The following is a 125,030-nucleotide window of genomic DNA, read 5'->3' as shown; positions in this document are numbered from 1 at the left end:
TTATGAGTGTAAGACAATGCATGTAAATTTTCTCCTGTTGACAACTAGACTCGGGTCAATGTCAATGTTTGAATGTTTTATTTGTTTACATTGCAATTTTTCAGACATTCAACATTGCTCCCTCACAAAAGAGTTAATAGCTACTGCACATAAAGGGACGTTACCGATGTGAGACATGTTTACGTCCCGTTAACAACTAGACAAACTACAGGACATAGGACAAAATTTATAGTGTTCTGCCATTTGTGCATCAAATTTCTTGATTTAGCGCTACACACAGATTACCAAACTTGCTTGTCTATAGAAGGCGTCAATGTGTGTGTGTATGTTTGTGTGCTTTTGTGTTGTCTGTCTGTGTGTGTGTGTGGGGGGGGGGGGGGTGCACTACTTATGCTGTGACAATGTGTATGACTTAATGTAAGTCAAATGAACTTCCACCCCTCACCCACCCAATGACTTGGTAACCTCCAACCCTCACCCAACCCATGACGATAACTTCCACCCCTCACCAGCTGTTATAGACGCATCTTTGTCGAGCTGCCATTGTATAACCACCAGATCATTTGACGGTTGCCATGGTAACACGGAAGCGAAAACCCGTTATGGTTGACTTGAGAGAATTTCGGTCATATTTTTAAGCAATGCGGGTCTAAAGACGTTCGTTACAATAGAGTTAAGGCTAGAGTTTAAAAAATGATTTAAATGTTTACATAAAACACATACACATATATATATATATATATATATATATATATATATATATATATATATATATATATATATATATATATATATATAAATATATATATATATATATATATATATATATATATATATCAGTATATACAAATGTACAATTATATCAGTATCAACAGCATGAAAGCATAAAGTGATTAAGAAGTTTTATGGGGGGGGGGGGGGGGGGGGGCGACGACCACTACTTATGTTAGCCTTTCAGGTTAGTGCTTTACGCTTGTAATGATGAAGTAAATGTCAAGGTCGGTCCCATCTAATGAACTTGCGTGTTTCACATGAACGTGTAAATGTTCATCCCCCAGTTAGCCAGGTTTTTACACACAAGCCGGCCAGTGAACAAATAGATGAAACAAATAACGTGACACGGTGTGACGGGCTGGGCTTACACGGGGATAAACCACAGGTAGACCTCGCCCCCAGGCTCGGATAGTGATCAGATACACCACAACACACCAGTCTCTAACTGAACAGATAATGGTCTTTATTTTACATTCATCTTAAACATGGTCTTATTTTTTCAACATTTAATAGATAATGATAGTCTCACTTTCTCAAGTTTAAAGTCATAGAACTATTATGTAATAATTCGGCGTTAGCGCTCCAACTTTGAGTGAGTCGGTAATTTATTGCATTCATGTGTCTAGTCCCTTGATGGATTTGTGCTGACGGCGTAGTTCACATCTTGTTATGTTGGTAATGTCCCTTGCTTTTGTCGGTAATGTCCCTTGTCTGTGGCGGTAATGTCCTTACCTTGTGGCGGTAATGTCCCTTGTGTGTGGCGGTAATGTCCCTTGCTTTTGTCGGTAATGTCCCTTGCTTTTGTCGGTAATGTCCCTTGCTTCGATAATGTCCCTTGCTTGTCTGTGTAAAGTCCATTCTCTCATGTTGTCGATGTTTTGAGTCGTGTGCATGATGAATGTGAATATACGTTGCATGTTTTACTGTTCTTAAGTGTGTATGTGTGTGGGGGGGGGGGGGGAAGAAGACGACCTGGGAGTTTTGTGTCTGTACTAGCACGACATTAACGGCCCTCCCCAACAGACCGTGTCTACACACCTGTAGAGCACAGGTACCTGAGACAGCCATTGAACACCTCAATTACCTGAATGCACTCGGTACTCGAACATGTCCCTCTTGTAGTCGGCCATCTAGGGGCCACTAGAGCCACGGTATGGCCCACAATTTAAACAACACGGTATTGGCCCACAATTTAAACAACACGGTATTGGCCCACAATTTAGATAGGGACGATTTCAGTGTTGAAATAAGGCCTTGGTTTTCTTGTAACCCCGAGTGCTACAAGTTACAAGTTTATTTTATCAGTTTTTGACACGGGGCGGTCTAATGCCTCTAATGACTGACTGACCGGCAGGACTTGGCGGTCTCAGACATGTCGGTGTGGTCAGATGGATGTTGGTGGGGTGGGGGGGGCACACACCTTGTATGTGCTGTTTGGGAGACTTATCTTCTGTAAGGCACCGGTGTGCTGTGTTTCCGGATGTCAGTGCTACCTGTTCCCCAGAACCCAACCCGGAAGTGGTGAAACCGTACGGCGTAGTGATCCTGTCCCAGTTTCCGTCTGGGTGGGGTTCACACGGTAGTTGTTCTACTGACTGGTCCCAGAGTGTGGAAATCTTATCGTGTGCTATTTTTACCTGGGTCCCAGTGGTGTCGTCACGACATCATGTGGGGGGGGGGGGGCATGTCCCACGGTATTGGGACTGTACACCCATTGAGTTTCTTTCATAGTGACAAATCTCACTGCGTGCCTATCAATCCTGCTATTTATAGATGACACAGTTTCAGTCATAGCTTGTCATTTGTAATAAGTACCCACTTAATTAAAACACTAGTTTGGTCAGTGATGGGAATATCAGTGACCATCAAGTAGTTGGTCAGTTGGAGAAAAGAGCTTGACCTGCGTGTTAGTTTTACCGGAGGTTGTAAGCAGTTGAATCGGCGTCTGTATATTTTTTGACAGCTTCCAATTCCTTCAATTACCATGACAAAGCCAAATAGCATTCAGAAACTGTGACACTCTAGCTGCAGGTTTACACTCTAGCTGCAGGTTGACACTCTAGCAGCAGGTTGACACTCTAGCAGCAGGTTGACACTCTAGCCGTAGGTTGACACTCTAGCTGTAGGTTTACACTCTAGCTGTAGTCCCTTAAATGAGCCACACCACCCCGTGTAGCAGCAGAGAGCCGTCCACATCCAGCTAGTTACAACTCCATGACCCACAGTTACACACAGGTGGGCGTGGCTGTTGCAAATGTTGTATGGTGAGGATGTGTACACTGTACAAGTGAACAGCTACCGTTCGCTCGTCTCGCCTGACTGGTCTGCTGCCATCTTGTAAAACCTTGTGGGTGGCGGGGGTGCAATACCCCACGTGATGGCACTTTACAACACTCTTGTAACACTGGCATTATTCTTTAGGCTCGGGATGGTTCAAGTGTTTTTAGACTAACTCTAGTCAACTAGTCTGATGTTTACATGCCCATTGCCTCGGTTATAATTGATGTATTAAAGTCAGTGGCGTAGCGACCCTTCCCGGCGCCCGGGGACAAACGTTTCGATTTGCACCCCCCCCCCCCCTCGAGATTTCGATTTGCACCCCCCCCCCTCAAACTTTCGATTTGCACCCCCCCTCAACCTTTCAATTTATTTTTCCAACCCATTTTGGCGCCCCCTAAGGTCGGCGCCCGGGGACATATGTCGTCCCCCCCCCCGCTACGCTACTGATTAAAGTCTTAGGTTAGCCAACAGACTGCCGGGCTTTAGTTAAACAATACATACATCTATAATGGATAGAGCTAGTGCCCCCCCCCACAGTAGTTAAACCTCCCCTAGCACAACTAACCTCTTACCTTTGACCCCCACAGGGCGGCTTCCCGACCCCCGAAGACGAAGGCTACGAAAACGACTGGCTGAACACGTTCCTGGATGACCCTGTGCTCAACGACAAGATGATGACCGACGCCATGAACCCGCCCTGCATCAAGGCCGAACACAGCTACAGCATCAACGACAACGAACTGGGCTCACCCATGGACGGACTCAACAGTACGGAAGGTGAGGGTTGGTCCCGCACGGTACAACTCACACGTCAACTTGACATCAGCTATGGCTGGCTGTCCCAACTAGCTATGGCTGGCTGTCCCAACTAGCTATGGCTGGCTGTCCCAACTAGCTATGGCTGGCTGGCTGTCCCAACTAGCTATGGCTGGCTGTCTGTCCCAACTAGCTATGGCTGTCTGTCCCAACTAGCTATGGCTGGCTGTCCCAACTAGCTATGGCTGGCTGTCCCAACTAGCTATGGCTGGCTGGCTGTCCCAACTAGCTATGGCTGGCTGTCTGTCCCAACTAGCTATGGCTGTCTGTCCCAACTAGCTATGGCTGGCTGTCCCAACTAGCTATGGCTGGCTGTCTGTCCCAACTAGCTATGGCTGGCTGGCTGTCCCAACTAGCTATGGCTGGCTGTCTGTCCCAACTAGCTATGGCTGTCTGTCCCAACTAGCTATGGCTGGCTGTCTGTCCCAACTAGCTATGGCTTGCTGTCTGTCCCAACTAGCTATGGCTGGCTGGCTGTCCCAACTAGCTATGGCTGGCTGTCCCAAATAGCTATGGCTGTCTGTCTGTCCGCCCCAACTAGCTATGGCTGTCTCCCGTCCCAACTAGCTATGGCTGTCTCCCGTCCCAACTAGCTATGGCTGGCTGTCCCAACTAGCTATGGCTGGCTGGCTGTCCCAACTAGCTATGGCTGGCTGTCTGTCCCAACTAGCTATGGCTGTCTGTCCCAACTAGCTATGGCTGGCTGTCTGTCCCAACTAGCTATGGCTGTCTGTCCCAACTAGCTATGGCTGGCTGTCTGTCCCAACTAGCTATGGCTTGCTGTCTGTCCCAACTAGCTATGGCTGGCTGGCTGTCCCAACTAGCTATGGCTGGCTGTCCCAAATAGCTATGGCTGTCTGTCTGTCCGCCCCAACTAGCTATGGCTGTCTCCCGTCCCAACTAGCTATGGCTGTCTCCCGTCCCAACTAGCTATGGCTGTCTCCCGTCCCAACTAGCTATGGCTGGCTGTAGTTACAGCTCCTAGCATCAAACAGTTTTAGCAATCTGACGATCACGTTGGTTGAAGCCTAACCAACCTGCACGCCCTGCTCAAATCTATCAAGTTTTCTAAGTCTTCGGACTGGTCAGCTGCTACAGGAAACTACTTCCGGTCTTGGCCAGAAGTCCAACGAGTGCCCGAATCGTTGAGTTGATGAAAACATTTGGTCCCGTTATGGAGCTAGGCTGAGTTGCCAGTTGGTATTTTTTGTAGAGAGCAGCTCCTGTTGGCTGAATGACAAGTTGTTCATGTCTCGGTGCTCCTGACACGGTGCTACTGTCACGGTGCACGATGCTACTGTCACGGTGCTACTGTCACGGTACTACTGTTACGGTGCTACTGTCACGGTGCTACTGTCACTGTGCTACTGTCACGGTGCTACTGACACGGTGCTACTGCCATCAAAGATCTGTATTGCCAGTCCACACGTGACCCCTCACTAAAACCATTTGCTGGATGACACCAAGTTCGTAGCACGCCCACTTTCCTGTGGGCAGCCATGATAATTTAGTAGAGCTTCCTGCTGATGTCATCGCCGGGGGAGCGCGTCATCTTCTGCTTCCGTTCATTGATCGATGTTTTATCAATGGAAACAAACAGATGACGTCAGGTCCTCTGTCACACGCCCACGTAAAACTATCATCTGTCACGTAGCGTGATCGTATGTCACTTGACCACGGAGAGCGATCTTTCTGTCCCGTGACCACATTTCTTTATAAGAACTATTTGAATTTCACAGTTTCTGCTGAATCAGCTAATATTATAAACCACATTTAAACCTCCCACGCTCGTTGCATCTTTAAACCGATGGGAACATTTCAAGGCCGGTAACATTGATCTGGTACAGGGAAATAACCGGGACTCAATTTTAAACCTAAAGGGGAGTAATCCACCCTGAGGCTTGCGTAACGTAATTAATTTTGCCTCGTCAAACAGATGTGTCTGGCCGAATTACCCAGGGAACCCCCCCCCCCCCCCCCGAGATTCTCGTCCAATCGCGTTCTCGTCACTGGCGTGTAAATCAAGTGACGCACACCAGTCTGTCTTTGGTTGTGGATCGAATCCGTCTAGTACCCTGCTGACCACATGGCAGACAACTGCTGTCCCCCCCCCCACACCCCTCCAGACAGACAACTGCTGACCACGCCCCTAGGGAGTTGACTCCCCCTTTACATAAAATGGGTTTAGTTGTGGCCGTTAAAGGTAGCAGACGTCAGAGATACGTGAAATGTTTCAGTCACTCGAGTTGTCTAGCCGGCCATTATGACGGCTTACATTGATATCTGACGTATTGGCTGACCCCCCCCCCCCCCACTCCCCCCAAATTTGGACTTTTGGTGACCCCTGGTGAGTGGAGCACGTTTTGTTAACTATGTCAAGATATACCCAGGTCACGTGACCCAACAGCAGGTCACATGACATTTTCTTGTGTTTACCTGTAAATGTATGTAAAGTTCAGCAGGTCGTAAGGTTAACACTTCCTTCATCTTTTTTAAAAAATCTGTCTAGCAATGTGGACACATGTGGAGTCTAGTAATGTGGACACATGTGGAGTCTAGTAATGTGGACGCGTGTGGATACATGTGGAGTCTAGTAATGTGGACGCGTGTGGATACATGCACATGGTGCTTTATTTAAATCTGAGTCTAGTTGTGTGTACACGAGTCTAGTCGTGTGTAGTTGTGTACACATGTACATATTTCTGTGAGTTGCTGCTGCATGTCTGTCGTACTGTGTCAGCAGACGGCTAATGTCTTCTGCTACATCCCGCCCTATAAGTTATGGCACAGCTCTAATCCTAACCGCAATACCAATACTAATGTATGTATCTTATCAAAAAGTTCAAATTCCGTGCCAGGAGGATCGTCGTATTTTGTTTACGATGTTTCGATTATCAGTGCGTGGCCTCGTTGTTGTAGAAAAACGTCACCCAAACGACCCCGCTAATAAACAATGACGTCAGAAGTTTAATCGTTGACGTCTGCTTAATGTGCCTGTGACGTGAGAGCTATTGAACCTGCTGTGGTCAGTTGGCTGGTAGTCTGTGGGTCAGCTGATACACGCACACACAAACACACGCACGAATCTGATGTTATTCTCACATCACACTTACGTCCAACCAACTTGTTGACAGATATATGTGGCTCTGTGGGTCACTTGCTGTTCCAAATTCCAACAACAGATGTGTTCCCCATCCCCACCACCACTTGCCTTTTGTTTCTCAATCAGTGTTTCTTTCACAAGGGGGGGAGGGACGGACACTTATAAAAAATATATTTTCTATGTAAATTCTATTACCATGTCTAAAATCAACACTGTACTCAACAAGTCACCACACACCTGCATTATTTTACCTGCTTCCAGAAATGGACGCGGATATTTTCTCCAACAGCACAGCCCTGGACCTGACGATGAAAACCAACGTAAAGTGTGAGCAGACGACCAACCCTGACACGTTCCTGACGGCACCCACAGCCACCACATTCAGCATCCCCTCCCAGCGGCAACCCACCATCATCGTCACCACCACATCAGCCCCCGCCTACTTCACCACAGAGACCATCACCTGCTCCAACATTGAGATCAAGGAGGAGGAGACTGAGGGCCTAGACCCAGCCAGCGAACAAACAGGTAGTTTTACACACAGGTAGTTTTATAAACAGGTAGTTTTATAAACAGGTAGTTTTATAAACAGGTAGTTTTACACACAGGTAGTTTTACACACAGGTAGTTTTATAAACAGGTAGTTTTATAAACAGGTAGTTTTACAAACAGGTAGTTTTACAAGCAGGTAGTTTTATAAACAGGTAGTTTTATAAACAGGTAGTTTTATAAACAGGTAGTTTTATAAACAGGTAGTTTTATAAACAGGTAGTTTTATAAATAGGTAGTTGTATAAACAGGTAGTTTTATAAACAGGTAGTTTTACACACAGGTAGTTTTACACACAGGTAGTTTTATAAACAGGTAGTTTTATAAACAGGTAGTTTTATAAACAGGTAGTTTTATAAACAGGTAGTTTTATAAACAGGTAGTTTTATAAGCAGGTAGTTTTATAAGCAGGTAGTTTTATAAGCAGGTAGTTTTATAAACAGGTAGTTTTATAAACAGGTAGTTTTATAAACAGGTAGTTTTATAAACAGGTAGTTTTATAAACAGGTAGTTTTATAAACAGGTAGTTTTGACTAAGCTTACCTGACCCCCTGGACTAAGCTTACCTGACCCCCTGGACTAACCTTACCTGACCCCCTGGACTAACCTTACCTGACCCCCTGGACTAAGCTTACCTGACCCCCTGGACTAAGCTTACCTGACCCCCTGGACTAAGCTTACCTGACCCCTGGACTAAGCTTACCTGACCCCCTGGACTAAGCTTACCTGACCCCCTGGACTAAGCTTACCTGACCCCTGGACTAAGCTTACCTGACCCCCTGGACTAAGCTTACCTGACCCACTGGACTAAGCTTACCTGACCTCTGGACTAAGCTTACCTGACCCACTGGACTAAGCTTACCTGACCCCCTGGACTAAGCTTACCTGACCCCCTGGACTAAGCTTACCTGACCCACTAGACTAAGCTTACCTGACCCCCTGGACTAAGCTTACCTTACCCCCTGGACTAAACTAACCTGACCCCCCCCCTGCCACAATGCCTGACCAACTGACCATCTCTTTCAGTCAAGCTGGAGTCCATCATGCTGCCACCTACACCACCTGGCAGTTCTGGCAGTGACAGTGACGGCAGCCAAAGCCCCCAGCGGTCTGCCCCATCAAGCCCCATCAGACAAACCTACAGACACAGCTCACCCCTTTCAGGAAAACCTTACGCTCAACCACTTTTTGTCAACCCAGTAAGTTTTTTAATCACGTATAGCTGTATGTAGCCTGTAATCAGCCACATATAGTCTGTATGTAGCCTGTAATCAGCCACATATAGCCTGTATGTAGCCTGTAATCACATATATAGCCTGTATGTAGCCTGTAATCAGCCATATATAGTCTGTATGTAGCCTGTAATCACATATATAGCCTTATGATGAATCTTTACCACTTCACATTATTGAATTGTACCAAGTTTTTCACTCACTTTTGATGGGTGAGTGATCAGTTGACAGGTGAGTGATTGTGTTCAGGTGTGTTTGTGTAGTACACATGGCACTTACACACCTACCTGTAAGAATGGCAGTTGTGCAACTAATGGCTTAATGTCATCATGACCTGTCTTAAACCACCACTCGCCACCCCCACCCCTCTCCCTGTCACTAGCATTACACAACATGTAAACAATCCAAAATTTTATTCAAATTAATCTCCATCAAGTTTACCTGTGTGTGTGTAGTTTAATCTCCATCAAGTCTACCTGTGTGTGTGTAGTTTAATCTCCATCAAGTCTACCTGTATGTGTGTAGTTTAATCTCCATCAAGTCTACCTGTGTGTGTGTAGTTTAATCTCCATCAATTCTACCTGTGTGTGTGTAAGTCTACCTGTGTGTGTGTAGTTTAATCTCCATCAAGTCTATCTGTATGTGTGTAGTTTAATCTCCATCAAGTCTACCTGTATGTGTGTAGTTTAATCTCCATCAAGTCTACCTGTATGTGTGTAGTTTAATCTCCATCAAGTCTACCTGTATGTGTGTGTGTAGTTTAATCTCCATCAAGTCTACCTGCGTGTGTGTAGTTTAATCTCCATCAAGTCTGTGTGTGTGTAGTTTAATCTCCATCAAGTCTACCTGTATGTGTGTAGTTTAATCTCCATCAAGTCTGTGTGTGTGTGTAGTTTAATCTCCATCAAGTCTACCTGTATGTGTGTAGTTTAATCTCCATCAAGTCTACCTGCGTGTGTGTAGTTTAATCTCCATCAAGTCTGTGTGTGTGTGTAGTTTAATCTCCATCAAGTCTACCTGTGTGTGTGTAGTTTAATCTCCATCAAGTCTACCTGTATGTGTGTGTGTAGTTTAATCTCCATCAAGTCTACCTGTATGTGTGTGTGTAGTTTAATCTCCATCAAGTCTACCTGTGTGTGTGTAGTTTAATCTCCATCAAGTCTACCTGTGTGTGTGTGTGTGTGTGTAGTTTAATCTCCATCAAGTCTACCTGTGTGTGTGTGTGTGTGTGTGTAGTTTAATCTCCATCAAGTCTACCTGTATGTGTGTGTGTAGTTTAATCTCCATCAAGTCTACCTGTGTGTGTGTAGTTTAATCTCCATCAAGTCTACCTGTGTGTGTGTGTGTGTGTGTGTAGTTTAATCTCCATCAAGTCTACCTGTGTGTGTGTGTGTGTGTGTGTAGTTTAATCTCCATCAAGTCTACCTGCGTGTGTGTAGTTTAATCTCCATCAAGTCTACCTGTGTGTGTGTGTGTGTGTGTGTAGTTTAATCTCCATCAAGTCTACCTGCGTGTGTGTAGTTTAATCTCCATCAAGTCTACCTGTATGTGTAGTATAGTTTCCCGGATGTTTACTTTTGTACCTGGAACATTACTTAGGGAGGGTTTGAGTGTGGGTGGGGGGTGAAACAAATGGGAGAAGAAGCCGCATGACTAACTGTCTATTAATGCCATACAGACCATAACTGTCTATTAATGCCATACAGATTAGTTTGAAGTCTTTTTGTTCAGCTGAGATAACAATTTTAATTTAAATAGATCACAGTTACTAAAAAAAAAGGTTTATGTGTGGCAATTTGTGGGTATGTTTGTACAACCACATGGGCTGTACAACCACATGGGCTGTACAACTTCATGGGCTGTACAACTTCATGGGCTGTACAACTTCATGGGCTGTACAACTTCATGGGCTGTACAACTTCATGGGCTGTACAACTTCATGGGCTGTACAACTTCATGGGCTGTACAACTTCATGGGCTGTACAACTTCATGGGCTGTACAACCACATGGGCTGTACAACCACGCTGTACCACCACATGTGGTATACACCACACTAGACTCAGTGTCCCACCTGTGGAGTCTAGACATGAGGTTGTGTGCTGTCACCTGTAGTTTCCCTGACCCATTTGTTTATCTCCTTATGTAGGAGACCAGCTTGGTCAAAATCTTTACTCATCCCTGGTGTTTCTTACTAGATTCTCTGTGGTCAGACCATAACTTACCTACACTTAGACCCCCACACACATAGACCCACTTCCCACACATAGACCCACCCCACACACACACATAGACCCACCCCACACACATACACACAGACCCACTCTCCACACATACCCACCGTACACCAGCTCCCCTTCTCCTCACTGTAGCTGACGTTGAGAGAATAGACAGAAGGTAGCAGCAAGTTCTAGGCCCTATATAATGTCCCTGTTTACCTTGTATAATACTCTTTGATGACCTACATCAGAAGCCTGTAATACTTTAATTGATGACCTACATTAAATACCTGATTTACTTACACATCATTGAACAGTGGCTCAGCCAATAGCCAGGATTTTTGGGGGATGTTAACTATAAGGTTTCAGATTATATATATATATATATATATATATATATATATATATATATATATATATATATATATATATATATATATATATATATATATATATATAATCATTATGTTTTTGAGAAAGTAAAGTGTTATGCTATTGGCTATTTGAACTATTTAAAATTAAAATCAGCATGAGCTATGTGTCACCTTAAGTTAACTTAAAAACAAGATAGTTGTCATATTTTAGGGGGGGGGGGTCTAAACCCAAAACACCTTCTGCCTACACCACTGTCATTGAATGAACTTTGACCCCTGGCATCTGCTGAAACCACATCTAAACTGCTGCTCCAAAAATGTGATCAAAGATCTGGTACCTTGTGGGTGTCAATGTATTGCAGGTTTCATCACTCCTCTATCCATACATTTACCAGGCAACTGTTTGCACCCTTTAACTAAGGTTGTTAACCCTTTAACTAAGGTTGTTAACCCTTTAACTAAGCTTGTTAACCCTTTAACTAAGGTTGTTAACCCTTTAACTAAGGTTGTTAACCCTTTAACTAAGGTTGTTAACCCTTTAACTAAGCTTGTTAACCCTTTAACTAAGGTTGTTAACCCTTTAACTAAGGTTGTTAACCCTTTAACTAAGGTTGCTAACCCTTTAACTAAGCTTGTTAACCCTTTAACTAAGGTTGTTAACCCTTTAACTAAGGTTGCTAACCCTTTAACTAAGCTTGTTAACCCTTTAACTAAGGTTGTTAACCCTTTAACTAAGCTTGTTAACCCTTTAACTAAGGTTGTTAACCCTTTAACTAAGGTTGTTAACCCTTTAACTCCCAGATTTCGCAGTCGGGAGTTTTGATCCTGTCTGAGGAAGAGAAGAGGACGTTGATATCCGAGGGCTACCCCATCCCCACCAAACTCCCACTCACCAAGCAGGAGGAAAAGAATCTGAAGAAAATCCGCAGGAAAATTAAAAACAAGGTAAGACCACTCTCAAGATTGTTCATAGCAAAAGTTCACAGTGTGCTAGACAATAGTTCACACCCTCCCCCCAACAGCTGAGTTTTACCTTAGCATCCCTATTTAAAAAAATATATGTAACAAGTTCATGGCATTTTTGAAAATCATCAACCAATGAGTTCTTTGAATAATATTAACATTTTCACCTCGGTTTTTTAAAACAAGTGTATCACAGTAGTTTGTTGTGTATCACACAATCACTTTAACTTTTTCAGTCATTTTAATACGTTTCCCTAAACCAGTTGAGCATTATGAAGAAGTAGGTCAAAGCTTGACCTAATTAAACAATTGATTATTGCTCAGCTTACCCCTGAGTCACTTGTTTAATTAGAAAAAAGATGATTTAAATAATTAGAACAATTGATCCTGTAAGAAAACAATGAAGTGATTGCATCAATTCTTGTTGGCCTAAAGGAAATTTCCTCTCCACAGATATCTGCTCAAGAAAGTCGCAGGAAGAAGAAAGAGTACCTCGAGGCTTTGGAAAAAAGGTGAAAGCATTTCTGTCTTCAAAGTACATACAATCGTATGTTGCTTCTCCTTACATATAATCGTATGTTGCTTCTCCTTACATACAATCGTATGTTGCTTCTCCTTAAATACAATCATATGTTGCTTCCTCTTACATACAATCATATGTTGCTTCTCCTTACATACAATCATATGTTGCTTCTCCTTACATACAATCATATGTTGCTTCACCTTACACTTCTTATATTGCCTCTTTTCTGGCTACCAGGATTTATTTAATCAATTTATCATTTTCTTTATTGTTCAATTTTCTTTATTGGATTTTTTCTCTGTTGTTAGGGTTGAAGCTTACAATCACGAGAACAACGATTTAAAGAAAAAAGTTGAAAATCTGGAAAACAATAATAGGTAACTGCTGTTTTCAACTGCTAGTATTGTTTGAGATCAATTTGTGTATAAATGGGTACAGTTGTACTTGGTTACATTTGTTGTAACTAGCATGAATGGGTCAATGATTGGAATGGGTCAATGATTGGAATGGGTCAATGATTGGAATGGGTAAATGATTGGCTAACTTATTGCTGGTCATCCTCCAGGTCATTGCTGGGTCAACTCCAAAAGCTACAGTCACTGGTCAGCAAAATGCCCAAAGCAGCAGCAGCTTCAGCAACACAAACAGGGACAGCATTGATGGTCAGTAGCTTGAGTTACCTCTAGTGACTGTTCCATTCACCCACCTCAACATGGATTCATTCACTTAAGTCCTGTCTAAAAAATAGGGCTGCCTACTTTTACTTTCTTATCTGACAAGTTTCACTCATGAATTATAGTGACCTGTTTACAAATGGTTCTCAATTTGCCTTGACTTATCAAAATAGCCTACCTATTATGCTTTTTTTGTAATCACAATTGGTCGAAAAAAAATGAATATTAATTAGTGTGAAAAGTGAATCGCTTTTAAAAGTCATTTACTTAAATTTAAAATAAAACACTATTACTACTGATATTTTTAATATAGTAGGCAGCTCTCTAAACCAAACTATTTTATTTCATCTGCACCATTTTTTTGGAAATATATTTTATTTTGGTAGAGGTGGTATTAACTCAGCCTACTCAGATTATAGTTTAATGTTGTATTTCATACCCCTTCATATTTGTACGTATACATAAACCTAGCATTCACCGTGATACATGGTACAGGGAATGTCTATTATCTTTACCCACCTTGGGGTGTATTTATTTCATACGTCTGTGTCTTTTATGTGACTATCACATCACCCCCCCCCCCCCTTCATCATCACCCATTTATTTGTTTACAAAGATATTGTGTTTTGGTTTTTTATTTTAATCTCTTGGTCATTGGATAAAATATATTGCTTACATTAGCCATGTTTGAGATGGTGGATATCAAGATGAACAATATGTTTAAATATCTGTTTGGAATTTAGTTGATTCCATTTTTTACAGTCATACTAATATATGACTTTATTTGCAAACTTATCTGACTTGATTTAAATTTAAATTTGACTTTACCTTGCTTAATATACATTTGAATAAACTTGTTTGGTATAAATTTTACTTAGATTAGAAAACGAATTTCTGATTTTGTTTTCAATTCTCTAGCACAGTGGGATGCATCAACAGTTGAAGATTAACTTTAACACAAGAAGATGTCTGTTGGATGTAAACTTACAACTATTTAAATTTTATTGAAATATTATAGAAGTCTGTCAAACAAAAGCCCAAAATTATTGTTCATCTTGTATATCCACCATCTCCAGAGGGACTGTGGTAAAGGCAGTGGTGGTGACTTCCATGTTTTACAGTAACTCACCCAGTGCTAGTGGTGACTTCCATGTTTTACAGTAACTCACACAGTGCTAGTGGTGACTTCCATGTTTTACAGTAACTCACACAGTGCTAGTGTTGACTTCCATGTTTTACAGTAACTCACACAGTGCTAGTGGTGACTTCCATGTTTTACAGTAACTCACCCAGTGCTAGTGGTGACTTCTATGTTTTACAGTAACTCACCCAGTACCAGTGGTGCTGAAGTTAGTTAAAAAACCTCAGTGACCTCAACCTTCCACACCAACACACAGCCACTTGCCAGATTTTTGTCTTGTAATGATGCTAACGAGGGCTGACCTCCTCCACCACTGCAGGTTCTAGTGTTTTGCTTTGCGGTGTTTCTGGGCAGCATGTCACCATCCAACCTAAACATTGGCTACTCCACCAAACCCCCCATGCTTGGATTTGTTCAACAACCAGTCTTGCCACAGAAGGAGATGGGACCTCGGATGATGACGGAGAATGACATGCCTAATCCGTACACGACCCCCAATTGTAAGTCTCCAGGTTATCCAGTCAGCCATTTCATTTGTTCACCTTTTTTTTATTTTACTTTAGTCAGATGTTATGTGACCTTGACCTTTTACTTTAGCCAGGTGTAACATGACCTTGACCTGGTACTATATTTGTCACTGGTAAGACTTGAGCTCATCCAGGTGGATGAGTTACCTGTGGGTTTTGTAAGCTGTGGGACCATTTACTAACCAACAAGTATTTTCACTTGAAAGTTAATGTATTATCATCAGCTCATTATCTTAAGCTCTTAATCTTTGTTTAGCTCTTCCTGCATATCACTTAAACACATTTTTTTCTTGTGTGCTAACATCATGTCCTGGACTTTCAGGCATCCAAGAATAAAAATTTCCTTCACTAGAGATAAATAAAGGTGTCTTAGGCAATAAAAACTTGACATTATTTATTGGCTGAATCAACAACAAAAAGAAAATAATTTGATAAAGTTTTTCTAAACTGTAGAAAATATTAAAAGTTGACTTTGTTGTGTTATCTGTTCTGGGCATAAGATCTATTTATAGAGGTAGTGAATCAATAAGAGAGCTGACTAGTCCATCTGTTGCAGCAAGTGATGTCATCAAACTCTAGTCTCTTCACAATTTACCCACATCATTAACTTTAGGTTACAAACATGTTTTTTCCCTTGTCAGGAGACATTTTTTGTTGGTAAACTAAAAACAGGAATTTAGTTTTCTAGTGAAATATTTCCTTTTTATTTTGAGATTTTTATTTAGACGTCTCTTGATTTGTTTGCGTGTTTTAGTAAAATCACACATCTGTTGATAATGTGATTTGTCTGTGTTTCAGTAAAATCACACATTTGTTGATAATGTGATTTGTCTGTGTTTCAGTAAAATCACACATCTGTTGATAATGTGATTTGTCTGTGTGTGTTTCAGTAAAATCACACATCTGTTGATAATGTGATTTGTCTGTGTGTGTTTCAGTAAAATCACACATCTGTTGATAATGTGATTTGTCTGTGTGTGTTTCAGTTAAATCACACATCTGTTGATAATGTGATTTGTCTGTGTTTCAGTAAAATCACACATTTGTTGATAATGTGATTTGTCTGTGTTTCAGTAAAATAACGCATTTGTTGATAATGTGATTTGTCTGTGTTTCAGTAAAATAACGCATTTGTTGATAATGTGATTTGTCTGTGTTTCAGTAAAATAACGCATTTGTTGATAATGTGATTTGTCTGTGTTTCAGTAAAATCACACATCTGTTGATAATGTGATTTGTCTGTGTTTCAGTACAATCACACATCTGTTTATAATGTGATTTGTCTGTGTTTCAGTAAAATCTCGTATGCTGATGTCTGTGGAGCAAGAGGACTACTGTGATGACTACCGGACGATGCCGTGGGAAAATGCTTTGTCTTGCCCCCTGTCAGACCAGGCTGTGGAGAAAACAAACCTGCCCAGTCCAGGCGTTGATTTGATGGGTGGGGCTGAGATTCTCCCAGGTGGCAAAACGACCCCCGACACAACTGTCATCATGGTTGTGGCTGCCAACATGGAGAACAACAGCGACGTCATGAGGGACTCGTACCGTCACAGCCCCGTCATGCCAGACATCAAGATGACACACCCGGATTTGTTGAAAAATGGAAGGATACACAACATGTCAGCAGAAATGGAAACTGCTTAGGTGAATTTATCAATTCTAAAACACGTAACCCACTAGAAAGTTGAATGTCATGATTTAGCCAACTTGACATAGTTTAAGACAATTAATAAACAAATTTATTTGTTAAAAATAGAGAGAAATATTAGAACTGAAAATCTCATAGCCCACAGGAGCTAGATGCAAATTTTAAATTCTTCCTTTGCATTTTTTCCTGCTTTTCTTTTTATTTGACTTATGAAATGTCCATAAAAATTATACTATTGTAACTATTTTTTCCTATAAAAATGGTGATGTTAATTTTAACATACTTTTTAACACACAAAATCTACTATTGATTTGCATGACAGCTACATGCTGAAGTAGATAAAAATGTGCATGCAAATTTTGACATGTGATTTTGTGATGTTTTCAGCATGCCACTTGCTGAATGTACATACCCTAATTGTACACATCATATTTTTTCTCTCAGTTCAAACTCATTTAACTTCAAACGTCTTTTTTCAACAAAAGTTGAAATACTTTTCACTGCCAGCCATATCTACACCAGTAACGACCACACGCTGAAACTAAATTTTAAAAACTAAAACCTTAGTGCACAGGTTGACTTTTGGGTTTCTAATTTTACTTCTCATCCAAAACATTTAAACATCCAAAAGATTTGAACATCCAAAAAATTTGAACATCCAAAAGATTTGAACATCCAAAAGATTTGAACATCATTTGAACCAAAATTTGTTTGCTGTTAAACTGAGCTGTTTCTGTTGGACCAACTGCTTTATTGTGATGAGTGTTGTTGAGGGGTGGGAGGCACACATTATGTGCTCATTATGCAAATGATTGGTTTGTTTTATTACATGACTTCATAAACTTCCATTTTCTCCTTTTTTTCATGGTCTTGATAGCAACACTGCCCTAGACAATTAGGCTCAATTAGTGCTGGGTACTGGAACGCGCCTGATTTTAAAATGTCTGACCAATGAACCAGTTTTTTTTATTTTTTCAGACATTTATCAAATGTCAACATTATTTTACTTTTTTTTTTTATTTGGGCACTAAAGTTAAATAGAACTTTGACTTCATTATAGAAGATCTTGTCTAACTTGTAAAGGTTAGAAATGGCTACAGATCTGAGTATTGAAAAAAAAAAATTAAACTTGGTTGAAGACCTGATTTTCTTTTGTTCATTGAAAAAGGCAGTAAAATAATTAGTTAGAGAAATGTAAGAGCACTATATTTCGTCTCACCCCTTCATGTGTTGCATGAACTTACAAGAGAATCCCCCCCAAACCTGAAGGGAACACCTGAGACTAAATATCCATGCTTGGTCCAGTGAATTTTTTTTACATTGATTTTTGACTTGTATATTATTGCCGTCCAGTGTTTAAGTTAAAATCATCTTCATCCCAATTTCTCATATCAAGTTTGACCAGTGGTCAGTGAAAATTATAGGGTAAAACTTTCATTTCTCACTTTATTCAAATTTGGGGTTGAGGGGTGGGGGGAGGTTGATGTAGTGTGAGAATTTAAAATCATTTCTGGCAATAGCTCTGATCCCAGTATTCTACGAGTTTTTCTACTTTTTTTATCCAAATATTTTATAATGGTTCATTGGTCCCTCAGTCCAGCTGTCCTTTGGTTAAGTCAGTCACACGATGATGCAACTGTTTCCCATGGACAATGATGGAACTGACCAATGGTGTGGTAACATTTAGCTGTAGAACTGGGGTTTTATTTATGCTTTCATTGGTCAGTGTTTTATTAGCAAATGTTTGTTGGTTTTTGTTTTATGTTGGTGATGATTTTATCAGTAACTCTGTCTGATTCCTCTACTAAGTGTTAATACAAAATTTTAAAGCATTTTTGCACCCCCCATCAATGTTATTTTTATAGAAAAAAATATATTTTAATTGGCTGCAATTAGATTTTTATCTTTGAACTTAAGATTTTTACTGTCTTTTTTCTAAACAAACCCCCCCCCCCCCCCCATCTGCAAATATTATTTTGTAATTTAATTTGTCTTAGGGTCTGTGCTTTATTCTCAGCATTTTTCTTCCCTGTTTTTAATTTCCTCGTCCATGTTTGTAACAAGTTGACCAGAATGGCATTGTCTTTAAATATAGCACTGACAAAGCATTTATGTTTCAGTGTTGATTTTGAAATACATTTCATGTTTTATAGCACACGTTACTTTATACTAGGCCTTAGGATTCAGAGATTATTTTCTCTGTACTTTACTATTTTAATTTGATGTAAAACCAAATTTTAAAATAGCCTATCCTGTTTTATACTACTAGTTCTTTGTTTTTAAATACCACAAATAATTTTTCCTTCTCCAGTAATTAATTGCAGATAGCTAGGATTGATAAAAAAAATGTGTTACGTTAAAATTGCTTGGCTCAAAATTTCGTCCTACTTTTTTCATAATGTATGCATTGATAAAATGCTTTTTTTCACAGGAGAGGTATTTGTGTCCGTATCATTATCATACACAGGATAGTTGGTTTTTGTGTTCAGGGTGGTGTCTCTAAGATTTTGAATGTCAATTTAATAAATGTAGTATTTATTTATATTTATTTTAACCATGTGAATGCTAAATTTAGATTTGCAACTGGATGTAACTTAATGGGATTTCCCCAGTAGTTTTAAATCAACTTTTATTCTCTTAGTGTAGTATTCATGTCTCAGAACTCTGGGTCTTTCATAGCATTAGATTCATTTTAACAATTATGTTGAGAATTTAAAAAAAATAGTTTCACTATATTTTTGTATATATAAAATTAAATTATAAAAAGTAAAGGGGAGAGAATAGTTTTACTAGAATTATGTTTTAAAATTGTGAAAAACTTGAGTGATAAAAAGTGCAAAGATATTTTCACTTTATTCAATTGTGATGTCTATTTCTCTTTTACTTATTTAACTCATTTATATTATGTTTGATGGGGAATATGAATACTTATTGTACAATAGTCACTAGAGGCCATGATTTGATTGTCACCATTGGTGCCTTGAGTTTGGTAAACTGCCCTCTTTCATCATCACAGACTGAATTTTTTTTTGCCAATAGCTGCAAGTGATATAAGAAAAAATAATTTGTTAGGGAGAGCTTGTGGTTGATGTGTGCGTACTTGCTAGTCATTTTCATCTTCATTTCTTTTTATCTAACTGCGCCTGTCAGTTAGATGAGGCATTGTTTCTTCTTGTTGTTTGACCTTCCAACTTGTGGACGTACTGTGACCCATCACATGATGTTGTATTGGTAAAGTTATTTGATTAAAAAGTATTCTGCTGTTGCGCTGTCCTTTCCAATTTAAATCTGCTTTATGAATTTTGGAACTATGACACATTTAAAGGATGTGTCCTGTGAAGTGTAATCATCTTTCTCAAAACATTGTATCTGTCAAATCATTCAGTCTGTCAAATCATTCAGTCTGTCAAATCATTCAGTCTGTCAAATCATTTTGTTTGCGCTGCAGAAACATTTTTTCTGCACTTTGGCAAAACTTTTATAAAGTTTGTAAATAAGAATTGACTATGTCTACATACACATTTTATTTTTGAAAGTATATTTCAAGAAACTGATTTATTCAATGACAATATAGTATTGATTGATTGATGGATTGATTATTGAACCTCTGTTGTTTCTTTATTGAATTTCTGTGACCATTTTTGTTGGTTGAGGGAATTAGATGGGCCAGAAATACATTGGTTGTATTTCTATGACCACATTTTTTCTTTTCTTATTTTGTCTTCTTTGACAAAATATCAAAAGAAGTTATTGTACAGTATAAAAAAATATAAAAGAAATAAAAAAAATGAATTGCCCAGTGTGTTAGTGTTATTTTGTTCTTTGTGCAGCTAATGTGTTAATAAAGTTGAATCTGTTAACAGAGTTGTTGGTAAGTCTCACACTGACTGGGAAAAAAAAAATTGGGACTCCTGTTTTGTGCCTGAAACGACATTTTAAATATTACACATTTTTATTCTTCAAGTCTGTGTAAAAAGTCTTAACAAATCTATAGAAAGTGTCTTTATTTAGTATAGAAAAGTAAGTAAGAATAAAATAAATTATTTAAAATAGTGTCCAAGTGATACAACAATTTAAAAAGTTGCACATCAGAATTGGTTGTCTTGTACCATTTTTAACTGACAAAAAAGCCACAGTATTTGCACCCAGCTCTGTATTGCCATGAATGAAGAAATTTAATACAGATAAAAATAAAGTTTCCTAATGGCACAAACACAAATATAAAAAATATTTCAAAAACACAAATATAAAAAATATTTCCGAATTAAAACATCTTGACAAAAAAAAACATATGGACAATGTAAAAAAAATGACATACAGCTGGTGTGACTTGTGTAAAGAAAACAATGTAAACAGGATAAATATAAAATTGATGATTGCTGCTAAAACATTTTTAAAATTATAAAACACTTCACAGGTATAACTTAATGAATTAATTAAAGATGCACAAAAACTATTCACAGCTACCAAACTGTATAATTTTGTACCAATAATTGCTTCAATTGTAAAATAACATTTTGTAGGGCCTAACTACAGTCAGTGTGTAAAATTGAAAATTGTAAAAAAAATTATAACAACAGAGATAAATAAAACATTACAGATAAAAAATGTAATACTTAGTTTATAAAAAAGACTTTTAAAATAAAATATAATACTTATTTTATAAAAAAGACATTTGAAATATTTTGTGCAACATGCAACACAAGTTTCATTAAAATAATCAAATTAACTCATTTGCATTCCAGTTTTACTTTTACATGTACAACAGGGGCAGACAATGCTGAAAGTTTATTGCTAAAATTATCATTTTCCTTGTATGAAACTGAAATAAAATGTAACAAAATGGTTATTCTTTAGCACCTCAACAGTTGTATTCAGGAAAATAAAAAAAATTAAAATTTATTGTTAGTAACAGTTTATGAGTTCAGTTAAAAAAATATGTTAAAACAATTTGTTTTAAATTAATGAACATTGGGAGAGTTAGATCAAGGATGGCCAGTGTAAATATAAATTTGTGGGAATGTATTTAGTGCACAGTCAGGAGAAGAGAGTATGACAGCTCTTGTTAAGTTCAGCCAGTCAAAAACAATATTTATACAAAGGTGCTGGCCAACTTGCCACATTGGATGTTAGGGCTAGTTAACAAAACTACAGTGAACAAAAAACTTAGTTTGGCTGAAATATTTGCTTGACCCATCCTTTTGACTTTAATGATACAAATATTATTTTAACACATTCACCTAGAGGTAAGGGTACATTTTTAAACATGTTTACAAGGAAATATTTTAGCTGTCATGAAAAGTAACTATTTGATCTTAAATAAATACAAGGTATTGAAAATATTTCAATTTAGAATTGTTCAACTTTTTACTCATAAAGTCAGTCAAAACTAACAATACACTGATGGCAAACATCACTTGCAAATAAGTTGGCCAACATCACTAGCACATAAGTTGGCCAACATCACTAGCACATAAGTTGGCCAACATCACTAGCACATAAGTTGGCCAACATCACTAGCACATAAGTTGGCCAACATCACTAGCACATAAGTTGGCCAACATCACTAGCACACAAGTTGGCCAACATCACTAGCACATAAGTTGGCCAACATCACTAGCACATAAGTTGGCCAACATCACTAGCACATAAGTTGGCCAACATCACCAATGCACAAATGGCCAACATGACAAGCAAACAACATTTAGTTCTCATGTTTTTATACCATAAAATATCATGTCCAGAAATTCTTGCTGTAAAATAACTGTACAATTAATGTAATTAGCATAAAAAAGACATAATTTTTCTATAATTAATAATTTAATGTTTAGATGAGTTTGCTGTGTAAAGTGGTGGGGCTGCTGCTTAGATCTGTGACGTCATCAAATTTCCATCTTCGTAGTTCAGTTGCATCATGTGATATGAAGGCCTCTTTTTGTGGGATTTTAAACTGCCAGTAACTGCATCAGTGAAGAGACTGTTGTCTGCTGTCTGTAGAGAGAGGGGAGTATTAGCTCGGTCAACACTTAGGTCACCACAGAGGTCAACACTTAGGTCACCAGAGGTCAACACTTAGGTCACCACAGAGGTCAACACTTAGGTCAATACTTAGGTCACCACAGAGGTCAACACTTAGGTCACCACAGAGATCAACACCATGGTTATCTCCCTAAAGTTGACCCAACTCACCGGGTCAGTGTCGCTGAGGTCAGGAGGATCAGAGGTGAAAGGGCTGGCGCCATCCATAAAACTAGTGTGGAGCATCATCTGCCGGCTGTTGCTTGGAAAAGAGTCGTGCGACGTCGTACCCTAAGGAAAGATTTCAAATAGATGTAGCTAAACTTCTGGAGACAAACAATTTAGTTTTATTATTTTATTTTCATAAAGTGTTTAGACTTAAAGAATTACGAGAAATAAAATATTATCTGCCATGTAGGAAGTGATAAAATACCATCTGATATGTAGGAAGTGATAAAATGCCATCTGACATGTAGGAAGTGATAAAATACCATCTGACATGTAGGAAGTGATAAAATACCATCTGACATGTAGGAAGTGATAAAATGCCATCTGACATGTAGGAAGTGATACAAACCTGACTCTGACTGTTGGTCAGTGGCTGGTCCTGTGACAAAGATTTCTTGACGTGCCGGGTCTTGTAACAGTAGGTGATGAGCACTACCAGCATGAGTAGAACAATACTGGGTACAGAGATGCAGGCAGCAATGATGAGGATCTCTTTGGTACCTTCAACACACACAATCAGAGATTCTGATAGTACAAAGCTATCAATGGTAACCAAAAGAAATCAACTACAAAACATGTCTTGAGTTATAGATCTACTTGTTTTAGTGTCAGACAATCATTGGGAATCTTAATGAAAGTACAAGAGGCATTCAAGCATAAACTATCTCAAAACTAACAAACAACACAAAAAAAACAATTCACTAGAAGTACATCAAATGGATTTCATGATTCAGCAGACCATTAAAATTAATGTTTTAATGAGGATTTCAATTTCTTTTGCAAACCTCAATAACAGCCAAATCTGCATTTTCAAATTTTCCTTATTTAAATTCTTCTAATATTACATGTAAAAAGCTTTTTGGCTATTTAAAAAACAAAAATGTTTAAAAATGATCTTTTTTAATCTCTCTCTCTAAATATATAAACTTAAACTTCTAAAAATAGAATATAATCTCGTAGAAAAAAGAATTGTGCACCAAGTGAACGGCAAACAATATCTGTATAATAGTGCAGAATATTATTAGTACTTTATAAATTGAAAAGCGTTTTTTTTTAGATATCGGAAATTGTGTAAAGTACTTCTGGAAAATGGAAATTACTCAAAATTTGAAAGAAGGCAAGGGGTCAGCGTGGTTGAGTCGGTACAGCTAATGGTTGCTAAACCAAAAAGTATTGAGTTCGAACCCACAGGGAGAAGAGGCTTGTTGGGGACAGCCACTCTTCTAGGAGAGACAACTCCAGAATCAAACAATTGCTGCCTTGTAGTTTGTTCTTGGCTGGACAAAGGCTATGGAAGCAAATCCAAAAAGAAAAGCAGGCTGAAATCAGAGTCAATGGCGCATAACCAGTTGACACGTATACTTAACTGTGTTGGAGGGGATCCCTTCCAACAGAAGAACAAAGAAGAGAGAAGGCAGAGAATTAGATCTTTTACTTATATGTAAAATTTTGTCTATCTGTATGAAACAGTGCTCAAGTCATAGGCTTTTGAAGAACCAAAAGTAGAATAAGTTCCACTTCAGGTTACCGGAAATCGCTGAAATGTTGATACAGAACAAATTTGATGTAATACTTATATATGTAATTTCATCAGCCTTTCTGTAATGGTACTCAAGTTATCGTGCTCACGGACAACCAGCTATGGACAAAATTGCAGGTGTAAAACGGCAAAATTTGTAAAAATCTCTATTTCAATTTCTTGCACAATTCCAATACTTCATACATAGGAGAAAGTAATAAAAGATAACAAGAGCCTAAATTATTTATCAAAAAGTATATTAACTTGGTTGTTTCCCTTTGTCCATAAAAATCTCATCACTCTCTACAACTTACATTTCCTCTCGTCGCTATCTACAACTTACATTTCCTCTCGTCGCTATCTACAACTTACATTTCCTCTCGTCGCTATCTACAACTTACATTTCCTCTCGTCGCTATCTACAACTTACATTTCCTCTCGTCGCTATCTACAACTTACATTTCCTCTCGTCGCTATCTACAACTTACATTTCCTCTCGTCGCTATCTACAACTTACATTTCCTCTCGTCGCTATCTACAACTTACATTTCCTCTCATCGCTATCTACAACTTACATTTCCTCTCATCGCTATCATCAAAGGGCCCACAGTTCCTGACACCGTCACACACCAGTTTCTGGGATATGCAGTACTTGGGGAGGGGCTTGCATGGCTGCCCATTCAAACAGTACTTGCCCCCTTCACACTGGAAGCTCCTACAGACTTCTAAAATATAAGATGTAACTTTTGAAAATAAAAAGTCTCAGTGAATGTTGGCAGCAACTTTTTGAATGTTTGCCATCAGGACATGATGGAAGCTATGTCTAACTAATCTATTTCAAAACATTGTTCTATGCCTCAAGAGTAAAGACAAATCTGCCGTAGTTACCTCAAGATCCACTCTGATTGCCTGAATCAGTCAAATACACCACTGCCTAATTGAACCATTTATTTCTATGTGACTCTAATGTAGCACAAAGTGTGGTGACCAACATTTAAAACCTACCCGACTCTTTAGGTAGAGAGACAGCCATCCACATGAGTTTGAAGCCAATGTGGTTGTTGTTTCTGAGCCCTGAGACAAATCTGACCACAGTTCTGTTGGTGAAGGTCACATACTGGAGTTCATCCGCGTCCATATGGGACTTGTGTCCACACCACTCCAGTGTCTGGACACTCAAGGGGGTGGCGTAACCGTTGTAGAGTAGAAGTTTGGAGTCTCCACACTTGGCTGTAAGGTCAAGGGTACAGGTAGGTCATGTCCCAACTAGAACAGGTAAGTCATGTCCCAACTAGAACAGGTAAGTCATGTCCCAACTAGAACAGGTAAGTCATGTCCCAACTAGAACAGGTGAGTCATGTCCCAACTAGAACAGGTAAGTCATGTCCCAACTAGAACAGGTAAGTCATGTCCCAACTAGAACAGGTAAGTCATGTCCCAACTAGAACAGGTGAGTCATGTCCCAACTAGAACAGGTAAGTCATGTCCCAACTAGAACAGGTAAGTCATGTCCCAACTAGAACAGGTAAGTCATGTCCCAACTAGAACAGGTAAGTCATGTCCCAACTAGAACAGGTAAGTCATGTCCCAACTAGAACAGGTAAGTCATGTCCCAACTAGAACAGGTAAGTCATGTCCCAACTAGAACAGGTAAGTCATGTCCCAACTAGAACAGGTGAGTCATGTCCCAACTAGAACAGGTAAGTCATGTCCCAACTAGAACAGGTAAGTCATGTCCCAACTAGAACAGGTAGGTCATGTCCCAACTAGAACAGGTAAGTCATGTCCCAACTAGAACAGGTAAGTCATGTCCCAACTAGAACAGGTAGGTCATGTCCCAACTAGAACAGGTAAGTTATGTCCCAACTAGAACAGGTAAGTCATGTCCCAACTAGAACAGGTAAGTCATGTCCCAACTAGAACAGGTAAGTCATGTCCCAACTAGAACAGGTAGGTCATGTCCCAACTAGAACAGGTAAGTCATGTCCCAACTAAAACAGGTAAGTCATGTCCCAACTAGAACAGGTAAGTCATGTCCCAACTAGAACAGGTAAGTCATGTCCCAACTAGAAGATGTGCATCATGTCACCTCTAAACAAGTAACTGTCATCACCTCTAAATAACTGAAATCACCTCTACGCAGGCAACTGACGTAACCTATCAACAGATAAGTGACATCACCTTTAAAACAGGTGAGCGACATCACTACTGGAACAGGTAGGTGACATGACTTACCTGACCATCACTAAAAATGACCCCACCCGTGCATCAGCTGCCTATTTGAGTGGTTAAAAAACTTACGTCCTTCTCCTATATCCAGGTCCAGCAGTCGGACTAGAATCTGCTGCCTCTCTGGCACCCTGATCACCCAGGAACAGTTGACACCCCTGGGGTATTTCTTGGGGTAGTTGGGGGACTGGATGAAGCCAGCAATACCAGAGAGGTTCTCACTGCCGCAGTGGTTAGGTTTGTGGTCAAACGGTTGCCATTCTGTGAACACACGGTTAAAGTGGTTAGGTTTGTGGTCAAACGGTTGCCATTCTGTGAAAACATGGTTAAAGTGGTTAGGTTTGTGGTCAAACGGTTGCCATTCTGTGAACACACGGTTAAAGTGGTTAGGTTTGTGGTCAAACAGTTACCATCCTGTGAACACAAAATTACAACTGTCAGTTTCCCTTTGTCTTTAAAATGTGCTGTCAGGCACTAACTAAACAAGAAAATTATTCTGGCTTTGGACAAATTTTCCATACATGAAACACTGTCATTTCTTTACAACAAAAGGTAGTCAAGGTCTTGCCTTAGCCTGCTTACAATATTCTCTCAAAACCCCAACACTAGACTGTCTGATCCCCAGCACTGGAATGGTAGGTACTAGAGAAGAAAGCCTTACCATCTCCAAGAAAAGAAGAGCCTTACCATCTCCGAGAAAGCGGTAGGTGCCAGAAAAGCCTCTAGCAGAGTTCTGCCAGTGGTCAGTGATGAACTTGATCTCTAGCTTGGACTGGGGGGAGATGATGGTCTGGGGGATTTTGCTGCCGCAGAATTTGTTGAGTAGAGCTTTAAACCCTTGTGAGTCCAGGGTGTAGACCTCAATGTAGTCATACCTGCAACTAACAAGTGCATGCTTTAAACAACAGTCCACGAACTATTTGGACATAAATTAAAACGTACTATCAGATCTATGTAGAAAGGAAAACCCTTTAATATAGTAGGTGAAATCAAACAATGACCATGTGACCTACTTAGGTCGAGTCAGGTTCCATTTTTATTTTGACATTGTATAATACCTTATATGGAATGATTGTGTAACTCCTGGGGTTTTTCCACTGTCTTATTAAGGTGTCTAAGACGTAGAAATTTTCCATTAAGATCTGATTGAATGATTCTGATCATATGACCCTCCCAACCAATGGCTACATGAGTTGAGGATGACCTCCCCTGTGGCAGAAGTCTTTAACTGCCCCGCACACTCGCCACACGTGGCAGTTTTACCTTGATCAGGCAGTCTACCAGGATCAAAGGGTCCATTACGACCAAGCCGTCCATATTGTCCGGCAATAGATTCTGACCATTTGAACGTGAGAGAACTTAAGTCCTGTGTGTGCCTTGCTTTCTTAAGTTGATTTAGTCTTCTAGTATAATATTACTTGTCGCCAAGTAATTCTTGAAGCTATAGCAGTGTTGTGTGGCCTGTGGCTAGTTTTTACAGTGGTGAAATCTGTGATAGTGTTTTTTCTTACATTTTGTAAGTTGGGTTTTGATATTTTATACATTAAATATTTTATCTAGTTTAACCTTGTGTTCTGCCACAACTGTGTTCGCTTATTAAAGGTTGTATGCAGATTGGATGAGTGTTAATTTCAATAGTATCACTAGTTTTCCCTAGACATCGAATTCGAGCCCTAGTGTGCCGTTGTGTTAGTGTTCATCCATTTAGGCCGTAAGGCATTTGCATATAACCCCGAAAAAAGAATCCGGGGACGTTCACCTTCTATCTGGCTGATAGATAGGTAAACGTTACAACCAAGCAAGAAATAAATGTTCAAAAAGTTTATTTTTTCCTGACAAGACCTAAGACTGTGCTACTGAGATTTGAAGGGGAGTAACCCCAAGGCTTACATCACAAAATTTCAACCCTGAGTTAAAGCCCTTTGAAAATTTTGTCAGAATGTTTTTGGAATCCAATTTTTGAGCTGTGTGTAACAGGTTGTGTGGGCTGGCAGGTTGTGGGGGCTGGCAGGTTGTGTGGGCTGACAGGTTGTGTGGGCTGGCAGATTGTGTGGGCTGGCAGGTTGTGGGGGCTGGCAGGTTGTGGGGGCTGGCAGGTTGTGTGGGCTGACAGGTTGTGTGGGCTGGCAGATTGTGGGGGCTGGCAGGTTGTGGGGGCTGGCAGGTTGTGTGGGCTGGCAGGTTGTGGGGGCTGGCAGGTTGTGTGGGCTGGCAGGTTGTGTGGGCTGACAGGTTGTGTGGGCTGGCAGATTGTGGGGGCTGGCAGGTTGTGGGGGCTGGCAGGTTGTGTGGGCTGGCAGGTTGTGTGGGCTGACAGGTTGTGTGGGCTGGGAGGTTGTGGGGGCTAGCAGGTTGTGTGGGCTGGCAGGTTGCGTGGCTGCTCTCTTCACATTTATTGATTACAGCTTAAAACATTTCCATGGGAGAGGATGACAGGGGGGGAGGGGGAGGGGCAGTAGGGGGGTTACCAGCACATGTATTATATGTGGCCTAATTGTCACATTATCAGGAAAATAACACAAGTGATGAATTTATTTAACGTATTATAATGATGAATTGAACACATTAAAATGCATTTAAAAATATAATGATAAATTGAACACATAAAAATGCATTTAAAAATATAATGATGAGTTTAACACAATGAATAAAGTCACATATTTGCACTCTAGTTATCATATTATGTTCATCAGATTTTCAACTTGCTTTTTTGTTGGTCGGATAATTCTTTACATTATGGAATCCCAAGTCTATGGCTTACAGATTGTCTTTTAACTGCTAAGTTTAGCATTCAGAGAAATCATAACACATTTTTAAAAATGTGTAACTTACACGTCATAATTCTCAAAAATGTGTAACTTACACATCATCCTCAAAATGTGTAACTTACACATCATCATGCTTAAAGATGTGTTATTTACACATCATCCTCAAAAATGTGAAACTTACATCCTCAAAATGTGTAACTTACACATCATCATCCTCGAACTCGTCCTCCAGCTCAAACGCCTCAAACTTGATCTCCACTCCTCCGTTCCTGGCTGCATCAAAGAAGTAGGTGCACCTGAGCAGGGAGGGGTAGTAGCCAGGGAAGCCAGGACTGCTGAAGTTGCCAACTGGGCCTGTCACATAGCTGAATGTGTAGTTGCAGGGGTGGGTTGCTGCAACAAGTGGATGGAACAAGTTTACTGGATATCTTCATTCAAACTACTTAGAATGGAATCTAATGTACAATGTATATCCACTTTATCCACGGGTACACTTTGTTAACCAACTCCCAGATCTCACGCCTCCACAACAAAGGTTAATAAACCACTTGTTTATATACATGTAATACAGCTCTATGTGCCCTACATGTCCTGTGTGCCCTACATGCCCTGTGTGCCCTACATGTCCTGTGTGCCCTATATGTCCTGCGTGCCCTACATGTCCTGCATGTCCTACACCCCCTAGGATCCAGGAAAGTTCATGATTGTTGTAGCTCTAAGCCAGCAAAGAGCCCATATCATTTTGGGCTCACACAGAAAATTATGTGAACAATTGTTTTTGTTTGTTCAGTTAGTTCATGTAACAGGATCTACAGTCTCTCCATTGTCAGCAGGTTTACAAGTATCAGCTATAATGTACACACTGACCTACAGATGTTGAAGTATCAGCAATAATGTACACAATGAACTACAGATGTACAAGTATCACCCATATTGTACACAATGAACTACAGATGTACAAGTATCAGCTATAATGTACACACTGACCTACAGATGTTGAAGTATCAGCAATAATGTACACAATGAACTACAGATGTACAAGTATCAGCCATATTGTACACAATGAACTACAGATGTACAAGTATCAGCTATAATGTACACACTGAACTACAGATGTACAAGTATCAGCAATAATGTACACAATGAACTACAGATGTACAAGTATCAGCCATAATGTACACACTGAACTACAGATGTACAAGTATCAGCCATAATGTACACACTGAACTACAGATGTACAAGTATCAGCTATAATGTACACAATGAACTACAGATGTACAAGTATCAGCCATAATGTACACAATGAACTACAGATGTACAAGTATCAGCCATAATGTACACAATGAACTACAGATGTACAAGTATCAGCCATAATGTACACACTGAACTTCAGAAGGTGTACAAGTATCAGCCATAATGTACACACTGAACTACAGGTGTACAAGTATCAGCTATAATGTACACACTGAACTACAGGTGTACAAGTATCAGCCATAATGTACACACTGAACTACAGATGTACAAGTATCAGCCATAATGTACACACTGAACTACAGATGTACAAGTATCAGCCATAATGTACACACTGAACTACAGATGTACAAGTATCAGCCATAATGTACACACTGAACTACAGGTGTACAAGTATCAGCCATAAAGTACACAATGAACTACAGGTGTACAAGTATCAGCCATAATGTACACACTGAACTACAGATGTACAAGTATCAGCCATAATGTACACACTGAACTACAGATGTACAAGTATCAGCCATAATGTACACACTGAACTACAGGTGTACAAGTATCAGCCATAATGTACACATTGAACTACAGATGTACAAGTATCAGCCATAATGTACACACTGAACTACAGATGTACAAGTATCAGCCATAATGTACACCAGAGCTACAGCAGGTGTACAAGTATCAGCCATATTGTACAATTTGAGCAAATTTTCAGCCAGTAGGCACAATTGATAGCGAAACCAAAATGCTAAAATCAGTTTAAAAGGAAATCCTTCATTTTTTTTATCTTCATTTATGATTGTTATCTTTACTGCTCTGTTTTCCTTGAATTTTTCCAATGAAAATCAATAAATCCCCAACAGAGAAAAATACAGAGGCTCCAAGTTTAAAATCCAGAGGGTAAACTGAAGAGGCTCAAACTTGAATTACAGCTGTAAGCTGGCTGTGGTTAGAACTGTCAGAACTAGATGTGCTTGGCTAGCAGCCTTACATGGTGATGAAATCAATTCTAATTTCATGCTCATCATGCCTGATCAAGTCAACAAAGCTACGATCATGAAATTAGACTCAATATTTAGTGAGCAAATATAGGCAAATTGTGTAGTAAACCAATATTTCTGTGGGCAAATGTAGGCAGATTGTGTAGTAAACCAATATTTCTGTGCGTGTAGTAGACCAGTCATTGGAGAATATTTACACTGCATAATTTGGCAACAATGCAATATCTGTCTAAATTGTTTAGATTTTTCATTCAAACCTTGAGAAAATGGGGGAAGTTGAATTTGTATGGACAACTCTAGGAGAGTATTTATGGCAGCTAAACACATGTCTATTTTTGCAGCAAACATGGGCACATGTATATTTTTTATATGATAATCTTTATAAAAACAGATTTAAATAAAAGTTATTTAAATCACTAATTTTACTGTAACTGTAATTACTAATGGTAAAAAGTTGACACATAACACATGATACATTTTCTGTCAAGATTAATGATAAAATATTCTGTCAGATTAATTATAAAAATATTCTGTCAAGATTAATAAAAAAAATATTCTGTCAAGATTAATGATAAAAACATTTAAAATAGTATTGCTGAATGGATACAAATAGGCTGATATCATTTTAAGACCTCTCAAAATTTGTTCTCTTACAACAATCTCATGGGTCCATTATATGTAACATGAAATGTCTGTGTGAATATTTGAGTTTAATTGATGACCTCTCACCTTTTGAAGGCACTATGGTACTGATGAAGAGAGGAACCATTACAAGCATCCAAAGATCACATGACATCATGGTGGTAACCAATCATCAGCCATCATACTGACACTAGAACAAAATGTAAACATCTATTGTGGTGGTCACCATACTGACACTAGAACAAAATGTAAACATCTATTGTGGTGTGTGGTGGTAACCAATTATACTGACACTAGAACAAAATGTAAACATCTATTGTGGTGGTCACCATACTGACACTAGAACAAAATTTAAACATCTATTGTGGTGGTCACCAATCATACTGACACTAGAACAAAATGTAAACATCTATTGTGGTTGTCACCATACTGACACTAGAACAAAATGTAAACATCTATTGTGGTGGTCACCATACTGACACTAGAACAAAATGTAAACATCTATTGTGGTGGTCACCAATTATACTGACACTAGAACAAAATGTAAACATCTATTGTGGTGGTAACCAATTATACTGACACTAGAACAAAATGTAAACATCTAGAACAAAATGTAAACATCTATTGTTGTGGTAACCAATTATACTGACACTAGAACAAAATGTAAACATCTATTGTGGTGGTCACCAATTATACTGACACTAGAACAAAATGTAAACATCTAGAACAAAATGTAAACATCTATTGTGGTGGTCACCAATTATACTGACACTAGAACAAAATGTAAACATCTATTGTGGTGGTCACCAATCATACTGACACTAGATCTAGAACAAAATGTAAACATCTATTGTGGTGGTCACCAATTATACTGACACTAGAACAAAATGTAAACATCTATCAATGGCAGATTAAAGAAATAATCAATAGCAAATTAAAGAAATAATCAATGGCAGATTAAAGAAATAATCAATGGCAGATTAAAGATTTTAGCAGATTTAGCTAGATTCTAGATAGATCTATATCCTAAAGCTGCAAAAGCAACTAAAACAACTTTTGTAGATTCACTTAATTAAGACTCCCACTTCAAGAAAACATTCTTCTTCAGTATTCAGTAGTGTAAGTAGGCATACTCTATTCACAAAACTTTATTTTTTAATTTAAAATTAAACAGTAAAAATCACAGTAAAAAATAGTAGATTACTAGAATCTAGATCTAGATCTAGTATTAACTCTTAGAGAATTTGATCTAGATCTAGTAGTATTAGTTATATTTACTTTACTATACTATTCAGTAGTATTTAAGATCTAGATTCTAGAATCTATAGTTTAGTAGTATTTACTTTTGGTAAACAATAAACATCATTGATTAATAATTTAATTATTCATTATGAAATCCAGTTGAGTTACCTTCTCTAAAAAAATCAGCTGTTTAGAATATAATACAGCCAAAAATTAAACTAACTATAAATAGCTTGTTAAATACTCTAACAGAAATTAGAATAACCATTGATCAACACGTTATTATATTCCTGCATGTCTGTGCAGAGGCTTAGCCTGAACTAGTGAAATAGCCTGCATTGATTTTATTTTTTCTCTACGAGTTACATCCCTTGAAATATCATTAAGAGTGGCAACCCTTGAGGTTTCCCTGCTTTACATTTCTGTAATATCAAAGTGTTGCGGGCCATCGAGTCAAACGATAAATATTCATGTTTTCAATTTGCCAGCCAGTCACGTGAGCAGGACTAAGTTATAAATAACTATCAACTGTATTATACACAAGACTGTCTGGATTGGTCGTTTTTTTAATCATGTTTAGAGGAGCTTGATCTCATTAGGAAATAAAATACTTAAAAAAAACTTTTTAAAAAACCACGTTTTTCTTGTGGACTAAAAAGTAGAAAATAACTATTTACATACATTTGATGACAAAAAACGTGGGTACGTTCACCATCAAATTTCCCGACCCATCTGCCCGACCCACGTTTTTTGTCATCAAATGTATGTAAATAGTTATTTTCTACTTTTTAGTCCACAAGAAAAACGTGGTTTTTTAAAAAGTTTTTTTTAAGTATTTTATTTTCTCCTTTTTAGTCCGTTGCTACACATGAAAAACGTGGTTTTTAAAAAGTTTTTTATATAGTTTATTTTCTACTTTATCTAATCACTTGATTAAGTATGACTTGACTAAGTGTTTTTAAATACACGGACTAAAAAAATCTTGAGCGACCGATACGCTTTAAACAGAGAAAGGGTGTAATTTACGTTGCTGGCGTGGAGATCTACTCACGAATCACGTGATCAAATCTCCCATAAACAAACAAATAAACGCGAAGCTGAGTTAAGGAAAAACGTGTTTATGTGTATTTTAGCATGCCCAGCGTACCAACCGTGTCACCGTTAACAATGTGTTACCGTGTCCGTTCTCCTTTTTAGTCCGTTGCTACACATGAAAAACGTGGTTTTTAAAAAAGTGTTTATAAATACACGGACTAAAAATCTTGAGCGACCAGGATTCGAACCTGGGTTGTCGCGGCCACAACGCGAAGTACTAACCACTATACGATCACGGCCAGCGCGCTCACATCGATTGGGGCCGAAGTAACTGTGTCAATAGGCTTCAAGTCTTGTCGGTATCTTTAGAAATCATGTCCTCAATTTTATGGTCCTTGGGGCGTAATTAAATTAAGCTAATTACGGTCACTAATTGCTAGTTTTTATGATTGCATCTGAAATTGTTAGGCGAAAGTAGCATGCATGCCAAATTTCAGGTCTGTAGAGCAATCAGAAGTGGGCTAATTTTCGATGTCAATTTTAACAACAAACATCCAAACAAACAAACGCGAAGCTGAGTTAAGAAAAACGTTTTAAATAGGACACATCGTTCTAGTTTAGATCATAATTAGACATTTCAGGATCGTTTTATTGTAACGAGTTTTCAAATAATAATGTTACTGAAGAGAAGAGAGAAATGGCGAGCACTGTATGGGGTAGTAAATATAAGGAAATAAACAAATTATAAGGGGACAGTTTTGCAGGGGATAATTTGAATATCACGGTAAAAAATCTGGCAACGTTCGATGTGCAGGGGCGGGGCCGTCAAGCAGTAAAAAAAAATCAGCTCAATTTGATGACGGCATGGGCTCTAACCCATTAGCCAGGGGAAAAAAAAATCTCCATTTAACATCCGTCCAGATGGTGCATCTAGCTTGATATAAATAAGGATCACATTAGCCAACTCTACTCTGGAAACCAATTATTCGGATATATCAATGAAGATGAAATGCAAATAAAACTCATATTATCCAATGGTGTCTTAAAGGGCGATAAAACAAATTGTTGTATGTAGTAGATAAATGAAACTTGATTACAAAGACATTACACCAATATTTACCATACCCCCCCTCCCCCCAGGCTAACTGCCCAGAATGTTGATTCATATTAGACTGGCCAACAGATCCTGGGTGACCGCCAAACTCGGATTTTCCGTTCTATGGGAATGTCAGACTGGATGCCTTCAATTCAATGGCGACTACAGCGATTGATTACCCGCCCCTCTCCCACAGGGTTCCATCTATTTTCTAATGATAAGTTACCCGCATACAAATAAACCAGCCCGCGAAGGAAACTGTCTGAAGAAACGTGGTCACGTGATATCCGCTAACTTTGTAGGAAAATAAAAGTAATGCTTTGTCTGGGCACAATAGCACGCGCCGGAAATACTCTCAGCTGACGTCACAGACTTTTTTTATATAGAGACAAAACCAAATTAATGACTTGAAACCTGAGACAAAACCAAATTAATGACTTGAAACCTGAGACAAAACAAAATTAATGACTTGAAACCTGAGACAAAACCAAATTAATGACTTGAAACCTGAATTCAGTCGGTCAGTTGAATGACCTAAGATGTTGTTTGTTTGAAAATTGGGTTACATCAGGTCGAATGAGCAGCAGATTAAAAGATGACAAACTTTTGGCAAACGACCGTATTGTAGTTTACGTGTTAGCAGGATGAGACTTTACAGTCCTTTACTCCATGTAATATCGACAACTACATTTTAAAATTTTAACAGACAGCGTATTTTTAAGGAAGGAAAAAAATGCGCTCTTAAACTGTAAGCTATTATTAATTTGAAAGGAGAGAAGAAAAAACCAGCCTTATATTTATGCTAAAAGATTTATCTAAAAATAACGGTTTTCTCACTTCAGTTGTCGCCCTTGAAATGGGGTTTTTACAATCTGGAAATGAATGTCCCGGGCGTCAATTAGAAATCTCCTGGGTAACTTTGTACAGCGTGCTGAGGGATGGCTACATAGGCTGGGTAACTTTGGTCAATGGTGGCTACATTAGCTGGGTGCTACACTTTGGTCAATGGTGGCTACACTTTGGTCAATGATGGCTACATTGTCTGGGTGCTACACTTTAAAATTTAACCACCGTTGAAAGAAGAGGCCGCTAAATGGCGTCTCCCGAGCACAAACGCGTGTAGTTAGGCCAATGCGTGCTTTAACGTGGTGAGCGGCCACGGTTGTTTGTGTAAAACTGGCGGGTATTTGGACAGACGTGGCAAGAACTGGACAAGCAAAGGAACGCATCTCTATACGAACGGTTGTCTACGAACCGGAAGTTATTTTTTAAACGGAATCTGTCCGGAAAAACGAATAAGTGGTCATAATCCAGAGATGAAGCCACATGCTAAACTCCATTTCATTACAGGCGAGTCAAGGACATCATTGTAAAATGGTCACATGTGATCTTCAGTTCAGGATGTTGTAAAATGGTCACATGTGATCTTCAGTTCATTATGTAAAATGGTCACATGTGATCTTCAGTTCATGATGTTGTAAAATGGTCACATGTGATCTTCAGTTCATGATGTTGTAAAATGGTCACATGTGATCTTCAGTTCAGGATGTTGTAAAATGGTCACATGTGATCTTCAGTTCAGGATGTTGTAAAATGGTCACATGTGATCTTCAGTTCAGGATGTTGTAAAATGGTCACATGTGATCTTCAGTTCATGATGTTGTAAAATGGTCACATGTGATCTTCAGTTCATGATGTTGTAAAATGGTCACATGTGATCTTCAGTTCATGATGTTGTAAAATGGTCACATGTGATCTTCAGTTCATGATGTAAAATGGTCACATGTGATCTTCAGTTCATGATGTTGTAAAAAGGTCACATGTGATTTTCATCATAATGTTGTAAAATGGTCACATGTGATCTTCAGTTCATGATGTTGTAAAATGGTCACATGTGATCTTCATTTCAGGATGTTGTAAAATGGTCACATGTGATCTTCAGTTCAGGATGTTGTAAAATGGTCACATGTGATCTTCAGTTCATGATGTTGTAAAATGGTCACATGTGATCTTCAGTTCATGATGTTGTAAAATGGTCACATGTGATCTTCAGTTCATGATGTTGTAAAATGGTCACATGTGATCTTCAGTTCATGATGTAAAATGGTCACATGTGATCTTCAGTTCATGATGTTGTAAAAAGGTCACATGTGATCTTCAGTTCATGATGTAAAATGGTCACATGTGATCTTCAGTTCATGATGTTGTAAAATGGTCACATGTGATCTTCAGTTCATGATGTTGTAAAATGGTCACATGTGATCTTCAGTTCATGATGTAAAATGGTCACATGTGATCTTCAGTTCATGATGTAAAATGGTCACATGTGATCTTCAGTTCATGATGTTGTAAAATGGTCACATGTGATCTTCATTTCAGGATGTTGTAAAATGGTCACATGTGATCTTCAGTTCAGGATGTTGTAAAATGGTCACATGTGATCTTCAGTTCAGGATGTTGTAAAATGGTCACGTGTGATCTTCAGTTCAGGATGTTGTAAATTGGTCACATGTGATCTTCAGTTCAGGATGTTGTAAAATGTTCACATGTGATCTTCAGTTCATGATGTTGTAAAATGTTCACATGTGATCTTCAGTTCAGGATGTTGTAAAATGGTCACATGTGATCTTCAGTTCAGGATGTTGTAAAATGGTCACATGTAATGGATGACTCAAGTTGTTCACTAGGTGTGTCAAGGTCTTTGTCTTCCCAACTCTACCTGCTGAGGACTGGAGCTTTGACCAGACACACTTTCTGGAACAATCCAAGCAGAAGACACAGGACGTAGTTATTTAATTAAAGACGGTCGGTCAGATAGAGCAGCGACTGAGGTTTTCGGGTCGGTCTAATTAAATATCGACTTGATCCCACTGGCTGGTGGCTGGGTTTAGGGCAGACAAGTGGACAGATTGAGAACCACTGACGCGAAGGGAAGCGCTCCTTCAACTGACGGGAGGGTTGAAAGGCAACTGCATATAGCTATCCATCCATCCATCCATCCATCCATCCATCCATCCATCCGTCCGTCCGTCCACCCACCCGTCCCTCCCTCCCTCCCTCCCTCCCTCCCTCCCTCCATCCATCCATCCATCCATCCATCCATCCATCCATCCATCCATCCATCCATCTATCTATCTATCTATCTATCTATCTATCTATCTATCTATCTATCTATCTATCTATAGGTGTAGATAAGGGGCGAACAAGGTGTAGATAAGGGGCATAAAGGTGTAGGTTATCTACAGCTGGACTGGTCATTCTATGGATGCCATTATCTCTATCTACGGCTGGACTGGTCATTCTATGGATGCCATTATCTCTATCTACGGCTGGACTGGTCATTCTATGGATGCCATTATCTCTATCTACGGCTGGACTGGTCATTCTATGGATGCCATTATCTCTATCTACAGCTGGACTGGTTATTCTATGGATGCCATTATCTCTATCTACAGCTGGACTGGTCATTCTATGGATGCCATTATATCTATCTACAGCTGGACTGGTCATTCTATGGATGCCATTATCTCTATCTACAGCTGGACTGGTCATTCTATGGATGCCATTATATCTATCTACAGCTGGACTGGTCATTCTATGGATGCCATTATCTCTATCTACAGCTGGACTGGTCATTCTATGGATGCCATTATCTCTATCTACAGCTGGACTGATCATTCTATGGATGCCATTATCTCTATCTACAGCTGGACTGGTCATTCTATGGATGCCATTATATCTATCTACAGCTGGACTGGTCATTCTATGGATGCCATTATCTCTATCTACAGCTGGACTGATCATTCTATGGATGCCATTATATCTATCTACAGCTGGACTGGTCATTCTATGGATGCCATTATATCTATCTACAGCTGGACTGGTCATTCTATGGATGCCATTATCTCTATCTACAGCTGGACTGGTCATTCTATGGATGCCATTATATCTATCTACAGCTGGACTGATCATTCTATGGATGCCGTTATATCTATCTACAGCTGGACTGGTCATTCTATGGATGCCATTATCTCTATCTACAGCTGGACTGGTCATTCTATGGATGCCATTATCTCTATCTACAGCTGGACTGGTCATTCTATGGATGCCATTATCTCTATCTACAGCTGGACTGGTCATTCTATGGATGCCGTTATCTCTATCTACTGCTGGACTGATCATTCTATGGATGCCATTATCTCTATCTACAGCTGGACTGATTCTATGGATGCCGTTATATCTATCTACAGCTGGACTGGTCATTCTATGGATGCCATTATCTCTATCTACAGCTGGACTGGTCATTCTATGGATGCCATTATCTCTATCTACAGCTGGATTGGTCATTCTATGGATGCCATTATCTCTATCTACAGCTGGACTGGTCATTCTATGGATGCCATTATCTCTATCTACAGCTGGACTGATCATTCTATGGATGCCATTATCTCTATCTACAGCTGGACTGGTCATTCTATGGATGCCATTATCTCTATCTACAGCTGGACTGGTCATTCTATGGATGCCATTATCTCTATCTACAGCTGGACTGGTCATTCTATGGATGCCATTATCTCTATCTACAGCTGGATTGGTCATTCTATGGATGCCATTATCTCTATCTACAGCTGGACTGGTCATTCTATGGATGCCATTATCTCTATCTACAGCTGGACTGGTCATTCTATGGATGCCATTATCTCTTGTAGGGTAAAGGTGTAGGTTATCTACAGCTGGACTGGTCATTCTATGGATGCCATTATATCTATCTACAGCTGGACTGGTCATTCTATGGATGCCATTATATCTATCTACAGCTGGACTGATCATTCTATGGATGCCATTATATCTATCTACAGCTGGACTGGTCATTCTATGGATGCCATTATCTCTATCTACAGCTGGACTGGTCATTCTATGGATGCCATTATATCTATCTACAGCTGGACTGGTCATTCTATGGATGCCGTTATATCTATCTACAGCTGGACTGGTCATTCTATGGATGCCATTATCTCTATCTACAGCTGGACTGGTCATTCTATGGATGCCATTATCTCTATCTACAGCTGGACTGGTCATTCTATGGATGCCATTATATCTATCTACAGCTGGACTGGTCATTCTATGGATGCCATTATATCTATCTACAGCTGGACTGGTCATTCTATGGATGCCATTATCTCTATCTACAGCTGGACTGGTCATTCTATGGATGCCATTATCTCTATCTACAGCTGGACTGGTCATTCTATGGATGCCATTATCTCTTGTAGGGTAAAGGTGTAGGTTATCTACAGCTGGACTGGTCATTCTATGGATGCCATTATATCTATCTACAGCTGGACTGGTCATTCTATGGATGCCATTATCTCTATCTACAGCTGGACTGATCATTCTATGGATGCCATTATATCTATCTACAGCTGGACTGGTCATTCTATGGATGCCATTATATCTATCTACAGCTGGACTGGTCATTCTATGGATGCCATTATCTCTATCTACAGCTGGACTGATCATTCTATGGATAATGGATGCCATTATATCTATCTACAGCTGGACTGGTCATTCTATGGATGCCATTATCTCTATCTACAGCTGGACTGGTCATTCTATGGATGCCATTATATCTATCTACAGCTGGACTGGTCATTCTATGGATGCCGTTATATCTATCTACAGCTGGACTGGTCATTCTATGGATGCCATTATCTCTTTCTACAGCTGGACTGGTCATTCTATGGATGCCATTATCTCTATCTACAGCTGGACTGGTCATTCTATGGATGCCATTATCTCTATCTACAGCTGGACTGGTCATTCTATGGATGCCATTATCTCTATCTACAGCTGGACTGGTCATTCTATGGATGCCATTATCTCTATCTACAGCTGGACTGGTCATTCTATGGATGCCATTATCTCTATCTACAGCTGGACTGGTCATTCTATGGATGCCATTATCTCTATCTACAGCTGGACTGGTCATTCTATGGATGCCATTATCTCTATCTACGGCTGGACTGGTCATTCTATGGATGCCATTATCTCTATCTACAGCTGGACTGGTCATTCTATGGATGCCATTATCTCTATCTACAGCTGGACTGGTCATTCTATGGATGCCATTATCTCTATCTACAGCTGGACTGGTCATTCTATGGATGCCATTATCTCTATCTACAGCTGGACTGGTCATTCTATGGATGCCATTATCTCTATCTACAGCTGGACTGGTCATTCTATGGATGCCATTATATCTATCTACAGCTGGACTGATCATTCTATGGATGCCATTATATCTATCTACAGCTGGACTGGTCATTCTATGGATGCCATTATATCTATCTACAGCTGGACTGGTCATTCTATGGATGCCATTATCTCTATCTACAGCTGGACTGGTCATTCTATGGATGCCATTATATCTATCTACAGCTGGACTGATCATTCTATGGATGCCATTATCTCTATCTACAGCTGGACTGGTCATTCTATGGATGCCATTATCTCTATCTACAGCTGGACTGGTCATTCTATGGATGCCATTATCTCTTACAGTTGGACTGGTCATTCTATGGATGCCATTATCTCTATCTACGGCTGGACTGGTCATTCTATGGATGCCATTATCTCTTATGGTTCCCCTGAGGACGGTGGATGAGCGGTCACTCTGTCCAAATCTCGCGGAGAAGACGAGAGCCTTGCAAATTGGACAAGGTCAATGAGGTAGGGGGTGGTGCTTGGGGAGGCCGAACGTGGGGGCGTTGACAGAATATCACACACACAAACCCATACACTGACAAACATACTAGGGGCAGGGACTACTTTTAACTTTATTCCTTTATATTTCAATGGCAAGGTTTTCGACATGAACATTTTGTGCAGTTGTCTAGTTTTTGTGTGGTGGTCCTTCATATGAAATATAACATTTCCCATCTCTATACTACTAAAACTCAAGTTTGTTTAGGGCCTACATGTTTGAATATTTATTTGTTTGTTATTTTTGTTTGTCTGATTGACTACTGTAGAGGATCTGCGCTATGTGGAGAGCTGTAAAATAGTATGTAGGTAGAGAACAATTTTTGTTTTCAGACAGTTAATCACAAATTTATTTATAGACGTTAATTAATTTATTGATTTATTCATAAGTAGATTAACCACATAAATTTTAAAGTTTTCAAACAATGGCTTTACATTGACTAAATAGTGACGTCACTTGATTTGTTTATTTTTTAGTACAATAAAATGGCGGCTTCCATCATAGACTTTGTGGCCCATTCAAAAGTTTAACGCGTTCTAAAGCTAATTTTCTGCCGGCTATAACTTTAACAATACGTTTGTTTGCTGAATTTATTACGTTTAAACACTATTATCAATGTTTTAACACTTCTTTTTATTTTATTATACAATACATTTCTCTAGATCTACAGATCAGCTGTCCGGATCGGACGCATGACTTCCGACCATTTTTAGGCTATGTTTACCACGAGCAAAATGGCGGGTTTTCACGTTATATAAACATGCTATAGGTGGCCAGGGCTAGATATGACAGAAAAGCATTTTAAAATTTGCTTTGGAGAATGAAGGCAAAATTTTGAAGTCGGTGTCATTAAAATTAAATAGAACTTTTTGGTGTCACCCGGTGCGATCCGCACCCGCCCCCCCCCCCCCCCCCTCGCTACGCCTCTGGTCAGACCCATGCTCAGCCGAAATCGGTGTTTTTAAAAGATAAAAATCGTCTTTTTGAATGTGGGAGTCTGGTTATTTTGTGAAAAAGTCACAGACGTGATGTCATTTATGGATGACCCCCGAAACCCACAGTCATCCAAGGTATGACGGGTAAGTCTAGTTTCACGTAAAACATAACATCATCCAGTTCATATGAAGCAGAATATCATCAAATTCACACAAAATAGACCATCATCCACTTCACATGTAACAGAACGGCGTATCTGTTCTTCAGTTCGGTCATTCACTTCAGTTTCCTAAGGAAATCGGCTGAAGACAACCGTTCAGCCTGGCAAGGTTGGATATTATTGATGTCCACTTTTTTCTTCCTTTCTATATCGCTATCGTCTCAATGGGGTATCTTTTGTTCATTTCAATGTTTGGGGGGGGGGGGGGGGTACAACTATGCCATTGCCTCTCTCGTGTGGGGTGGGAGTAACGTTTTCAGGTATCTCTCAGGAGGAGGAGGAGAGTGGCACTTCCACCCCCAAGGGTATTCCCACCCCCACCCTCCCATCCTCTACCGCCCGACGAGACGGGTAAAATTAGAAAGAAACTAACGTATAAGTCCATATGTGAAACTGAGGCAGTACAGTAGATAAACCGTTATTCCGTCAAGTGTGCGAGCAGGACAAACGGTTTCCCGAGCTAATGTATATTTCAACACAGCTATTGATTGAGCTAACACCGTAACACTAGCAGGGGAAAGGCCATTTCACTCAAGACGCCAGAAACAACAAGGTGTCGCGCGCTCTTGGCACCAAATTCTTCAGCAATTGATTGGACATTCATTTCAACCTTCTCGTGGCAGAGGGAAGATCGGTGAGCATGGGCTACAGGTGGGGTTCGAGGGAGAGTGTCTGAAGGAGAGGGGTGGGTTTGTGGAAAGGGTCGGAATGACCTTTTATAACGACACCACCGAAGTGACACCGTACAAAATACAGAGTAAACAATTCTCCTGATAAAATATTGCAGCGTTCTCATTTTTTAAAAAATATTAGTGGGATTAAACACGTTTGTAGTTTTATATAATACTAACAGACAAATAATTTTCCAATAGAATATATTATAATACCTGTCAACTGTCACTTAATACTTTATGTCAGGAGAAAAAAGTCGATCGTATGACATGTCTTTAAACCAGACAAACAACTTAAGACTTAAGTCTATCTCTTATACACCACGGCTATAAACCTCTATATGCGCCGCATATAACTCGGGAATACTTAGTTAGGTAAGGGTATTATAACAAGAAACAGAAAGACAAGCATAAACACTAACAAAAGCATAATCATAAAAAAACATAAACATAAATCCAAGCCCTAACCACAAACTTAAACACAAACAAAAAAAAACACCTCACCCTCACCACAAACTTAAACACAAACAAAAACCTCACCCTAATTACAAACTTAAACATAAATCCTAACCCTCACCACAAACTTAAACACAAACAAAAACCTCACCACAACCACAAACTTGAACTGTTTTCTAATGAAGTTCTCTATTTTTGTGAATTATCTAACACGTGATGGAAAGTAATTTGTACAATTTTTTCAGATAAAAAGCTATGTTTTGTGAAGGATAATAATTTTATATTGATTTTGTTATTTACACTTTTCTTTAATTAAAAATTTAAGTTGTAAAATGAACACTTATTTTTAGAAATGATAATTATTGAGTTTTCTTGACATAAATTTGGATTTATGTACAAAAATAAAAACCTTAAAATATTAAACATTTCTAATCAAGTGTTTTTACTGTATCCAAGTGCTGCACAATCTTCATTTCATCTTTAACGCGTAGACTAGCGTACCCTTTCCGCGCGTTGATGTGGTCTCAGAAGAAAAGCTAAGAGGATTTTATTTAGGGGGGGGGGGGGGATATAATAAGAGCAACTGATCACGTGACGTTGTTTACTTCCTGTCAGGACCAGTGCTGAAATCTATTCAAGAGATCAAACGTCTGCAGCAGTGGCGAAGTGAGGTTTCCAGTCGACTGTACGGACATTTTCTTACCCCCCCCCCCCCCTCCTGCTATATACAAGGCCTTGTTCCATAGGCCTACATCCCGTTATAAAAAGTCTCGTGCAAGTTTTCTTACATTAAAGAACTTTTTGCCAGGTCCCATTTCGTCAGCAAAGATCCCATTGTCTAGTTAACATTATCACTGACCAGTAGTTGACATTTCTTTTACTGACCAGTGGCTGATGTCTGTATGACTGACATCAATATGACTGACCAGTGCCTGACGTGTGTCATATTTCCCCCTCTACCCAGTATCGCTCTACTGATGCCAGAAAGAAACGTCCTGATTTAAGCTAATGACCCAATTTTTCAACCAATCAGAGCTAACACGACCATGATCTCGGGAGAGTCACTTACCGCTCACAGGCGAGATTTGAGACGAGATTTGAGACGAGATTTACTGAAATTACTCAGATTCCACGCAGGGCTCTGACGAGGGAGTTCATCCACGCTTCTCTTTACACTTGATCCACGCTTCTCGTTACACTTGATCCACGCTTCTCTTTACAATTGATCCATGCTTCTCTTTACACTTGATCCATGCTTCTCTTTACACTTGATCCACGCTTCTCGTTACACTTGATCCACGCTTCTCTTTACGCTTGATCCATGCTTCTCTTTACACTTGATCCACGCTTCTCTTTACACTTGATCCATGCTTCTCTTTACACTTGATCCACGCTTCTCTTTACAATTGATCCATGCTTCTCTTTACACTTGATCCATGCTTCTCTTTACACTTGATCCATGCTTCTCTTTACACTTGTTCCATGCTTCTCTTTACACTTGATCCACGCTTCTCTTTACGCTTGATCCATGCTTCTCTTTACACTTGATCCACGCTTCTCTTTACACTTGATCCATGCATCTCTTTACACTTGATCCATGCTTCTCTTTACACTTGTTCCATGCTTCTCTTTACACTTGATCCACGCTTCTCTTTACGCTTGATCCATGCTTCTCTTTACACTTGATCCACGCTTCTCTTTACACTTGATCCATGCTTCTCTTTACACTTGTTCCATGCTTCTCTTTACACTTGATCCAGGCTTCTCTTTACACTTGATCCACGCTTCTCTTTACACTTGATCCATGCTTCTCTTTACACTTGTTCCATGCTTCTCTTTACACTTGTTCCATGCTTCTCTTTACACTTGATTCACGCTCTTTACACTTGATCCATAATTCATATTACACTTGATCCATGCTTCTCTTTACACTTGATCCATGCTTCTCTTTACACTTGATTCACGCTCTTTACACTTGATCCATGCTTCTCTTTACACTTGATCCATGCTTCTCTTTATACTTGATCCAAGCTTCTCTTTACACTTGATCAATGCTTCTCTTTACACTTGATCCATGCTTCACGTTACACTTGATCAACGCTTCTCTTTACACTTGTTCCATGCTTCTCTTTACACTTGATTCACGCTCTTTACACTTGATCCATGCTTCTCTTTACACTTGATCCACGCTTCTCTTTACACTTGATCCACGCTTCTCTTTACACTTGATCCACGCTTCTCTTTACACTTGATCCACGCTTCTCTTTACACTTGATCCACGCTTCTCTTTACACTTGATCCATGCTTCTCTTCACACTTGATCCACGCTTCTCTTTACACTTGATCCATGCTTCTCTTTACACTTGATCCACGCTTCTCTTTACACTTGTTCCAAGCTTCTCTTTACACTTGATCCACGCTTCTCTTTACACTTGTTCCAAGCTTCTCTTTACACTTGATCCATGCTTCTCTTTACACTTGATTCACGCTCTTTACGCTTGATCCACGCTTCTCTTTACACTTGATCCATGCTTCTCTTTACACTTGATCAACGCTTCTCTTTACACTTGTTCCATGCTTCTCTTTACACTTGATCCATGCTTCTCTTTACACTTGATTTACGCTTCTCTTTACACTTGATCCACGCTTCTCTTTACACTTGATCCACGCTTCTCTTTACACTTGTTCCAAGCTTCTCTTTACACTTGATCCATGCTTCTCTTTACACTTGATTTACGCTTCTCTTTACACTTGATCCACGCTTCTCTTTACACTTGATCCATGCTTATCTTTACACTTGATCCATTGTAACAAGTATCCAATACAGCACTACAACAAGTATCCAAGACACCCTGCCAACCCTACTAGACACTGCCATCCCCACATAACGCCATACGAACCCTACAAGACTGCCCTCAGCTAAGCTCGGGTTTTGCGATGTCAAAGTCCTCAATGCTCACACCATGCAGCAGAAAATCGAAGCCACGTCGGAATTTAGCCCCCCCCCCCCCCCGCCCCCTATACACAATGTGACGACTACTAATAGACTCAGTCACAGATCAGCTGATAATGACGTTGTCAGAGACCGCGAGGACAATCTGCCACAGGGGCTTTTTCTAGAGTGGTGTATCTATTTATAGAACTGCTCCAGCATGGCCTTTGAGCGGACTTTAAAACCAGAGGAATTGATTAGAGTAAGGCTAGTGCAACCCTCATGTGGTGTTTTCATGTCACGTAAAAGTTATTTGGTGGGCTGGCACATCCTACAATCACAATCAGCCGGACCTTTTGACATCAAAACCAGGTTTAGAGTCGGTCACACAATAAGATGGTTAGCTCACGATGTCAGGTGATTGATTAGGTCACGTGATCAGAGTTTGGGTTAGATCACGTGATTAGTGCCGAAGTCGTCATCGAGTAATCTGAGCGGCCCAGCACCAAACTAATGGACACATCAAAGTAGCGCCAGTGGACAGTCACCGCCCAGCACCAAACTAATGGACACACCAAAGTAGCGCCAGTGGACAGTCACCGCCTCATGTGGCAGCAAACGTTCGAAAGGTCACACCCGGTACTGGCAAGTCCCGGCGCTCCAGCCACTTGGCCTCGTTCTACTACTCAAAGTCACTTAGCCTCGTTTTCATCAGTCACTCGTTTAACCACTGAACGGTCCTCCCACAAATGGGGGAGGGGGGGGGGGGAGGGAGGCCTCTAGAAGTCGGCAAGATTTAATGAGTTGTCCACAGTCGGCAAGATTTAATGGGTTGTCCAATATCGGCAAGATTTAATGGGTTGTCCACAGTCGGCAAGATTTAATGGGTTGTCCAATATCGGCAAGATTTAATGGGTTGTCCACAGTCGGCAAGATTTAATGGGTTGTCCAATATCGGCAAGATTTAATGGGTTGTCCACAGTCGGAAATGATTTAATGGGTTGTCCAATATCGGCAAGATTTAATGGGTTGTCCACAGTCGGCAAGATTTAATGAGTTGTCCAATATCGGCAAGATTTAATGGGTTGTCCACAGTCGGCAAGATTTAATGGGTTGTCCAATATCGGCAAGATTTAATGGGTTGTCCACAGTCGGAAATGATTTAATGGGTTGTCCAATATCGGCAAGATTTAATGGGTTGTCCACAGTCGGAAATGATTTAATGGGTTGTCCAATATCGGCAATGATTTAATGGGTTGTCCAATATCGGCAATGATTTAATGGGTTGTCCAATATCAGCAATGATTTAATGGGTTGTCCACAGTCGGCAAGATTTAATGGGTTGTCCAATATCGGCAATGATTTAATGAGTTGTCCAATATCGGCAATGATTTAATGAGTTGTCCAATATCGGCAATGATTTAATGGGTTGTCCCACATAAACAGAGTTTTTTTCCAAAAAATTTTTACCGCCCCCCCCCCCCCGAACGAAATGAAATTTATATAATTTATATAGAAAATATATACTTTTAACAGTGTCCGCCCCCCCCCCCCCCGAAGAAAGTCTACCGCCCTCCCCCCCAGAGAAAAAAGTCTGGAAGAAACACTGCACATAAAGAAGCGATGTAGAGGGTTGTCTTACACTCAGGAAACGTAAATGGGTTGCAGACAAGTGGCGATGGTTTAGTGTGTAAGGATTAGGTAATCTAACATTTGATTTACCCGTGTGTGTGTGTGTGGATATCTTACATATGGCTGTGGGAGGCTATTTAGAACACGATCCCAATATCTACAAACACTGACAACGCATTAAGAAAACTCCGTGTAAAACTCGACTCACGACATGCACACGTTCAACCAAGAGCAGAATGAGCGTGTTAAAACATTTTATTTCACGTGCGCTTAATACCTCAACAACAGGACGTGTTAAAACATGAAGCTATCATGTCATTCAGACAACACCAATAGGACGTGTTAAAACATGAAGCTATCATGTCATTCAGACAACACCAATAGGACGTGTTAAAACATGAAGCTATCATGTCATTCAGACAACACCAATAGGACGTGTTAAAACATGAAGCTATCATGTCATTCAGACAACACCAATAGGACGTGTTAAAACATGAAGCTATCATGTCATTCAGACAACACCAATAGGACGTGTTAAAACATGAAGCTATCATGTCATTCAGACAACACCAATAGGACGTGTTAAAACATGAAGCTATCATGTCATTCAGACAACACCAATAGGACGTGTTAAAACATGAAGCTATCATGTCATTCAGACAACACCAATAGGACGTGTTAAAACATGAAGCTATCATGTCATTCAGACAACACCAATAGGACGTGTTAAAACATGAAGCTATCATGTCATTCAGACAACACCAATAGGACGTGTTAAAACATGAAGCTATCATGTCATTCAGACAACACCAATAGGACGTGTTAAAACATGAAGCTATCATGTCATTCAGACAACACCAATAGGACGTGTTAAAACATGAAGCTATCATGTCATTCAGACAACACCAATAGGACGTGTTAAAACATGAAACTATCATGTCATTCAGACAACACCAATAGGACGTGTTAAAACATGAAGCTATCATGTCATTCAGACAACACCAATAGGACGTGTTAAAACATGAAGCTATCATGTCATTCAGACAACACCAATAGGACGTGTTAAAACATGAAGCTATCATGTCATTCAGACAACACCAAACGTAATTTTTCCCGTGCTAGCTTTTGACGGAACAAGTCAACACAGTTAGAGCATCACGAACTCAGTTAACACGGAGAATACACAAACTCCGGGAGTCACGTGACAAGCTCACCCCTCGTCCTATTGATTGCTACCTCAGAGAGCCACTTTCACTTACTGGGGCCACATCGATTGGACACGCCTGTCCCGCTATGCTTTCATCAACGGACCGGGAAGTTGGGGCCAATATACCCGCACGTCACGGGAGCTAGTGGTGTTGCTGGCGGGGTGGTGTGGGTGGTGGATGGTGGTGGTGAGGTGGTAGGTGTTGGTGGTGTTGCATCGGTGGTGTTGCTGGGTGGGGTGGTGTGGGTGGTGGAGGGGTGGTGTGGGTGGTGGAGGGGTGGTGTGGGTGGTGGAGGGGTGTTGGGTGGTGGTGGGGTGGTGGTGGTGGGTGGTGGGTTGGTGGGTGGTGTTGGGTAGGTGTTCTTGCTGGCGGGGTGGTGTGGGTGGTGGATGGTGGTGGTGGGGTGGTGTGGGTGGTGGATGGTGGTGGGGTGGTGGTGTGGTAGGTGTTGTTGCTGGTGGGGTGGTGTTGGAGGTGGATGGCGGTGGTGAGGTGGTAGGTGTTGGTGGTGTTGGGAAGGTGTTGTTGTTGGTGGGGTGGTGGATGGTGGTGGTGGGTGGGTGTTGTTGTTGTAAGTGAGGTGGTAGGTGTTGTTGGTGGGGTGAGGGGTGGCGGTGTTGGCTGGGTGGTGTTATTGGTGGTAGGTGTTGTTGGTGGGTGTTTGTTGAGTGAAGGGTGGGGTGGTAGGTGCTTTTTGTTGGGTGGTGTTGATTGGGTTATTGATAGGGAGGTGTTGGTGGAGTTAACACCAACTTTAAAAGGACTCTTTAAAAAAACTTTCTGTTCAATTGGTTACTTAATCTAAAATAAAGAGCTCGAACAGAAATCTGTTGTGGCAAATGAAATCACTTCCGGTAATGACGTCAGCTCTACGTGCTCGTACAAAAGAGTTCTCGGATTACTTTTACACGACTGGTATCTCTGTAGTAATCGAGCCCTTACGCTGAAGTATCGGTGCAAATAGTTCTTACGCTAGGATGTGGCACTATTGTAGACTTGGAATCGATACAACGTGGCCTCGATAAAAACCGATTACGGAGGATGAAATGAATGGGAGGCGGTACATCTAGCTGTCTATGTTTACATTAAAGATTCTAACTATAATTAGTATTGATTAAATATGGTTGGGCATTTAATATTTTTAACTTAGTTAACTAAGTATACACGAGGAGTTTCCCTGGTAAAAGTCTAGCAAACATTTCTATTTAGCGTAATCTAAAGTATAACAATATTAATGTGTTCAGTATTAATACTTCAGGAGTCATCCATAAACGACATCACTGTTTTTCTAAAAATGATTTTTCCTACCCCACCGTTTCGTCACAAAAACCCAGACCCCTAAAATGACGCCACATCTGCCCCTCCTCATAGAACGTTTAACTAGAGCCAGAGAATTGTATCAATGCCGCACATGGCTGCTCATGTAAACAGAGGCTGGCAGTTTACAGGGGCTCACAGTTTACAGGGGCTCACAGTTTACAGGGGCTCACAGTTTACAGGGGCTCACAGTTTACAGGGGCTCACAGTTTACAGGGGCTCACAGTTTACAGGGGCTCACAGTTTACAGGGGCTCACAGTTTACAGGGGCTCACAGTTTACAGGGGCTCACAGTTTACAGGGGCTCACAGTTTACAGGGGCTCACAGTTTACAGGGGCTCACAGTTTACAGGGGCTCACAGTTTACAGGGGCTCACAGTTTACAGGGGCTCACAGTTTACAGGGGCTCACAGTTTACAGGGGCTCACAGTTTACAGGGGCTCACAGTTTACAGGGGCTCACTGTGTAAACGGGGGGGAACCCAGGCCAATTAAATTATATCTTGCACCCCCATCCCCCCTCCACACATGTTCATGGGCAACAAAAGATTATCTAGAAGCGTAGAGGGGAAACAAGGATTGTATCAATACAATGATTGGAATGGTGCACCGTCAAAACGGCCCCGACAAAGCGACCCCCTCAATAAAACGACCCAGTCGAAATAGCCCCATCAAAAGGGATCCGTCAAAAGGGATCAGTCAAAAGGGATCAGACATATTGGCTCCTGTCAAATGGGTTCCCGTCATATTGACTCACGACATATAGGATCTCGACAAATGGGCCCCCGTTATTTCAGCTCCCGACAAATGGGCTCATGACATATTGGCTCAAGACAAATGAATCGTATAACCACTGTTGACATAAAATAACAAAGAAATAAGGCCTACCGAACAAGAGTGCATATATTTAAGAGTGTTGGCTAAGCTAACTGTAAAGAGTATGATGAACGGGTCCCACTTTCAGGTGTCATATTCAATGAGACCGTCAGAGAAGTCAGACCTTCAGTCTTGTGTGCCCCAGCTATGCCGACGGGAGCCTAGTGCCAGTAGCGTAGCGAGGGGGGGGGGGGGGAGCGGGGGGGGACATATATCCCCGGGCGCCGACCTTAGGGGGCGCCAAAATGGGTCGGAAAAATAAATTGAAAGGTTGAGGGTGGTGTAAATCGAAAGTGTGAGGGGGGGGGGGGTGCAAATCGAAAAGTTTGTCCCCTCTACGCCTCTGTCTAGTGCTCCTGGCAGGTCTAACCAAGTCGGACAGATCTGCGTGGGTAGGGGCCAGACCAAACGTTGTGCCCTGGTCCTCCAGGTTGGGGGTTGTACGATGGGCTAACTACTCGTCCACATAAAACAAAGTACAGTTACAGAAACCGAATCCAAATCTGAAATTAATCCAGTCCTCGGAAGAACTGGTGCTCCACTTAGAAGTATGACGCAATGCAGCCAAAACCGCAAGGAAGCTACAGAGCCGACGCCCCTTCTTCAACCGAGGAAAACTAAATTCCCAGCCCCAAAACTACTGTCGCAAAAGAAACCTTTCCTCATAGGAACATGGAACGTCAGAACACTGTGGGAAACAGGGAGGTATGAACAAGCAGTAAGAAGGAGGAAGTGGCGCAGGGTGAGACACACGATGCGAAAGGCTCACCCAAATGTGACACGCCAAGCGCTTGAGTGGAACCCCCAGGGAAAGCGGAAGAGAGGGCGCCCAATACAGACCTGGAGGCGGAGTCTTCTCGAAGAACTGAAGTCAACAGGGATGTCTTGGGAGATGACAAAATTAAAAGCCGGGGATCGGATGAAAAGAAAGAAATGGTGGAAGCCCTATGTTACATAAGGAGCAAAGAGCACTAAGTCAAGTCATACTCAGCAGTCAGACCGCCAGTCACACCCTGTACCCACAGTCAGACCCCCAGTCACACCCTATACCCCCAGTCAGACCCCCAGTCAGACCCTATACCCACAGTCAGACCCCCAGTCACACCCTGTACCCCCAGTCAGACCCCCAGTCACACCCTGTACCCCCAGTCACACCCTGTACCCCCAGTCAGACCCCCAGTCACACCCTATACCCCCAGTCAGACCCCCAGTCACACCCTATACCCACAGTCAGACCCCCAGTCACACCCTATACCCACAGTCAGACCCCCAGTCACACCCTGTACCCCCAGTCACACCCTGTACCCCCAGTCAGACCCCCAGTCACACCCTATACCCCCAGTCAGACCCCCAGTCACACCCTATACCCACAGTCAGACCCCCAGTCACACCCTATACCCCCAGTCAGACCCCCAGTCACACCCTGTACCCACAGTCAGACCCCCAGTCACACCCTGTACCCACAGTCAGACCCCCAGTCACACTCTATACCCACAGTCAGACCCCCAGTCACACCCTGTACCCACAGTCAGACCCCCAGTCACACCCTGTACCCACAGTCAGACCCCCAGTCACACTCTATACCCACAGTCAGACCCCCAGTCACACTCTATACCCACAGTCAGACCCCCAGTCACACCCTGTACCCACAGTCAGACCCCCAGTCACACTCAATATTCAGCCTTCAGACCTATATTTACTTGAGCAGACACAAGTGATCCATACTTTGTGTGTTAGTTTTGAAGTTAACCTACTGTGCCGTGGAGCATGTCGTGACTAGCGCGTGCCGCTTGGGCTGAACGATTTCCCGCCCAACAACAACATGACGGCTAAAATCCCAATCAGCCGACACGTGTTTGACGTCTGCCATCACGCCGGCAGGTCATGTAATGGCAATCGATTACAGACAGTCATAATAGAATAGGAATCGATTACAGACACAGTCATAATAGAATACGAATCGATTACAGACACTGACATAATAGAATTGATTGGCGGTTATGGGATACCGCTTTTGGACGCCTCCGTTGAATTCAGCAGACCTGGCAATATCAATGCTCTTCCATTCACCTCTAGCTGGAGTCAGTGAGATAATGCGTCAGTGAGTCAGTGCTATAGTGAACGATGGTGTGATCTGTTACAATTTAATGATGGTGTGATCTATCACAATTTAAAGCTGGTGTCACCTGGTAATGTACCGCCGTGACTCGACTTGAAAGATTGAAGTCATGGTAAGCTAGGCAAGTGTAGTGACCGCCTTTATAAACAACAAACTAAACACATTACTCTTAGAGCCAGATAAAGGTCCATTTCGAAATATGTGACGTCACACATTTGATGAGACTAGAGTTTCAGGAACCAATTAAAATTTGAGACATACGAGTAATGATAAAAATCGTTACCAGGATCAAGGGAAGTAATTTTGATGTTACAAAGGGAAGCAATTTTCGCAAGTATCCAATTTGTCATTCCATCCCAGACGGGGAGAGGAGTGGAGCACTTGAAGCTTTTGAATACCAATAACTACTTTTGGAAATAGATTTTTTAAATTGTTGAATTAAAATTTGCACCTACAAACACGAGGTGTGGGAGTTTTTACGAATTTATTTTCTCGTATACGGAGTAGTCTATAGAGGAAGTATTGTAATCACGCAAAAAATTGAAATCGACGTTTTATGCATCACTAAGTCGGAATAACTTAATTTTGCAATCTTGTCTGCGTGTCTGTGAACACGATAACTTGAGTACTGTTGCAGTTAGGTTATGAAATTTCATTACAAATATAATGTATCAAATTTGTAGTTCTGTATCAACTTTTCAGCGATTTCCGGTAACCGGAAGCGGAACTTATTCTACTTTCGGATTTTTTGGTACTGTTTCAGATAGACTAAATTTCACATATAAGTAAACAGGTTTAATTCTATTTTTTTTAGTAATTTCTAGTGACAGGAAGTAGTATTTTACACTATTTCTGATTTCTCAAATATGAACTTATAAAATAGTAATGTTCCGCACTATTATACACACATTGTTTGCTGTTCACTCGGTGCGCAATTTTATTTTCTACGAGATTCTATTATATTTAAAAAAGTTTAATTAAATAATTAAAAATTGATTAAAAATTGATTAAAAATCATGTCTATAATATAATATCCCAAGTTGCCATCCCCCGTTGTGTTACATAAGAATATTCGAGAAATTTTAGGGGAGAGCGCTCCCGTTTTATTTAAAATTTAGTTTAGCTCGAGATTAAGTATGCGGATACACAGATACCCTCTGTGTGGCACTAGAGTGTTTTAACCCTCATAACCCCACCCCATCAGTGTACTGCTAGTATGGTGCTTGACCTAACCCCTCCAGCTATAACAAAAAGGCTATGTAAGATCCCCCCCCCCCCACTGCTAGTGAAATAAATTATCTATATGTTACCTAGGCAAGTTGCATACCCTGCTCGCAGCGCCAAATGTAACGAGTCCCCGAGTCTATCCTGCCGACAACGCCAAATGTAACGAGTCTCTGGCTACCCTGGCGACAACGCCAAATGTGACCTTCCCGAGTCTAACCACTCATTCCACACAACATTGACCACAGCATAGATACTCGAAGATGCAGGTTCATTATTGATCCTTTTATTACATGAATCAAAGAATGCTTCACAATAATATAATGAATCAAGAGAGATGTTTCACAATAATAGTCTGAATCAACGGACCCCCAACAGTCCTCACTAGGCTTCATCTAACTGAATACACATGTCTAACGTCCTTCTTAACACAATATAACCAACTTGATACTGCCACACAGACTCACTGAGAGAGAGCGGGCGAGAGAGTCTGTCTTCCAGTCTCACTGAACCAGCCGTCGCCTTCCCATATATATCCCCTTCATAATCGTACTCATATTCGGTCCTATCATAATCGTAATCGTAATCGTTGCATTACGCCGCTTCTGTTGTACAGTCCGATTTTAATAAGCCACCTGCATCCTGTCACATCAAAGTTGACAGACCGTCTTTCGTATCGCTTCCCGAGATATTACGCCTTGGCCTCAGCCAACACCTGCACTGTGACGTCAGACTGTAACACGTTATGTCTCTTGGTAACTTCCCCTAGTTACATCCACCCCTGCCTTTTTTTGTGTGTTATCAACCACAAACAACGCTTGGCAGGTGCAGTCCTTCAAAGTCCATCGCACCACCGTAAAAAAAAATCCATTGTTCCACTCACTGTCAATGTCGTCACATTCGTATAAGATTGACAGTTATCCCTATTTCACATATCCAATGTGTCTACATCATCTTCCTCAGACACAAAACAGTTCTAGAATTCACATCCACCTTTTTTCGTTTGGTGCCTTCACCAGTTCACTTTTATGACTTTTTGAACAGTCTGTTTTCATACCAGCGCGACCATGAAAGAATTGATGGTTGCTGACAAAAAATTTCGTATTCTTTCTGTTTCTCAAACTTCTCCGCGGACCACTTATCTGATGGTCTACTGTCTCTCTGCTTTTGGAGGGACCGGGATCCTCCTTGTTGCCGGTATCCTCCCCTTGTGTGTCGCTGTTGTTCTGTTGATGGTGACATGGTTCCGGGATGGGTATGAGAATTTCCGTTATAGTTTCCGGTTCCCTAATTGTCTTGGGTTTCCTTGTGTGTAACTGCTCTCCTTGACTATGACAATATTTCTTTAATTGAGCAATATTCGCCCACCGATCCGGTTTGGTGTGATCGATGGGTCTTATCTTAAAGGGGCCACCTGCTACTTTAGGCATCTCCACGACTTGCCATATCTCCTGTCCCCAGAGATCGTGGATTTTGTTTCTGCCTAACGGGTGGCTACGCAGTAATACCCTGTCGTTCAGTTTGAGTGGCGGGTCCTTTGTCTGTACCGGCGGTTCCCTTCGCCGTGCTTCATGTTCTAGTCTTTCCTGTACTACCCTGTACATTTCTCTAATTCGTCTCATATGTTCATTCACATATTCCAGTACAGTGTATGAGCCAGTCATACTCTCCTTTTTTCCTAGGAACAAGTCAAGGGGGAGTCGAGCCTCCCGTCCGAACAGCAACATGTATGGCGAAAAGCCGGTTGTGGCATGGGGTGTGCAGTTGTATAGATATACCAACTCTGGGAGAAAATCAGGCCAACGTTTTTTCTGTTCAGGTTCTAGAGTACGCAGCAAATCATGCATGCTGCGGTTGAACCGCTCGCACTGTCCGTTTCCTTTCGGATTAAATGTGGTTGTTCTAGATTTGTTGATCCCGTAGTGGCTGCACAGTTGGTTAATTACTTCTGACTCGAAGGCCCTTCCTTGGTCAGAGTGTAATTGTCTTGGTATGCCATATTTGATGAACCAATGTTCTATTAAGACCTTTGCCACTGTTTTGGCAGTCTGATCTCGTGTGGGCACCGCCACAGTCCATTTGGTGAAAACATCAGTCATTACCAACACATGTTCCGTCCCATCCGATGATTGCTCCAACGACGTAAAGTCCATAGCCACAATCTCTAGTGGTTTTGTCGCTAATAGGTGTCCCGATGGCTGTCTCATTTTGACAACTGGCATTTTCGCATGCTGACACCTCACACAAGCCTCACAATGGCGTTTGACCTCCATTTCCATATTGGGCCAGTAACACCTTCGTCGTAATATTTTGTGCGTCCTGTCCTGACCCTGGTGTCCTGCCCTGTCATGTGCCCACCTTAGCACTTCTTCTCGTAATTGTCCAGGCACCACCACCTGGTGTATTGTCCCATCAATTTGGTCATGAATTCTCCGCATGAGAACACCATCCTTTATACTGAGACGGTCCCACTGACTCAGTATTTTCTTTGTTTCTCGACCAAATTGTTCTCTTTCCCTTCTTCCTGGGAATTTTTGTTCCTGGACGTGTTTCAACAGCGGCTGTAGGCCACTATCCGTTCTCTGGGCATTTCTTATTTCTTTGTGATTAAGGCAAATAAAATCACTACTGTCCCTATGTCCGGGCTCTGTGGAAATGTGCTCCACCCCGGTCTGTCCGTTCTGCCTCACTTGCACCCCGTGAGGGATATCTGTTGACGCTCTGACCTCACATATTCCTGTCAGCGTTTCTTCCTCATCGCCCGGTCTCTCGTAAGGATTCCTTGATAAGGCGTCCGCATTGCCATTGGACCGCCCCGGGCGATATTTTATCTCTAGGTCAAAGAGTGCCAATTCTGCTGCCCATCGCTGTTCGATGGATCCCAACTTTGCTGTCTTTAGGTGACTCAAGGGGTTATTGTCAGTGTATACCACACATTTAGCACCTAATAGATAGTCCCTGAATTTTTCCGTCACAGCCCATTTTAATGTCAAAAGTTCTAGTTTCATGGCGCTGTAATTTGTCATGTTCTTCTCTGATTCCTTCAGAGCTCGACTGGCATAAGCAATAACCCTGAAGCCTTGCTTTTGTTGTTGTGATAGCACAGCTCCCAGACCTTTAGAGCTGGCGTCAATTTCTAGCCGAAATGGTTTGTCAAAGTCTGCGTATCCTAATATCGGCGCCTCTGTCAAAGCCTTTTTCAATAGCTTAAACGAGTTCAGGCATTCATCAGTCCATAATTCACCTATCAGTTGTGTTTTACCTTTCTTTTTCTCCTTACTGTGTTTCTTTGTCATTTTGTTTACCAAGTCATGCAATGGTGCGGCAATTTTTGCAAAACCAGGCACAAATTTTCTATAATAGGAAGCAAAGCCCAAGAATGATCTGACCTCTACTGTAGTTGTTGGCTGTTTCCATTCTTTAACAGCTGCAATTTTATCTGGGTCAGTGGCGATGCCATCCGACGAAATCACGTAACCCAAAAAATGTACCGATTTCAGACCGAAGCAGCATTTGTCTGGGTTCAGCTTTACTCCTATCTCCCTAAGACGGAGAAACACTTGTTCTAATCTTTCTAGATGGTCCTCCCAAGTTTTTGAATAAACTAGTATATCATCCAAGTACACCAACATTATTTGAAATAGAAAGTCACTCATAGCACTCTGCATTACTCGCTGGAATGTAGCAGGTGCATTAGTTAGACCAAACGGCATACGGGTCCACTCGTACAGTCCCAGTGGAGAAATAAATGCCGTTTTATGTTGATCGTTGGGGTGCATGGCCACTTGGTGGTAGCCACTAGCCAAATCCAAGGTAGAAAAAAATCTTGCTCCCCCCAACGCATCAAGACATTCATCAATACGAGGCAAGGGGAATGCATCCCTTCTTGTGATATTGTTCAATTTCCGGTAATCACAACACAGTCTTATCTCCCCTGACTTCTTTTTTACCACTACTATCGGTGCCGCATACGGGCTCGTGCTGGTTGTAATAATTCCCTTTTTTAGTAGATCGTTCAGGTGTGCTTTCACCGCAGAGTAGTGACTCGGTGGTAATCTTCGATAAGGTTGCGCCACCGGCTTGTCTTGTAGTAAGGGTATCTGGTGTTTTATTACTTCCGTGTAACCCAAATCACCCTCGTACGAGGCAAATATATCCCTGTACTTATTCAACAATTCATTTAGTTTTGGGTCCTCAGTTTCCGGGAATGTATATGATCGGCCATCCTCTTTCTTCACCTCGGCCGTCACATTGACCGACCTAACTGTTACTTCATTACTGCTGGTATTGCTCAGTTCGATGCACTGTGCCGACTTTTGTACCTCGACGTTCTGTGGTACTCCTACCAGAGTGTTAGGCGGTATAAAAATTTCCTCATCCAAAACATTTGCCACTAATCCTTGAACTAGTCCATTTTCCGCTGATGTGTATGTCCGCAGTAACACGACGCCTGCCCTCAGTGCGGCGCCACATGGTTCTATCATCACATCACCATTCACGCTTCTATCACCAATTTGTAATGTGATTGCCTTGACCGTGTTTGCCGGGACTGATATCCTTCCTCTGGTCTTAGCAAACCTGGCCAACTTGGATCCCCGACCTGGTGTGGTCGATCCGACAATATTTGTAAGAAATTCTGGCAACTGGCCAAGAATATTCATGCCCAACAGGCAAGGTATATTTGACACATTTGTCTCTAGGTTGTGTTTCGTAACGAACACCCCAACCTGCTTCAACCTATGTCCCGCCACCACGACATCCGCCAGAACATAACCACAGTATGGAATGGTTAGTCCATTAGCTGCCGTCAGGCGCATGCATGTGTCAGACCTCAACCTATGGTCTTTTCCTTTCATCCATTTGGTGTAAAAATTTTCCGTGATTGTCGTCACCTGGGAGCCTGTATCCACAATTGCCTTCACCGCGATGTCCCCAATCGTAATCACCATTTCGGGACAGACTCCCATCATTTTGCTTCTTGGGCCATAACCTCGCCCCTCTGTAGCCTGGCCCTGCCTTACAGAGGACGACCGTTTCCCTGGCAGTACCGTGCCATATGTCCGGGTTGTGAACAGGACAAGCAAATTGGTCGACCGTCAGCCGTCCACCGGAGTGATGGACCGGCGGGTCGCGGCCGTCCAACCTGTCTCTGTTTTGGCCCGTTCTTTTCCTGATTCTCAGCTGTTGACCTGCTTTCTAACCTCTCCAATCTTTGGTCAACCTTATCCAGGTGGGCCAACAGTTGAGCCATCATGGTTTCCACCGTGCCGGTCCCCGTGGTTGGGGATTGTTTCTGTTCCGGCACCGAGACTTTGTCCACCGAACAGTTCGATTGGTCCTCATCCTCGGACCTGCGGATCGCTGAGTTCCTGACCTGAAGGAAGGTCAACTGCGGGTCTTTGTGGACCTCCTCTTTCAACTCTCTCCTTAAGATCGGGGTTGCTAGCCCCTCGATGAACTGGTCCCTCAGTAGGCGTACATCAATGTCAGGTGTTTTGCCCTTTACCGAATCAAAGGCCCTGTTTATTCGGTGTGAATACTCCATCACACTCTCCGCCATTCTCTGCTTTAAGCCTACGAACCCCGATAGCAGTTGCGATCCCGACCGTCTCTCCCCAAAGGTCTCCATAATTAGATCCAGCACCTTATCTGGATCTGATTGGACGGTTTTATCGTGGCATTTGACCTCTGACCTAACCGTCTCTCCTATACTGCCCATCAGCAGTCTTAATCTTTCCTCTGGTGACATGTTTCTCGAGGCCCAGGCCGCTTTGACCTCCTCACTGAACCTGTTGGTTAAAGTTGGATCACCGTCCCCGTAAAATTTGTTAATGTGGGACTCTCTGGGCAGGACCACAATATGGGTCTGCTTCTCGTCCAGAGTAGACATTTTATTCCTTTAGTAAAAAAAAAAGAGTTCTTTCTTACCGTGTGTGTATGAAAAAATTTTTCCTCGTTCCTCAATTTTCACTGTTCCTGAATATCCGAATTCACACACACACTAAACACAGTTATGAACTAGGTTGACCATGGGTGCCTAAAGCGGCAAGTCTCGTTGAATTCATCCTGGTCGACGACGCCAATTGTTACCTAGGCAAGTTGCATACCCTGCTCGCAGCGCCAAATGTAACGAGTCCCCGAGTCTATCCTGCCGACAACGCCAAATGTAACGAGTCTCTGGCTACCCTGGCGACAACGCCAAATGTGACCTTCCCGAGTCTAACCACTCATTCCACACAACATTGACCACAGCATAGATACTCGAAGATGCAGGTTCATTATTGATCCTTTTATTACATGAATCAAAGAATGCTTCACAATAATATAATGAATCAAGAGAGATGTTTCACAATAATAGTCTGAATCAACGGACCCCCAACAGTCCTCACTAGGCTTCATCTAACTGAATACACATGTCTAACGTCCTTCTTAACACAATATAACCAACTTGATACTGCCACACAGACTCACTGAGAGAGAGCGGGCGAGAGAGTCTGTCTTCCAGTCTCACTGAACCAGCCGTCGCCTTCCCATATATATCCCCTTCATAATCGTACTCATATTCGGTCCTATCATAATCGTAATCGTAATCGTTGCATTACGCCGCTTCTGTTGTACAGTCCGATTTTAATAAGCCACCTGCATCCTGTCACATCAAAGTTGACAGACCGTCTTTCGTATCGCTTCCCGAGATATTACGCCTTGGCCTCAGCCAACACCTGCACTGTGACGTCAGACTGTAACACGTTATGTCTCTTGGTAACTTCCCCTAGTTACATATATATATAATTCTCTTCTGGGAGCCGTTAGAAAACAAGCTGCAAGCACCTCCTTGCAGTCCCCTCTCTTTCTCTCTATCACTATCACTACCACCCCCACCCCACCCCCACTTTGTCTGGTGAGCTGTGGTCACGCTAAATGTTTACAAAGCTAAATGTTTACAAATCGTAGAGCCGTAGAGCCGGGTTTCTATTAGGGGCAGATAATTTAGATCTAGTTCGATTTTAAACTTACAGGAGGTAACTAAGAAATAACTAAGAGGGGGCTGCTTTCACAGGGGGGGGGGGTGTAGGGACGGGGTTAGGGGAAAGGGGGGGGGTGTGTTTTAAAGCAAATATTTTCAGTGGCAGCATTGGTACTGTCGAATTCACAAATTATGAATTACTGAAAAGTAGAAAATAAAAAAACTAAATAGCGGCGTATGATACGCTGCGGGTCGGCTCGTAGAAATAATTTCTTCACCCCCTCCCCCTCAAGCTAGTGCCATTAATCAATGCCAGCTTTAAAAAAAAAGAGGGTGAGTGTACAACCAATTGCAGACAAGTGTTTGATCAAAGATAACACAAGATGTGGGAGGGGCTGATGGGGGTGGGGCTGATGGGGGTGGGGTGAGTAAACTTGGCTTACATCTTCATGTCTGATTAAAGCTTCAATTCTTCAAGTGTGGCTGTGGTATTGCTTAAAATAGACACGCTTAAGTCTGATGGGTGCTGATACAAAAGCTTTCTGACAAGCGTTAAAAAAAGCTTTGCATAATTTTCAGAATGGCCCACTTTTCTCATAAAGCCTGTGGCCTTACAGGAAATGTGTGGCCCTTTCTAAGCCCACATAGTTTTGTGCTCACAAGAATTGTGTGGCCTTATGTAAGCCAACAAGAATTGTGTGGCCTTATGTAAGCCCACAAGAATTGTGTGGCCTTATGTAAGCCCACAAGAATTGTGTGGCCTTATGTAAGCCCACAAGAATTGTGTGGCCTTATGTAAGCCCACAAGAATTGTGTGGCCTTATGTAAGCCCACAAGAATTGTGTGGCCTTATGTAAGCCCACAAGAATTGTGTGGCCTTATGTAAGCCCACAAGAATTGTGTAGCCTTATGTAAGCCCACAAGAATTGTGTGGCCTTATGTAAGCCCACAAGAATTGTGTGGCCTTATGTAAGCTCACAAGAATTGTGTGGCCTTTGTAAGCTCACAAGAATTGTGTGGCCTTTGTAAGCTCACAAGAATTGTGTGGCCTTATGTAAGCTCACAAGAATTGTGTGGCCTTATGTAAGCCCACAAGAATTGTGTGGCCTTATGTAAGCTCACAAGAATTGTGTGGCCTTATGTAAGCCCACAAGAATTGTGTGGCCTTATGTAAGCTCACAAGAATTGTGTGGCCTTATGTAAGCCCACAAGAATTGTATTTGTATCAGAGAGTAGTGATCTAAAGATTTGGAACAGGCAAGATGGCTGCACAACAAGACAATGGTAGAAGATGACACTGATATTACAGGCACAATGAACAATGGTGAAATGATTGAGATGATTTCTTAAAGAATCCTCAGGCTAACACTAAATATTGCAACAAGAGAACTTACCAACAGTAACTATTGTTACGTGTCTACAACAGACAACAGCCACAAACAGTTCTCCTGGCGTTTGTTAATCCTCAGTGAACTTAATCCTTTAATCCAACCACCAATGCTAAAAAAAGAAAAAAATTATAAATAATTTAAAAGGTAAACAACTACAAAAATTATTAAATACTTTTAAACAATTGACTCGAAACTTTGAAAAAAGCAATAAGAATTTCCTTATTAAATCAGAAAGTGTCTTCAAATTATTATCTCCTAGTCAGTGAAGCTAACAGTCTAACATTGTAAATATTGTGGAAGCCTGACTTTTATTAAATACTTCATTTTGTCTAGTTAGTAATGGTTATCTACGCTATACTATATTTTCTTTTCTAGCTAGTAATGGTTATCTACGCTATACTATATTTTTTGTCTAGCTAGTAATGGTTATCTACGCTATACTATATTTTTTGTCTAGCTAGTAATGGTTATCTACGCTATACTATATTTTTTGTCTAGCTAGTAATGGTTATCTACGCTATACTATATTTTTTGTCTAGCTAGTAATGGTTATCTACGCTATACTATATTTTTTGTCTAGCTAGTAATGGTTATCTACGCTATACTATATTTTCTTTTCTAGCTAGTAATGGTTATCTACGCTATACTATATTTTCTTTTCTAGCTAGTAATGGTTATCTACGCTATACTATATTTTTTGTCTAGTTAGTAATGGTTATCTACGCTATACTATATTTTTTGTCTAGCTAGTAATGGTTATCTACGCTATACTATATTTTCTTTTCTAGCTAGTAATGGTTATCTACGCTATACTATATTTTTTGTCTAGTTAGTAATGGTTATCTACGCTATAATATATTTTTTGTCTAGCTAGTAATGGTTATCTACGCTATACTATATTTTCTTTTCTAGCTAGCGAGTCCCTAATGGTTATCTACACTTTATTTTATTTTTCTACTAGGCAATAGGCGCCTAATGGTTATTGACCCAGTCCTAGCACTCATACGTCTTTAATTGGTAATCTAGTCTAGACCAAGTCCAAAACATAACTTAAACTAAACATAACACTTCAACCCATCATGAGAATCATTTCTAGATACAGGTCTTAGAGATTTAACATTTATAAAAATAAAAATGTAAAGGTCAATTGCAAAAAAATCTCAATAATGACTGTAATAAAAATGTAAAGATAAATTTACAGTAAAAAAATCATTTCACTAAGGCATAGATAGACAGTAACATTTATAATAGTAGGTCTATGGAAGCTTGATTTAGTTCTAGCCTGAAGGGCTAAAGCATTGCTCTGAATATTTAATGAAATTTTAGCAGCTTTTTTTAAATTTTAAACCAAATTTTTTTTTTATCCTTGGTTAGCAATATTTAGATAAGATTGATGTTCCTGTTTGATTTTAACCCATTAGTTCTAGACACCTTGACTATTATAAATCTAAATTTACAATAAAATATATAATCAAATTTTCATACCCGATTTAAAAAAAGAATATTATGTATTAGTAAATAAATAAATAAATAAATATAGGCTATATATATATATATATATATATATATATATATATATATATATATATATATATATATATATATATATATATATATATATATAAGGCTATTTTCCTATAGGCTAAATGTGTTTGTCTCCTTCAATAATAATTACTATTAATTAGGCTTACTAGTTGAGCTGACCTAACAAACTAATTATTACTAATTAAAAGGTATGATCAAAGGGTGAACAGAAACTCAGTTTCAATGTAAAGTTAACAGGAGTGGAACTTTGCAAATATTTTTTGTTCATAAGCATAGTGAGGGTTCAAGAAATGGGATGAGGCCTTTATTTTCTATTTCTTAAGCATAAAAATGCTGAAAAAAACTAGCCTGCTAATTCAACTGGAGGTGAACGTGAAGCGGGGAATAAAATTCAAACACACCTTAAGCCTTTAGTTTGAAGTTTAGTCGGCTGAAGTTAAACTCTTAATTTACATACATAAGAGTCTATAATTATAATAAAGTAAAGTTGTAATTTAAAATTGCATTGAGATTGAACTGTAGAATGATTAGTAGAATAGTAGATCTAGATTTAGATATAGACTAGAGATCTAGATCTAGAATCTATCTTTTTCTTTCAATTTTGAATGGATGGATAAAGTATTAAAGTTAACACACAAACTAAAATCTATTTCTAAGAATTTCTTTTAGAAATCTATAGATCTAGATCTATCCAGACCTAGATTCTAGAATGTTTTTTTCTCAATGACGATGAAAATGTTTTAGATCTAGATCTACCTCTAAATCTAGATCTAGTCTAGATCTAGATAGGTTCTAACTGACTCTAACATAAATTTGAAATGTTTCCAGACGTGGCCTACTTTTGAAAAATAAAGTGTAGGTCTAGTCCTTTAAAACTTGCCAGGTTTTCTCACAGAAATTTGTTAAAACAAATTATTTGGCTAAATAAGAGGTCTTAAGACCATGTGTGTGGCGGGGTGAGGGGCGACTTGAAATGATTGAAAAAAACAAAATTAAATTAATTTAAATGCGAGGTTTCTGTGCGGCATCAAATCAGGTCATAAAGATAAACTTAAGTGTTAGCACGAACTCAAGCCACTAGAATATTGATACATGTCTCCAATGCTCGTTTGATCGGTGTTCGCCTAAATTTAGTTGGTAGGCCTAAGTAGTCGTGCAGCATATAGATTTGCGAAAATATTTTGCTTTTTGTGTATCAATGGTAGGCTTATCAAACAATGAGCAGCACTAAACGAATCACGTAGAGGGGTGTAGACTGAGCGTGGGGATCGGGAGAATCGATATGACAGTTTGAATAAAATAGTTGCTTAAACTAACGGGCATATTCATTCAGAAACCAACCACAGAAACGTACATGTATAGGCCTATAGTCCTATATATTTACATGTAATAAAATAATTGTATAATTGTAATAGGCCTATAGGCATATATAGGCCTAAATAGGCTATATAGGGCTATGTAGCAATATATTTGTGGCGGACTAAAAAAAACATAGTAATTACGCATATTATGCGTAATTACCATGGTTTTTTTTTATTTACTATCCAAGCGTTGATGATAAATCTACTCCTATAAAATAAAACTTAAGCTTACCTCTAACAGTACCCGGGTCGCGTGCTTGCCGTGTTTGGCGTGTCGCGAGTGTGTGTCGGTGTGGTAGCCGTGTCGCGAGTGTGCGGTCGGTGAGTTAGCCGTGTCTTTCATCATCTGCCGCCGCGCGGGAAGAAAGAGCGGGCATGACGTTACTCACCCGGCTATCACTGGCACCGCCGGACAAAGAAAGTGACTGGCTGCAGGAACGTGAGGACACTCACAGCACGGTCGTCAGAGACACACTTATTTCACACATTTGTACACGCTTATTTCACACATTTGTACACGCTTATTTCACACATTTGTACACGCTTATTTCACACATTTGTACACGCTTATTTCACACATTTGTACACGCTTATTTCACACATTTGTACACGCTTATTTCACACACGACTAGGGGTCGGCGTGGTCGAGTCGGCAAAAAGCTCATGGTTGATAAATTCGAAAGTCTCGAGTTCAAACCCACCGGCAGATAAATCTCGATCCCCTTCAACACTAATAATTAAGAACGAAGAAGAAGAAGAAAGAATTTCACACAGTTGTACACGATTATTTCACACATTTGCACAAAATTATTTCAAACATTTGTATTTGTACACGTTTTTTTTTCTCAATTTTGTCATATATTTTTAACACTTAATCCACACATTTTTAACACACTATTTTCACAATTAAAAAAAACAACAACACCAAAATAATTCTAAGTATCCCTACACTAAACCACCAAAGTCTAGCACTCCTACACTAACCACGAACTGAGTTTCTTCCAGGCATCTCTTCGGCTCCGCCCCCCCCCCCCTCCAATAAAAAAAGGATTTTATTTGAATATATAGTTTTGCCCCCCACATTGTAAATATGTAAAGTAAATTATGACGTTGTTTCTGATAAGATTTTTCATTGTATCATGCGTTGTAAATTTACCCTCAACTCTCTCTATATACATGTTTCTTATTTCTGTAGTGTAGTCCGTTTATGTCACCTTATTCATACAAGTTGTCATGTCATCAGTAATGTAGGCCTATAGCAATGACAGTTGTCATGACGATGTACGTGTCATTTGTATTGGTAAATGTACTGCCATGGATTGTGATGTTGTAATAATACTGCCATGGATTGGGATGTTGTAATAATACTGCCATGGATTGTGATGTTGTAATAATACTGCCATGACACATGTGATGACAGTGTGATGTTATGATACAGCCATGTTGTGATGAATCATAATGTCATCTGACAACAAAATGTGATTGAATTTTTAGAGACACCATCACATGTTATAACCATATATCTTGATAATTAATTTATTTCTAGTATTTTACCAAAAGCAAACAATGAAAAAAATTAACAAGTGAAACATAATTATTCTTCTTGATTTCATTTTCTATTTTATTTCATGTAGTCATTTTTTTTACTTTTACATTAACAAGTTCATTTTAGGAGAAAACAAGAAATATATCATACACATGCATACTAAGTACAAAAATAGTGAATAGAAAAGATGATAAAACAGCCCAGATAAACCAGATCCATTGACAAAAGGTTGGCCAAATTGCTTATGGCATACACAAAGGTTGGCCAAACAGCACTTCTTGTGCCATACAAAGGGAGATAAACAAATTATCACAGGATTCAGAGCAGTAAACAAGGCTGGTCAGTCAAATTAAAGCTTAAAGAATTGCTGATTTAAGCATCGGCTCATTCGGGGAAACAAAACATCAGTTTCTACTAAAGCATTAGGTCTAATCCTGGGAACCAAGAAAGCTTTGTAAGAAAGTGTGTTGAGCTGTGGTGGTGTATGTCCCATCAGCACATCCTAGGGAAATGTATTTGAACTCAGTTTATTAAAGAAAATGTGTGAACAAATGTGGCAGGCTTGGTCCAGCACTTCCACACACTAGTTGGGCTCACCTAGCCATACAAGATGACCACATGTCAATACACAAGACTCATTGGCTGAGTACTTCTACAGAGGGTATGTATTGTCAAATATAATGGCCCAACTGTTGGGACAGATATTTTATTCTTAGTCAAAGTGATAATTGAATTAATTACAACAATTACATTAGCTGCTTAAAATAAGACCAGTCTCATTTCTTAGAACCCACAGTGGGCTAGATAATTCCCATGAAATGTGCCAGAAGGGCCCAAAGATTCCCACAGTGACTTAACTTTTTTAACAACAGGTTCCACGCCCCTGCCAACAGGTTCCATGCCCCTGCCAACAGGTTCCACGCCCCTGCCAACAGGTTCCATGCGCCTGCCAACAGGTTCCACGCCCCTGCCAACAGGTTCCACGCCCCTGCCAACAGGTTCCACGCCCCTGCCAACAGGTTCCACGCCCCTGCCAACAGGTTCCATGCCCCTGCCAACAGGTTCCACGCCCCTGCCAACAGGTTCCACGCCCCTGCCAATAGGTTCCATGCCCCTGCCAACAGGTTCCATGCCCCTGCCAACAGGTTCCATGCCCCTGCCAACAGGTTCCATGCCCCTGCCAACAGGTTCCATGCCCCTGCCAACAGGTTCCATGCCCCTGACAACAGGTTCCATGCCCCTGCCAACAGGTTCCATGCCCCTGCCAACAGGTTCCATGCCCCTGCCAACAGGTTCCATGCCCATGACAACAGGTTCCATGCCCCTGCCAACAGGTTCCACGCCCCTGCCAACAGGTTCCATGCCCCTGCCAACAGGTTCCATGCCCCTGCCAACAGGTTCCATGCCCCTGACAACAGGTTCCATGCCCCTGCCAACAGGTTCCATGCCCCTGCCAACAGGCTGCATGTACATCAATGCCTGGCACAAATTTTAAATGACAACATGACTATTGTAGAACATTTCACATGACAACTTGACTATTGTAGAACATTTCACATGACAACTTGACTATTGTAGAACATTTCACATGACAACTTGACTATTGTATAACACTTCACATGACAACTTGACTATTGTAGAACACTTCACATGACAACTTGACTATTGTAGCTAACCAAACAAATAAAACCTTAACTACTTTATAATTGTACCAATTGTCTAGCTAAGCCAAGAAGTAATAAACATGTAAATATAAATGTATATCTTGGACTGATAGCCATGGACTGACCACTGACAGGTGTGTGGGTGCTGGCAGGGATGGGTTGACCACTGACAGGGACCACTGACAGGTGTGTGGGTGCTGGCAGGGATGGGCTGACCACTGACAGGTGTGTGGGTGCTGGCAGGGATGGGCTGACCACTGACAGGTGTGTGGGTGCTGGTAGGGATGGGCTGACCACTGACAGGGACCACTGACAGGTGTGTGGGTGCTTGCAGGGATGGGCTGACCACTGACAGGTGTGTGGGTGCTTGCAGGGATGGGCTGACCACTGACAGGTGTGTGGGTGCTTGCAGGGATGGGCTGACCACTGACAGGTGTGTGGGTGCTGGCAGGGATGGGCTGACCACTGACAGGTGTGTGGGTGCTGGCAGGGATGGGCTGACCACTGACAGGTGTGTGGGTGCTGGCAGGGATGGGCTGACCACTGACAGGTGTGTGGGTGCTGGCAGGGATGGGCTGACCACTGACAGGTGTGTGGGTGCTGGCAGGGATGGGCTGACCACTGACAGGTGTGTGGGTGCTGGCAGGGATGGGCTGACCACTGACAGAGACCACTGACAGGTGCGTGGGTGCTGGCAGGGATGGGCTGACCACTGACAGGTGTGTGGGTGCTGGCAGGGATGGGCTGACCACTGACAGGTGTGTGGGTGCTGGCAGGGATGGGCTGACCACTGACAGAGACCACTGACAGGTGCGTGGGTGCTGGCAGGGATGGCTGAATACTGGCCTGTGACAGGCTGACTGCAGGCATCTGGCAGGAATGGGCTGACAGTTGGCAGGGACTGGCTGAACATGATAAACTAACACACACTAGAGTAATACAATGTAAAAAACAATGTTGACCACCCATGCTCCTCCATGGTAAGGTGATTTGTCTATTATAAAAAAATGTATGGTTTTAGCAAAGCAAGATTTGTTTAGTAATAATCTCAACAACTGGTGTAAGAATGTATCAAACAAAGCAGTCCCAGCACATACTACCATGTGTATGGTCCATACAGTAGGTTCAATAAATAAAAAAAAACAAGCTTTTCTTGTAAGTAATGAGAGAAAAAATTGCATCCATCATTTGGTAATCATTACTTTAACACCACAGGACATCATTAGGTAACCGTTACTCTAACAGCACAGGACATGAAACCAGACAAGCCAGGCTAGCACCTACGTCATGATTCAACTTTGACCTCCTGGTGTAACATGTGTTTGGGTCTGGGCTTGGAGAAGTGGGCCAGCTTATCTTCCACGGAGCCAATCAGCTTGTTGTTGATGAACCTGTCCACATGCTCGCCCACCTGTGGCTGGTGCATGTCAGGCCAGGCCAGCTCCTCTGTGGGGACAGTCTCCAAGCTGACCACAAACTCCTCAATGAACTGTGTCCTGCAATAGCAAGCAGCTCAAGACATGAGCTCAACATATGCCTGTCAACACTTCACATAACAACAAGAACTGAGCTCAACATATGCCTGTCAACACTTCACATAACAAGAAATGAGCTCAACATATGCCTGTCAACACTTCACATAACAAGAAATTAGCTCAACATATACCTGTCAGCACTTCACATAACAACAAGAAATTAGCTCAACATATGCCTGTCAGCACTTCATATAACAACAAATAAATATACAACTTTTTAAAGAAGATTTTAAATGCACAGTAAATAATAAAATTTCTTTCTTTAGTAAAAGCATTAGAAGTGAGAGAAAGAAAGAGTGATCAAAAGCTTATAATTTAAGTTACCATTGTGTCTTCAACTGGTTATCAATGTCTATTGGGGAAGTGTTTTTAAAGTAATCTTCTCCTGCCTTGATTAAACAACACAGTAAAGAGATGCCGAACTGTGGAGATAAGGAAACAACACAGTCAGGCCAAAATGTGGAACCAACAACACAGTAAAGCCAAACCTATGGCACTTTTAACAACAATCAATGCCATTTTTCTTTAAATACTGAACAAGTCAAAGGGGTTTTCTTACATTAGAAAAAAAAATGTCAGATTTTTGTGTGCAAAAAATAAATTGTGTAAATTGATAAAAGTCTTAGTGTCTGACTCTCTCATAAATCTAGCTCTACAAGCTTGCAGTAACTTTTATTGACCCTCTCATAACTTCAGCTCAAATAGAGTCAAACTTGCAGTAACTTACAGAGTTGTGTAGCAGTAGTAAAAGACCTTCTTCATTTTGTTTGGGATGTTTCTGTAAGATGGTGGCAAAGTGGACCAAACATTCCAGATCACATTGGCTCAAGTACCTGGACAGAGGGGGCATCAACACTTGCAGACCCTGCACGTAGGAAACAATAATCAAACATCTGTAACAGGTGACCAAAGCACAGCATTTTGCTAGCACATAGACAAACACTTTGAGATAATTTGGTTAGAGTAAACATATTTCTTCATTATATGAAGCATGTTTTTGGAATTATAATAATTCTTTAACTGATAAAAGAATTTTAAAAATATTTCAACCCAAATAAAATTTAAATACCTATAACAACTACTTAAAAATATTGTCTCCCCTTGTTTATCCTCTGCAGTAAGTTATGAGCAGGGAAACCAGTTAATATGATGCTCATTTTAACATAGTGACCATCAGGCAGAATAACATTTTTACTTCCAGTATGACCAAACAAATAGTTTTTAAAATGACTTAAAATAATTACAAAAATAATTTAACACAAGCCATTGTGGAAAATTTATACTGAAAAAAATACTCATATTTATTATGACCGTGTCTAAATAGCTCAGTGATTTACACATACCAAATTTAAAGTGATATACAAGCTATGATTACTTAAAAATTTAAAATGCTAACATGTTTTAAAACCATAGTCAATGGAGAAACTTATTTAGACATCCCTACATCAGCTACATTGAAGCCTCAACAACCAGCAGAAGTGTTTCATTGCATTCACTCATTATATTTCCAGTTATTTTAAGAAAATTATCTTGACTTAAAAAAAACCTTGAAAATTGAAGAACCAGTGCTAGCACAAGAAAACCATTGATATAAAACCTATTTGTGGATAGTGCAGCTCTCTTTAACATTTGATTACCAGTACCAGACCTCCAGTACACAAAGACAATGGTTTGGGGAGTTACTCACTTCTTCATCTTGATCTTTTTTTATCAATATTGGCAAATGGGACAAGAACACTGTGACAATAGACAGCCACTGGACCTGCAATCAACAATACATTGTTAGACTCAATCATGATTCACTTAACAAGGCTGAAGCTGGTAACATAATATATGAAGGTGAAATCTCTACATAATGACAATATATGGCCAATCAGATTCAAGTTGGGAGGATGGTATGGTCCAGCCTGCCAATCAGATTGTAGTTTTGACTTCACTACAGATTCCTCATGGTATTATTTACTATAATTAGATGAAATGTCCAGCAAATTATTGTGTATGTACTAGAAGAATGTGGTAGGACAGGAGAGAGTTTTACCTTGTCTAGTAGAGGCATGAGTCGCGCTAAAAGCTTGCGACCTTTCCTTACACCTAGTGTGGGCAAAAAATTCTTCAGACTGTCATCTTGCATAAAATAATCATACACAGCTTGTATTTTCTCCAACCTCTCCTCAAACAGGGGCAATCTGCAACAACAACAAAACCCATGTAATACAAGACAACATGCATGCTGGGATATGTCAACCTTTTAACATTGAGGTGAGCTGACCACCGTTAAACACTATATTGAGGTGAGCTGACCACCTGATAACTTAAAAACTACTGATGGCCATAGGAGTGTTCATTATGGGTTACCTATTTTCACTAGGAAGAGCAAGCACTTTTTTTTCTATATCATCCACATCCAGGATAATATTGAAACCCTGCAAAACAAATTCACTTCGTATGTCAATTAAATTGATGAGTAAAAGTTGAAAAAATAAGTTATTTACTTCTTTTAATGTATTTGTAACTAAGGTTTATGATTAACTGAAGAAACAAGCAAACAAAGCACCTTTTCAATGTCCATTAAGAGCTGACGATATTTTCTTAGCTCTTTGCTTACGCTCTTTTGGGTAGAGTTTTCATTGGTTGGCGAGGCATTCCTACATACATCAATAATTTGACGAGGGTTGTGGACACTGGCTGCTGTAAGCCTCCCCAAAGATCCTTCAAACTGAGCTGCAAGAAACAACAGACTTGTAGATGTGCAATAGAGGTTTGATTTTTTTAGGATAACGTCACTGAAAGCAGGGCAGATAATAACATATTTAAAACCTAAAAAAACTAAATCTATCAGATAATGTGAGGCCTACCTGGTGTATACGTCCGAGGTTCTAGTTTGACCATATTAGGTATAAGCAGTTCTAATTCGTTGTTTGATTTGTCTCCAGTGACATCTTGATTTTTCTCTCTGTCTGCAGCTTTTTTCTTCATCGTATAGTACTAAAACATGAGACAAGAAAGCATTTCTTGGCTTAACTCTACTTGATGAAAGTAATGTGTAATGGTAATCAGCTAATCATAATCAGCACAGTCTAATGATAATCATCTAACAAAGGTTGACAATAGGGAGTACTATCTGAAAAGGAGTAGACTATGTAAAGCTTATGGGAAAGCGTGGTCTAGCGGTAGAGAGCTAGACTGCTAACCCGAAAGTTCAAATCCGGGTTCAAATCAGTACAATGTCCATGAGTCCACCCAACTCTGATGGATACCTAACTTAAGTTAGGGAAACAAAGGCGGCTGGAGCATAGTGCTGACCAAATTATCTCTTATGCCGAGGTCTTAGAAGCAGATAAACTCTACTTGATCTGCCCCATGTACCCTGGGCACAAATGGGAAATAACAGTGATGTAAATCTTACTGTATAATAATAATCATCTAAATATGGGTTGTCTGTCTGAAGTTGTATGAGCTGAATCTTAATGATCCAATCTTTCTCTTTCTTTGTCATCAAGCCAGCGTATTCGTCCTCCACCTCCCTGTAGCCGTAGTCTCCAGTTGGATGCTGCGGTCTGAAAACATTTTCTCATCAATTCTTTTTGGCTACATACAGAGGTGTTAAAACATTTTCTCATCAATTCTTTTTGGCTACATACAGAGGTGTTAAAACATTTTCTCATCAATTCTTTTTGGCTACATACAGAGGTGTTAAAACATTTTCTCATCAATTCTTTTTGGCTACATACAAAGGTGTTAAAACATTTTTACTTTTTGGTAACATACAGCTTTTAACGCATTAACACAAATGTCCTACCATAACTTAACAACACTCAAAGCACCTCGATAATATTTTCTCATTTAATTAATCGTTTTGCAGAATCTTAGTTTTTAACCATAAATCTAGGTCATGATATCACCAGATTAACCATTTAAAGATTTTTAGTACATTTACTTCTTATCAGTTTATCTGATTTTTTGTTTTTGTATTTTATAAAATTTGTTTTTGTAAAACCACTTGCAAAGCGGTACTTTTTTTAACAACAAAAAATAATTCAGTGGCTGCGTCAAAATGTTTACCGTGCTGTGTTATAAAATTAACCAAAATTCAAATATTTATTGTAATACTAATCCAATCCAAGATTTTGGCAGAAAAATGGATGTACTTTTAGTATTCTATGAATTAGAGCCAATGAAAAATAATTTTTATCTTTTGGTTTTTCTGACACAAGAGTATATTTTTACCAGAAAAAAAGCGACTCTTTTTTCTTATTAATTGCATTTCTTTGATATAAATAAATAATTACTATTATTTTGTAGGGCATTCAAATACGATTAGTTTATATTAGTAATGTTGGTTTTAAATAAATTAATAAAAATGATGTAAGCTGTTTTGCCTAGTAAAAAATATGAATAAAAAAAATATTTGTTAAACCTGAAAATAATTATTTCATCTTAAATAGTTAACACTTTCTCTAATCAGCTCTTTGTGGCTTTTAAAAGTGGACTGTACTGAGAGTTATAATTGACAAGACTTGAGTGATTGTTGTTGTATGTGTAAGGACAGTCCCATCTGTGTACAAACTTACCTTTGGAAATGAGCATGCTGACCAGGTCCCCTGGTCACATTGTAATGATCTCGCCTTTCTCCGTAGTGCTGACCTGTCCTAGCATCTAGCTGACCATGTTCCCAGGGGCCAGTCCTTTGCTGATAAGGCATGTGTGCAAGGGGTTGCCTAGAAACAGTCGATAAAATACTGGGCTTGACAAGTGTTGCCATAAAATATTAACTATGCTTTCAATTGATTACCTTTTATTTTAACTGTTCTAATTTAACTGTTCATTGCTAATGAATCAGCTGCGAGCCAATCTAGAGATGAGCCAGCAAATGATGTGAAATACCTTTGAGCAATAACAGCAGAGGGCGAACCAAAGGGTGAACCAATATTGGTGATGTGAGGGGGTGCAGGAGGTGGAGGTCTTGACATTGCATTACCAAACAAGTTGGCTGGAACAGGAGAGAGAATTTTTAAAAACAAAATCCTGCAAGTCTATTTGAAGTATACCATCTTTTTAAAAAATAAAAATCTTTTTTTTTAAAGTCTATTTAAAGTATACAATCTTTTTAAAAAAATGAAAATCCTTCTTTACGTCTACTTAAAGTTTACCATTTAAAAAAAAAAAGAATCTTTCTTTAAACTAATTTAAAGTATACCATCCTTGTTTGAATAAGTATCCTTATTTAAGTCTATATTAAAAGCTTTTTAAAAATGATTAAAAAAAAAAGAATTTTTTAAAGCCAAAAAACATACATGCCAAATAAATCTTACCCATAAACATTGGGCTGTAAGGGGGCATAACACTGGGGGACTGAGCCAACAGGCCTGACTGTGGGGGGATGCCTGGCATAAAATGTGAGGATGAAGGTGAAGGTGACAGGGAACGACCCATGAGAATTGGAGACTCTGAAATAAGACAATCTTTTTTTAGTTGACCTTCACATGAGTAGGCACAACAAAAAAGTCAAATAGTGAATAGTAAAATACAACAGACCATGAAATCCAGGGATAGTTCTTGTGTGAGGTCTGATGATGTTTATGGGGGAGCTTTCTCCATTAGAAACTTTAGGGCCAAGGTGGCCCATCAAAGGGGGAGCTTGAGTAGGCTGTGACATAGAAATGTTGATACAACTGTATTAAAAAGATTCAACTCATTTCATGTGACGGACATATTCCAGTGTAAAAATGTGCTGTAGAGATCTGCATGGACCCACCTGCTTCCTGAATGCCACAGAGGTGCCAACAGGGGGGATGTGTGCTGGCAGTGTGTACTGAGCTTTCTGGTCCAGTGCAAAAGGTGGCTCTCCCCTCAGCTGTCTCTCCAGCTCTTCAGAGGTCAGCACCCGAGGCTTGTGCTGCTCACGGGCCAACATGTTGTGCTCTATTTCAGCCAGAGTTTGAGCTTCTGCTGGCAAAGGCAAGGCTGCTGATGGGACTGGTGGACATCTAGCATCATGAAAGACCTGCAGAAGACCCTCAGCCTGTTTAAATGGTCTGTGCAATAGACTGATTGTTCAGTCTATGACTATATCACTCTTGTATTCCAGGGATTATTTTAAGTTATTTGTGCAGAAATTTGAAAAAAATTTCCCATTTAAAACCAGAATTCTATCTTTGCACATAACAAAGCTGGAAAAGATATTAGCAAGGACAACAGGAGAGAAACATGTGCCTGGATGACTAACCCCTGGGAAATCACGGTACGCTGCCTGCTTGGCTGAAGCAAACAAGGCTTGGAGGGTGTTGTTGACAGGTTTCTGGAACAAGTTGTCTCCAGATGGGGAGCCCCAGATGTTCTTCCCTGGTGAGGTCTGCACAAACAAAGGGAGAAACAAAAGTTCTGTTAGCACAAGCTTTCAATCAATCTGTTAGCACAAGCTTTCAATCAATCAGCTAGCACAAGCTTTCGATCAATCAGTTAGCACAAGCTTTTAATCAATCAATCAATCAATCAGTTAGCACAAGGTTTCAATCAATCAGTTAGCACAAGCTTTCAATCAATCAGCTAGCACAAGCTTTCGATCAATCAGTTAGCACAAGCTTTTAATCAATCAATCAATCAGTTAGCACAAGGTTTCAATCAATCAGTTAGCAAAAGGTTTCAATCAATCAATCAGTTAGCAAAAGGTTACAATCAATCAATCAGCTAGCACAAGGTTTCAATCAATTAGCACAAGGTTTCAATCAATCAGCACAAGGTTTCAATGAATCAATCAGTTAGCACAAGGTTTCAATCAATCAATTAGCACAAGGTTTCAATCAATCAGTTAGCACAAGGTTTCAATCAATCAATTAGCACAAGGTTTCAATCAATCAGTTAGCACAAGGTTTCAATCAATCAGTTAGCACAAGGTTTCAATCAATCAGTTAGCACAAGGTTTCAATCAATTAGCACAAGGTTTCAATCAATCAATCAATCAGTTAGCAAAAGGTTTCAATCAATCAATCAGTTAGCAAAAGGTTTGAATCAATCAATTAGCACAAGGTTTCAATCAATCAATCAGTTAGCAAAAGGTTTGAATCAATGAATCAGCACAAGGTTTCAATCAATCAATCAGTTAGCAAAAGGTTTGAATCAATGAATCAGCACAAGGTTTCAATCAATCAATCAGTTAGCAAAAGGTTTCAATCAATCAATCAATCAGCACAAGGTTTCAATCAATCAGTTAGCACAAAGTTTCAATCAATCAATTAGCACAAGGTTTCAATCAATCAATTAGCACAAGGTTTCAATCAATCTGTTAGCACAAGGTTTCAATCTATTAATTAGCACACGGTTTCAATCAATCAATCAGCAAAAACTTTCAATCAATCAGTTAGCACAAACTTTCAACCATTCACTCAGCTAAGACTAGTATGAGACAGTAAACTAGAGAAAATTGTATCAACTTAAAGTTAAGCACACAAAAACTACTTGTTTGAAAAGGCAATAGGTTAAAAAAAATTAAGGGAAATACTAAATCTACTAAAAGTTTAACATAATACATGGGAGCACAATTATTTTTAAATTCTCCTTAAAAGAGGAATATTACTTCTATTTTCAACACACGAAAAAAAATCAACTATAAAATAATTCACTTCAAAAGTCATAAAGCAATGTACACTAACAAGTCAAGTTAATATATGTTAATATAAACAGTGCAAAACTAAAAACCTCATGCAACTCATTAACCTTTAAACCTGGTTAGACCCCAAGTAGCATTAACTACTGCTATATTTGTCTACAAAACAAAGTTGTTTGGGTGAAAAGAAAAAGCCATGTTGTAAGTAAAACATTGGACAGCCACACACCAGAGTTTCCAAGTCCATGTAGCCTGGAGGAGAGTTAGGACCAAAGAGTTCATCCAGGTGGGATTTCCTTAGGACCTACAAATAATTAGATGAAAACTTCTTACAATCAGTTAGTACACAAAGGTTAGATCAATACTTGAAAAAGGCACATGTTAGTACAAATGTGAATGAATGAGCTGAAAACATGCATGCGAGGGTCAGGCAGAGATGATAACTCCTGAGAAATGACTTCTTCTTTGAGAAAGAAATTAATTTATAACGTTGCATTAAGGAGCGAGTATAGTAAAAAAAAAGGCTGATGTTTCCTGTAATTTCTTTCTTGCTCTTATAATCAGAATGTTTTGCTGGGATTTCTTTAATTATATTTTGATGGAATCTGTTCATGTTATTAATGTGATCTGTATTTCAATATCAAAATCACACACAAGTAGGCTATATGTTGTGATATTTTTTTCTTTTTAAACTGCCAAAATTTTCACTACCATGTCTTTGCATCATCACTTTTGGGTACACTTATGCATGCCTATGGGCTAAGTTATGAGGAAATGTGAAAATTGGGAGGAAATAAAATACAGGTGTGATAACAGTTAATTTAATAATTAATTAAGTGAAGCACAGACTGGTTGGTAATAATAGCTAGCATTAGTGTTTTGCTCTAGCCTCAAATATGTTATATGTTTGCCATTAGCATGTTTCATTTTTATTTCACTAACAGAAATAGTGTTTATATTTTCTTAAATTTGTTGTCCATTTTACTTTTAATAATTATGTGACTATTATTTAAGCTTTTATTTAATGTGATGTTTTAAAAGGATCCCATATATTTTTAAAAGTTGTGCCCCTTTTCTCAGGAATAGGGTAGTGAGAAATGTGCTGCAACTATGAGTTATAAAGTTAAGCAGACAGGACTGTATTTAGGATTCTGCTGCTGGGATGATCTATGCACAGTAGTTGTCAACAATCAGCAAGAAAATATGTTAACAACTGACAACAAGAACATGCTTTGAAAATTATAAAAATATAACAAACATGATGCCATGTTTAGAATTTTTAATGATCATCCTTGAAGGTAAATGATCATACCTGAAGGTAAATAATCAGGCCTCATGGTTAATGATCAATGAAAAGAAAGCCATGCTAAAAATATGAAAACATACCCCAGGAATGGGTTGACCATTTGCAGTGAAACATTTGCTGTCCCCATCATCAACAACTAGGCGACTGATTGATTGCTCCAATTCATCCTGAACATTAGATTTCAAAATTTCATTCACTCGTTCTTAACTGTGACATCTAAGTTTAGAGTATAATCCTACAATTACATACTTCCTGAGTGGCAGTGGAGTATCCTCTGTCCATTGTGATGAACCCAGAATCTTTAGTCTGATCTTCATGTGATGGAAAAAGAGAACCTTCCAACTCCTCGGCCATGCGAGTATGTTCTTCCCAGTCAAAGTCTCCTTTTAAAAAAAGAAATTATTACAATAAGAAATAACACAAAAGAGTTAACACAGAAGACTATGATTTAAAATACATTGAAAAAATAAAGTTTTTTTTTACCATCTCCCAAATCGCCAAATGTTTCTTCATTTAAAACATCAAAATCTTCTTCTTCTTCTGGTGCTTGGCTTAGTTCATTTTCATCACTGGCAAGCTTGCCAACCCCAAGTGCCTAATTTTGAAATTAGAATTCTTTTTAAACTTTAGGAATGGTTATGTAACTATTTTATACATTAAAAAAAAAAAGAAGAAACCTCTGACTTAATAGACTAAAGTAGGGACTTCATCAATCTCAGGGCAAAACTCAGCTTCTCAAGCAAAACATTAACATGAGATTTCCAACTAGGAGAGAAGCTTAATTTGACATCTGAAGTTAAGAAAATTAAGGAGGAAATAATAATAAATAAGAAGTTGGTGAATGTTACATTCACACAAATTGTTAAAAACAGATTTCGTTTGTGTCAACTATAATGACTATTATAAGTGTTTGTACATTTTCATAGTAGAATGTTGAGGACTTAAGTTTTACATTTAGTGAGACAGGCTAGTATTAGATCTAGTCTAGGTAGACCTATAGTAACATATCTCTCCAAATTTTAAACTAAATTTAAAAAAATATTTAAACTATTAATTTGCAAATTATAGGCCTCTCAATTGCAAAAAGAAGCCCTAAACTAATTTTAATGTAATAAATTGTGCATCATTACTGTAGGTTACAATGCTACTATCCAATTAGGCCCCCAACTATTTTTAAAAAAAAATATAGTTTAGCCTATAGGCCAAGGCTTATCAGATGAAATAGCATGTCCATTTTAATCAGTTGTTATTCATGTTTACATCACAATTTTCAGGGTAGGTTTTTAGTTCTTAGCACTGCCATCTAAAATCTAGTGGAAACGACTTAATTTACTCTCTGTAAATATACTGGCAATTGTTACAGTCACATTGCAAACTAGAAGAAATTGCAATTAGACCTAGGCCTATACAATTTGAAATGCTGTTAAAAAAAAAAAGTAAAACAACTCCCCAATGGAAGCAAGTAACCATCAGATCCATATCCAGGACATCTGGTATGACAGTTGCAGTAGCACATTGCTCAAATAGAACACTGCACCATACCACGTTCACTAACTTTAATATAAAATTCATTGATAACAGTTCTGACTGAGAATAACCCTGATATAGTCATATACCTATTCAGAGTCTATTGTCAAAAGTAAGGAAATTTTCTAAAAAGAAGTGAAGCAAGCATGTTATTTTAAATAGGGGCACAAGTGAATCAAGCATGCTTGTTTTATTGTTTATTCTATTGTGTAGGCCTAAGTTCTTACATTTATAAATTAGAATGGACACTATTGAGAAGTCTAAAAATTATTCAAAAGTCCCATTGTTTTAAAAATTTTAAAATAAATATTGTTATAAAAATCTGACTGTTACTGTTTGATTTTTGTTGGACTTTAGGCCTACTAAAGTTAGGGATTTAGGTAAAAAAACACTAATCATCATATAAAAATAAAAATTACATATTCTTGTAGAGCTCAACAAAATGAAAACAAAACAAAAAAGATTTTTTGTCTAGCTCAAATAGTTTTTTTTTTGCGAATTTTTTTGTGAGGGGTGGAATCCCCTTGCTTTAGCATTGGCCAATTGTGACAAGTCATGGTATACCTGAATAAATTGAGCATAGTTATTTTACTTGCAGTTGTATTTTGTTCATATTTGCAGAGTTTAACTAGAATGATATATAGAACTTGTAAATGCTGTTGAAATTAATAAAAATAATACAGAACTTATATTTTTGTGTTGGCTTCCTCCCATAACCCCAAAAAACTGTGTGCTGCGCAAATATGAAAATGTTTCTAAAGCCATATTTTATATAAATACAGCAAATGAAAGAACTACAAAGTTAGAAATCTAAAGTAAATGACTTGAACACTGTTATGTGCATATAATTGCCTCATTATTTTGGGCAGGTGAAGTAGAGTCCATCTTTAAGCCATTTTGTTATAAAACTGCTGCGCAAATATGAAAATGTTTCTAAAGCAATATTTTATATAAATACAGTGAATGAAAGAACTCCATAGTCAGAAATCTAAAGTAAATGACTTGAACACTGTAATGTGTCTATAACTGCCTTGTTATTTTGGGCAGGTGAAGTAGAGTCCATATAAAAGCCATTTTGTAATAAGTGAAATGAAGTTATCAGATCAATGTTTTTATGTGTGAATTGTGTATGGATTCTGATTTTCAGCATATAACTATATCTAAGGGTAAGTAGAACTTGAATACTTAAAATTACAGTTAGCACAATGCTAGTGTATAGCAACAGACAGGTAACCTAGATCTAGGTCTGACTCTCCGTCAGTCTAGAGTCTAGTCTGACAAAATTGGATTTTTAGGAAAAACATATTCTGCAAAACTAGAACTAGAGCTGAAAAAATTAAAGATGGGTATGTAAATATATTTTGAAATAAAAAATTAGATTTGTTTGCACATGCCATAAGAATGCTGTTATTAGTTGATCAAACTTAAAGGCAGGAAGATCGGGATGAAAAAATATAACAATGGTGGCAGCGTGACCTACATACAGTGACTACGTTCGGAGGGGTATAACTAATGTCGGAGTCAAAATATCCAAAAACAAATTTCATTTCCAATTACTTAAGATATGTCTGATCAGTAATCTACTCTCATCTAGAGGAATCTTTTAAAAAATCGAGATTCCAACGTATTTGAAACTAACCTTGATACAGAGGGAAGACCAAAGCAGAGACAGCATGCAATCAGGTCGCAAAGCCATTAAAACTAAGGGATAACCACTCTTCTTTTTAATTAACCTTAGGAAATGACCTTTTAAACTTAATTAATTACCATACATTAAAAACTTATTAGTATGCAAAACCAAATCTCGTGGGTCCGGTATCAGAAAGTAATGGGCGATTTCGGGTCATGTTTTTACCGCGAACTCGGCGGATGCCGACAACCCTACTAAAGTTAACTGAAGATTGCATGTGAAACATCAGGTTTAATAACTTGTTGTTTGATAAAATGAATACAAATGTAACTCTAAAGCTTTAAACTAAAAAAGAATTTCAAGTTCTCTGGTTTTGCAACTTAAATAACATTGATTCTAAAAATTTTAGGCCTAAATTTATAGGCCCTATTTGTAAATAATTCCCATGCCTAAGTTTTTTCCCTTTTGGCTTTTGGTGTAGAATCTGTTTTTTTTTTTGTTTGCTATGATTGCAAAATCTAAAAAAGTGTTGTTATTAGGCCTAGTGGTCAATCTAAATTTCTTCTAGGTCTAGATCTAGTCAAAATCTAGTCTTAAACCTAGATAGTAATAGATCTAGATATCTAGATCTAGATCTAGAGACCATCATTTCGTTTCTTTAACTCAGAAACTCGAATTATCGGAAATAGGTTTTCACTAGTATCAGTGTTTAGATTATTATCTATAGTAGATAAAGCAAACTGAGTTCCTTTATTAAATTATTATTATCTTCATTGTATATTGAAAATAAATCTTTTGAGTGCAATATCTTTTTAATTTAAATTCCAGCGTGCATACATACAGAAAACATTCTCTTGTCATCGCGAGATAACGCCATATTTACGCCATTTGTGTTGTGTAGTGATAGCCTCAATCCCTTTAATTCTTTGAAATATTGAAAATTAAATTGACAACACCTTTTTAAGCGTGCGTTTTGTGTTACAGTCAAAATTAATTTATTAGATTCATTCTGTGTATATTTTTTTGATTTAATAAATAATATAATAAAACAGCTTTTCTAAGTTGTTAAAAAAATTGTTTTAGAGATTAATTAGCTTTTAATTCTTCTCCGGTCGATTTCTCCGCCATATTTCGTGAAACAACGGACGTTTCCGTGATGGGGGTATTATATTCCTTTCACTGTGTGTCTAATATGTCGTTGATCAATAATGCGACACTTTCTATCTGAGCTTTTGTTGATAAGCTATTATTTATTGTGTCAATATGTATGTTTCAACTGCTGATAACACGTTGTCACTTGGGCAATGACTGAGGCTGATATTGCCGGAGATCTACCGAATGGTGACGATTCTGCCTTCGTTGACGAACATCAGCATGGATCGGAAACTCCGCCAGAATCATCAGCAGTTGCTGTATCTTCGCCTTCAATATCAGCTGATCATGTATTTGTTACAACATCACAGGGACTTATAAGTGCACAACAGTTTCAGGAAGCAACTGCCGGTGCTATAAAAACTACCCATATAGTTATTCATGATCAGACCCTAGATCAGCTAGCTGAGGCCGGAGGTGGTCTGAAAACACCAACTACTCCTCTCCCTCCTCCAACCCCATCAACACCGCTAGGCAAAGAAAAAGGTTTTCGGTATCAATGGGACGAATCTGTTCATAATGATATACTGCCTGTTAGGTGTAAACATACAAATGGAGAACTGTATAAATCTAAATTTGGGTCAGGTAGGTCATGTCACTGTCACTTGTAGAATCTAGTAGTTTGATTGACTTGCTTGACTGTACTGGTCTGGCCAACATGCAACACTACTCACTACTGACTGACCATTCATTCTTAATTTGCCCAAATTTATTCACACCTCCAAGGGTCGGCATCTGATCAACCTCCAGGGCTGAAGAAGGCACCTTTTTTAAAAATTAAAAACATAGATAGTGGTGTGGCTAAGTTAAAAGATCTTACTTATGTGTGCCCAAGCAAATGCTTTACCAACAAAACAACAATGATATCTGAATGTAGACATCTAGATTTCTAGATATAGATCTACTTAAATTTGAAGTCTGATACCAACACCATCCAGAACTAGAAAAACTATATAATATTCTATAGTACTCTATAGGCCTCTATCTTGTTGGAGTGTTGATTTTTAAGATATCAGATTCATTATAATGATTATTAATCTACAGTCTTTAGGCTACTATTATCTTTGATATTATTTAACCTAGTATTTAGGCTGACTGCTTTTCATTTTTGTACAATTTTGTTTTACCAAGATCAGGAGTAAGATAGATGACCATTACACTATTTACACCGGCCTTTATATAGGCCTATAAAGAAACATTGTATTGCGGGCCTTCTCTTCAAACTGCATTAAGTATGAAATAAATTCATATGGTCTACATGTTCTTAATTTTTTTCAGGGGGCAGAGGAAAGTGCATTAAAAGTGCTGACAATGAATGGTTCACACCAAACGAATTTGAGTCATTTGCAGGGAGAGCTAGTAGTAAAGACTGGAAGCGTAGTATACGTTATGGTGGTAGAACATTGCAATGTCTAATTGAAGATAATATTCTACAACCTCATGCTACATCTTGTACTTGTGCATCATGTTGTGATGATGAGGCTGTGGTATGAATTTCATTTTAATCTAGCATTTTGTCGTTTTATTATGCTAATAGGCCTAGTAAACATAATTGATATTAACACTTAAAATACAAACTGAGAAATGATTAGCACAGTTTGACTGTAGCTGATACTTACAATGAACTATTAGTGGCATACCTAAATAAAAAAATATCAACAGTTTGTTGTTCTATAGAGCTAAAATAATTTTAAAATATTACATTTTCTTCAGGCTATAAATATTATTTGTAGGGAGAAGCTTTGTTTTTTGTGACAACATGAGGAGGGTGTAAAAATTGGCAAAAATTACGTAACATCTTTATGGATGACCTCGTAACACAAACTGCCTGTAAGATAGTTAAAAACTCAAAATGAGGACATTTCACAATAGTAACCCATTTAGAACATGATTATAAGTAAAAGCCTTGCACAGCATCATATTTAAATATTTATTGGGATTAAACTAAACTGCTGGCTCTCATTGATTATAGGTTAGTAGAAGGAAACATTTGTGAAATCACCAGAATAATTTGACACATTACCTGTTTTACATCAAAACATTTTTTTTTAAGTACTTGAATTGTTTGATGCCTTTGTGTAACAACTGGTGTTCTGTTTTAGACTGGACCTGTTAGATTATTTGTGCCCTACAAAAGAAGAAAGAAGGATTTTGAGCAGGAGACTTTATTGTCCCCCAACAAAAAGCCAGCCAAGCTGATAAAGGCACCAATGACCCCACAGTTAGGTATAGCTGTGCCAAAACTAGAAGTTGATCAAGGTAAACTTTGTTTTCAATAAAAAAAACAACTTTTTACAATTTTAAATTTTGCAATTGTTTTAAAAAGTACAGAACTTATTGCTTTATGGTTTAAAATTAATGAAACACCTTGCTTCACATCAAATAAATGTACATGAAACTATAATATAACAATTTAGTATGTAATAGCTCATGTTTTGAGGCTGTAATGGAGTTAATTGTTATATGGAATAAATAAAAATAACAGTTATAATACCACTTTATTTTCCATAGTTTTCAACCTCTTTGAATGATCAGTAGCCACTGTATTCCAGGTGCAACCCAAGTGATGGTACCTGTGGTGTCTGGACATGGCGTGATGCCCTCAGCAGCCACTGTACAGAATGTTTCCTTACATCACACCCCAGACAGTAAGGGGGAAATGGTCCACATTGTTGCCACTGATGCCCAAGGAAACTTTGTCTCAGGGGGTGGATGTTTATATGGCATGACTATTGTCACACCCAATGAAGAAACCTACATCAAATCTGTTGATCAGAAGACACTTGCAAGTAACACCAACTTTTGTACCTGTTTCACTTGGCTATAAAAATGCAATCAATACGTCACTGGGTTCTCATTTGGTTTTATTGTACCTAGATGCTGTAGTGATGACACCAATAGCACTTGCTCAGCCTAATCAAAAACAAGGCCAACTAGTCACAATGGATGTTATGGAGCAGAAGAACTGGTGGCAGCTTGAGGAGGTAGGTCTTTCATCAATATCTTGGGGAGGAGGTAGGTCTTTCATCAATATCTTGGGGAGGAGGTAGGTCTTTCATCAATATCTTGGGGAGGAGGTAGGTCTTTCATCAATATCTTGGGTGGGTGGCAGCTTGAGGAGGTAGGTCTTTCATCAATATCTTGGGTGGGTGGCAGCTTGAGGAGGTAGGTCTTTCATCAATATCTTGGGTGGGTGGCAGCTTGAGGAGGTAGGTCTTTCATCAATATCTTGGGGAGGAGGTAGGTCTTTCATCAATATCTTGGGTGGGTGGCAGCTTGAGGAGGTAGGTCTTTCATCAATATCTTGGGGAGGAGGTAGGTCTTTCATCAATATCTTGGGTGGGTGGCAGCTTGAGGAGGTAGGTCTTTCATCAATTTCTTGGTTGGGTGGCAGCTTGAGTAGGTAGGTCTTTCAATATCCAAGAACACAGGAATGAAAAACTCAATTTTTCCGGCTCCAAAAGTTCTATTAGTGAAAATCTCCATTTTGATTTTTGTATGAATATAATGTATACGATAGTGTGTAGATGTCAAACAATGAAAAATGTCAAAATCACATTTAATTTTTGTATACTATTACAATACTCTATGCTCTTTATACGAGGAAGTAAAATGGTCTCTGGATTTTAAAATAGCTAAAATCTTAAAGTGCAGTAGCTTAAAATGTAGTTATCTGGCAGGAAGAAGCACTTGTTGGCTAAGACATTATCACAGAGGAAAGTCAGGTATTTTTTTTACTATTTCTGCGAACAAATTCAATTAATAGTTTAAAGCACACATTTCAAGGCGAATAGACATTCTGAAATAGATTCTGTAGCAGGTCTGAATGCAATATTTACTTAATCAGTTCAATTCTGTTACAAGAGAAGTAGGCCTTTACTAGAAAGTAATTCTCTGTCTTGATCAATTCAAATAATAATCAAATTCCTTTAGATAGCCATATTGTATGCATGTTTCAGATGGCCAGTAACATATTGTATGCATGTTTCAGATGGCCAGTAACATATTGTATGCATGTTTCAGATGGCCAGTAACATATTGTATGCATGTTTCAGATGACCAGTAACATATTGTATGCATGTTTCAGATGGCCAGTAACATATTGTATGCATGTTTCAGATGACCAGTAACATATTGTATGCATGTTTCAGGTGGCCAGTAACATATTGTATGCATGTTTCAGATGGCCAGTAACATATTGTATGCATGTTTCAGATGGCCAGTAACATATTGTATGCATGTTTCAGATGGCCAGTAACATATTGTATGCATGTTTCAGATGACCAGTAACATATTGTATGCATGTTTCAGATGGCCAGTAACATATTGTATGCATGTTTCAGATGACCAGTAACATATTGTATGCATGTTTTAGATGGCCAGTAACATATTGTATGCATGTTTCAGATGGCCAGTAACATATTGTATGCATGTTTCAGATGACCAGTAACATATTGTATGCATGTTTCAGATGGCCAGTAACATATTGTATGCATGTTTCAGATGGCCAGTAACATATTGTATGCATGTTTCAGATGGCCAGTAACATATTGTATGCATGTTTCAGATGGCCAGTAACATATTGTATGCATGTTTCAGATGGCCAGTAACATATTGTATGCATGTTTCAGATGGCCAGTAACATATTGTATGCATGTTTCAGATGGCCAACAACCTACTGCAACAAGCCCAGCAGCTGAAGATCATGATAGAGCAGGTCAAACAGCAGAGTTTAATAGCCAAGGAAAGTGCCTTACAGAACCAGCGGGCACAGATGGAGAAAGAAAAACAAGATGTAAGTCTCTTTGTTGTTTGATAGAACAAAGTGACTTTACTCAACCAAATCTTGACCTTTAAGTTTTTAGACATTGTATTAGGATCAGGTTGTTTGCTTTACATTTGAAACAGTGTGTTTTTAACCTTTTAAATATATTTAAAGTAAATACATTTTTCTTTACACGTTTGCCACTATCTCCATTGCAATAAACCTGATTCACATACTAAACTAAGGTAGACAACACCTGACAACCTGTGGCTGAAATTATATTTAAAGTATTTTTTATTCATTGAATTGAAATTCCCAAAAAAAGGAGATAAAGTGAATAAATATTTCAGCTCCAAGAACCTATATGTTTGACATGTTTTCAGTGTTTATTACTTATGGCTACTTTGGTGGTGCAAGGAAGTTTTCTTAGTCTCTCTGAGAAGGAAATGTGTTGACATAAATGTGTCCTTGTTTTCAGGCATTAACTGCCAGCCGTATGGAAGCCCAGATGAACATATCAAGAGTGATGATGGAAGAGAGGGCTCAGAGGGACATCGTGGTCCATCAGGCTCTGGTGCAGGCACGAGCAGAGCTGCAAGAGAAAATAGACTCTGTCACTGTTATATCGGATGATAAGGTTAGTTCCTTTATACTCTCTTTCATTAGTGGAAACACAGTAATGACTGTTCTCGCTTCATTTACTCCAACATAATTTAGTAGTATGTCTCAACATGTTATGTAATGGCTCGTTGACTCAGATTTCTGGATTTGCTTTCATAGCCTTGGTCCATCCAAGAAAATAATTAGGAAATTGTATTTTAACGTCTCAATATTGTAGCGTTAGGAAATTAGTATTTTAATGTCCCAATACTGTGGTTTTATGGTCGTGGATGAAAAGGACGTTCCAATGTATAACTACTGATTTAATGTGTGTGAAAGCATTGTTAGTATTGTCTTTTTTCTATTTGATCAGGTGACTTACAATGTTTCATGGCTAGTATTGTCTTTTTTCTATTTGATCAGGTGACTTACAATGTTTCATGGCCAGCCTCAGGCTCTGGTGCTGGTAACATTGCTATGGTCATGGCACAAGAGGATGAGGATGATGACAAAGATAACAAAGATAGGCTGGTCTAGACAAGAAAGATGATGGTGACAAAGATAGGCTGGTCTAGACAAGAAAGATGATGGTGACAAAGATAGGCTGGTCTAGACAAGAAAGATGATGGTGACAAAGATAGGCTGGTCTAGACAAGAAAGATGATGGTGACAAAGATAGGCTGGTCTAGACAAGAAAGATGATGGTGACAAAGATAGGCTGGTCTAGACAAGAAAGATGATGGTGACAAAGATAGGCTGGTCTAGACAAGAAAGATGATGGTGACAAAGATAGGCTGGTCTACACCATCGGATGATGACAAAGTTAACAAAGAGACTTAATGTGTTCTTTACTCAATTATATCCTTTCCGTTTTAGGAGAAGTTTAATATGTGTTACTGCTACAGATAATTAAATAGTTTTTAAAAAATGTGAAATGAGTAAATCTATCAAATCAGTCAGTTAGAGACTGACTTAACCAGAATAGAACCTTACCTATGTAGTTGAGAATGTTGACTGATGGAGATTTTCTTGAGCTGATATGTACTGGAGTCAATCAAGACTTTCCTATGTGATGAAGTTACTGTACATATTTCTAGTTCCCATATTCTGCTCATAATTGTATAGCCAAGTGTGGTGTCCTTCCATGTGTATACACATTCTCTTGGGAGCTGATTGACTGTCACAATGGGTCATAATTCAAGCTAATACAGATTTCAGCTAGTTCTTACTTTTTGTTCCACTAAATGGCCTTGATTAAAATGTGTGTCTGCTGTGTGTTTGGAGAGATTTGTAAATATGTAAACTATCATTTCAATGCTGTCATTGACCAATTGTAGATTGACTTGTCCCAATTATTATGGTACAAATGTGCTCACCAACTACTCTGACATAAATTACAACTGGTAGACTGTTGCCTTCAGCACACACAGTAGTTCCCTAACACTTTTTTGCCTCAATTTCAGTGCTCAAGTTTTTTATTTGGCTTTAAGTTTTTGTCAAAGTGTGTTTTCAAATTGAAGGAACTTAGTTTTAAATGCCAAAAAATTCTAGTCCTATCTCCAACAATTCTTTGTTTTACCCAAATAAATAGTGTCCTGATTGTTAGTGTTTTACTGTTAGTGTGTTTGGTTTACCAAAAGACTGGATGCTTAGTCTAACACAGCAGGTACATTGACACAACCCAGTTGCACATTTGGTGTGCTAGAAATTTAATGTAACACTGGGTTCAGTTGTATTGTCTTGATATTATTTTCTTTCTACTCATATGTACCCATTCAGTATGTCCTCTATATGGTTTACAATTTACCTAAAGCCTTCATGTTTTGTTTGATTCTAATCGCTGAATGTGGATTGTTAGGTGAGGTGAAAGGTATTCTTTCATTATGAAAATGTTTTTAAAGAAAAACAATAAAGACATAAAACTAGTTGTCATTAAATATTACATAAATATTAAAACCTGATATTGATTAATGTAAATCAGAAATATTATTAGTCTTTATTTTACATTGCCACAAATCACTGGCACTTTAGTGTTCCCCATGCTAGCAAGTGAATTCTACAGCTGAACATGTCATTATCATATAGACTTAAAATTTATAGAGATCTATCAATGTCACACTTTCCAACAAACAAGGGAAACTACTGATGTTTTTACTTATGTGAATTTTCTAATTTGTTACTTCCCATAACATTTTAATGAAATAGTTTTTAAAAAATATTTATGCTCATTTAAAAAAAAGTTAGCACTTTTAGTTTTCAATGTATACATTTAAAATAATATATATTTATATATTCATGTGTATATAAAGAAGTAATATTTTACTGTGTTGAATTATAACTGTTTTGAAAGCCATCCTAAGATGTAACTTTTTTTTTTGAGGAAAATCCCATGAACAAATGGACCAAATGGTTACTGTATGGCTTTTCTTAGCTTGCATGGACATTTTTTTTCTTTTTAGGTGTCATCTGTATGCATTGAGAGAAATAATACCATAACATAATCAGCCCATAAACAGCTATTACACAAGGAAGTAAAACCAATTTTTAAAGCAAAACAAACTAGAACATTTTTTTCCATTTAATTAATGGTTGAAAATTTTGTGAGTTACAAAAATAATTTTTTAAAAATAAGCTTTTAACATGTCAGAGTTTAACATCAATTAACAATCCAGGTTATAAAGTAGTACAACAACAATAACATGAGTAGTTTTAAAAAATCTCAACAATGCTAGCAGTAGATATACCAGGCTCTAAACTATGGTATAGCAACATGGAGGTCACAATATCTCTGTACAAATACTTTGACTTGAGCAATACATTGAGCAAAAAAATTAACAGAAACAATGTCTATTGTAGTAAGTAGTCTTCTTTTTAAAATATAAAAAATATAAGATATATCAAGAATAAATTAACATTTAAACTGTTTCAGAAACCACTGCACTTTTGTTAAATAGCTTACGTTTTTATTTATAAATTATTTATTCTTGCACTAAGTAAGCAAAAGTTTAGTTATGTGTAATATGGGGGGGGGGGGGGGGTACCCAAATTGTCAAGAATTTAACAGTTTTTGATCAGTGGTTAATGAAACTTGTTTTGTATTGCAATATGTCAGCACATGAAAATATTTGTTTCACCACAGTTACACACCAGACAGCAGGAAGCTTTTTAGTTGCACTCATTGTCTGCAACTGTCTCCACACATTGAATTGAGCAAGTACAATTGATATAATAACTAGCCTGACTCTGTGTGAAAAAGCTAGACAATAAATAAAGCCAACAAAGATTTTCAATCGGTGAAACCACTTGACCTTAACAACCAGCCACTGTCTGGTTGTATCGCTTGCTCGGTTTCATTCAATAAATATATGACATTTTGCACACATGATAAAAGATTTTGATGAATATACTTAATATAAATAATATTGTTCTATTGCACATGATTTGAAGACATAAAAACAAACTCCTTGGTCAAATTGATTGTATCAATTGTCAGGGCTGACCTGAAATCAACAGCATTATTAGTGGTAGTGTCAGCATTGTGAAGCTTGCTTCAACATAGCACTTGTTATTTCAAGTAGTATACTAAATTAATTTTTTGTGGCTATCTTATAGCATGGTATGAAGGGCTACATACTTCTGCTTAAGGAAGTAGCAATGCCACCGTTGTCTGCTGTTACGTTGAGTGCTACTGATAAATTAACTTTAATTTCTCCAAACAAAAGATCACACTTTACCAACGTTACCAGCTTTGTAAGAGAATTGGGGAGAGAGCAATAGCTCTTACTCGGATCCTAAATCAGATTACAGATCCTGGTTAGAACAAACTCAAATTATTAATTATTCTCTATTTAAAAATACAGTCGAAAATTGGGGTTAACAACGCTTCTTGAGTTATATATTTACGCCTTTTATAAAAAAAATTTTTTAAAATAATAAACGGCGCATGACATAAGAAAGGAAAGACTCATTTTACAAAAAAAAATGAATTAATACATGCATTATGTTTTTTTTAAATGCCATTTTTGCGGCGCGTGCCTTCTTGGTGGATTCTGCCAATCAAATCTAAGTTATTGCGTCACGTGCTCCCATCACCTGCAGGTAGCGATTGATGCGCCTTTTGAATGGTAGAGTCACTCGTCTGGAAAAAATGAGAAATTCGTTGTTAAAATATAGATCTATGTTTTATTTATTGAACGCTTTGCGTAAGTTAATTTCAGCAAGCATTATGAGCTAGGCATACGTGTGTTAGACAACACCGACGGAAATCGAGTGTTAGTTTAAGGTGGTGTGGGTAAACAACACCAACAGCTTAATTCCCCTTATCTGCTACCCACCCTCAAGTGCCGGGTCTAGCACCAACGAAAACTTCGTATCGCTAGAATTTCAATACTTTTCGATTGCACATAAAAAAACAGAAATGAAAGGGGAAAAAAAGCTTGTTTTATTTATTGGCGTTATCTACAAATCACCGTTTGGTAAATGAAACCACGTTTGTCAGTAAGTGCTGTATTTCGTGATTTAGAGTTACTAGAACTCTTTTTAAAGAAAAGTTGGATTTTTATTCAACAGCAGACGACATACGAATGGTCTTGTACTTGTGAATAAAAAAAATAAACGTGATCAGCCTAGAATCCAGACTAGATCTAGATCTCTAGGTCTAGATTCTAGATCTATAAGAGAATGGTAATATTAGAATTAGGCCTGCCGAGTTTAGGAACAAATTTAACTAAAAATTAATTAAAAATAGCCGGACGAAATACGTTTGTTGTTGTTAATTCTAGACTAGACTAGAATCTAGATCAAAGATGTTGCTGTTGTTTTTTTTTTTAGTATGCCGACTACTACTGCCAAATTAAATTATCTACACGTCTAACACTCTCTAAAGAAGTCTAAGCTAAGTCTACCTTGATATATAAATATCTAGAATCTAGACTTAAGCTATCTAGATCTACCTAGAATCTAGACTAGTATCTAGATTTCTAATTTCAATCTAGAATAGATCTAGTTCTAGAGGCTAGTCTATGAGCTTGTCTACTCTCCTCAAAAGTCTAATCAGTCTAATGGTTAAAAAAATCTGTAAAGACTTTGTAAAAGTAAAGTAGATCTACATAGATTTATTTCTAGATCTAAATATTAATTAAAAGATTCTCTAGATTTTATATAAATTATTCATTGTTACCTATTTTGTCTAGAGAGGGGTGGGAGTGATGGTCAGAGGGTGCCTCCCCCCCCCCCCCCCCCCCGACAGATGACTGAAAGAAATACTTCTTTTGCATCATGCCAAGACGTTAAATTTGGCATCAAAATAATTTGTCTTTTACTTTCATGTTGATACTAATTCTAGACCTTCATTTAATTAACTGCAATGCTAGTGATTAATTTATATTACAATTTACTAAAACAGATTTATAAAACGCAAAATAACGGGGAAAATTCAGCTTTTTCAAATACAAAAGTGTGACGTCACACTATATATGAACCCCACCCCTCGTTTGAGTTTGACGTTATATTGAGTAATCAAGGAAACACATGGGACTTGAGGTCAAGAACCAGATGATGTCAGTAGCGTAGCGAGGGGTGTTGAGGGGGGGGGGGGGGGGTGCGGACCGCACCGGGTGACACCATTTAGGGTGGTGACACCAAGGCAAAAAAATGCAAAATATATAGAGAAAAATGATAATTTCACTTAATTAAATAGTCTTAAGAGCAAATTTGACAAATTCCGATAACGGTGGAGGGGGTGGGGGGTGCAAATCGAAAGTTAGAGAGGGGGGGGGGTGCAAATCGAAAGTTTGTCTCGGGCGCCGGGAAAGGTCGCTACGCCTCGCTCGGGTGTGGGGGGGGGGGGGTGACATCATTAAGTGCCGCGCCGGGTGAAACCCGACCTCGCTACGCCACTGTTTATTGTTTTTATATTATTATTTTTTTGGGGGGGGGGGGGGGGGGGGGGGGGGGGGGGGGGGGGATTGAGGACTAATTATAATAATGCGTAGACTACAACGTTGGAAAATAATACTTTTAAGATCCTTTCTATTTATATTTTAAAAATTGCTAAATATTCTGCATCGATTTTTTTACAAAAAAGAAAATATTTCAAACAAACACCCCTCATGTAAACCTGCATAAATTTTGCACTTTTAAATCATTTTATTTTTCTTAATACAATTTAGGGTCTAATTTTAATATATAATAAAAGTCCTTTCAGGGGGGTGGGGGGTGCAGGGTGAAGCACACCCACCGGAGCACTTCCACCACAGCACCCCCCCCCCTTGTAAACAAATAGAAAAACAATTTACTTGGTTTAGTAAATATAAACTTAAACTAGTGTACCCCGTCTCACAGAATTTTCAAGTACCCCACCCCCGGGGTGCTTCAAAAGCCAGCTTACCCCCCTTTCCACCCGGATATAAATGTTTGAAAGAAACCCTAACTTCTACTAACAGAAATTCATCAGCATCGGCGCCACTGTGTTCTTTGCTTTGGTTTGCTAGAGTAAAACATCTTTTTAAAACTTAAGAGAAAGGAGAGGGTGGGGGGGGGGGGGGTGGTCACGATACATATCTATAGAATATAGGGGGGGGGGGGCATTTTTTTATAAAGCTGTGACTTATTGTAATTCATAATGTTGCTCAAAATGGGTTGTTAGATTATTTTTCCTATTACTTTTGGCAACCCCCTCTCCCCCTCCCAGGTTTTTTTTTTACCTTGGGGAAACTATTGCCAATGTTCGTTAAAATCACAAAACAAAAGTAAAATCAGATATATTGATGTTAATTTTTAACACCACATTTTCCAAACTTGGTCTAGTAACGAAGTGTATCAAATCAAACCATTAATTTTTTATAGAGTAATAAAGATAGACACAACTTGAACACGTTTTTAAACTAACATTTCTGTTGCTTTATGTGCAATAATCTTGATATATTTTCGGACAGATTTAAAAAAAAATCAACTAATAAAACTTAAGAGTGATAACGTATTTAAAAAAAAAAATACTAAAGGGAAGTAAGTAAAATAATTTTAGAGCATTTCGAGTCAAGTACTAATTGTTCTTCCTACGCTTGTTAACGATTTAAAACAATATTAAAATGTAAACACCCCTAACAGTCACTGATTAAAAAAAAAAACTATTAGTAAATTCTAAAATAGCTTTAACTGAAAGCTAAAACTATTTCCTATCCTGAGAAATAAATCCTAAAACAAAGCATAGTCCTTATCGGCTGCTGGTTAGACCTGGTTGAAAATCGGTATTTAACATTATCGTTTTCAATTTTATATTAAAATTGATAGCAAAAATTATTCCTATCCGTAAATAATTAAATGCTAGAGCATATACTACATTTATAAGGCAGTGTTTAATTAAACAATTAAGCTTTAGCAAATTTATTTTACACAAAACCACGAACAAGCAAAGAAAATCCTAACCGGCGTATCGACTATAAATGATTTTACACCGGGGGAGATGGGGTGAGTTAGGACTGAATGACGATCTGTAACGAAGGGGTGATGGTTTACATTATTGATGTAAGTCCTGTCAATGAATATCCGATTTATGCTTGTTATAGTTTATAGTAAATGAATAAAATGAAGGCTAAATGCTTACCTTTAAAACCAATCAACGAAATCGGAGAAATCCTCGTCCTCTTGTGCCTGTATGACGTCGTAAGAAGAGCTGTCCGAGAAGGGGGAAGCTGCGTTAGAGTTTGTCGTCATGGAGGAGTCGGTGTTGTCCTTGTGTCGTAGCGATGCTGGACTCAGCTTCTCCAGTGTACAGGCTGGGAGCATCCCCAGACATGACGTCTGGCACACCATGTAGCCGTCTGCTTCTCCAAAGTCTTTGTCATGCCGCGTCACAGCACAGTGTTCCTGGAATGTGGCCTGGGGCTTGATGTCTGCTGGCTCGGTGGAACCATTTTTCTGCGAGTCTGTTGAGCTTTGCAGCATCTGCCGGGCGTGGACCAGCTCCTGCAGCTGTCGGATGTAGTCGATGGCGGAGCGCAAGGTCTGCACTTTGCTGAGTTTTCTCGACTTGCCCTTGCTGCCTCCCCCGTTGTGGGGCAAGTGCTGTCTGAGGGTGTGGAAGGTCATGTTGATCAGCTTCACTCGGTTTCTCTCCCTTTCGTTTCTCTTGGCCACGGCCATGGGTCCAACTTTGGTCACGTCAAAGAAAGCGTTGTGGTTAAAATCTAACCGCCTTCGGCATGAGGGTGAGTTCCGGAAACTGTTTTCCTTCGAAGCCATTTGAATGTTTGCCCCAGGTGAGATGATCTGCTGGGAGCAGGGCGACAGGCTGGAGGCGTACATGCACGAGGAGAAGCCATGGGGGCTGACGGGAAAACTGTGGAACCTGTAGGGGTTCCCGTCCTCACCGTGGACGAAGGCAGCTTTCCCTTCTGTCTTGACCGAGATGTACGGCGGGAAGTCATACACCTGCTTGGGCCGAGACGGCACGGAGTAACTAGCGAAATTAGGCAGTGACATGATGGCAGTGACCAAAACTAAAATCTCACTAGGCCGTTATAATCGACTCAATGTCATCTGGACGATTAGAATCGAAACGATTTCATTTGGCAAATTCTAATCCAACAATAACATTTGGCTTATTGTAATCCAACCAATATCTTTTGGTTAATTGTAATCCAATCAATATTTGCCGACGTAAACCCAGTCTATGACGGTTAAATAATCCAATCTGAAATAAATTTCCAATAACCATCCGAATTGTATTTTGAAACGTGCTGCCTTACAACTGGGTTACAGTTCTGGAAATCTGCTCAATTATCATTTGCTATTGGCAATGCAAAAAAAGTCCAATAATTAAAATGTAATGTGTTCACACTGCAGTAGTAATGTAAGTATGGCGTGAATGTATTGAATGATGATGCGAGTAATCTCAGTGTTTGTGGTTTCGTTAGCCTCCCCTGGCTTAAAGAAGGTTTTCTTGAGACTGGGCTATTTATGGTATTGGTCGCCAAGACGGCGACGCCACGACTTGTAGACAAAGCCGCGAATTGGAGAGTGAGCATTGCACGAGCTTCACATTCAGACTTTTTTTTTTATTTTCACGAGCAGGTTTTCGACAGCGCACCCCTCCCCAACCTCCCATTAAACCCCTCTCTTTTTCAAGGTGCAACCATAACAATAGATGGTGCGCAACCAGGTCCTGAAGATATAGCGCGCTGTGGTGCTCATCCTTCAATCTTATCGTGAGTGGAGCATGGGCCGACAAATACGAAGCAGTAAGATTAACATTAGCAAGGAGAGAGAAATTCTAAGTGGAGGTGCGAGGGTAGGGGTGGGGGGAAGGTAGGGGGTGATCACTGGAATAAGACGAATTGAAATCACAATAAAGCGAGTTTTAAAAGTCATGTATTTAAATTAGATGGCCTGGTGAGGGGTGGGGGTGAGGGGTGGGTTGCAACCAATGCACTGTCGCAGGGGAGCAGCAAGAATGATGTTGGTGATATTCTTGATGAGTGTATGAATAGCTTGCATGTCGGCGACGCCGTGCCACTAGCCCCGCCTTTTTCTTTGCGATGCGTGTGTCGCTTACCCCAGCGCTGGTAATTTGGCTTGCTAATGGTAGGACAATTGCGGGCCCTAATGACCAAACTCCATCTCAGTTGGAGCTTGTAATTATTTACCAATAAGTACGGCATTAGCGGCAGCCAGCGGCGCGGGGATCATGGAACCAGCCCGAGATAATCGCCCCCTGTGACAGGTCCACGGCCCACCCCTTTCCTCCAGCGGCTCTGGTCAGACATTGCAACTAATTTAAACTAATTTGGGCTGATCTTTTTTTCTCTTATCTTAGGACTTTAACAACTGTCACTCTTCTTCCGCGAGTACCGCATTATAATGTATCATGTATATCATTATTTAAATTAACCATAGTCGTATACATAATACAAAAAATAAACTTCACTCGTTACAGAACTGTCAATTACATCAAAAAGACAGGTGTGACATGGTATATTTCTAATGCACAATTTATATTTTAATTGTAGCATAAACAGAAACACACAACGAAACTATATTTGGGGCGACAGTAGGATCTATTGGTAGATGATTTTCATTCTTATTATGTACTACGGTACAAAAGTTAATGTGGTTACTTGCTAGCTATTAGCTTCTTGTAATACAGTATAGGAAGTCTTAAGCTGTCCGCCCTTGTGAAAAACATGGTCGATTTCCCTAGATCATGGGTCAGCTTTATTAAACTAAATAGCAATGTCCTTTTAAAAATATTTGAAAGTTTTAGTACAGATTATATTTTATCTTAAAATGAAGACATGTAAAAACGTGAATTTTTTCATCTGGCGACTAAAGCAAGCTGTTAAAATTATATTTTCCCAGTTTGCCAATGGGCAAGCCATGACGACGATTGGCATGTTGTGGTCCGCGGACTGTTGGGCAAGCTCTCAAGCCTTGACAGCCCACCCCGGCTAATTATTGGCTCAACAGCCTCGTTTGGAGACATCACCCGGGCTTTGATAAGGTAAACATTGTGTTGTGGCTGGTAAACTTCTTGTTCTCAGGTCCCCCACAGCTAGGGATGATACTACAATCTCTTGATTGTTACGAATGTTTAGATACGCTTGAGCCATTATATATATATATATATATATATATATATATATATATATATATATATATATATATATATATATATATATATATATATATATATATAAAACCAACACTACACCATCACAACCTACCCTGAACCAAATAAAAGCAACCCTACGCCAGTACAACAACCCTACACAACCACAAGCAACCCTAAACCACCACCCCACACCATCACATCTTAAAACCCTCATAAACCATCTACTGATGGTAACGATCAGTTCAAACTTCTTTCAACCTGAATTTATTGGAGCAAAACGCGAGACATCGAAAGTTCTTTGAATAAAACCAACATCATTATGAAATAACAGCTCGGGGATTAGGAGACCCTAAGAATGTTTTACATATTAGTCAAAAAAAAAATCTTTTAAACTTTTGTACATCTGCGTCCCTTTTCATATTAAAAAAATCTTTTTGAAAAGCCCCTAGCGGTGAGTCGTCTTTGGTAAACCGCCACACCAAGAAGCCGAGTTGACCTATATACCAGAGGGAAAAAAAACCTCATGAATGCATGACATTATTAAGAGATGAATAGCGCTGGAAAGACAACTCTTCAATATTTTTTTTAAAAAAATGGGCGGCTTAAGGGTTCCGGCAAAAAGCCTTCTATTGACCTACAATAGCTAGTCTAATGGTATCATACACTACACGAGGGACAAAAGATTACAAAAAATCGTTTGAGAAACTCTTTAAACAGTTTAAAACACCCACAAAGAATTATTTAAACTCCTCCCCCCTCCCCCCCAACCGTGTTTAAAAAAAAATTCAATATTTCTTTAGGAGAGAGAAGAATCGTTTCTTTTCATTGCCGCCTTACAGTGTTGTTTGTTTAGTGCTTTCATCGCCAGTATGCGGCCACCAAATTGTCCAGGCTAGCAATGTAATAATGCAGAAATTGGTTTTTATTTGAATACTGAAACCTCGTTCTGGTCCCCGTACCCGCCCCTACAACTATTATCACATTATTCTATTCGAGATGCTACCAGTTCATTCCTTGCGTGGCCCAAAGTTTTCAAACCCTACGTTGTATACTGTGAATCATTGTAAATATTGGCCTGTGCAATCATGACCTATACATCTGAAATATTAAACTAAAAATTATAATATATGAGCACTTTTAAAATGTTGAAGATCGGCACATTTTGAAAATAGATTTTTATTTTTAGTACTAAGCGCTTTTTAAAACGTCTAACGCATAACATATTGACTGACAAGTAGACCGTCCAACATTGTAATTAAGAAGAAAATCTGCACATTTTGAAAATAAATTTTTAATTTAAGTTAAATGTTAGCTCTAGAAAAGAAATTGTTAAAGATATTCACTGTAAATGTCCTAGAAAAGAAATTGTTAAAGATATTACTATAAATGTTCTAGAGAAGAAATTGTTAAAGGCATTGACTGTAATGTTTTAGAGAAGAAATTGTTAAAGATATTGACTGTACATGTTTTAGAGAAGAAATTGTTTAAGATATTGACTGCAATTTTCTAGAGAAGAAATTGTTAAGGACATTGACTGTAAATGCTCTAGTCATTTTGAAGCCATACATTCTAAACACTAGACTCGTCTAGTTATTCTTGCATAAACTGTTAGAGTGAGTTGTTGAGTTAGTAAGGTTGTAACGGATTGTATTTGCTTTTTGCTTATCCTCATCACAGTCATGTCTGGTCTATTGTACTAGAGTGGACATCAAATGGGCTGCAAGTTTTATAACTGGTCTATTGTACTAGAGTGGACATTATAATGGGCTGCAAGTTTTATAACTGGTCTATTGTACTAGAGTGGGACATCATAATAGGCTGCAAGTTTTATAACTGGTCTGTTGTACTAGAGTGGACATCATAATGGGCTGCAAGTTTTATAACTGGTCTATTGTACTAGAGTGGACATTATAATGGACTGCAAGTTTTATAACTGGTCTATTGTACTAGAGTGGGACATCATAATGGGCTGCAAGTTTTCTGGTGATCTGTTGTACTAGATCGGGACATCATAATGGGCTGCAAGTTTTCTGGTGATCCACCTTTACAAAGATAAGGAGCCGCCTGTAGAGGGTCCAGCGATCTGATACGCCCCCATCCCCCCTCCCCCTCCTCCACACACGTGTCCGCCTCTGGTGTTGCTAGACTATAGGTACGACAGCAATAAAACAAACCGGCACGTAAGCATTTTGACAAGACGAATGGGCTTTTGTAAAAAAGAGCAGCAAATTACAGTGACAAAATGGTTTATGGTTACACAAGCCTAGCCGAACGGGCGTGTCGGCTGGTGGACATCCGCTTGTGCCACGTGCACGCGTGCCATCAAGTGGCGCGCCACGGGAACTTACGCTTGAATGAACGGCAGATTTCTGCAGCGGCTAACCAGGTGTGACGGAATACTGTAGAGCAGAGGGGTCATTTTTTTCATTAATGTTTTAGTAGAGGGGTTATTTCTCGATTTATGTTTAAGTAGAGGGGGTCAGTTCTTCATTTATGCATTATGTAGAGAGGTCATTTCTTCGTTTGTGCTTTAAGTAGAGGGGTAATTTCTTCAATTGAACTTTAAGTAGAGGGGTCATTTCTTCATTTATGCTAAAGTAGAGGGGTCATTTCTTCAATTGTACTTTACGTAGAGGGGTAATTTCTTCATTTGTGCTAAAGTAGAGGGGTCATTTCTTCAATTGTGCTTTAAATAGTGGGGTCATTTCTTCAATTGTGCTTTGAATAGAGAGGTTATTTCTTCAATGCGCTTAAAGTAGAGGGGTTATTTCTTCATTTGTGCTTAGAGGGGTCAGTTTTTCATTTATGCATAAAGTAGAGGGGCCATTTCTTCAATAGTGCTTTAAGTGAGGGATGATTTCTTCAATTGTGCTTTAACTGTATGGGTTGTTTTTAAAAAAATTAGATTTCATTAGAGGGTATTTCATATTTCTTGATTTATACTTTAAATGATAGGGTTGTTTCTTGATTAATGCTTTTAGTATAGGGATTATATTTTTATTTATGCCGAGGGGTCATTCCTTTATCAACATTTTACGCTGCTTGTTTCCATTTTATAAACACTAAATAAATTTTTCTCTGTGCTGTTAATGTTAGTTATTTTTGTATTTGATTTATCATTTGTTTTCATTGTATTCCGATTCGTTAAATAGTAATCAATTAGATCGCGCGATCCTTATAGTTTATAAGTTTTTATTGGCAACCCTTCCACCATTATCTCTTCATGTATAACCGTACTCTACAACCATACCACACTTGATAATCTCACTCTTACTGTTGAAATCTTCATCTAAACCTGCAACCGATAAGTTAAGAGGAATTTCTGCCCTAAGTCATAAGGTTTATCCAACTAGACATTGTTGCTTTGCCTGGAACCAAACTCACTTCTTGTCGATGCAGCTTTCTGGTCAGTCTACCGGTCAGTCGATGGAGCTGAACTCACTTTCCTAGTGCAGACTCTTGTCTCTAACCCATGTTGTTTGCTAGACCAGCTCTATGTGTTTCTCACTACGACTGTGCCGTACCTATGACGCTTCTGGGACTGGCGACCAGGCGTTACTTGGACGTCTCACGCAAGTTTCGATGTGAAGTTCAGGCGGGTAGGGAATGTTGTAAGCTTAGTGTGGTGACCTTTGTGGTACACCTGTGTAAGTAGTGTATTGAAAGTGTTGGACGTACTGAGCACATTGGGCCACTCAATGGCTGGCTCTAGTCAATGGGTCTGATGAAAGGTGCTGCACTGTGCTGCACCACACAGGGAGTGCTGCTCTATTCAGCCTTACGGGGGAGAGGGGGGGATACACAATTTGTTGGACAATTGGACTGCCTGCTGAATAGCTCCCAAACATGACGGCTTTGTTTTATTAAACTTTTTGAACCCCACACCCACCTCTACCATATAAATAGGGGCACTTGCACCAACAGCCTAATGTTTGGAGTTAATGAATCGTTATCTTAATGCCCTAATCAACATTTCTAGGGACGACATCCGCACCTACAACCCAACATCTCCAGCCACATCTCCAACATTCTAGGGACAACATCCTATGCTACATCTTCAACATCCGCAGCTACACCCCAACATCTTCATCAACATCTCCAACATCTTGAGAGACAACATCCCATGCTACATCTTCAACATCCGCAGCTACACCCCAACATCTTCATCAACATCTCCAACATCTTGAGAGACAACATCCTATGCTACATCTTCAACATCCGCAGCTACACCCCAACATCTTCATCAACATCTCCAACATCTTGAGAGACAACATCCCATGCTACATCTTCAACATCCGCAGCTACAAACATCTTCATCAACATCTCCAACATCTTGAGAGACAACATCCTATGCTACATCTTCAACATCCGCAGCTACACCCCAACATCTTCATCAACATCTCCAACATCTTGAGAGACAACATCCCATGCTACATCTTCAACATCCGCAGCTACAAACATCTTCATCAACATCTCCAACATCTTGAGAGACAACATCCTATGCTACATCTTCAACATCCGCAGCTACACCCCAACATCTTCATCAACATCTCCAACATCTTGAGAGACAACATCCCATGCTACATCTTCAACATCCGCAGCTACACCCCAACATCTTCATCAACATCTCCAACATCTTGAGAGACAACATCCCATGCTACATCTTCAACATCCGCAGCTACACCCCAATATCTTGAGGGACAACATCCCATGCTACATCTTCAACATCCGCAGCTACACCCCAACATCTTCATCAACATCTTCAACATCTTGAGGGACAACATCCCATGCTACATCTTCAACATCCGCAGCTACACCCCAACATCTTCATCAACATCTTCAACATCTTGAGGGACAACATCCCATGCTACATCTTCAACATCCGCAGCTACACCCCAACATCTTCATCAACATCTTCAACATCTTGAGGGACAACATCCTATGCTACATCTTCAACATCTTGAGGGACAACATCCCATGCTAAATCTTCAACATCCGCACCTACACCCCAACATCTTCATCAACATCTCCAACATCTTGAGGGACAACATCCTATGCTACATCCATCTTCAACATCCGCAGTAACACCCCAACATCTTCATCAACATCTCCAACATCTTGAGAGACAACATCCCATGCTACATCTGCAATTTATTCAATCGTGACGTTTATGGGCAACATTTGATTAAGAAATTATGTAGGATTTAAGAAAATAAGATTAAAAAAAAAATATCTATCAGAAACAATCCCGGCGGTCAAATGTGTAGAGCCCGTACGACTAGCCGGTGGAGATGGTGTGTGTATGTCTGGCTAACGACTACAACAGTTTTAGGACGTGGAACTATCATAAGTTCTCCGAAACACGGGGACAGCAGCCACTAGATGTTTCGGCCGATTCTCTTTGACTATTTCAACACAAATGGGAAATTCGTGCTTATAAAAAAATCAATAAAACTATTAACTTTCAAATTTTTGAATTCACACACAATATTCACCGCTGTAGAAAAATAGTGATTTCCTGCATAATGCTCGCATCATTAATTCATTAGGGAGGAAGGGGGGGGGGGGGGGCAGCGCTCAACTACTCCCACGTTGGTGCACCTTGCCACCCCTTACCCCACCCCTTACCCCACCCCATGCACACCCCGGGACATGACATCTTCCACCAGCCTATAATCTAACTTGCTCATAAACGCCCCATCTCTGCCCACCTCCCCTCCCCCTGAAATTTCACCCTAAAGACACGATTCTCACAAAAGCTTTTGAATATTTTATAAGCATCTTAAGCACACAATGACAGACAATGGACCCCACACTTATTCCCCCTTCCTCCCCACTCAACCCGCCCCACGTCATAATCTGCAGTTATGAATTTTAAATTCCCTTTGTGAGGTGCATAAATCTCTTTATGCTAATCTCCGCTCACCCTCCCGGCCCTAGCGTTTGTATGTCAATGTTTCCTAAAGAAATAGGCGCTGTCTTGCTAACATTACGTCACTCCAGCTCTACCCCCCTCCCCTCCCATCCACCATACACTGTGTTGATTTTTTTTTTAATGGAACAAAAAACATTTATTATCAAGTCTTCCCTCCCCGTGTCCCATTGTTTAAAAAATGCACCCCATCCCTCCTGGAGTTTGAATATCTCCCGAACTCTTAAAAAAAACCGGGAAATGTTGGTTACCCCTCCCCCTCCTCAGAATTAGTTGCGAGAGGGGTGGGGCATCCTCCCCCCAGGGCCTCCCTCCCCCACAGCACCCCCTCCCCGACAGCTAGGCATGTACTATCAATTATAAACCGGGCGCCAACAAATCTCTCATTCCGTCACGTGACCCTACGCCCGTGCGCGCGCACCTGTATGTTAATGAGAAGCTAACGAAGGTAAAAATTAATAAACAGCGGGCGGGGCTGGCGTGTGTATGGAGTGGGGGGGGGGGGGGGGTTGGGTAGGTTTGAAGTGTTGGGTTATCTAAATGTCGAAATATCGGGAGCAATAGTTGCAGCATATCTACAGCCGTCTAGGGAGTGTCGCTGGCGTTGGTCGTGTTAGGGGCTTTGGTGTTGCTGGGCTATACCATCTGATTTACTCGCCACATTCACTCACTCAACAAATGACGTCATGTTCTATACCATCTGATTTACTCGCCATAGTTCATTCACTCACTCAACTAATGACGTCATGCTCTATACCATCTGATTTACTCGCCATAGTTCATTCACTCACTCAACAAATGACGTCATGTTCTATACCATCTGATTTACTCGCCATAGTTCATTAACTCACTCAACAAATGACGTCATGTTCAATACCATCTGATTTACTCGCCGTAGTCTATTTACTCAACAATGACGTCATTTCAACCACAATGTCAACATCCCACAAACATAATGACCATACCCTACAATGTTTCTTTTGGAGGAATAGTTGCATCAAGTCTGAACAAGGCTCTCCTGTTGTCAGTCGCAATGTTTCAGTGGACATGGTCCTTAGTCGTGCCCAGCATTTACACATAAATGGCGGTTACAATTCTAATAAAGTAATGATGGCTAGTTAGTAACGAAGAGTACAGTTTAAACTGGTAGCCATGTCCTCGTTAGGATGTAAAATATGTCGTTAATGCGGAGTTATGATTTATTTGACACAACTTCTCCTACTTTGCTGCGTCTGTCATTGGGTAACTCTCCTTAGCACGTGATCAGATTATGTCCCCTGTCGGTGATCTAGTGTCGCTAGGGACGGGATATACTCAGTGGACAGGACATAGTCCAGTGGACGGGATATACTCCAGTGGACGGGACAAAGTCCAGTGGAGGGGATATAATCCTATACAGGGGAAATGACCCATGGTCAAAATGTAACTTTTAAATATCTCACTGTCTTCTAAGTGTCCAATTCTTTATATTGTAACCGTTCTAAATTTGTTTATTATTATTTCCTTACTTCTTGCTGAAGTCAAAGACGCAAGACTGAAGAAAGATGAGCGAACAAAAGTATAGATCCACTTCATGGCTACGGGTGGTCGGTCACACCATTTTCTCCGGCGTCATCTTGTACCCTGGTTCTCATGTGTGGCGTGTCCCATCATTAGCCAGAACGCAGAGAGTGGGCATGAGATACACTTGCGGTTTCTTCTCTCCTATTGTCTGCCTGCATACTAATATCTTCCCCGGAGCACTTTAGACGTGGCCTCTTTTCTCACTCAGTGCCGGTCCTAGTCTCATTGTTACATCTTTTCTTGCCCGGCTTTGTCTTGCCCGCGCTGTACACCTCGCCGGCGTTAGCGCCCTTTGTCGGATGTATCTCGCTAGTCAAACTGATAATTCTACTCTATTACAGCCTCGTATTTCTTTCACTTTTTTTTTTACAAAAGCTGCAACTTTTGTGCTGAGCTCACAGACGAGCTCAAAAGTTGAACGTTGTCATTGAATGATTTGTGTCAGCACCCTGAGAGTAACTATTTTACTTTGAATAAAACCTCCAGCCGACATGCTTGTGTTACAACCTCACGGTCCTTCAGCCGTCTTTTCATCGCCGTTTTATAGGGGTTTAGATACGATGGGATGAGATGTTATGGTTTGTGTGAGTCTGTGTGTTATTAAAAGTTACGTTTTGTGTGAGTCTGTGTGTTATTAAATGTTACGTTTTGTGTGAGTTTGTGTGTTATTAAAAGTTAAGTTTTGTGTCAGTTTGTGCGTTATTAAAAGTTACGTTTTGTGTGAGTCTGTGTGTTATTAAAAGTTACGTTTTGTGTGAGTCTGTGTGTTATTAAAAGTTACGTTTTGTGTGAGTCTGTGTGTTATTAAAAGTTACGTTTTGTGTGAGTCTGTGTGTTATTAAAAGTTACGTTTTGTGTGAGTTTGTGTGTTATTAAAAGTTACGTTTTGTGTGAGTCTGTGTGTTATTAAAAGTTACGTTTTGTGTGAGTCTGTGTGTTATTAAAAGTTACGTTCAAACAGTCAAATACTCCCTTCTATTTAATACTAGGCATGCTGCCCAGCTTCGCTTAGGCTTTCGAAAACATTGAGAATTTGAATGCTTAATTAATTCGCCCGAAGGTCGGTCTACGACCTCAAGAGTTATGAAGAGGTTCCTCCGTGGACATTTTTTTTCGATTTATAGCTCATATAAGGTACCGGTCAGTCGAGGTCAGTTTTGACCCCCACATCGTAGACTTTTCGGCCAACCGGCCCCCGTGTTCTGTCGCACCAAGGCAAGATCATGCCAAATTTGAAGCGCCTGCGGAGCCGGGAAGTGCCCTATCGGACACCCGACAATCTAGATCTAGATCTAGATTCCTAAAAGAATTTTTTTTTTAAATTTAGCCCGAGCATAATAAAAAAGAATACATTAACCAAGTTGACTTGCTGTGTCTCGAACCCGCACCACCTGCGTGGTTTAATGTACACTAACATCTCCGCTATTTAGGCACCTTATAAAATACGGAGAATGAAACACGTATTTTAAAATCTTAACTTACGCGAATATGCCTATTCTTTCAAATTAATTTTTTATCCCAAATTAGCCAGTTCCAAACAAAGATTTTGTATAAAATAAATAAGTCTTGAAATAGTTTAGTCCTAATATAGACATTTATTTTTGGAATTGATTTTAGAGAAGTTAGAGTCTAAATCTAGATCTTAGCGTCTACGTCTAGATCAGTGTTTCTTCCAGACTTTTTTCTCCGGGGGGGCACTTGAAATCTTCGGGGGGGCGGTAAACTTTCTTCGGGGGGGCGGACACTGTTAAAAGTATATATTTTCTATATAAATTATATAAATTTCATTTCGTTCGGGGGGGCGGTAAAAAATTTTCGGGGGGGCTTCGCCCCCCCGAAGAGATGCCTGGAAGAAACTCTGGTCTAGATCTAGTTATTGCGTAGATTTAGATTTAGATTTAGTCTAGATCTAGAATCTCTAGATCTAGAATCCAAATACATAAAATAAATTTTATGAGTTTAGGCCGGAAAAATTGTATTGTATACATTTCATAGTGTACGTAGATCTAAATCAAATTTGAATGAAATAGTTCATTTCTTTTCATTCTAAACACGGCAGATGACGTCAATAGTTAATGTATAAGCAATAGTGACGTCACAGTTTTATGCGTTCTTTTTCACATATATTAATGCTTTTCCGGTTGCATAAATAATACTGTTTCTCTACATTCGAATACGCCTTAAATTTTTATTTTTCTTCTTTAAATAAAATTGTGGTTATACATTTAAAACATCTAACATATTATTTTCAACAAAAGTCCGTAAAAAATTCTCGATATATCGCTGCCGATTCTGACGTGATGTCCGGCGAAAATTTTTTGCGGACAGAGAAAGAGAGAGAGAGAGAGAGAGATGTGCGCACATTGGGCTTTTATAAATTAGGATATATTAATGCTTTTCCGGTTGCATAAATAATACTGTTTCTCTACATTCGAATACGCCTTAAATTTTTATTTTTCTTCTTTAAATAAAATTGTGGTTATACATTTAAAACATCTAACATATTATTTTCAACAAAAGTCCGTAAAAAATTCTCGATATATCGTTGCCGATTCTGACGTGATGTCCGGCGAAAATTTTTTGCGGACAGAGAAAGAGAGAGAGAGAGAGAGAGAGATGTGCGCACATTGGGCTTTTATAAATTAGGATGTGTATGTGATACATTTAGCACATATTCATGCTACCAACATTCAAATATTCCCTTCTATGTGATATGTGTATGTGATACATTTAGCACCTACTCATGCTACCAACATTCTGTTACACCTCCAACCATGAATGTGCAACCCGATGCACTTGCACCAAGCATGGAATGTACAGCCTTTAAATTTTAAAATTTTTAAAGTTTAATTTAAAATTTTGCTCGCGTACTTAACGTTGTCACGAGTGTTCATTGTTAACCTTAGGAGCCAGTTGCCTCCCTTGGCCACCGAGCTTTGGAATTTATAGAGTTATCCCTCAATAAAACTCCACTCCAGTTTCTGGTTAATTAGGCACGAGACAGACAGGTTAAACCAGACACATTGTCTTTGTCTGGTTAACACGCTCGTAAAACCTGGCTAACTTTATTACTTTTTCTCTGGAAGAAATTGTTTTTGTGACCTTCGTCGAGAGTTAAATAAAACTAATTTTAAGAGTTCAAGAAAAGTTTTATGCACAACTATACACGCATTCTTTTAATGTTAGAAGTTGAAATTTTATATATATATATATCTATATATCTATATATCTATCTATCTATATATATATATATATATATATATATATATATATATATATATATATATATATATATATATATATATAATGTTTGTAAATGTGAAAGTATGTATATAATATGTCTCTCTGACTAACCAAGACTTTGATTTATGTCTGGTTATCTGTTTAATGAATGAAGTTCCGCAACGTCAGACATGCGCCTTTCACTTTCAAGCAGAGAAACGACATGTACTGGTACAAGACCGCCACATGTTTTCTGTTGTTTACTGCCCACTAGAACATTCTACTCTCTCCTTACGCCAGGCACGCGATAATTTATCTGGGACACAAAGAATTTGATTTGTTGCAATCTCGCAGACAACTTATACATGTTTTCCCCCTACTTTACCCTGTGGTTTATGGCTCCTCATCAGGCTAAACTAAAAACTTTATGCAGACATAGTAGACAAGACCAAATGTCGCATATTGTAGGTATAGCTTCATGTTTAAACTGTATTTTGGGCTTGAAGCTGCATCACCAGTTGACTGTAGCTAATATATTGGCCCCGGTGACAACATTGTATTAGGGGTCATATGACAGCCACCCATCAGAATACAACTGAATCATCAAGCACGTATTTGCAATAATTTTGTGGGCAGCTGATTTGAGACCACCAAACTGTTGTCACTGAGGCGAAACATCCGATATTTCATTCAGTTGTTTTTCTTAAAATAATAACGGGATCACGAGGCTATGCAATAATCAAACGAGATACTTAATCAATTGACGTCAACCAATGCATGAAATAATCAAACGAGATACTTAATCAAGTGACATTAGCCAATGCATGAAATAAACAAATGACATTTTTAATCAAGTGACATTAGCCCATCTCTCGTCCAGTGGCTAGAACCCTTTGTGTGCCACTACATCTGGACGCCAACTGCTCCCCATCCCTGTATCAAACGCGTGCGTGTAGACCTACCCATGTATTCTAAACGATACTAGGGTATTAACCCGCATTGTTCCCGCCATTGTTGTAGTTAGCACGTGATATCGGTGTGGTGTAGATCAACTGATGGAATTTTAAAGGACCACGTCGATCGCTCGTCCGCCTTGTTGGAGAAAAATATTTTAATCCGTGGTCTTGGTAACGCCGGTAAGCGGGCATAAAATGCTAATAAAGTGGACAAAGAGACCGGTGGACACAATGTCGCTCGCGTGCCTGCTGACATTTTTCCTGGTCGCAGCAAGCGACAGGTTGGGGTGGCGCAACAGATGGCCAGGCATTAAATGGCCAGTGGTCAGCGTCAAGTGGATTGATTACCAGCGAACAGAACTTCTCAACGACTCGCTAACGTTAGTGGACGTCAGATGGTTGACCCATGCTGCGTCCAGAGGTCACTGTCGCAGGTGCTAACGCCGCTCACAGTTTTTACACCTCCATGGCGGACTCATCAACCTCTCTCAGGTGTCCCGTGTCCAGTTATTGGCTGCCTGCCTATTGTCATGTCCAGTTATTTGCTGGCTGGCTATTCATTCTTGACATCTCATGGTCAGCCTTTCTTCCTCTGTCCATTGCGGCGCAAGTGCAGAGCTTCATTAGTTGACCTGCATTAGCTTCATCACTTGACCTGTAAGACTTTAATTACACCATTTCGTTTGTACCGAAACGCGAGTCTGTTGGAACATCTTATTCGTCTGTCTGTTGCACGCCTTTCTCTTCTAGGAATCTGGCCTCTGTCTTATCGGTGGCTCTGATTTGCAATGCTTAATCAGACTGTGAGTAGGTAGTCAAACTGGAAGTAGGCAATACTCAATCAGACTGCGATTAGAACACTCAATCAGACTGGGGCTAAACAGTCAGACTGGGGATAGACAATCAGCCTGGGATTAAGTATTTAAATTACCAACGTCTAAGCTAGGACATATCTATACCCAGGAGTGCGATGTGGATGAACTGTTTACTATTTAGTGTACACTGCCAGATCCTAATGAAAACAAGTAGATAATATGAAAACATAGCTATCAGGTTTACGTGTGTTTTTTTTCATCAACACTTTGACCTTGTTTGCTATTATTAAAAATGAAATGTTTTATCATAAGCCTAGCTTTGAATAAAAATATATTTTTTCAAAATAACTGTTTATTTAAGTTTGTAAAAAAAATATAGAGTAAAAAAGTGTCTTAAATAAAATAGGACACTGTGTCTGTATTAAGCAGGAGACAGCTTCTACTAACGCAGTAAGAAAATCTTAACTCCCGGCAAGTGTTTTGTGCTGGTGGTGTATCTCTGTCGGCGAGTCGCCTTTCTATGTTGTCAAACAACCAAGATGATGGGCCTTGAAAACCTTCCAAGAAGAAAATGGCATGAAGATTGTGGTGTGTGGAAGGTGAGGGTAGACTAACTAGCGTGTGTCACCCGACCAGAGATGGGACTCAGTCACGTCGTTGTCTAGATAAACAACCCGGACAATTCAAGACGGACAAATATATTGTCCGCGTAAACGTTTGGTCGACGCGCCGAGCTCTGTCGTGTGGAAAACATGAAAGAGGTTTTCAAAGCGAAGAAATTATTGTTAATTAGTTGGTTTTTTTTCTAGCGGTGAGTTGTAGGGCTGTGTTATTTGTTAAGTCTGTGGCTCGGCCTTAACACAGTCATGTTTCAGTCGGCCGTAGCCCATTCATTGTTTCGTCAGCTAGAGACAGACAGGAGGTGGTTGTTGACACGATAGAACAGGGTAGATAATTCAAGTTAAAGGGAGGCTAGGACTAGCAGAGTTTTTAATTAAACAACCAGAGAGAAATTACCTACATAGATTCATTAGACGAATAGAGACTAAGACAATACAGTTCTAAACTTATTTGTTTAAAAGCGGAATTTTATTTCCTTAATAGTAAATGTTTAAAGTGTGTGTGTGTGTGTGTGTGGTGGTGGGGGAGGGGTGGGAGGAGATCCGTCAGCTGATATTTTGATATTTCATGTGTGAAAATCTTTCAATATCGTTTATAGCTGTATTAATCGGTTTTAAAGGGGGGGGGGTGTTCTTTCAAAAGTCAGTTTGTACCACTATGGCGACTCAACCGTTCTTCTGATGGTATTCCTTTCTTTGTCATCTTCTGTATTCCAACATCTTCTGTATTCCGACATCTTCTGTATTCCGACAACTTCTGTTTTCCGACATCTTATGTATTGCAACATTTTCAGTATTTTGACATCTTTTGTATTCTGACATCAATGTTTCTGATGATCTTATTGTTGATTAGTTGATGTAGATAAATCATAATTGATAATGATCCTATTGTTGACTATATCCCCAAGTTAATGTGGACCTCTTTATTTGATCTCTACGGCTGGGTTGTTCTGCTATAACCACTACAGTTACCTCCACTAAACGCAGCCCGTAGCTATTAACAAAAGGACTGCCGGGACACAACTCACATATCTATCTGATCATCAAAGGTAGAGTAGCTGTCCTGTCACTTTACACCAATTGCTGGGAGCTCTAGTTAGACTAGGCCCCAGGGGAGGGAAACCTTCCGCCCGGCCACAGAGGAGGGGAACCTCTCGCCCGGCCCCGGGGAGGGTAGGGTCACATAGTCGAGACACCGCCCTGATAACAATCGCCGACAACAGTTTATGTAGATCTGATTTCAATGGTCATTTCAATCATTACTTAGGTCATCTGAGGGAAATTTACATTCTAGCAACAGACGAGGCTGAGGCGATTAGCCCGATGATGGCAATGATATAGCGGGGACGTGGGGTGGGGGAGAGTTCCTCGACAACATACGACTTGGTATATATCTTACATCTCCTGTGCTTCACTGCTCACTGTCTGTGCGTTCTACTCCAGAACTTCCAACTTTTAAAAAAAATCTGTGAAATATTTCTTTGAAACTCCGTACATGAAGGCTGATAGAAAAAAATCAGTGAAATATTTGATTGAGTTTCTGATCATGAAGTGTGATGAAGGCTTATAGAAAAATGATGACAGCCATTGACGTGGTAAAAGGCGCAGTCGGTAGCCTGGAGAGCATTTTCCCTTTATAATTGGACAAGCTTTAAGGGGATATAAGAAGGGCGATTTTAAGGGAGATAGTTCTCGTCTGACACGATCCATTTGTTGATTGACACAAGTCAAGTACCGAGCTACAAGTGTTGGCTGACATCCAACAAATGGACGCTGCTCCCAGCTACCCCGGCTGCCAAAGGTCAAGGGCTAGTTTCATCTGACCACGTCGCCATGCAGGCCGCCAAAATTTCAGCCATATTTTTTATTTGAACTCAAATGCAGTTTTGCTTTACCTCTAAGAGAATTGACCTCTCGAGCTGGTAGATCAAAGCAGCGTGCTAAGTGCCTGTCGAGAGACGTGGGTGGGTTGGGGTCCAAAATGGTAGTCCATTATCTCTCGATTGGTAGGGGCAAGCAATCTGTCATCAAATGAAAACTTGAACTAAAGCTGTGGTGACCACACTTCGAAAGTGTTTGCTAATGGGAGTTTTAGTTAGTGTAGGTGCATGCCTTAGTAATACACACCTTTTTTTTTTAATTCTGTGACAACAAAGTAATGAACAGTCTGCGTAAGCCGCGTTAGCGAAATGAACATGTAATCTTTTTGACATTCCGATTCCATTAATGTGATCAAACAAACATTTTGACACTCGAATCAATGTGATCTGAAAATGCTAGCTTTGTTATAAGCACACGATCAGTGCAGTTGCTACAAATGTGTTGGGCAAACATTTCCATCAGGTGTCACGTATGTTAGTTCAAGCGAGGGTTGTACTACCACCAAACGCCACGATTCCACAGTAACCACACAAGTGGCATGGGAGAAACACTGCCAGCACTCTGCCTCACCCTCCAGACTTCTGTTACCGGCAAGTCTATCAGACCAGCTTCACCAGGTCATGACCAGCACCACACTAACGACCTATCTCACCCTCCAGACTTCTGTTACCGGCAAGTCTATCAGACCAGCTTGACAAGGTCATGACCAGCACCACACTGACGACCTATCTCACCCTCCAGACTTCTGTTACCGGCAAGTCTATCAGACCAGCTTGACAAGGTCATGACCAGCACCACACTGACGACCTATCTCACCCTCCAGACTTCTGTTACCGGCAAGTCTATCCTGTCAGACCAGCTTCACAAGGTCTTGACCAGCACCACACTGGCGACCAATCTCACCCTCCAGACTTCTGTTACCGGCAAGTCTATCAGACCAGCTTCACCAGGTCATGACCAGCACCACACTAACGACCTATCTCACCCTCCAGACTTCTGTTACCGGCAAGTCTATCAGACCAGCTTCACCAGGTCATGACCAGCACCACACTGACGACCTATCTCACCCTCCAGACTTCTGTTACCGGCAAGTCTATCAGACCAGCTTGACAAGGTCATGACCAGCACCACACTAACGACCTATCTCACCCTCCAGACTTCTGTTACCGGCAAGTCTATCAGACCAGCTTCACCAGGTCATGACCAGCACCACACTAACGACCTATCTCACCCTCCAGACTTCTGTTACCGGCAAGTCTATCAGACCAGCTTCACAAGGTCATGACCAGCACCACACTGACGACCTATCTCACCCTCCAGACTTCTGTTACCGGCAAGTCTATCCTGTCAGACCAGCTTCACAAGGTCATGACCAGCACCACACTGACGACCTATCTCACCATCCAGACTTCTGTTACCGGCAAGTCTATCAGACCAGCACCACAAGGTCATGACCAGTACCACACTGACGACCTATCTCACCCTCCAGACTTCTGTTACCGGCAAGTCTATCAGACCAGCACCACAAGGTCATGACCAGTACCACACTGACGACCTATCTCACCCTCCAGACTTCTGTTACCGGCAAGTCTATCCTGTCAGACCAGCTTCACAAGGTCATGACCAGCACCACACTAACGACCTATCTCACCCTCCAGACTTCTGTTACCGGCAAGTCTATCAGACCAGCTTCACAAGGTCATGACCAGCACCACACTGACGACCTATCTCACCCTCCAGACTTCTGTTACCGGCAAGTCTATCCTGTCAGACCAGCTTCACAAGGTCATGACCAGCACCACACTAACGACCTATCTCACCCTCCAGACTTCTGTTACCGGCAAGTCTATCAGACCAGCACCACAAGGTCATGACCAGCACCACACTGACGACCTATCTCACCCTCCAGACTTCTGTTACCGGCAAGTCTATCAGACCAGCTTCACAAGGTCTTGACCAGCACCACACTGACGACCTATCTCACCCTCCAGACTTCTGTTACCGGCAAGTCTATCAGACCAGCTTGACAAGGTCATGACCAGCACCACACTGACGACCTATCTCACCCTCCAGACTTCTGTTACCGGCAAGTCTATCCTGTCAGACCAGCTTCACAAGGTCTTGACCAGCACCACACTGACGACCTATCTCACCCTCCAGACTTCTGTTACCGGCAAGTCTATCAGACCAGCTTCACAAGGTCATGACCAGTACCACACTGACGACCTATCTCACCCTCCAGACTTCTGTTACCGGCAAGTCTATCAGACCAGCTTCACCAGGTCATGACCAGCACCACACTGACGACCTATCTCACCCTCCAGACTTCTGTTACCGGCAAGTCTATCAGACCAGCTTGACAAGGTCATGACTAGCACCACACTGACGACCTATCTCACCCTCCAGACTTCTGTTACCGGCAAGTCTATCAGACCAGCTTGACAAGGTCATGACTAGCACCACACTGACGACCTATCTCACCCTCCAGACTTCTGTTACCGGCAAGTCTATCAGACCAGCACCACACGGTCATGACCAGCACCACACTGACGACCTATCTCACCCTCCAGACTTCTGTTACCGGCAAGTCTATTAGACCAGCACCACACGGTCATGACCAGTACCACACTGGCGACCTATCTCACCCTCCAGACTTCTGTTACCGGCAAGTCTATCCTGTCAGACCAGCTTCACAAGGTCATGACCAGTACCACACTGACGACCTATCTCACCCTCCAGACTTCTGTTACCGGCAAGTCTATCAGACCAGCTTCACAAGGTCATGACCAGCACCACACTGACGACCTATCTCACCCTCCAGACTTCTGTTACCGGCAAGTCTATCAGACCAGCTTCACAAGGTCATGACCAGCACCACACTGACGACCTATGTAGTCATACGCTGGATCCAAGCTGTATATCAGTTCATTTCGTTCGCTCTCTTGGGTTTAAAGGTAAGCCCACGAGATCAGCCCTTTCTTCCAAAACCTAAGCCTTTGTACATTTGATACTGAGTGTTGGATGTCGGGATTTCCTCAAAGACCAGATGAACTCCGTGAGCAGTCACCGAATAAATTGTGGGGTAAACAGAGAAACTAGCGGAACACTCAGGGTTAACGAGAGCTACTAGCACAAATACATAAAGTACCTGCAACCATGTAATGTACATACAAACTTAGAAAGCACCTAAAAATACAGAAAACACCTACAAACTTAGAAAGCAACTAAAAATACAGAAAACACCTACAAATATAGAAAGCACCTACAAACTTAGAAAGCACCTACAAACATAGAAAGCACCTACAAACATAGAAAGCACCTACAAACATAGAAAGCACCTACAAACATAGAAAGCACCTACAAACATAAAAAGCACCTATCCTAATATATAAATCCCCACGTTCGCACATCTCTCTCTCTCTCTCTCTCTGTCTGTCCGCAAAATATTTTCGCCGGACATCACGTCAGAATCGGCAGCGATATATGAAGAACTTTTTACGGACTTTTGTTGAAAATAATATGTTAGATGTTTTAAATGTATAACCACAATTTTAGTTAAAGAATAAAAATAAAAATTTAAGGCGTATTCGAATGTAGAGAAACAGTATTATTTATGCAACCGGAAAAGCATTAATATGTGTGAAAAAGAACGCATAAAACTGTGACGTCACTATTGCTTATACATTAACTAATGACGTCATCTGCCGTGTTTAGAATGAAAAGAAATGAACTATTTCATTCAAATTTGATTTAGATCTACGTACACTATGAAATGTATACAGTATACAATACAATTTTTCCGGCCTAAACTCATAAAATTTATTTTATGTATTTGGATTCTAGATCTAGAGATTCTAGATCTAGACTAAATCTAAATCTAAATCTACGCAATAACTAGATCTAGACGTAGACGCTAAGATCTAGATTTAGACTCTAACTTCTCTAAAATCAATTCCAAAAATAAATTTCTATATTAGGACTAAACTATTTCAAGACTTATTTATTTTATACAAAATCTTTGTTTGGAACTGGCTAATTTAGAATAAAAAATTAATTTGAAAGAATAGGCATATTTGCGTATATTCTCCGTATATTATAAGGTGCCTAAATAGCCGAGATGTTAGTGTACTATAAACCACGCAGGTGGTGCGGGTTCGAGACACAGCAAGTCAACTTGGTTAATGTATTTTTTTAAATTATGCTCGGGCTAAACTTAAAAAAAAAAAAATTCTTTTAGGAATCTAGATCTAGATCTAGATTGTCGGGTGTCCGATAGGGCACTTCCCGGCGCCGCAGGCGCTTCAAATTTGGCAGGACCTTGCTTTGGGGCGACAGAACACGGGGGCCGGTTGGCCGAAAAGTCTACGATGAGGGGGTCAAAACTGACCTCGACTGACCGGTACCTTATATGAGCTATAAATTTTTTAAAAATGTCCTCGGAGGAACCTCTTCATAACTCTTGAGGTCGTAGACCGACCCTCGGGCGAATTAATTAAGCATTCAAATTCTCAATGTTTTCGAAAGCCTAAGCGAAGCTGGGCAGCATGCCTAGTTAACTTATAAAATGCCTAAAATATATTTAGTACCCACAAACACAGTACTTAAGAACACAAACATACCGTACATACAAACAAACAAACACACAATACCTACACACACGTATTTTCTTCCAATTTGTTTCAAGCTTGTAAACAATATCTGAGCAGAAATAAAAGCAGACGACAGCTCAGGGCCCCGAACATGTGGAAATTCCCGCGAAATGAAACACTAGCTGCCCCCCTCCACCAGTCTAGCGACACTTCCGACTGAGATCCGAACCCACGGTGTAGCATGACACTGACACTTCTCGCGTGGCCAGATTTCTATCAGACAGATACGGGTAGATAGAGTTACCTCATCCAACAAAACGCTCGGCGGTAAATGAGCTGCTCCAATGTTTCTTGGCTGGTCACATCCGGTATTATCGGCACTTCCAAATATTTGCTGCTTCTAACTCAGTGTTTCTTAACCTTTTTAGAGCTACCGAACCCCACCTGTTTCATATGCTTCATCAAACTCTTCCTAAAATAAAACTTTTTTTTCGATTTCATAACATATGTACATATTTTACTTGTGCGCAAAACTGTGTTCAAAGAGAAGAGCCATTAAATATGATTTTCAACACAAAAACAAAAAATAATCAATATTTACTGCAAATCCTTGTGTGTTCTGCTGTTGCCTTTTAAACACGTTCAGCGTTGCGCTCTGGTATTTTCCATCTCCAAATAGTTTAAGGAAGTGTTCTCTTAGTTTTTGCGGGTGCTAGACTAGAATAGCTGAACTCGGTGTTGCAAAACATGCAGTTAGGACGCTAATTCCCATTAAGTCTCGTTGTGCATTGTATATATTTGTCAGACCACTTTCTTTTGTTAGCTCGACATCTAGATAGCATGAATGTATTACTATAAGCGAGCGCTTATTTCTATGGTCCGCACTGACAAAATCCGATCACAAACCACCGAACCCGTCACATCACTAACATGGTACCTAAGCACCACTATCTTGATACCTACACACCACTATCTTGATACCTACACACCACTAACTTGGTACCTACACGTCACTAACTTGGTACCTACACACCACTAACTTGGTACCTACACGTCACTATCTTGATACCTACACACCACTAACTTGGTACCTACACGTCACTAACTTGGTACCTACACACCACTAACTTGGTACCTACACGTCACTATCTTGATACCTACACACCACTAACTTGGTACCTACACGTCACTAACTTGGTACCTACACACCACTAACTTGGTACCTACACGTCACTAACTTGGTACCTACACGTCACTATCTTGATACCTACACACCACTAACTTGGTACCTACACGTCACTAACTTGGTACCTACACACCACTAACTTGGTACCTACACGTCACTAACTTGGTACCTACACATCACTAACATGGTACCTAAGCACCACTATCTTGATACCTACACACCACTACATTGGCACCTACACGACAACTTTAGTACCTACACGCCACTACCTTGGTACCTACACACCAGGGGCGTAGCGAGGGGGGGGCGGGGGGTGCGGACCGCACCGGGTGACACCATTTAGGGGGGTGACACCAAGGCAAAAAATAGCAAAATATAAAGAGAAAAACTCGAGGGGGGGGGGGGGTGCAAATCAAAAACTTGAGGGGGGGGGGTGCAAATCAAAAACTTGAGGGGGGGTGCAAATCGAAAGTTTGAGAGGGGGTGCAAATCGAAAATTTGAAAGTTTGTCCCTGGGAAGGGTCTCTGTGCCTCTGGGGGGGTGACACCATTAAGTGCCGCACCGGGTGACACCCGACCTCGCTACGCCACTGCTACACACCACTACATTGGCACCTACGCGACAACTTTAGTACCTACACACCACTACCTTGGTACCTACACGTCACTACCTTGGTACCTACACGCCACTACCTTGGTACCTTCACGCCACTACTTAAGTACCTACACGCCACTACCTTGGCACCTACCTACCACTACCTTGGTACTTACTAATTTTACTCTTAAACTTTAAACTGCTGGAAGATCGGGGCTTAAAGATAAATAGGCTGGTGTATATTACGGGGGCTAATGACTATTGCACAGTTTGAGATCCAGTGGCAGCCCTTCTAGATGAGGGCGCCTAGGTCTACGTATACAGTGAGATCTGAGAGATTGGAGAAGAACAAATAATACTTGGAAAAAAAGCTTTTGTTGTCAAATTATGGCATGTGATGTCTGGACTTATGAGGGAAGATGGTCGACTAAAATAGCTCCATGTTTACCTACACTAAAGACAGGAAGCAACCAGCAGGGAGCGCCTCTAGTCGAGTGGGAACATAATCCCATTCAACAACAAGCGACCTCTCTCTTGGCAACTAGAGACGCAGCTAGCAGGAAATAATATTCAGTCAATAGTATTATCTCTCAAAAACACAACCGGCCTTTGATGTGAGTTGCCCCCCATCCCCGCTGGTGATTTGGCTCGTGGCTAGAATGGTAGTCTTGGATAAATATGTCGTCGTTAATCAGTCGAAAGATAGTAGCAACAGATAACTCAGTCATCGACAGATAGCTAAACACACAAGTCCGGGCCAGTGGTTTCCTTTTTTTTGTGTCCCAGCTCTTCCTTTGAAAACCCATATGACTGGCCGCCTTCCCAACTTCACTTACAGACAGTTCACAATCTTTATAGTTCAGCCGAGACAAGTTGAGTTTTGTATTCAAAGGGCACAAAGCATTTTAATGCTTATTTACTCGTAGTTAATTATTAGTGTTAGTAATAAAGATACATTTTTATTACTAAATATATCACTAGTTTCATTTATAATAAAGGGATTCGGTATTTAAAGTGAACACTTAGATTTTAAAAAACTTAGATTTATCAGAAAACGTATAGACTGTAAACCCAGTAATGTTCGACAAGATACACGTCATTTTTATATCGATCATTCGATCATCAGGAAATAAGACGTTATTATTATTTGAAAATGTGCCTACATTTGTATATTTATTATATTGTACATGTCTGTTGTATTTTTCGCCTCCTGGATTGTAAAGCGCTCCACGAACGAGAGTCAGGTGTCTGTGTTTGAAGGGAATCAGAAGATAAGCTGCTCACACAATAGTCAAACCACACAGCTCACACAATAGTCAAACCACACTGATTAGGGCGTCTACTTGTTGTTTGGATTGGTTGGCTGGTTGATTGGTTCGACTGGTTGGTTGGTTGATGGTTGGACAATTGGCGTAGGCAGAGAGGGTGTTGAGTGGGGGGGGGGGGGGGGCGCCCAATAACAAGGAAATACCAGCGACGTTGAACTCGTGTCTCTTTATGTTTAACATTTCAAAATATTCTATGTACGTTAGGAAAACAAAAATTGTGCAGTATTAAAATCCAATATATATATATATATATATATATATATATATATATATATATATATATATATATATATATATTAGCTACATGGGGAAAATGTAACACCCCAATGACCATTTTCTGTTTACGCAAAAGGGTTTTAACACATGTATACTATACGTATGCATATTTCCCCGAGTCCGACATTATATTCTGCTGTGATATGCTAAGTCTGATAAAGCGCGAGAAAAAAAAATGGTTTCCATTGAATGTTTGACTTAAAAGAAAGCGATCACCTCGTATACAATAACAAAGCTGTAAATGGAAAGAGATTTTATCGGTTTCACTTTCCTAACACACCCCTGCCGCCTCTCAACCCCGTGGACACATGTAAAGAGCTTTTATAGCTGGCACACGTTGCTGTGGACACGAGTTTATCGAAAGTGGCAAATGCCACACATACCTGGACTGACCAGCCCGTATTACAACAACACCGGATATGATGGCCAGATGAAACCTGAGAGTCAAGACTTGACTGTAACTACCCAGCCATGTGTTAGACGGTCTTCGTCATAGCCGGTTTTTTTAAAATTTTCTTCACCTTTTTCTTCTCGCAGCTCAAGTGCTAAAGGGGATTACCGCAATATCGGGAATTTCCAGAAGAAAGCGAAATATTTGTTTGAAAGTATCAAAGGCAAATGGTAAAACCCGTTTAGAGGGTCCAGCAAGCATTAATGGATTCG

General features: G+C 39.8%; 4 protein-coding genes across 6 annotated transcripts; 2 read left to right on the top strand and 2 right to left on the bottom strand.

The window, feature by feature from the left end:
* Positions 1 to 3,641: 3,641 nt before the first annotated feature.
* LOC131928214 (cyclic AMP-responsive element-binding protein 3-like protein 1) lies at positions 3,642 to 16,920 on the top strand (the record flags this gene model as incomplete). The annotated part of the gene is made up of 9 exons (XM_059284160.1): positions 3,642 to 3,831; positions 7,235 to 7,501; positions 8,549 to 8,721; positions 12,147 to 12,290; positions 12,762 to 12,820; positions 13,140 to 13,208; positions 13,397 to 13,493; positions 14,966 to 15,146; positions 16,468 to 16,920. Coding segments are annotated over 9 exons (1,533 nt in total), but the record flags the coding sequence as incomplete, so codon positions are not given.
* Positions 16,921 to 20,815: 3,895 nt separating this feature from the next.
* Positions 20,816 to 67,760, bottom strand: LOC131928210 (tolloid-like protein 2). 2 transcript variants are annotated; one of them, XM_059284155.1, is made up of 11 exons: positions 67,700 to 67,760; positions 64,565 to 64,670; positions 32,565 to 32,667; positions 29,790 to 29,979; positions 27,506 to 27,699; positions 26,891 to 27,079; positions 25,595 to 25,819; positions 25,165 to 25,314; positions 23,420 to 23,571; positions 23,014 to 23,133; positions 20,816 to 22,815 (listed from the first exon to the last, which is right to left on the bottom strand). In XM_059284155.1, exons 3-11 carry the CDS (start codon positions 32,632 to 32,634, stop codon positions 22,690 to 22,692), a joined length of 1,416 nt encoding a protein of 471 aa, XP_059140138.1. In that variant the 5' UTR covers positions 32,635 to 32,667; positions 64,565 to 64,670; positions 67,700 to 67,760; the 3' UTR covers positions 20,816 to 22,689. The 2 variants fall into 2 exon arrangements, with proteins under 2 accessions (XP_059140138.1, XP_059140139.1); XM_059284156.1 differs by having other exon boundaries at positions 27,506 to 27,693.
* Positions 67,761 to 71,419: 3,659 nt separating this feature from the next.
* LOC131928211 (protein PAT1 homolog 1) lies at positions 71,420 to 85,182 on the bottom strand. 2 transcript variants are annotated; one of them, XM_059284157.1, is made up of 20 exons: positions 85,120 to 85,182; positions 81,605 to 81,716; positions 81,371 to 81,504; positions 81,202 to 81,288; positions 80,045 to 80,119; positions 78,439 to 78,564; positions 77,968 to 78,216; positions 77,748 to 77,859; positions 77,525 to 77,659; positions 77,097 to 77,202; positions 76,784 to 76,930; positions 75,619 to 75,769; positions 75,068 to 75,197; positions 74,767 to 74,933; positions 74,568 to 74,635; positions 74,251 to 74,398; positions 73,900 to 73,974; positions 72,940 to 73,077; positions 72,537 to 72,634; positions 71,420 to 72,173 (listed from the first exon to the last, which is right to left on the bottom strand). In XM_059284157.1, exons 1-20 carry the CDS (start codon positions 85,153 to 85,155, stop codon positions 71,963 to 71,965), a joined length of 2,505 nt encoding a protein of 834 aa, XP_059140140.1. In that variant the 5' UTR covers positions 85,156 to 85,182; the 3' UTR covers positions 71,420 to 71,962. The 2 variants fall into 2 exon arrangements, with proteins under 2 accessions (XP_059140140.1, XP_059140141.1); XM_059284158.1 differs by lacking the exon at positions 80,045 to 80,119.
* Positions 85,183 to 85,400: 218 nt separating this feature from the next.
* LOC131928215 (deformed epidermal autoregulatory factor 1 homolog) lies at positions 85,401 to 91,600 on the top strand. The gene is made up of 8 exons (XM_059284161.1): positions 85,401 to 86,015; positions 86,709 to 86,917; positions 87,533 to 87,689; positions 87,983 to 88,219; positions 88,308 to 88,414; positions 90,094 to 90,225; positions 90,674 to 90,832; positions 91,219 to 91,600. Exons 1-8 carry the CDS (start codon positions 85,583 to 85,585, stop codon positions 91,330 to 91,332), a joined length of 1,548 nt encoding a protein of 515 aa, XP_059140144.1. The 5' UTR covers positions 85,401 to 85,582; the 3' UTR covers positions 91,333 to 91,600.
* The last annotated feature ends 33,430 nt before the right edge of the window (positions 91,601 to 125,030 follow it).

Source organism: Physella acuta, unplaced genomic scaffold (assembly GCF_028476545.2).
Source record: "Physella acuta isolate Inbredline_101_S28 unplaced genomic scaffold, ASM2847654v3 ptg001477l, whole genome shotgun sequence".
In the NCBI taxonomy this organism is placed as follows: Eukaryota; Metazoa; Mollusca; class Gastropoda; family Physidae; genus Physella; species Physella acuta.
This window is presented reverse-complemented; position numbering and strand designations above follow the sequence as displayed.

Bases quoted from the DNA above. Each gene is read 5' to 3' on its own strand.
- LOC131928210 (XM_059284155.1), bottom strand. From the start codon at position 32,634: ATGATGTCATGTGATCTTTGGATGCTTGTAATGGTTCCTCTCTTCATC. The intron at 27,080-27,505 runs GTAAGGCTCTTC...GTGTGTTCACAG, and splicing joins CTACCGCTTTCTCGGAGATG to AATGGCAACCGTTTGACCAC. The intron at 23,134-23,419 runs GTTTGTATCACT...ATCTTTCCTTAG, and splicing joins TGACCAACAGTCAGAGTCAG to GGTACGACGTCGCACGACTC.
- LOC131928211 (XM_059284157.1), bottom strand. From the start codon at position 85,155: ATGGCGTTATCTCGCGATGACAAGAGAATGTTTTCT. The intron at 80,120-81,201 runs GTATGTTTTCAT...AATTATTTGTAG, and splicing joins ATGGTCAACCCATTCCTGGG to GTCCTAAGGAAATCCCACCT. The intron at 74,399-74,567 runs GTAACCCATAAT...TTGTTGTTGCAG, and splicing joins GCTCTTCCTAGTGAAAATAG to ATTGCCCCTGTTTGAGGAGA.
- LOC131928215 (XM_059284161.1), top strand. From the start codon at position 85,583: ATGACTGAGGCTGATATTGCCGGAGATCTACCGAATGGTGACGATTCT. The intron at 86,016-86,708 runs GTAGGTCATGTC...AATTTTTTTCAG, and splicing joins TAAATCTAAATTTGGGTCAG to GGGGCAGAGGAAAGTGCATT. The intron at 86,918-87,532 runs GTATGAATTTCA...GTTCTGTTTTAG, and splicing joins GTTGTGATGATGAGGCTGTG to ACTGGACCTGTTAGATTATT.